The sequence below is a fragment of the Ostrea edulis genome, chromosome 4 (assembly GCF_947568905.1).
Source record: "Ostrea edulis chromosome 4, xbOstEdul1.1, whole genome shotgun sequence".
Taxonomy (NCBI): Eukaryota; Metazoa; Mollusca; class Bivalvia; order Ostreida; family Ostreidae; genus Ostrea; species Ostrea edulis.
This window is the reverse complement of record NC_079167.1, coordinates 75,934,917-76,037,444: the sequence shown is the minus strand read 5'-3', so window position 1 is coordinate 76,037,444 and position 102,528 is coordinate 75,934,917. Positions and strand designations below refer to the sequence as shown.

Sequence of the window (102,528 nt, the reverse complement as noted above, 5' to 3'; positions counted from 1 at the left end):
ACATAAGTAGAAAAAAATAAGCATTTCCCAGATTTAATCTATTGAATTCTTGTCTGTTTACAGAATAATCTCTGTATAAATATTCTAATGCGTTTTTTTAAAATTTTGTTTCTGTTATGATGTCATTGCAATGGCGGATCCAGGATTTCCAAAGGGGAGGGGAATGTGAAAGTAAAGTATTAGCCAAAATAATATGCCAGTTTGGGTGCAAACTGAACTTTTACTCTCACTAGTTCTATTTTTTAAATTTGTGGCCAATAAAGGCGAGGGCCTATAAATTCCCCACTGCTAAAAGTACATGACTTTGGAAGTGGCAATTGTATTCATACGCAAGAAAAGACTGATCACGTGACCAACTTCATGTCATACTGTATAAGGAAATACATTGGCAAATAGAGATTCATTTGTGCTAAACCAGACCTGTAAGTTTCAAACACGAAAAAACAACAACACATTTTGATGTTTTTGCTTTTTATTCAGTTCGACGACAATTTCATCGATCTTCATTCAATGCTCTGAAGAAAGAAAAGAGAAAACCATGAATTACTGTAAAGGATATATCAGTGAAGAAAAGCGTTTTCGTGTTCATTGTTTTAAATCCATTTGTTGAAATGATGACACTATTGATCGGCAAATAGAGTTGTCATCGTGTAGTATATGTTATAATGCGCATTCTATTACAATTTTATCTTAACAATACATTTCATGAATCTAATTTGAAAATCCAATTGTGCAAATTGCATCATTTGAAGTAGAATATATTCAATTTTGATACAATATTAATGTCACCCGATACATTAAAAAGCACGTGGATCCGAACTTTTCTCTAACATTTTGAAATTCAACATATATGTAGAAATGAACATAATTCATGCTGTCCATGGAAACTTAAATGATCTCAGGTTTGCAATGTTCTACAGATGACACATGACACCTTTGTGTTTGTTCCTGACATTGGCTTGATTGCATTATTGGTTTCCTTCTGTCCTAAATCTATTAGTTTTAATACCCAGAGCGATTTCTGAGTATCTTCCAACACATTTCCGAATAATGACAAATTTATTCATCTGTCCTTTAGAGGACGTTAAAAAGTACTTGTTATGAGATCTTAGAGGAAAGGTGAAGATAACGAACAGTAATAAATCTCATAACTCCTATAAGCAATGCAAAATAGAGAGTTGGGCAAACACGGACCCCTGGATATACTAGAGGTAGGATCGGGTGCTTAGGAGGAGTAAGAATCCCCTGTCGATTGGTCACACCCACAGTAAGCCCTGTATCTTGATCAGAGCAAATATATTTTAAGTATAGCAAGCTAAATTCTCGTTGCGATGCGCTGCGCTGCGATGAGCGTACTATGATTACAAATGTGAGTCACATGATTTGCTCTTCATCAGCTGAGAAATGATGGAGATTACCCAAAGAGTTCAGGAAAAATGTCGCTGTCACTGCGAAACTATCGTGTTTTCTTCTCCTGAACATCGTTTTAAGGACAACTTTGTGAATTATATAAGTTTCTCTTGCTTTGAATTTTTTTTTTTATCGAATCACGGATGACGTATTACAACGATCACTAAGCTACCGGTGATATTGCGCCTCAAAATATATGACGTCATAATACACCAATGTTTCGTTAATGCAATCCCAAATGCATACTAACTTTCCGTAAGCATCATAAAATGAATTAAATTCAAAAGTAAATAGTTATGCTGTGCTAATTTTATAAGCGTATTCACGCATCTGACGAATTTTATCTAAATGTGATTACATTACATTACATGAGGATATAGGGCCCATGGCGGGTGTGACCGGTCGACAGGGGATGCTTACTCCTCCTAGGCACCTGATCCCACCTCTGATGTGTCCAGGAGTCCGCATTTGCCCAACTATCTATTTTGTATTGCTTATAGGAGTTATGAGATTGATCACTGTTCGTGTTCTTCACCTTTCATTATGTAATATATTCACATTTGATTATTCGTGACTGAAGGAAACTTTTGAGTATAGAGTAACGTATGCTTATAGTTCTTTTTCATAATTAGCCCATCGTCTGGCATAATCTTCGACAGAATTCATAATAGAGAAGTTCTGTTGCCAATTAAAAGACCGAGGTTCTCTGTATTTAGGACCTTTTAGAAAAAGTGATTTGAGGTCCTCATTTTCAACTATATCAACATCAATAGTAAAGACAAGTCGAGCTGGAATATAGTTGAAAAAGATGAAGATCCAGAACACGTTGGTGGATTACGTATAAGCTATATATTATATATATATTTAGGCACTGCAAAGTTTGTTTATCACTAAAAAGTTTGGATGCAATAATACAAGTATTGCTGTAGGAAATACAGGGTGTAGACTTGAACTTGAAAGAAGTTGAAATACACGACTGAACCCTTTTATGACGAAGAATGTTGCTTATGTTGACGGCATCTATTCCTTTGTTTGTAAATTGAGCTTAAAACTGACATGAATTAATAAATACGTACAACTTTCTCATCTTATCCGCCATATTTCTTTCAGGTAGCCTAATTTACTCTACCCGTATATACCCCAAATGTGATTGTCACACCTGAGTGATTTTTCTAGGTGGACTCGACCAGTGCACATCTCCGATAGTAATATATAGGGAATGAGAAACAAATAAAATAACATTTTAAAACATTATGCTTTGCTCAAAATTACAAAATATTGATTGTATACTAATACAACATTCTGGAAGATAAGTTAGACAAAAATGCAAAAAAAAAAAAAAAAAGAAGAAGAAAAAAAGAAGCTTTTCTTGCATACTTGTAAGTGCATGCAAGTATTTGCATTTTCTAATAAAATAAATGCGGATAAATCATTTGTCAATTACATACTGATAGAATGGAATAGGCAAAGAGCATAAAATATATTATTTATATCAATTCTTGCAAAATAAAGGTGCATGCCATATGCATAATATGCAATGCACAAGGTATAATCGCCAAAAAAAGTATCAAATACGGGCGTCTATTCAACAGGTATCGGAGATGTGCACTTACCGAAAATATTAGATTCTCTTTATTCTGATAAATCCACGAAACAAAATGATAAACTCCATTTGTATCTCGTTAGAACTTTACAACACATTCTCATTCCATTATACAGACTGCGACACACTTCACCCGTGCCAAACAGTGTGTCTTCAATCAGGGGAGATGTCAGAGTCGAAAATTTTTCCTGTATTGAATGCTTGTCTGGTCGAGGTTTTGCAGTTTATAGAAATGGGGAATCTAATATCTGGTTGGATATATTGCGTGCACAATTCAAAATTTCTCGATGATCATGTACAAACTTGGATATACAAATAAGGGAATAATGATCGAAAATATACATCTGTGTGCAAATGCGTGTATTACATTTGCAATCCATAATAAACAGTTCATTACACAAAGACACATATGAAAGGAAATTTATAAACGAAAATATAGTTTTGTTGTCTCTTTTGGAACCACATAATTATTTACGGTCTCTGTATGTCCATATTCATTGAGAGAGAGAGAGAGAGAGAGAGAGAGAGAGAGAGAGAGACCGTCCTACTTCGATTGATAATATATCATTTCACAGAAGGAAAGAAAATTGATCACTTATATAAATGTAAGCTTTCAAGCATTAAAAATTTCCAGCTACTTAAAAATTTGTGATTGACAATATATTGGAAACTCACAGGAGTTGATGCTTATAATTGAATTCATTGCAAATTTTAAAAAAAAATTAGTTTGAACTGTGCATGTAGAAAATACTGACTTTGTATGTTAGAATAACGGGAAAAAAGTAAATTGTCAAAAAAAAGTGGGGAAAGCAGACCAGCCTTCCTGCCCACCCCAACCCCCTGTTTTCGTGCCTGAAACAACATATCAATTCGTGTTGAAAGAAAGGCGTATATCTACATTTCATTAAATTCCAAAGGAGCTCGAATTTATGTGTTCCCCTATTAATTATTTTGTATGCAAGATTCGTTCCCAAATTTAGGATCATGCTTTCAGTCAGAGCAGAAATTAATTCATGTTGAAGTATATCTAGTTTGAATGCAAATGTTGGGTTCCTTCTTTTAATTTCATCAGACTCATTAGAAACCCCTCTCCCAAACTATGCAGCTTTGTTTTTATTGATATCTAAATCGGTATAAATGAATCCGGATATAAATTATATAACGTTTTTTCGTGATCATATAGATATTGATACTGATAATGAAAAAAGAAAATGTTTATACTCTTGCCTTCTGCATATCCTACTAATGCATTACAGTATATTGACATTGTATCATATCAAATAAAAGCTCAACACGAATTTTACTGATTTATGCATACTAACATCTTATCGAATACATTTGAATTTGAAATTTCTACGTACAGCGGTATGGCCATTGCGTCAGATCTACGAAATGAAAATATTTATGAATAAATTACACTCAAGCCTCAAAGTAATCATTATGGCATGTTACAGAAACGTTAAAACACACAAATGCTATAGTCCTGCAATGCATGCATGCGATTTTTCTGAATACATGTATCTATGTATTCATGAATGAAGTTCCTACGCTTGAAAATATCTTGGTCTTTATGCATTTTGTTTTGTGATTTTGGTTTACCATTCCTTACACTGTGTAAATGAAGGAAAACTTGGTAAAGGGTGCAATTCTACATGCACCATACAATTAGTATACATGCATGTGTTGCAAAACAAAATGTACATGTAATAACCAGACATGTATCGTCATTTTTTATGAGGGGGGGGGGGGTACAACAGGGGAAAAAATGGAAAATTGGATTCTTCAAAATTTCTTGCCATTCAAAATAATAATTAAAAAAGATGAACGAAAACAGCAATAAAATAAAACAATTCACCCAAACAAACCAAGATGTTTTGTCCGATGTTCAAAGTCCTAATGTGGGGTGAAGGGTTAAAGAGTCTTTTACTTTGACTACCTCAATAATTTCCCCCCTACACTTCATTTTCTTCAGTCGTTGGGGGTCGGATGGGGTGGTTAGAGTCCTCTACTATGAGTGCCTTATATCTTCATTTTCTTAATTGGTGGTGGTGTGTGTCTTCTACTATTATATCAGAACTTTCAAGCTGGGGTAAGTGGGGGAGGGGTTGTCACTCAATGTATCTTTTATTTGCATTACAAACTAACAAAAATGGATATTGTTATTAAAGGTGGGTGACAGACACTCTTGTCCTCTCCCTTTGATGTTTGATAACGACGAATAATATGATAAACTCGATTATTACATTTTGCATTAGTACAATTTGCGTCGAGTTCGACGCCGAATGTAATAACGCAAAATGGCATAGATATATAAGATCTATTGAGCGCCAAATTAGCATAAAATGAAGTAATTGAAAATAAGATTATTTAAAAATATGTTTAATTTTTGATTAATGCGTGCTTTAATTAAATGAATCAAATAAATCTGTATTATCAATTAATGAGAGCAATATTGAGTTACTAGTACTGTTCTCTTTTTATTGAATTAACGATATCATTTGTCTTAATAAGAGCACGATTATTACAAGATCATCGGTTCTATCTCTCTCTCTCTCTCTCGTCGTTATCTCTCTCGTTGTTCTCTCTCTCTCTCTCTCTCTCTCTCTCTCTCTCTCTCTCTCTCTCTCTCTCTCATCCCATACACTCGTACAGTGTTGTATATGCAAATTTATGTACCTAAATGATTTCCTGATTTATAAATCTGCAATACTCTGACCAGTAAATCATATGGTATAAGGATTCATGCACAATACAGGGTAAATATTATACTCTGATACTTCCCCTGATTGAAGATAGCTGATCGGCACGGGCCATGTGTGTCGCAGTCTGTACAATGGACAATGTTGTTTACTGTTGGAATGCAAATGGAGTTTATCGTTTTGTTTCATGGATTATGCAAATAAAGGGAGTTTTACTACTACTTAGAGTATTTTCGACAAGTGTACACGTACATCTGCGGTCCTTTACAGATATTACGAGTAGGCCCAGGTAAATAGTCGTCCGCATTCGATGCGTTTTCATGGCGAGCATACATGCCATTTTTATAAGTACAGTAGTATTTATGTCTTTGCCTTTTACTTGAAGTAATTGTAAATGGTATAGATTGTATACTCTTTGCTTATTCCATTTTATCAATAGATAAAAGATGAAATATTTCTCCGCATTTTTGTATAGTTTTGACATATTTACTGCAAATGTACGCACGTTCACGTAAAGTAAAGGCATTCTATATATATTTATCCAAATATATATATTTAGAATGATTTACTACTGTATGATATGTTTATTATAATTTTGAGCACTGCGTGGTGTTCCAAAACGTGATTTCATTTCTTGATGTCCTATAAATTAGTATCGGAGATGTACGTGTTACCTGTCGAAGCTACCCGCACAGGTAAATCGAAGACACTGATGTGAAGTGAAGCGTAGCAAAACTCGTCCCCTTATATACCATGCGAACCCCGATACATATAACAATAGAAATTCCAACTAATATGGCGGATTAGCAGAGAAATATGGCGGACATATAGAATTATACTATATTTATTATTTCATGTCAGCTTTAAGAACCTGACGACATGATTTGGAAGAAATATCATCAGTGACCCGTGCTGGTTTAAAGAGCCTGTCATAGGCAACATCCATAATCATGAGTTCAGTCTCATGATATATGGCTCAGGGCGGGTGTGACCGGTCGACAAGGGATGCTTACTCCTCCTAGGCACATGATCCCACCTCTGGTGTGTCCAGGGGTCCGTGTTTGCCCAACTCTCTATTTTGTATTGCTTATAGGAGTTATGAGATTGATCACTGTTCGTTATCTTCACCTTTCATTCAGGTGTTGAAAAACCCAAGTATAGACTAGCTGTATCTTCTTCAAATAACGTGTGTAAAACTCTCAATGGAACATAGTAAAGTTTTGTACGAATATGATGTGGACCTAATTGTCTGTTGATATAAGGTAAAAGAGAATGAAACGTGATATCATTTATTCTTGGTCTTTTATAAGAAGGATGTCCATGACTGCATTTACGTCTTTGAGTATTGGGAAAGAGTCCCATCACATTCACGTTATTTCCTTGTGGACTAGTCAAATTTCCCACATCATATACATTATCATTGCATCGATATGGAAATGCAGTGCCTAGGGTCCTGATCCAGCGATCTTCTCGTTGTCTACGAGAAGAGGTGCTTAATATTGGATTGTTTGTGTGATGGCATTTTTTTTTCAAAACTCCTTACCCTCATGGACAAAATGGAGTGGTCTGGTGCATTAAAATGCTTGTAAAGAAGTTGGTTACCACCATCATTTATTTGAAATCTGTGCCCCGATATTGTTTTTCTTAAGTGAACCCTTGGTTTCTCTCACATAAATTAAGCCAAACAGGTTACACTCAATGGCGTAGACAACGTTAGAAGATTTACAAGTCAAATTATCAAACGTTTTGGTACAGAAACTACGTCCAAAGAGATTACTACTAAATGAATTTCTAGTGATCAGTAGATCATAAGATTTGCAATTTTTTGCAGAACATTTTGAGATTGAGCACATGAGATCCGAAAAGGAATTATCAAACCTATCTCTTAAAGGAACATAACAGTGTTTAATTTGGGTTATAAGAATTTTGGTTTCCGTACCAAAGCTGACAATTTGACGATTGTACATAAGACAAATCTTTGATATCTCGAAAGATAATCCGAGGGACACCAACCGTTCTGTAGGAACCTGTGGCCCTTATAGACTCCGCAGAATGACACCTTTTCATACTGGGCGACGTGTCAGCCAGTATTATTTCGTTATTGTGTATATTCATGAAGGAACATATATTGAACGACAAATATCCTCGGGGACAGACTGTCCACCAACAGAGATACAAGCTCGATAGTTAAATGAAAGGTGAAGATAACGAACGATGATCAATGCCTAAAGTCGTGTTGCAAGATATGAAGTTTCTTCGCACGTCTAAACGGTCACATCGTAAAATATATTATAAGTATATAATTCTAAATTCATTATGAAAATTAGTGAACCAAAATCTCTGTCAGACTTCCATGTGTTTTACCTTGTTTATGCTTTCTTCTTGCACAAAGTTTGACGACTGAAACTGCATGGCACATCGTACCAAGCACATTTTCCTCCCGTTGTATAAGCAACAGCACAGTGTTCTTTTCCATTTGAGTTGTTTGGTTCTCCTTTCAGCCAAGCAGTAAATTTCAACAACTTCCCAGTGGAGGACCACCTCCACTCTCCCTCCTTCGCTCTGTCTGCTGCATCGATCCAAGCGGTGTCCTTTAAACCTGGATAATCATGCTAACAGAATTAAGTGGTTTGTCCAGAGATGTGTAATCAAAAGGAGCAAAGAAGAAATAAACACAATCTTTTTAAAAATATTCTGATATTTGAAGGACAAATTAAAGAAATACCATTAAAAGTCTTATGAAGCCAGGTGTTTTCACTTTCAGATGTTATGTCAGCCAAATTTCCATTCAGCAATTTGCACGCAATCTAGTGTTAAAAATAGATTAAAGAAATAGATATGTTTTCAAAGAAATTAAGTTGATTTATTTGTGTGTTTGTCTATTCGTGTAATGACAAATTGAAAATACTCAAAAGCCACCAATAACATGAACACATGATTAAAAACTATAGCATTAGCTGATGCATAAATAATACACATGTTATTTACAGTATATCCATCCTACACATCATATAGAGCTTTTGACCTACGACAAAAGAAATACTTGACTGACTGATTTCTATTGAAGTTATTTACCAGAAACTTACGTCTTACGATATGAATTAAGTATGACTTTCAAAGTTGGAAAATGTAGAACTGAATGTATATCATAAATATGATAACTACTAAAGGTTTAAAAATTCAATATCGGCGATACACCTGAATTTTGTCAACAAGTGCTTTTGTACCTTTTCAAATGAGACTTTTTATTCATGAATTTAATTTCACCTGAAAAGTGAAGATAACGAACAGTGATCAATTTTATATAAGGCATACAAAATAGGAAGTTGGGCAAACTCGGACCCCAGGTTATACTAGAGGTGGGGGCAGATGCGTAGTGAAGTAAGCATCCCCTGTTGACAGGTCACATCCGCTGTGAGCCCTATATCTTGCTCAGTTAAACGGAAAATCTGTAGTCAGAATCAGTGTTTCAAGAATGGTCTTTTTAAAATCGTTCCAAAACACGCGAATTTCTGTTCTTAATATCCTTGTGAAATAAGGTGTCCGACTCAGTTTTTGCAATTCTTATCTAAGAACATAAAAATAGTTTACTAGATATAATTGTTCTTAAGAAATTTGTGAAAAATTGCCTTAAAGATAAGGCGTACTTAAAAATATCAAAATCATGATTTAGACGAAGTTGAGAAAAAGTTGAGAAACTCTGTTATCAACATTGAAAACTCTAACTTTTCCAACCCCTTCAAACGTGATTCTTCTTTTGACAGACAACTATTGAGAATATACCTGGTTACTTTGTTCTGGACATATTTTTTGTCAAACCTTCAAACCAAGCGAGGACAAAATAGAGATGTTACATGGGGAATGTATATTGGTTCAAGGTGCCAAAGCTTGTAATAACGTATTTTAACATTGGTTTATTTATAACGCTCCTTATTACAACTGTATTTAAACGAATATGACTTCAATGCCACATCTGATAATCTGCTCACATTCCAAGTTCCTTTTCCAAACACGAAATTGTTCAAAAGCTGGTTTGAATTTTAAAGACTCAACTGGACACACCAGAGGTGAATCAGGTGCCTAGGAGGAGAAACACCCCTGTCGACCGGTCACACCTGCCGTGAGCCCTATATCCTGATCAGGTAAACGGAGTTATCCGTAGTCAAAATCAGTGTGCCAAGAACGGCCTAGCAATCTGTATGAAGCATGTCAGACAGTATTTGACCCAATGCGAAGTTGTATTGACGAACTAGACCGTTATAACGACGTTTATCTTGAAGAAAAACATGGTGAATTTGCTGTAACTGATATGCAGAGTATTTTCTAGATTTTGTTCTTAAATGTGGACATACATGTAAATGGAGCGATTTAAGCGATTAGAAACAATACACTGAAATCCAAGATGCAGAGAAACTACATGTATATCATTTGACTCCACTTTTTTTGGCGCGCTGTTTTTGGCTATAATAGCTCTAAAACTTCATTGTTTTTTCGAATTTCAAACATTTCGATTGAGCATCACTGAAGAGACATTATTTGTCGAAATGCGCATCTGGTGCATCAAAATTGGTACCGTATAAGTTTTACATCATACAAAATGAGCGAAGAAATTAGTCATCAATAACTTGATTAGTTTAAATTAAGCATTCATATATTGTGTTACCTTTCCAGATTCCTGGTTCTGTTTCTTAGACAGAAGCATATAACAGTTTCCTCTAAACTTTTTCCAATTACCCAGGCAATTTCTTTGACTTCCTGTGTAATTAATAAAATAAATGGTTAGATTAGATAAATGGTGAGTAGCATTTCGTTTGATGTATATATACATTTAAACCCATTTTAAAATAGTTGAATGATGCTATATTCAAAACTCCGGTTCTTTATTATTATTGTACATGTACATTTATATAACACTTTATCTAATCAACAATAAAAACAAGCTAAAACAAAGAACAACGAATTCTAAGAAAGGGAATAAAATAATACTAAAACTGAGGTTAACATAGTAAACTGTTAGTAAAAATAACTGTATCCATAAACACAGAATTACAGATTAAATGCAAGTTTGAAACGATAAATTTTAAGTTTTTTTGAACAGCTAATGAACCCTCGACACGAAGACCTAACGGGAGGCAGTTCCACAGAGTTGATGAAGCAACATCAAACCAACTTTTGCCATAGAGTTTAGTACGAGCGCGTGGCTTTCAAAAGTATAACGATACTGATACTCGGTATTTTATGAAATGGTGAAGATAACGAACAGTGATCAATCTCATAACTCCTAGAAGGAATATAAAATTAAGAGTTGGGCAAACACGGACTCCTGGACATACCAGAGTCTATAGCTAAACAAATAATCAAATTCTTTATATTTCTGTTTTAGTTTAAGAGTTATATTTTTCATCTCCATCCATAATGTGTTACCATTTTCCTCTACAGATAATTACCATCCTGGATGTGGTTTTCAATTTTGTTTCAAAATGTGTCTCCTTAAAAATCATAAATATCATAAGACTGGTTATCTCGGTGTAAAGGATTCCGTATTGCTAACAGTAATCAATTTGAAAAATTATCACTTGCTCACATAGAAACCTTTCTTGATCAACAATAAATAGTATCTAAATATTACTGTAAACAAATAACTGTCTTGGCAGGACATGGAGACCATAAGGTTTCTTCTGGAAGACAGGAAAATCCATATATTTACGTGATAGTTATGTCGCATGCGTTGGAAGAACAATGGTTGCAATGTTTAAACAAACCAGAGAAAACATCATCTTTGAATAAGTTACGAACTCCAGAAAGCGAACTGATTTCCAAAAAAAGTTAAGCTGAATTATCAAATGAAGAAATTGCATGTTTATGTCAACAGGTGATTTTGTGGGTTTCTTTCGTTATTCAAGCATATCAACAATGATTGTTTAATAGTCACAACTTTTGATGGTGCAGAATACTATCATCTAAAACAATCAAAAGAAACTGTATACTAATAATGTAAAGGGAAAATAAGTGTAGATAACGGCAGTGGTCAATCTCAAATTGTATGAAGAATATAAGATCGCGAACAGAACAAACATGGAGCTCTGGAAACACCTGGTGAAGGAGCAGGCGTCTAAGATGCTTAACCATCCCCTATTGACCTGTCGCACCCGCCACGAGCCCTCTATCTTGGTTGTGTAAACGGAGTAATCCGTAGTTAAAATACAATTGGTAAGCACATTCAGACACCATTCAACCTATTGAAGAATTAAAATCTCAGCGTTCCCTATGGGCCACAGCTAAATATCATAGCACCACAATTGAGAAACTATCACCACAGTTCCGCCACAGTATTATTCTAGCGCCGTAATTAGATCCGCCACAGTATTATTCTAGCGCCGTAATTAGATCCGCCACAGTATTATTCTAGCGCCGTAATTAGATCCGCCATAGGATGTAAACAAAGGGCCGTAACCTGCTTACATTGGAAACGGCTATCATTGTTAATTCATATGTTTGTAGCTGTAGGGAAATATTGATTTATCTAACTGCTCATCGAGGGATTGTTATCGGTAAGTAGCTGTTCAATGATTACTTTTCAAAGTCGTATCCTAAATTTACATGTATTTTGGGGAAAAAACACAGTTCTTTTTACTCACAACATTTATATAATGGGTCCATAGCTTAAATGGAACAAAAGGTGTTCATTATTTTCTTTTATTTAGCTTATTTTGGTAAATGTTGAACTGATTAGTAAGACATTAAGAAAAATGTTAGGTATACATCTTGTTTGATCTTAGTTTATGTCATTCAAAAACTACAGGACATTATATTATATGCACTAGTATTTCACGACGATCAATCGCAAAATTTCAAACTACTGCTAAAACGGGAGTACAGTTGTTTTTAATTTGAAGACAAAATTTCATATTTTTCTAGATAGATCAGAATGTCTAGAAAGTTGCCTGTTTTACATTTGAAGACAAATTGATGTCTATAAATGGTCTAGGCTTAAATTCATTCATATAATCATTTTCTATATAGATTAGAATGTCTTGAAAGTTGTTGCCACTGTTTTATCAGTCCTTTATTTCTATGAAACTGGCATGATTATAATATGTGTGCATCATACAATATATTTACACAAACACTATAGATAAATAAATAATAAATTTTATTAAGTGAAACTTGCACTTTTTGAAAATGTTTGCTTAGTGGAAATGGTTAAGTAAACTGAATCATATACGGGTTTTTTTGTAACTGCTGTTCGAATTTTATCAGACTTTTCCAAATGTAATAATTGTGATGCCAGGGCCGTAAATTAACCTTCAATTTGGAGGAGGCAGGAAATTAGGCGGGGGTCTGGGGGCCGCCCAGGCCTCCAGACGCTGAGCACATTTTGTGCACACTGAACACGTTTCGTGCAAAATCCTTGATTCTAGGGCCTTCTAAGATGTTACTTGACTAACTCATTCTAAAAGAAAGATTTGGAATGCTTTTTAAGGGAGGTATCATGTTCTTAGTTATTGGAAACAACATAAATTCTAATGAACTTTAAATTTTAATTTTTTTTGGCTCAAAAGTTGGAGGAGGCAGCTGCCTCCTCCGCCTCCATGTAATTTACGGCCCTGGATGCACGCTGTGAGGATACAAATCATTACTTTTTAAATGTCCTGCTTATAATAATTATAGATATAAACTTCTTTTTAATATAAAAACAATGAAACCTGACACTGATGCAAGCGTATCTATATATCTTTTATTATTTGGAAATTCTGATATTGATTTTGACACCAATAAGAAACTTTTTGAATTGAAGTGTTGTTATTCATTCATGAAATATTTTACAGTCCGTCATTTTGTTCGATTCGGTACAATTCTTAGTTTGCTTTTGCGGTCATTTGTAGATCGGGCATGGTTTATTTCGACCCTGTTACCGGTCTATTTCGGCATAGCAAACAAGAGGCCGATGGCCACATCCCTCACCTGAATCACCTTGGCCCATCTCTCAAGATTTTTCCTTCATATTCGCATATAAATCTTTGATCCCTATGGTGGCCTCAACCTACCACCACCACCCCCACCCCCACTCCCCACCGGGGGGCAAGCTTTTTACAAACTTAAATCTGCGCTATATAAGAAAATTTTCATCTAATTGTAAACTTCTCTGTCCTAAGGCTAATGGTTCTTAAGAAGAAGATTAGATTTTCCTATACATTTATATGTAAAACTTTGATCCCCTATTATGGCCCTACCCTACCCCCCGGGGCCATAGTTGTAACAAACTTGAATCTCCACTGTGTCAGGAAGCTTTCAAGTAAACATAAACTTTTCATGAGAAGAAAACTTAAAGATGTGCACTACATTTAAGAAACGAACATCACTTTTAAGCTGTTCATGGTCAGTATGAACGGATTTGGATTTGAGGCAAATTTTGTGAATCGCGTTAGCTCAAAAGTGATGTTCATTTCTTATATTTATATTCATTTACTAAAACACCGTTTGTTTACATTGCTTCTATTTTGTTGCATAAAACAAACTCCTAGCCTCTGTCACAGTAGTTATTGTGACGTATGTCAACACATAGACATGACGTCACATTTCGTCTCACCCTGCCTTTTATCAACATTGCAAGGTGCACTGTATTTTGTGTGCGTATATGGTAAAAAGCTACAATAAACAAATCAAGTCTATAAATGAAATGAAATACAAAGTCATAATGAATAATGTAAAGTACTCTTTTTATTGCAAAATACTATTAAAATTTTGATTATCTAAAGTATAAAGATATATTTCCATGAGCAATTGTAAATTGTTTGAATGGAGCGATTTCTTGTTTCAACGTTACGTTTTTTAATTTTTCAAATCATTGGTAGTTTGTGGATCGGAGTAATTCATGTTGATATCAGATGCCCTTATGATGTGTGTGTTGGTTTGTTTATTTCATTGGGGGTATCACGAACAACTGCTACAACTTACCAAGCCCATCCGATCAAGTCTACATGGCATATTTCAATCTCTACCCAGTTCAGTTCAGTTCAGTTTATTTGCACAAAACCATACGGTTTACAGGCATGTAATACGTACACCACATACATGTAGAAAAATTAATAACATTCATCTATTACCCAAGACTTTCTCATCAATATACACAAATAATAATACTGAGAGTATAGTGGTGTACAGAACACAGATAACATAAGTTTACTAACATAAGTATATGTACATATATATATATATATATATTGTTCACACATTTTAACATGATATGCAATTGATTATATGCTATGAGCATACATTATCTCTATGGGTAGTAGCTTTTTTAAAGAAAGGTACAAAGATGGTTAAGTTATTTTCTGTTTCTAAGGCTAAGTAACTGAACAAGCTTAAAGGTAGATAACCGTGTCCAATAATATTTTTTATGAATATACTACGCCAATGATTATACTGCGGACATTCCAAAATAAAGTGATATTATTCTTCGATTTTGTTTAGATCACATAATTTGCAAATACGTTGAGCACGTTCTATTAGCCTTGCTCTATCTAGCCAATTTATGTGAAGATTATGTGCCTATATTCGAAAAATAGTGAATAAGGGTTTCCGGGATGTATTTGCTAGGGTAATACTGTATATCGAATGTATCCGATAAGTACTTGTAAAAAACATTTAGAGGCGTTTTCCAAGAGTTTCTTTCTTGGATAAATAAATCTGTTAGTCTTTGTTTTGCCATAGCAAAGAGTTTCTGAGGGGTTGTTAACATTTTGTGAATACCAGACACTGTTGAAACCAAGAACAGATCCTTCACATTTGATACCCATGAATTATGATATTGAAAGACATACATTTCATCATATAAATGTTTTAAAATACAATTCTAAGTACTCAGGATTTTGACCCAATACTTCAATATACGTACTTATCTATGGTTATTAATGGTACACGACCCAATTCTGTATAAGTCATACAATTTGAAGTGGAGTTCTTAACTTTCAATATCAATTTACAAAACCGAGTCTGAACATTCTCAGTATCCTTTCCTATATTGAAACCCCATATTTCTGCTCCATAATGGATAACACACGCAACATAAGTATTAAAGACTCCTAACTTTGTTTGCATATTCAAAAAGTTATCTTCACAAGTTTTTAGTATACCAAACACACACTTGCTACCCTGTTGAACTAATATTTTTTTTGCGTTACAGCAAAGTTACCATTGAAAGTAAGAGTCACGCCTAAATAATTTAAACTATTGCCAATTTCAATTGTTTTCATATCAGAAAGCCAATCATCACTGCGAGGTAAGTGTATACCTTTTCTAACTACAACGATTTTCGTTTTCGCAACACTGACCCCAATATCCCATCTGTCACAGTAAGCATGCAATTTATCTAATATACTCTGAAGACCTTCCTTTGACTCTGCCATCAAATCCGTGTCGTCAGCATACAACAGAAGAAACAATGCTTAGTCGGGTTGGTTCACATGTGCTTGAATTAAGCTCACCTTCAAAATCACCAGAGTTGTCGTTCCTTGCTCTCACATACACCTCTTTCAACGTCTCGAGGGTTTTAAAAGATTTTAATTTTTTGTGAAAGGGCACGTATGCTCAAATTAAGTATGGTTTCGACTTCAGTTACAAAATATACGTAAAAAATGTCTTGACTAAGCAGATGTCAAGTCTTTTTGTGTCACAAGAAACGCGGATATTGGATTGTTTTATTGCACCAGGCCTATTCATAGGTAAATACTTTTCCATAATACATAGTTCATTAATGTAAATAAGATTGTACAGCACTCATTGTGTAGAATTAATCACGCTAACTTTCTATTTTTAAAAGCACTAATCTTCTCCATTATTTGAGCACAAAGTCGAACAACTTAAATATTAGTCGAAATTGCTCAGTAAAAGAATGAAGATATGGATTTCTGGAAAACGGAAAATATATTCTGTTCATCAAGACAAATGATGCATGCATGAAAAAGCTTTGTAGATGTGTACATCGATCGTTTACCGACAGTTTGGTTTTTACTATAAAATTACTAATTAATCACATCTTCCAGATTTTGTTAGAGGACTTGATAATTGATTTTAAGATAATAATAATGTCGGGTTGTATGGAATAATGAGTTCCGTTAGATATCCTGGAGCCAGGTTGTGGAGACTTACATGACTGTGAACTATTTAAAGATAAGAATAACTAATGCTTTAGGATTTAAGAATATATATGAGAAGAAATATAATACATATTTACAGAAAGTCAGGAACATACCCCACTGAAATACAATATGCTTTGACGAGTCAAAATATTTTGAGGACTTCAACACTATACTTCAGAAAATATACTTTATGAACATCATGTATTTGCAAATCTATGAACATGAGAAATACTTTAATGGTTTAGTTAGAAGTACATTATTTGAACATATGAGAACTTTTGAGAGTTTGATAAATCGTTATTGAGATAACATGACGGAAATGTCATGTGATCGAGAATTTGACATTACATGCTTATTTGAGACAAGTTGAAAAGATATATACAGGAACAAACACTACTAAGACACTCTAGCTGAATCAAGATATCCTCTGAAAACTCGAAAATTCCATGAATGATTTTTCAAGGTGTAAGATTTTATGATTGAGAATTCTAATACTTCAGCAATTAGATTATACGAGAATTTTTCTTATTGTATGACATTAATCAAAATTTGAGAACTATTTTAACTATATAAGGTATATTTGAGATATCGTTTGAGAACTTCACGAATCTATTATAATTCCTTTTGGAACAACATGACAGAGCGCGAGAACAATCTGAAGCGCGAGAACAATCTGGAGATTTAAAAACCACGCGGGAATATTTTGAACACATGGTAAATGACTCATTTGAGATATCTTTTGAAAAATAGTATACAAATATGACATTCGTTTATCCATTTCATAAATACCGGTACACAATAAATCCTACTTAACAGGTAATTAGATCATGAAACAAAATAAGTTTATTACCTTGATCTGTAATTAGAAAAATAACATGTTTCTTCTGAGTTTAATATCTACGTTTTGAGTGCACTGCATGCTAGAATCATATGAATATTTCGGAATGGAAAGGCTACAGAATCTAATGCCATTCTCCATTTTACTAGGTGATCATTCTCAAAGTTCTGAAATATTCCCTATAAGCTCAAAAGGAAAACAGTGCATGGATATGAGTTTGATGTTCCTCCATTCTCTTTGCTTATCTAAAAGGCATGATCTTAATTCACATTTGGAAACTGCATTTTTAAACCACATATACATCCAAGGTGAAGATAACGAACAGTGATCAATCTCATAACTCCTACAAGCATTACAAAATAGATAGTTGGGAAAACACAGACCCCTGGACACACCAGAGGTGGGATCAGGTGCCTAGGAGGAGTAAGCATCCCTTGTCGACCCGTCACACCCGCCGTGAGCTCTATATCCTGATCAGGTAAACGGAGTTATCCGCAATCAAAATCAGTGTGCCAAGAACGGCTTAACAATCGGTATGAAACACGTCAGACAGCATTTGACCCAATGCGAGGTTGTATTGACGAACTACATGTTTCTTTTGGATTTGATAAACTATCTATGACGCTTATACCCTGGTTTACCATTATTGAATGATTACATCTAGAAAAATTCATAAACTGCTATTGGTTTTTTAAAATTATCAATGATTATTCATTTCAATATTTCTATGATTTGATAGAACCATTCGTTCACCAACTCATATTTACAATCTTCGGACTGGTTTACAATTTAGAATTCCTCATATTAGAACAACATCATATATGGAAAGCTTTTTCCCTTCCACTGTCAAACAATAACAACTTGCCAGACTATATCAAAATGCTTCTGGGATTTCTTCTTTCAAGAATCTCCTAAATTCTAATTTTAGTAAAAAAAAAATTAAAAAAAAGAAAAAAAAAAAGGGGGGGTGAACTTTTTCATTTTGGAGTACGTCGGTATAATATATTACATTGTCAAATGTAACAATGCTAGCAATCTTAATTTAGATCTATAATATGTTTTACGGCGTGACTGTGTTTAAGGGCGAAGCAAAATATATTGGCATTAGTATCTAGATCCATAACAGGACAAAAATATCCGAAATATTAGCACCTAACGTGTGAGGACAGAGCTCAAATCAAAGTATTCTAACTTAGACATTTTTGATCCGCCTATTCATTGAACGCGAGAAACGTTATGCAACTGATGTAAACAGTGCATTGTGACGTCATATTCATCGTCGGTGTTTAGCAAATACACAAAGATAGGAAACGTTGTACAATTCGCGTTTTAAATCGAAGAGTGATTATATATGACTAAGAAAATAAGATTTACATGCTTTTATGGTTTTATGTAACATCTCAGAATAACGTGAATTTGGGTACACGATTCTCAAAATGGAGAAATACATGTCCACGCGATAGTATTCGAATCGACGCCACTGGTACAAAAATTTTCAAGTTTCATAGGTATGGTTTAATTTTTCATTAGTATACTATATTTTCCTTTTAAACATGTATATACGTGTTACCTATAGGGAGAGCTCCGCTCTTACGGCCCTTCGGCCGTGAGAGGGATTCGCCCTCTATAATCAATGTTTATCAGATACTCTTATGTATGGATATTGTACTGATTGATCAATGTTTATTATAGGATTAAACTTTTTTTTGGGGGGGGGGGGGAGAATTTATCGATGTGTAAACTCTGGACATTTTACTCACAAACTGAATAAAAGTGCTAAGCACTTTTATGTTAAGTTTGTGAGTAAAATGTCCAGAGTACACATCGATAAATTCTTCAAAAAGAATGTTTGATTCTTATAATTCCAATTCGTTCCCTGCATTATCAACTTCAATAATTTGAATACTTCCCCCGCACTATGTTGTTTGTTTTCAAGCGCGTATGTATACATAGCGTTTTTGGATTTATTGATGTGTAAATTCTTGTTTAGATTTATCTTTGTCCAATCAAAACAATTGTAATAAATAACATTGGAATTATTAGATACTAAATGTGTGGATATTCTACTGATTGTATTGAAGATGCATATCATGACTTTTTTATGCAAATTCTAGAAATACACTTTTTCATGTTATACAAAACATCACTAGTAGTGATAATAATGAACCTGAACTTAAATTATTGTTATATGGTAGTCCTAATTATGACCTTATTATCAATATTCAAATATGTGAAGCAGTACATGCTTATATTGCAGTAACAGCCTACATGTAAAATTTTGTCCATTTGTTTTTTTAAACCGGTACTAAATATAATTTATGTATGTATACGTATATGTATGTGTGTATATGTATGTATGCGTGTATGTATGTATATGTGTGTGTGTGTATACATGTATGTGTGTGTATGTATATGTATGTGTGTATTTGTATATATCTGTTTTATCTCAATCTATTTTCATGTATACCTTTTCCATACCCTGACTTGTGTATATATTTATCTACATGTATATGACCTTGATGTTGGGAGAGGGCTAAAATAATCTAGGCCTGCTGCCCGATCCCTTTTACTTTTTGTGAATAGAATTATTATAAATTAGAAATTACTACTAAATGAATTATCATTAATGATTCCTCATTCAAGCAATTACTTTTTAAGTTAACCTGAGTTAAGCTTTTCGCAACCCATGCCACCGTCTATTAGTACTATCAGTACTTTGATTCATCTCGGTGACGTTAAGATTCATTATTCAAAAGAAATGTATGTCCTGTTCAGGTAAAAATAGCTCTTATGTACATGTACATGTCAGTGGGGTTCTGAATGTTGTAAGTATCTTGCTTGTTTCTTACGAGGTCACGATTTGCTTGTTATCATTTATCTTTTTTTCTGACTTAGTTATTAATAGGACATAGAGGTGTTAATTAAATTATGTAATGCAACTTGTTTGTCCTTGACTTTGTGATATGTACTAGGCATGAAATTGTCAATGGGAAATGTGCAATTAAATGTCTCCTATGACTTTGGAAGACATCAAACTGAAAATAAATTCTGATGTTGTTTGTGTAAAACAAGTATTTTTTTAATTACACCAAAACCGTAGTGGACTAAGAAAAGCAAATCGACATTGGGATATTTTCCTTATAAATGAAAGCTGAAAGTAATGTACATGTAAACATATGAGGGACATTGTTACAGAGTACGATGAAAAAATAGTTTATACAAATTACGTCCTTCTTTTTCAGTTATTCCTTTTAAATGAATATAGATATCATGACTATTCATTACACGTTAAAACTAGAAAATCAGGGATACATAAGTTTAGATATTTTATTCATGAAGTCTTAACATTACAGAACTGATGTTTACACAATGTGGTAGAAATATCGATATCAATATATATCAGGGCCGTAAATTAACCTTCAATTTGGAGGAGGCAGGAAATTAGGCAGGGGTCTGGGGGCCGCCCAGGCCCCCAGACGCTGAGCACATTTTGTGCACACTGAACACGTTTCGTGCAAAATCCTTGATTCTAGGGCCTTCTAAGATGTTACTTGACTAACTCATTCTAAAAGAAAGATTTGGAATGCTTTTTAAGGGAGGTATCATGTTCTTAGTTATTGGAAACAACATAAATTCTAATGAACTTTAAATTTTAATTTTTTTTTGGCTCAAAAGTTGGAGGAGGCAGCTGCCTCCTCCGCCTCCATGTAATTTACGGCCCTGTATATATATATATATATATATATATATATATATATATATATATATATATATATATTATATATACATATATATATAATTATATATATATAGTGTGTGTGTGTGTGTTATGCGATGTTTTCCCTTTTATATCATATATTAATAGTTAGATACTTATTTTTTGCTTGTGTATATGTTTTAATGCAGGGTCACAATGAAAATGAGTGGTATGCTAATTTGAGTCATCCTGGTTAAATAAAAGCTATCATTATTATAGTCTGGTGCCCTGGCCTTCCCATAATGCTCCGCAAACGAAGTTTGAAGTTTGCGGAGCATTATGGGAAGGCCAGGGCACCGGGCTATCATTATTACAGTATTGGCAAAGTACAGGTCACTTCCGGTGTTGCAGAAATTGATTTAATCAGTTCGTACCGTTATAACTCACGCAGTGGAATTGAATATACATGTTTTAACGATGTAAATGTAGCCAGCCTGGTCAGATACAGGACAGGCCTGATATTTTTATTGTTTTCATCATTTTCAACACAAATACATATACACCTTTTACTCACACTCTCATACAGATTAAAAGAAAGCGATATAGAAAATTACATGTACATTCTAGTACTTATTGTTAAAAAGAGAAGTTATATACTGTTAATTTCCTTTTAGGCCAATTTCTTTTTGTAAAATATTTGTTCTGTAAATACTCCCTCTAAAATGTAGTAATTATATTTATTATATACTTTCAATTTCATCTCTTCTTTTTTCTTTAAAAGTTTGCGGGCATATATCACACGATATATGCCCGGAAACATTCCGGCCCGCAAACATTACGTCACAATCAAATTTCTACGCCGTTAATTTTCAAATTTTTCGTGTTTTTCATCTTTTACTCAGTTATACCGATAAAGTTATTGTTAAAAATAAAATTATTTTTGGTTTCTAAATGAAACTGAAAGTATATAATAAAAAGGTTATAGACTTTGTATGGGAAATATGACGACCTCGTTTTTTGTCGCGAACGGGCCTCGCAAGCTCGGTCCGTCTACGCGCCAAAAAACTCGGTCGTCATATTTTCCCATACAAAGTCTATAACCTATAAAAACATTTCAAAACATCATCAAAAACAATATTGACGTTCTTTCTTGGATATTGGAATATGTATCTCTTTACTAAAAGGATTATAAAGTTTAAAACCATGTGTTCTTTGTTTGGAGAACAACAACAACAACACAAAACCGAGGTCCCGTGTCACAGCAGGTGTAGCACAATACAGATCCCTAGCTGCTCAATGGCCATAAGCGCCGAGAATAGGCCTAAATTTTGCAACCCTTCTCCATATGAGTGGAATATTCTCGAGAGGGACGTTAAACAAAAATTAATCAATCAATATATATATATACCTTATTCTCCTGACCAAGACGCTATGTAATCGTTTTGTTTGCCATGTTCTACATGCACGACTTTGGAACTCTTTTGACGTTTTTAACAGGAAATTGTCAAACCTTGTTGTGCACATGACAAAACATTGCTATGCTATAGTGCGCGAATTTCGAAATGAAAAATAAAACTACATATTTCTTATTACATTTCGATTGCAATAAAGAAATTGCAAACTTGTAAATAATATAATCTAAATTTATAACGCACAAAAAGAGTATGTACTAAACACGGACAATTACAGTAAACACTGCTAAATATTCATTTGGACTATCTGATATAGAATTAATTATCAATTATATATTCTTTTTATTCAATTCTTTGGAACAAACTGTCACAAAAGACATAAGGTCCAATGCTGTCTGGTGTGCTTCATACCAATCGCTATCTAGAGCATTCTTTTCATACTGATTTTCACTACGGATTATTCCGTTTATCTGATCAACATACAGAAATCACGGTGGGTGTGGCCGGTCGACAGGGGATGCTTACTCCAGTTTTTGTTTATCCAGGCATGTCATGTGATATGACTATATAACAAAATGATTTGCATCAAACTTTTCATTTCGAAGTAGTATCATACTACCGTGCGCCCCCTACTGGACGTAAACTTCGTTGTGTAATGATAAAAAAAAATAGTTTGCGGAAGTTTGATTTTTAAGAAGTCCGATATGAGACGAAGGATAACATGTATTTAGTCTCGCCCTTGTGAGAGGCAATCCTCGGGATCATTGAACCCTCACAGGTTGAACAGCCCTATCACACTCAACCTGTATAAATGTAAAATCAGAGACAAAATTCTGTTATCATCTACTATTTTATCTAAATATTCCATTTTTATTATTATTGATTACAATGAATAATGCATAGTACATAATAAAACATTACAAACGTTATTATAAAAGCTACCTCAAATATTAAACGAACCATCTGAAAATTAAAGAGTATTTCAGAAATGCGCAAGTATATAAAATGTCTTACTTGTATAAATAGAAAATCGGAGACAAAATTCATTATCAGCTTCTGTCTCTGTTACCCGTTTCTACACCGCTACATCTTCCCCAAATGCCCTACATTATTTGTCATATCACAAAAATATGCATTATTGACATTACTTTTCTAATCAAATCCAAAAACAATACAATTCTTTTATTAAAAACTCAATGATTTAACATTGTATTTGTTTTTGCATAATTTTAATTTCCATTTTTCTTGTAAATAATGTATATAAAGACTTGACCTTTGACCACTCATCTCTTACAATTCCATTGGTTCTCCTTCTACCCCAACCAAATCTATCTCCCCCTCATTAATTTGTAAACAAACAAAAATCTACAGTATGTACATGTATCATCACTTCTTTTGCAAAAATCACTAATTCTTAATCAGCGTTCTATCATTAACTTATCACTTTTCATCTAGCCAATTCTCCTTTGTTTGATTTTTGTATTTTCTATTTAACCCAACACCTTTATTTTGATAGTATCATTAATGATATATGATACAGTACAAACAATATTCATTCTTAGAATCCTTTATGCCATAGTTCATCAAAATCTGAAAATAGCATAGAGAAAATTCAGATCAGGGTGGGGTTTTTTTTTCTTCAAGAAAAAGTAGAAATAACAAATAGTGAGTGATAAGGAATAGTAAAGGAATGCAAGTTGCTGTTAAAGAAGAGTACACGTCCGAAAAACTCCCATATTCATTTCTTCTTTACCTGTAATACATGGTCTCTATTTACTCCGGTAATAAAGTGTAGATTAATCTTTACTCAAAACAGTAGCTATTCATTTTTCTGTTCAGGGGGATGTACTGGGAAATCCCCCTACATACATATAACTTCGGTTGTAATGTAAATTCAGTCCCCTTCACTAAATTATTCTGCTTTGTCACTGCTTTGTACATGGTTTAATTAATAATATATCACACTTGTTTATGAAAGATAGTTACGTAAATGTATAATCGGTGTCACTGTACATTCTTCTGATGGGCCTGACGGTATATAAACCAATGACAGTGAGTTGGAACTATTAGTGTTTAGAACCTGAAGAAAACAAGGACGACAAAAATGGTAAGAAATAATTATTCATGAACATTTTAAAGATAGTGGATATTAGTATTACTATCATTTTTATAATTATGTTAATGTTTAATAATTCCAATGTTATTTATTACAAGTGTTTTGATTGGACAAAAATGAAGCTGAACAAGAGTTTATACATCAATAAATCCGAAAACGCGATGTATTCATACACGCCTGAAAACAAATAACATAGTGCGGGGAAACTATTCAAATTTTTGCAATTGTTAATGAAGTGAATGAATTGGAATTATAAGAATCAAACATTCTTTTTGAAGAATTTATCGATGTGTAAACTCCGGCCATTTTACTCACAAACTTAACATAAAAGTGCTTCGCACTTTTATTCAGTTTGTGAGTAAAATGTCCGGAGTTTACACATCGATAAATTCTTCAAAAAGAATGTTTAATCCTATAATGAATATATTTCAGGTAGAATTCTTATAATATCTATGGCGAAGAATGAGGGGTGTGCTTATTGTGTTAGTATGCCCGTGTAGCTGTCCACAGTTTTAATCTAAGTCATAACTGTATTAAGGGGTTATCTTACAAATTCTTCAAGTGATAATGGTCGACATTGTTCATCAAGGTCAAATTTGAATGTAATTACATTTACGAGTATGGTGTTTCACTCGCACAGTTTGTCTAATATATTTCCCCAAATATGCTTGATACAAAAATATATCGTAAAACAGGAAACATTCTTCCTTTTTAGGATAAACGTGCAGTCGGATTGATTTTAGTGGCTTTACTTTTGATTCAAGCCCTGCAAGAATCAGAAGCGTCTTGGTTTAAAAAAGTTGGTGGAAAATTCAAAGGTGTAGTCAAGAAGGGCGGGAAAATAGCAAAAGATATCGGAAAGGTAGCCAGTGGAGCAGGAAAGGCTGTGAAGGTTGTCAAAGGAGCAGCCAAAAAGGTTGGGAAGGCAGTGAAGAAGGTGGTTAAGAACAAAGGGTGATGGCAGAGAAAAGGAGGGATTACAGAGATCGACAAATCATGGGAGAAATGTGACATTGTCGATACAAGGAATGTGAACTTGTGTAACAAATAAACTTTAATGTCAATGCTTCAACAACTTTTCTCAGAAAATCTTTCTTATACGTCATGAAAATAAAAACAATACATCCCATTCGATTGAGATATCGTCTATCTACAAAGTACTTGAGGAGTTCAGAATTTCATTCAAGCGACTACATATGAAGGTTGTTAGGAAATAAATTGGGTTTTTAGCTTACAAAAAATCTCCCCAGAAAATGTTTCCTTTAAGAATATGAAATATAAATGGTTTCTGCTTTCAGACATTTAATGTAGTTTTTCATGCTTATTTTTTTTTATCAGATTAGTGAAGATCGCAGGTAAAATTTGCTATATGGTAGTCCTAGTAGAACTGCTGATATAAAGAAGGCAGACTGGCATAGCTATGTTATCGGCAGCGTGTTCATTATTTCTCTACTACTACATTATGACCAACAATAGTATTTACCTCAGAGAAGTTATGGACGGCGGATTCTAGATGCGATCGGTAATGATGAAAGCGTTTTGGAAGGCTGCAGGAGGGTGTATTACTTAAATCCATTAGATTTTTTGGAGTCCTCTAGGAGGTATAGTCTCGTGAGGATCCGGGTTAGAATAGTTCCTCAGTACCCCTTGCTTGTCGTAAGAGGCGACTAAATGGGGCGGTCTTTCGGATGAGACCACAAAAAAAACCGAGGTCCCGTGTCACAGCAGGTGTAGCACGATAAAGATCCCTCCCTGCTCAATGGCTGTAAGCGCCGATCATAGACCTAAATTTTGCAGCTCTTCACCGGCAATGGTGACGTCTCCATATGAGTAAAAGATTCTCGAGAGGGACGTTAAACAAAATTTAATCGATCAATCAATCTAGAAGGTACACGATATACACAACGTTCTTTTATAAGATTGTGGCGCTCCGTGTAGAAATCGCGGTAAAATGTCATTAATAAACAAGAAACGGATAGAAAGGTGCCTTAAAAGTTTGGTCTTATTCTGTGTTAATGTGATTAATAGATAATGGATATTCTACCAATGACAAGGACATTCGCTTAACAACGAGGCCCGGGCTGGATTCTCGATCCATAAACCGCGTCAAACCGAAACATTGAATATAGGTAGCAAGTCTTCCTTCAGCAAGCACTCAGCATTTTTATGTCAAGTTTGTGAGTAAAATGTTCGCAGTTTACACATCGATAAATTCTTCAAAAAGAATGCTTGATTCGTATAATTCCAATTCGTTCCCTGTATTATCAATTTCAATAAATTGAATAGTTTTCCCGCGCTATGTTATTTGTTTTCAGGTGCGTACATGTATGTACATGTGTACATAGCGTTTTTGGATTTATTGATGTGTAAATTTTCATTTAGCGCATTTTGCTTTATTTTTGTCCAATCCAAACAATTGTAATAAATAACATTGGAATTATAGCAGTTTGAATGCAACACAGAACTTTTTCGACAATTCTTTCAAATTCACGAGCGTCACGACAATCCGGATCCCCCACTCAGTTTCAATTCACTAAAAGTAATGTAGGCCTAGCTTTTCGAAGCCCATTAAATATAACAATGAAACTACAAACACAACAATAAAGGTGAAAGGAAGAGTCCAAAACTTTGTTAGTGTAAACGTGTTGGGTAAAAATTATCGTAATCATTCAAATCGAATAAATTTCGTCACCCAAAAAGACCGCGTATGGTCTACGATTCAGACTTAGGTGACTGACGTGATAAAACCCATTAATGATAAAGTATAATCAAAGAGTAAAATATTAATATTGAGAAAATTCGTACTCTTCCAACAATTCAAAAATCTCATCTCCAGCATGATTTGCTTGTGTGTTAAAGTAGGCACTTTTCTTTCTGCGTTGACATGAAATAACTTTATAGTGTTATGCGGTTTCGAAGACCGAACAGTTAAAAAGCTGGGGAGAAGGGGGGGGGGGAATAAACATGTGATAAAAAGAATCTCCCATGGTTTGTGGTTTAATACAATTTATGTCATATCAAACAACAAACCATGGGAGATCCTACATGAATCGAATCGAGCATAATGAGGGACTGTAAAATATTTCATGAATGAATAGTAACACTTTAGGCTCAATATAAAAACAATGAAGATTAATTGCGAAATTCATTTACTCTTGATGATTGCAAATTCAACAATATGAATGTCGGTGATATTCAAAGATCAGCTTTATTTATAAGCAGCGCCATAGACATGTTTCAGCCCATTTCTCACAGTCAAACATACACTGGCTGTTGAATTCTTCGGAAGGCATTTTGCGACAGCCATAAAATAGCTTACAATTGTTGTATTCTGTGTTGCAATGGTCCCAGCATTCTTTTTCCAATGGTGTCATTTGTCTGCTCCTTGTACTTCTAGAAACCACAGTATTCATCAGTAAAGAGAACAGGATAACGAACGTGAGGCACTTCATGTTCATAATTAAAGAATTAAAGAAAAAGAGAACGTGAGACAGTTCCATTATATCTACGTGTATCAACTGATTCGATAGGTAAGAGCTTGTTCTGCGTATAATCAGTTTTAAAATCGAGGCAGGGTACTGACAAAAGTTAATGTTACAGGGGTGTCAACAGTCTCATTTAAATTTAGCATTTCGCAAATTCTATGATCGTTATAACGATCTAGTTGGTCAATACAACCTATCATTGGGTCAAATGCTGTCTGACGTGTTTCATACCGATTATTAGGCCGTTCTTCTCACACTGACTTGACTATGTATTGCTCCGTTTAACTGATCAAGATATAGGGCTCACGGCGGGTGTGATGGGTCGACAAGGGAGCTTACCTAACACTGGTGTGCCCAGGGGTCCGTGTTTGGTCAACTCTTTATTTTGTATTCTTACTGGAGTTACGAAATTAATCACTGTTCGTTACCTTCACCTTTCTGAATCCACATTAACCAGTAACGGACCGAATATTCGGAAGTACTCGGAAAAACGTAGTTCTTAAACAAATAGCTCATTCAAAGGACAACCATATTACATAATATGTTACATGTATAAAAGCCCTTATCTATGAAATACAAGCACAAATGAATCAATTTGCAAAAGAAATGTTTTATGTGGTAAAAATACAACTTGGTTAAGTCGGGAAATGTATTGCTAAAAGGGAGTTTGTTGTAAAAGTCATGTTGGCCAAAATGACCAAAATACCTTTACAGTACATAACAATTCAACACTGACAAATCAAAATTCATCTTGTAATGTTTTGTTGTAATTTTGACATTAGAATAGCTTTTGTTTATACATGTATAGAAACAATGGCAGAAGCTTTAATGTATGAAATCATGTAATTCATGGCAGAGAATTTTTCTTTACATAATTTCCTTAAAATTTAATTGGAGGTCACTTTTTCCGCTCTCATATTTATTTTTCTTCATTTTGTAAAAATAATTTCCAATTATTTTAATTATGCGTCCGAATTTAAAAAAAGAAGTCAAATTCGTCCAAGGATAAGAGCTATGCATGAGGGAGAGAATCCTTAATTTTGAAATTATTTTCTAAATTTTATCCCAGCAATTAAATATTCATCCGTATTTTCAAGCTAGTAACGAAGTACTTAGCTACTGGGCTGTAGAGACCCTCGGGGAATAACAGTGTATGAATATTAGCGTATTCAATATTTAACTTAGTTGTAGGTCTTATCAGGGACAATTATGCTTCATTATGATCTAATACATGAATTACTTTACTACAGGTACATACTTACACATATTCATGTTTTGGTGCTGATCATATAATGAGCAGAGTTTACGACTTCTTTAAAAATATATCCGACAATGAAAAATATACTCTGACTAGGAGAAAATTTATCTCAAGTTGTTGGTTTTTATTATTTTCTTTAAAACACAACATTTTCTTAAGACATACTCCAGATGTGAATTAGAAAATCATGCACAATAAAAAATAAACTAAACAACAATAGATGTTGTCTGAGGGTTTTATTTGATGTTGAAGAACATTTCTTTATCAGAATAAAACACAACTTCACATTTTTGATTCACTTTCTTTCTGTCAGATAGGGAAACTCTGGAACAGAATCCTCCAAAGTTATCCACAGCGTAGTAACGCGAAATTGAGAACGTGGTACTGAAACTCTCTCAAACAGACATGTTTCAATTCTTGTAGGATCATTCATTCTGTTATTGGTGAATGTGATCAATTTGAAGAATTTATGCCAACAGGAGCAGATGTTAAAAGTAGCAATCAACTTCCAATATCCATATATTATCACCTATAAAAATGAAGTAGAGCCAGGGATCACCATTTACATTTCGGTATTATGGATGAAATCTCGCACCACTAATCGCTCTCATTCACGTGGAAGAACCATAAAAGGGGTTTAATTACGTTTGTGCATGTAAATGTGAGAAGTAATATGAACATTTTGGATAATCTATTGAATTATTGTTGGTATTTGTAAAAATTCTAAAATAAATTATTTACTGGTACAACATACATTTGATTTCATAGGTGGCAAACGGTTTAAGGTAAATAATACTCACAGTTTTATCAGATACAAGTTTAAAATGTGTATTTATTTCCATTTATCAGAGTTAAAACTAACAAATTATCAAATGAAATACACAGGTAATCACACTTTTTTAGATGTGACACGTACATAAACAGAATCATATATCACCGTAAGAAAATTGCAATTTTCCTTAAACAGCATTATTAAAATTCCGTACAAACTGGTTATGACGCCATAGTAGCATTCATAGCAAGTACACGAAACTGTATTTTCACAAAAATATACAAAATGTCTGTAAAAACTAAAGAAAATCTATCACATAATAGACTTGATAAAGAAATTAATAGAAACAGAGTTATTGCCCTTGGATTCAATATTTTGAAACGTATCATTGATTATTCATCTATAACTTAGAATTTTGAAATATTTTATTTTTAACAAGATTTTTTACAATAACTATCGGGAAAGACTCCAACAAAAATGTTCCTATCATGCATAAATCTAAATAACTCATTGATTTTGCAAAATTTGATGACATCACAGGAGGGTGGAATTACTTTAAGTTGCAATATTTTCATGATTTAAAAACATCGACTTTTAAAAACTAATATATGCGATTTTATCCACATATTTACTGATCCCACCTCTGGTCCGTATATTCTCTACCGTTAATTTTGCATTCTTTATAGAAATTATGATTGGTCACTGTTCGTTATCTTCACTTTTTCTTTATATCGGTAAGATTTGTTGAGTTTCATGAATAATGTACATGTATATTTCAGTTTTTCAAATTAGGATGATTTGAAATGAAATAATCAATTGTAGGAGAACTTAAGGTGTCTCATTACACCAAAATTTCATTTAATGACTCGTTAAAACACCTCGTATGAAGTATGATTTCACTATCGAAAGAGTGATACAAACTCAATCATCATGTGAATTTTTTGTGCATTTGTCCCGAAATGAAAGAAGGGTATTTAGTTTGCAAATGAGAGATTTTAGAGTCCGAATAATGCATTGAATTGATGCATATGTATGTATGTATGTATGTATGTATATGCATGATCGTTATCTTCACCTTTCATGTATATGTAGTAAAACATGTCCATAAGACTGTGTTGTGACCTTTAAAAGGGGGCATGGACACGGTTGAGCTGAAAAAAAATTATTTTCCCCATTTTTATTGTTTAAAATGATCTACTAAAGTATTTCTAATGGTCAACCAAAATTTGAATATCAGTTTTTTAGTTACAAATGAGATACATCACTCACAATTCTTTGGTATGAGAACAAGACTCGTGCCAAGTATTTGTTTACAAGATTGCTTATTAGAATATAGCATTTTTAAAACAAAATGATTTGTGCTAAACACTGGAAACTATTTGATTGTGTTCAGAATTAACTTGTAAATTGAAATATCTGCTTTAAACGAACTATTACTTGTATATTTAACCTATGTAAAGAAAAACATGACACGAGCCTTGTTTACATAACAAAGAATTGTCTATACTAAGTACTCTGGGCCATACCAGTGCGGGGTCTTTAACGTACCGACACCTTCCGCGACACGGGATCACCTTTTTAAAGTCATATGTTTATCAAATTAAAGTTCTTTATTACTTTAAGCTTTATATCTGAAAGACCCGCGATTCTCACTTCTAAATGCCGAGCGTTCGATTGGCAAAGGATCAATCATTACCTGTGTTACGTATTAGGTCATGGCACTACCGGGGCTCGAACTCACTACCCCTCAGTTACGAAGCGAACGCTCGACTACTGAGTAACTGTGACCGGTCCAATTCTAGATTTCTTACCATGTTAATCTAGATTTCAGGGGGAAAGTTTGGATCGGAGCTACAGACAAAACAAAGGAGGGAGATTGGAGGTGGTCCTCCTCTGGGAAGTTGCTGGCGTACAGTGCTTGGTATAAAGGAGAACCCAACAACGAGCGGGGCATTGAAGACTGTGCTATTGCTAAAATAGATAAAGGAAAATTTCTTCTCTTTGTAGAGGATTTGATAATGAGTGTTGAAGTTTTAAAATGATCATGGAATTTAATAAAAGAAATAAAAAGAAACTGAAATACCAGTTTTGTATGGTTTTGCATCCCACATGGGTATCGATAGTATGTCTTGGAGCAGCCTTTTAGGTATAATACAACTCTGATTCAGTGAAAATATTCCAGGTTCTACAGTATATAGTGAAAGGATGTTCAATAGGAAAACATTATTTGAGTTACTGTGTTGATATTGGATTCCAAAACGTCACAAAACCCTTAGGATTCATTGACTGATTGATTGCATAAAAAAAATAAGCACCTCCCAGATTTAATCTATTGAATTCTTGTCTGTTTACAGAATAACCTCTGTATAAATATTCTAATGCGGTTTTTTAAAAGTTTGTTTCTGTTATGATGCCATTGCAATGGCGGATCCAGGATTTCCAAAGGGGAGGGGCTTGTGAAAGTAAAGTATTAGCCAAAATAATATGCCAGTTTGGGTGCAAACTGAACATTTACTATTTCTATTTTTTAAATTTGTGGCCAAAAAAGGTGAGGGCCTCTAAATTCCTCATTGCTAAAAGTACATGACTTTAGAAGCGGCAGTTGTATTCATACGCAAGAAAAGACTGATCACATGACCAACTTCATGTTATACGATTAGTATTGTCATACTGTATAAGGAAATACATTGGCAAATACAGAGAGATTTATTTGTGTAAACCAGACCTGTAAGTTTCAAACACGAAAACACAACAACACATTTTGATGTTTTCGCTTTTTATTCAGTTCGACGACAATTTCATCCATCTTCATTCAATGCTCTGAAGAAAGAAAAGAGAAAAGTACAAAACCATGAATTACTGTAAAGGATACGTCATTGAAGAAAAGCTTTATCGTGTTCAGTGTTTTAAATCCATTTGTTGAAATAATGACACTATTGATCGGCAAATAGAGTTGTCATCGTTTAGTATATGTTATAATCAACAATCTTTTACAAATTCATCTTAACATTACATTTCATGAATCTAATTTGAAAATCCAAATATGCGAATTGCAGCATTTGAAGTAAAATATATTCAAATTTGATACAATATTGATGTCACCTGGCACATTAAAAAGCACGTGGATCCCAACTTTTCTCTAACATTTTGAAATTCAGCATATATGTAGAAAATGAACATAATTTTTGCTGTCCAAGGAAACTTAAACACTCTTTGATTTACAATATATGGTACATATGACACATGACACCTTTGTAATTGTTTCTGACATTGGCTTGATTGCATATATGGTTTCCTTCTGTCCTAAATCTATTAGTTTTAATACCCAGAGCGATTTCTCAGTATTTTCCAACACGTTTCAGACCAATGACAACTTTATTCATCTGTCCTTTAGAGGATGTTAGGAGATCTTAGAGGAAAGGTGAAGACAACGAACAGTAATAAATCCCATAACTCCTATAAGCAAAATAGAGAGTGGGGCAAACACAGACCCCTGATTATACAAGAGGCAGGATCAGGTGCTTAGGAGGAGTAAGCATTCCCTGTAGATTGGTCACACCCACCGTAAGCCCCTGTATGTTGATCAGAGTAAATACATTTTAAGTATATCAGACGAAGTTTGCGTTGCGAAGCGACCCGATGAGCTTACTAGGATTACAAATGTGAGTCACGTGATTTGCTCTTCATCAGCTGAAAAATGATGGAGATTACTTAAAGAGTTCAGAAAAAATGTCGCTGTCACTGCGGAACTATCGTGTTTTCTTCTCGTGAACATCGTTTTAAGGAAAACTTTGTGAATTACGCAAGTTTCTCTTGCTTTGAAAAAAAAATATTGAATCACGGATGACGTACTACAACTATTACTAAGCTCTGCTACCGGTGATATTGCGCTTCAAATTATATGACGTCATGATACACCAATTTTTCGTTAATTCAATCCCAAAGACATACTAACTTACCGAAAGGATCATAAAATTTAGATTCACAAGTAAATAGTTATGCTGTGATAATTTTATAAGCGTATTCATGCATCTAACGATTTTTATCTAAATGTGATTACATTATGAAATATATTTACATTTGATTATTCGTGACTGAAGGAAACTTTTGTCTCCTGAACATGTGAACTATCATTGTGAGAAGGTAACGAGTACAGACAAGTCTTCTCATTCCTTCGTAGCGTCGAGGGTCCTAATTCAATGGGAATCCTATAATCAGTGGTATTCCTTACTGAACGTGAACGTTGTTTTCAATGAGATATGACTCAATAGATTTATGAAGATAGTTTGTAAACACACAAGCTTTGTACAAGGTGAAAAAATCGGAATGGCAAAGCAAATGAGTGCCATGATATACTCAATTTTATCAAAGTTAAATATGCGCAGTTGAAATATCTCATAAAAATGGACATTTTGACAGTATTCAGTCAAAACACAAATCTAGGTACCGTCTGCGCTTAAAAGTAACGTGACAATCATTTGATTATTACATTTTTGTAAACGTACATATGACATTCAAAATTGAATGCAAGTATGTTGAGAAACGAATTAAATCTGATGGATGCGTTTATGCGTTTGGAACACATCTGGCCAGAGAAAATAAATGACTGTGATTTAGTTGTATCATGAAGAGGTGTTGCTTTCTAGATTGTGACCAGTGAACCAACTTAAAGTTTTGTTGTAAAACAACGTAAAAAGATCTTGTATCTCATTCATATGTCCCTTTCATAAAGAAAACTGTTGAAAATGATATCAAAATAAATTCTTTGTTTATCGCCATCGAACAGTGATCAATCTCAGATAATCCTGTAAGCAATTTGAAATAGAGATTTGTACAAACATGGACCCCTGGATATGGTGTGTCCAGAGGTCCGTGTTTGCCCAACTATCTATTTTGTATTGCTTATAGGAGTTATGAGATTGATCACTGTTCGTTATCTTCACCTTTCATTCAGGTGTTGAAAAATCCAAGTATAGACTAGCTGTAGCTTCTTCAAATAACGTATGTAACAGAATAAAGTTTTGTACGAATATGATGTGGACCCAATTGTCTGTTGACGTAAGGTAAAAGTTAATCAAACGTGATATCATTCATACTTGGTCTTTTATATGAACAATGTCCATAACTGCGTTTCCGTCTTTGAGTATTGGGAAAGAGTCCCATCACATTCACGTTATTTCCTTGTGGACTAGTCAAATTTCCCACATCATATTCATTATCATTGCATTCGTATGGAAATGCAGAGCCTAGGGTCCTGATCCATTTATCTTCTCGTTGTCTACGAGAAGGGGTGTTTAATGTTGGATTGTTTGTGTGGTGGTAATTTTATTCCAAAATCCTTACCCTCATGGATAAAATGGAGTGGTCCGGTGCATTAAAATGCTTGTAAAGAAGTTGGTTACCACCATTATTTATTTGAAATATGTTTTCCGATATTCTTTTATTAAGTGAACCCTTGGTTTCTCCAACATAAGTTAAGCCACACAGGTTACAATCAATGGCGTAGAGAACGTTAAAATATTTACAAGTCAAATTGTCAAACGTTTTGGTACAGAAACTACGTCCAAAGAGATTACTACTAAATGAATTTCTAGTGATCAGTATATCACAAGTTTTTGCAATTTTTTGCAGAACATTTTGAGATTGAGCACATGGAATCTGAAAAGGAGATTATTTCTTAAAGGAACATAACAGTCTTTAATTAGGGTATAAGAATTTTGATTTCTGTACCAGAGCTGACAATTTGACGATTGTACATAAGACAAATCTTTGATATCTCGAAGGAACATAAATCGAACGACAAGTATCCTCGGGGGCAGACTGTCCACCAGCAGAGATACAAGCTAATTGAAAGGTGAAGATAACGAGCAGTGATCAATGCCTAAAGTCGTGTTGCAAGATGTGAAATTTCTTCGCTCGTCTAAACAGTCACATCGTAAAATATATTATAAGTATATGATTCTAAATTAATTATGAAAATTAGTGGACCAACACATCCATGCATTTACCTTGTTTATGCTTTCTTCTTGCACAAAGTTTGACGACTGATACTGCATGACACATCGTACCAAGCACATTTTCCTCCCGTTGTATAAGCAACAGCACAGTGTTCTTTTCCATTTGAGTTGTTTGGTTCTCCTTTCCACCAAGCAGTAAATTTCAACAACTTCCCAGTGGAGGACCACCTCCACTCTCCCTCCTTCGCTCTGTCTGTTGCATCGATCCAAGCGGTGTCCTTTAAACCTAGATAATCATGCTAACAGAGATGTGTAATCAAAAGGAGCAAAGAAGAAATAAACACAATCTTTTAAAACAAATATTCTGATATTTGAAGGACAAATTAAAAAAAATACCATTAAAAGTCTTATGAAGCCAGGTGTTTTCACTTTCAGATGTTATGTCAGCCAAATTTCCATTCAGCAATTTGCACGCAATCTAGAGTTAAAAATAGATTAAAGAAATAGATATATTTTCAAAGAAATTCAGTTGATTTATTTGTGTGTTTGTCTATTCGTGTAATGACAAATTGAAAATACGCAAAAGCCACCAATAACATGAACACATGATTAAAAACTATAGCATTAGATGATGCATAAATAATACACATGTTATTTACAGTATATCCATCCTACACATCATATAGAGCTTTTGACCTACGACAAAAGAAGTACTTGACTGACTGATTTCTATTGAAGTTATTTACCAGAAACTTACGTCTTACGATATGAATTAAGTATGACTTTCAAAGTTGGAAAATGTAGAACTGAATGTATATCATAAATATGATAACTACTAAAGGTATAAAAATTCAATATCGGCGATACACCTGAATTTTGTCAACAAGTGCTTTTGTACCTTTTCAAATGAGACTTTTTATTCATGAATTTAATTTCACCTGAAAAGTGAAGATAACGAACAGTGATCAATTTTATATAAGGCATACAAAATAGGAAGTTGGGCAAACTCGGACCCCAGGTTATACTAGAGGTGGGAGCAGATGCGTAGTGAAGTAAGCATCCCCTGTTGACAGGTCACATCCGCTGTGAGCCCTATATCTTGCTCAGCTAAACGGGAAATCTGTAGTCAGAATCAGTGTTTCAAGAATGGTCTTTTTAAAATCGTTCCAAAACACAAGAATTTCTGTTCTTAATGTCCTTGTGAAATAAGGTGTCCGACTCAGTTTTTGCAATTCTTATCTAAGAACATAAAAATAGTTTACTAGATATAATTGTTCTTAAGAAATTTGTGAAAAATTGCCTTAAAGATAAGGCGTACTTAAAAATATCAAAATCATGATTAAGACAAAGTTGAGAAAAAGTTGAGAAACTCTGTTATCAACATTGAAAACTCCAACTTTTCCAACCCCTTCAAACGTGATTCTTCTTTTGACAGACAACTATTGAGAATATACCTGGTTACTTTGTTCTGGACATATTTTTTGTCAAACCTTCAAACCAAGCGAGGGCAAAATAGAGATGTTACATGGGGAATGTGTATTGGTTCAAGGTGTCAAAGCTTGTAATAACATTGGTTTATTTATAACGCTCCTTATTACAACTGTATTTAAACGAATATGACTTCAATGCCACATCTGATAATCAGCTCATATTCCAAGTTCCTTTTCCAAACACGAAATTGTTCAAAAGCTGGTTTCAATTTTAAAGACTCAACTGGACACACCAGAGGTGAATCAGGTGCCTAAGAGGAGAAACATCCCCTGTCGACCGGTCACACCTGCCGTGAGCCCTATATCCTGATCAGGTAAACGGAGTTATCCGTAGTCAAAATCAGTGTACCAAGAACGGCCTAGCAATCTGGATGAAGCATGTCAGACAGTATTTGACCCAATGCGAGGTTGTATTGACGAACTAGATCGTTATAACGACGTTTATCTTGAAGAAAAACATCTGCATATGCTGTAACTGATATGCAGAGTGTTTTCTAGATTTTGTTCTTAAATGTGGACATACATGTAAATGGAGCGATTTAAGCGATTAGAAACAATACACTGAAATCCAAGATGCAGAGAAGCTATATGTAATCATTTGACTCCACTTTTTTGGCGCGCTGTTTTTGGCTATAATAGCTCTAAAACTTCATTGTTATTTCGAATTTCAAACATTTTGATTGAGCATCACTGAAGAGGCATTATTTGTTGAAATGCGCATCTGGTGCATCAAAATTGGTACCGTGTAAGTTTTACATCATACAAAATGAGCGAAGAAATGAGTCATCAATAACTTGATTAGTTTAGATTAAGCATTCATATATTGTGTTACCTTTCCAGATTCCTGGTTCTGTTTCTTTGACAGAAGCATATAACAGTTTCCTCTAAACTTTTTCCAATTACCCGGGCAATTTCTTTGGCTTCCTGTGTAATTAATAAAATAAATGGTTAGATTAGATAAATGGTGAGTAGCATTTCGTTTGATGTATATATATATATATATATATATATATATATATATATATATTTAAACCCATTTTAAAATAGTTGAAAGATGCTATCTTCAAAACTCCGGTTCTTTATTATTATTGTACATGTACATTTATATAACACTTTATTTAATCAACAATAAAAACAAGCTAAAACAAAGAACAACGAATTCAAAGAAAGGGAATAAAATAATACTAAAACTGAGGTTAACATAGTAAAATGTTAGTAAAAATAACTGTATCCATAAACACAGAATTACAGATTAAATGCAAGTTTGAAACGATACATTTTAAGTTTGAACCCTCGACACGAAGATCTAACGGGAGCAACATCAAACCAACTTTTGCCATAGAGTTTAGTACGAGCGCGTGCTTTCAAAAGTATAACGATACTGGTACTCTGTATTTTATGAAATGGTGAAGATAACGAACAGTGATCAATCTCATAACTCCTAGAAGGAATATGAAATTAAGAGTTGGGCAAACACGGACTCCTGGACATACCAGGGTCTATAGCTAAACAAATAATCGAATTCTTTATATTTCTGTTTTCTTTTTTAGTTTAAGAGTTATAATTTTTGTCTCCATCCATATTAGTATTTTCATATAAATGTGTTACCATTTTCCTCTACAGATAATTACCATCCTGGTACTAATGGTTTTCAATTTCGTTTCAAAATGTGTCTCCTTAAAAATCATAAATATCATAAGACTGGTTATCTCGGTGTAATTGCTAACAGTAATCAATTTGAAAAATTCTCACTTGCTCCCATAAAAATCTTTCTTGATCAACAATAAATAGTATCTAAATATTACTGTAAACAAATAACTGTCTTGGCAGGACATGGAGACCATAAGGTTTCTTCTGGAAGACAGGAAAATCCATAGATTTACGTGACAGTGATGTCGCATGCGTTGAAAGAACAATGGTTGCAATGTTTAAACAAACCAGAGAAAACACCATCTTTGAATGTAAAACTTATACGGTACCAATTTCGATGCACCAGATGCGCATTTCGACAAATAATGTCTCTTCAGTGATTCTCAACCGAAATGTTTGAAATCCGAAATAACTATGAAGTTTTAGATCTAAATATAGCCAAAAACAGCGTGCCAAACAAGTGGAGCCAAATTCGTCCAAGGATAAGAGCTATGCATGAGGGAGATAATCCTTAATTTTGAAATGAATTTCGAAATTTTATAACAGCAATTAAATATACATCCATATTTTCAAGCTATTAACGAAGTGCTTAGCTACTGGGCTGTAGAGACCTTCGGGGACTAACAGTCCACCAGCAGAGGCCTTGACCCAGGGGTCATAATGTAAAACTTATACGGTACCAATTTTGATGTTTGAAATCCGAAATAACTATGAAGTTTTAGACCTAAATATCGCCAAAAACAGCGTGCCAAACAAGTGGAGCCAAATTCGTCCAAGATAAGAGCTATGCATGAGGGAGATAATCCTTAATTTTGAAATGAATTTCTAAATTTTATAAGTTACGAACTCCAGAAAGCGAACCGATTTCCAAAAAAAGTTAAACTGAATTTATAGTGCATATTTCCATTTTCATATATTATGAAATGAAGAAATTGCATGTTATTGACAACAGGTGATTTTGTGGGTTTCTTTCGTTATTCAAGCATATCAACAATGATTGTTTAATAGTCACAACTTTTGATGGTGCATATACTATCAGCTAAAACAATAAAAAGAAACTGTATACTAATAATGTAGAGGAGAAATACGTGTAGATAACAGCAGTGGTCAATATCAAATCGTATGAAGAATATAAGATCGTGAACAGAACAAACATGGAGCTCTGGAAACACCAGGTGAAGGAGCAGGCGTCTAAGATGCTTAACCATCCCCTATTGACCTGTCGCACCCGCCATGAGCCCTCTATCGTGGTTGGGTAAACGGAGTAATCCGTAGTTAAAATACAATTGTTAAGAACACATTCAGACACCATTCAACCTATTGAAGAATTGAAATCTCAGAGTTCCCTATGGGTCACAGCTAAAAATCATAGCACCACAGTTGAGAAACTATCACCATAGTTCCGCCACAGTATTATTCTAGCGCCGTAATTAGATCCGCCACAGTATTATTCTAGTGTCGTAATTAGATCCGCCAAAGGATGTAAATAAAGGGCTGTAACATGCTTACACTGGAAACGGCTATCATTGTTAATTCATATGTTTGTAGCTGTAGGGAAATATTGATTTATCTAACTGCTCATCGAGGGATTGTTATCTGTAAGTAGCTGTTCAATGATTACTTTTCAAAGTCGTATCCTACATTTACATGTATTTTGGGGGGAAAAAACAGTTCTTTTTACTCACAAAATTTATATAATGGGTCCATAGCTTAAATGGAACCAAAAATGTTCATTATTTTCTTTTATTTAGCTTATTTTGGTAAATGTTGAACTGATTAGTAAGACATTAAGAAAGATGTGAGGTATGCATCTTGTTTGATATTAGTTTATGTCATTCAAAAACTACAGGACATTATATTATATGCACCAGTATTTCACCACGATCAATCGCAAAATTTCAAACTACTGCTAAAACGAGAGTACATTTGTTTTTAATTTGAAGACAAAATTTCATATTTTTCTAGATAGATCAGAATGTCTTGAAAGTTGTCTGTTTTACATTTGAAGACAAATTGATGTCTATAAATGGTCTAGGCTTAAATTCATTCATATAATCATTTTCTATATAGATTAAAATGTCTTGTCAGTTGTTGCCACTGTTTTATCAGTCCTTTATTTCTATGAAACTGGCATCCTAAAGGTTATGTACAGATATACACGCTCATGTACATATGCCACATATCCTGATTATAATATGTGTGCATCATACAATACATTTACACAAACACTATAGATAAATAAATAATCAATTTTATTAAGTGAAACTTGCACTTTTTGAAAGTATTAACTTTGTGGAAATGGTTAAGTAAACTGAATCATATACGGGTTTTTTTGTAACTGCTCTTTGAATTTTATCATACTTTTCCTAATGTAATAATTGTGATGCACCCTGTGAGGATACAAATCATTACTTTTTAAATGTCCTGCTTATAATAATTATAGATATAAACTTCTTTATAATATAAAAACAATGAAACCTGACACTGATGCAAGCGTATCTATATATCTTTTATTATTTGGAAATTCTGATATTGATTTTGACACCAATAAGAAACTTTTTGAATTTTCATGTATAAAGTGTTGTTATTCATTCATAAAATATTTTACAGTCCGTCATTTTGTTCGATTCGGTACAATTCTTAGTTTGCTTTTGCGGTCATTTGTAGATCGGGCATGGTTTATTTCGACCCTGTTACCAGTCTATTTCGGCATAGCAAACAAGAGGCCGATGGGCCACATCCCTCACCTGAATCACCTTGGCCCATCTCTCAAGATTTTCCCTTCATATTCGCAACAACGACAACGACGTCACCAACGATAACGATGACGGACAACGGACAACAGTCGATCACAAAAGCTCACTTGAACCTTCGGTTCAGATGAGCTGAAGATTAGTTAAAGAAATGCATAAAAAAGACCAATTTCTTCTTAATTAAGACATTATCTAGCTACTTTCCACCGAAGTAACATTAGAAAAACTCCAAGCTAACCCCAAAACAACGATTAAAAACTAGTAAATGGCCGAAAACATCCAACAGAAAAGTTAGCCAAGTACGTTGAGTCGCAACTTGAGAATGCAAATAGATTCCTTGCCAGTTACGTACACGATACTAAAGATTAAAAAATAAACATTCAAGTGTAAAACAACTATTCCTCTATTCTATTTTGCATAGACGTGAAATCACTTTATCCCAGCATACCTAGGAAATATTGATTGATTGATTGTATCTTGTTTAACGTCCCTCTCGAGAATTTTTCATTCATATGGAGACGTCACCAAGACCGGTGAAGGGCTTCAAATTTAGGACGATGCTAGGTGCTTAGGGCCATTGAGCAGTGAGTATTCTTTAGCGTGCCACACCTAATGTGACACGGGACATCGGTTTTTAATGTCATCTCTGAGGAATCCCGACATTCACAGCTAATACAGAGCGTTTGGCGACGGAACTGTCAATGCCTGTTTTAATGACTTAGGTCTGTTGTGGCCGGGTTTCGAACCCCGACCTTCCGCATCGGGGCATCGAACGCTACAAACTCTAGACCACCGCAGCGGTACCTTGGATTGATTGATTGATGTTTTCCGCCACACTCAACAGTTATCTGGTGGCGCCCAGTTTTTATTGGTGGAAGAGAGAACCCAGATACAATGTACCTGGGAAGAAACCACCGACCTTCCGAAAGTAAACTGGGAAACTTTCTCACTTACCGGCGCGAGCGGGAAAGCTCGGAATACCATCAAAATATCATCGCAAGAACGTCATGAAAATAAGTAGACACGGGAAGTATATCTAAAATGTTGCTGTTCTTGACAATAATAATTTTAGTTTCAATAACAAACCACTACACGCCCCGCATGCGGAAGGCCGGGGTTCGAATCCTGGCCGCGACACACCTAAGTCGTTAAAACAGGTAGTGATAGTTCCATCGCCAAACGCTCGGCATCAGGTGTGAATGTCACGGGTCCTCGGAGATGACCTTAAAAACGGATGACCCGTGTCACAGTAAGTGTGGCACGCTAAAGAACCCTCACTGCTCAATGGCCATAAGCGCCGAGCATAGACCTAAATTTGAAGCCCTTCACCGGTCTTGGTAACGTCTCCATATCAGTGAAAAATTCTCGAGCGAGACGTTAAGCAAGATACAATCAATCAATCAAACCACTACATGCAGACTGAAGGGACCGCTATTGGATCAAAACTTGGACCAAATTACGTTTGTGTGTACATGGAGGGATGGGAACGATTATTTTACTATTATTTTATGTACGATATTATGATGATATGGACAGGCACAAAAGAACTAAAATAATTTCATAAAACATCTATTTCCTGATTTAATAATCTCGATAACAGACGGAATCTTATACTGCACACCCATTAATAAACAAATGTACCATAATAAAACCTCTAAGCACCCCGAATCTACATAAATCTATTCCTTTTGGACTTGGGTCAATGCGCGTAGAAAATGCTCCACAGAAGAAAATATCAAATTCAACAAAAGAAAATAAAGAATAATTTACGAAAACGCGGTTATTCAGATAATGATGTAGAAAAAGAACTTAAGAAAGTAGATAAACTCGACCGATTAAATCTCCTTAACTACATTTACAGAGAAAAGGCGAAGCAGGGTAACCGTGTTCCTGTTTCATATTGAATAATTTGAAGAAAACAACATTACCTTTCACTACTTCTACAGATGAAGAACATCCTGAATGTGTGCAAATGGTTTTCGTTTTCATTTCAAAATGTGTCTCCTTTAATATATATATAAAAGAATTAAAGAAATAAATGAGTATGAGGAGAAGGACAGACTAACAGCAATGGCATAGTTTGGTTCTCGTAATCCTATTTCAAAAAACAAACAATAAATATATATCTAACTTACCGTTAACAAATAACCCTTTGCTTTCGTGAGTTTTTGGAACTGGGCATGAAGATTCTGAAGATTTTTTGTGTGAACATCCAAATTCAGAAGTTTTTGTGTCATTGATTTCGCGTCCGTCAGAAACACAATGGCTGCAATGCACAAGCAAAACGAAGGAAACGTCATCTTAGAATATACTGACGAACTCCAGAAAGAGAAATGACTCGTAAAACATTTTGACGCTTAATTTATATTAGATTTTACTCTCGTGTGAAAGCATTTATCATCAAATGAGGAGATTGCATGATCACGTAAACAGATGGTTATAGATATGTAGGTGTAGCTGGTGTAGCAGGTGAAGAAAGGCAAGAGCAATTCTAATTTTGATGTTTATCCGTGTCAACATTGTATGTTCGTATACGTCTTCCAAGTTCGATTTTATATGATATAGAATGTCGTGTGGAGCTTTCAAACTGAATTGAGAAAACTGAGTAAAGAAAAATCACTCATTTTAAATTAGGAACATACTCCTTGTAATACACACGAGATCGCCGTTGTTGTGGGACAATGTATCCACTTTCGTCAGTTAATGCAGCCTTGTAATGGTATGTTAAACTAAATGTCATTAGAAAGGATCAATCTGATCAAAATTATAACCTTTGATCCTCTCACAGAGGTCGATTGATCTACGTGAGCGGATCAAAGGATCTGATTTTAACCCAAACGGTTTTGACATGGACTATGGCTTCGAAGTCCTTCAAAGAAGGTCTGTGCCTACGACTTTTTAAATATTTTAATAGGTTATAATCTTAAGAACAATTTACAATGGTATTCAAAGGGAACTTCTGTCTTAGGGTCGAAATTAAGGAAAATGATTTTTTGAAAATCGGGGCCCAAGACCATAAACTGATAATCGACTTGGGTAAAAAGTTTAATTACTTATATCTTAAGATTTATCTGGCACAAATGTTTATTTCAAAAAATCAAATGCAAACATATGCTGAATATTTTAATTGTTTAGGAAAATTATTTCAAAAGTTAGCTGAATTTGATATTTAGACTTAAATCTATTCTCAATTTATGGTCTTGAGGTCTGGTTCATATTCATATAATAATAAATAATAATAATAATATCATATTTATATAGCACCCTTTTCATACACTATGTACGCTTACCTTACTACAGAATGTTATACACATAATACATAGAAAATTAATAAAACATCAAAAAGCAATGATATAAAAGGCGTTATCACATGTAAACTTGCATAAAAATAAAATCGGAATTTAAGGAGGTATGCTACACCAGAGAAATTTGATAAGGATGAAAAGTGGAGGATATGTACAACAATATTTTGAAGTTGAAAATTTTCAAATTTACTTTATTTTGTCAAAAAATACAGTTTTAGTAGAAGATAGTCTGAATTTTTTTTAAACCCTTGCTCGACTCGAATATGCGACCTACAGCTCACCAATCGGCATTCTAACCTACTGAGCTACTCGGCTAGATATTTTAATTGAAAAGGAAAAGTCAAATATTGCTCATATTTTCCTCCATGTTTTTAAAGGAAGTCAGCCATTATGACGATGTAGAGTACCTCCTTAATAAGAACTTAGCCCTTGGTCCACAAAGTAAGTTTTCCTATGTTTGCAGAAAACAAATTAATTTACAGGGATTTTTGCAGACTATCTAATATCGGGGAAATATTATTATGAATTAAACCAAGCTAAAATTTACTAATACCTTTATTCATAACTTATTTATGGTCCATTGTAATGAATTTAAAAGTTTGAAATAAAAAAAATCTGGAATACGTTATTTTTCCAAATCAAAAAAAAATTGATAGTTACTAAATGGGCTTCCGTACTTATTCACACCTTCGTCATCAAAATTTGCTTGTAGGGACAAATATTCCAAACGTAGCTAAAAATAAATAACACAGAATCCAGGGGCCCGTTTTACAAAAGAACTTGCGACAAAGTCGCAAGTCTTAAATTGTATTACACAGTTATTAGTTTGAATGAAGGAATTAAAACGTTTCTGAAACTTTAAAATTTTCAATATTATTTCTTCACTATTTTACATTGGAGTGAATTATCTTACAATAAGCCGGAGAATTCCAATATGTAAAGTTGGTCGCAAGTCGTAAGTTCTTTTGTAAAATGCACCCCAGGATGTCACTTTCTCCCCATTTTCCTTCAGAATATCGTATTTTACAATAAGGCGATGTCACGTGGCAATAAAATGAACGCATAGATGCAAATACGGAATCTAAACAAATGAATTCTCCTAAAATATTTCCTGATTGAGAAATTATTTATACATATATGATTATCATAACCTTAAAATATACAGAAAATTCTGAAAAAGGAAACATTGAAAATATTTTAAAGCGCATCTCTGAAACCCCCCTGTATGAATATACATGTCTTAATTTAGATCTAGATTTACCCATGGGATTAATAACTAGGTCGTGCACTACTATATATCTTATCACTCGTAGGTTATCACTCCCGGCCATATCAAATCACACCTCCTTTGGGTAACGGTGAGTCATCAATCTATCTTTGTTTCATAATGGGGACATTTTAAACTTTTCAATTCATACTAACTTTTGTTCATATCAGATTTCTCTCGTTTGTTATTTCCCTTGGACATTGATGCCGTCAAATAAATGCAATCTAAGCTAGTTAATACAATGTTTTCAAACAACCATTATTTATCTCAGCTAAAAATACCCCTAAAAATCCCCACCATGCACCTTAAATCATTTGCTTATTTTTATTATTTGATGGTATGTGAAAGAACAATGGCACGGTATCTAAAGAATTGATTTTAAGTAAGTTTGATATCCTTATACATTTTGACAGGCTTTCGGTTCTACTTGTTACATAACAGAATGGATACACGTACATGTGTAGCTTTCACAATCTAGCCCTGTTAACAGTAAAACAATATATCCTCTCATGTAATCATCACAATAGTCCTTAAGTAAATGCATCTACACTTACCAAGAATAGGTTGTGGCAGAATTATGATGGAGAATTGCTTGTTTTAAAAAAAAACAAATTTTGAATATAAAAATCACTGGCAGAAGATATCTGACAAACTGTTATCACCGGCCGCCAGGAATCGGGTGATGTTTTGTTATGGGTGTAGAACAACCGATGTTGTATATCATCCTTTCCCCCTAGCCATCTTTCCACCCGGAAAATGGCTATAGTAGTTTCCTCCCCCAAAATTTGCTATATAGTAGACCCCCCGGAAATGTGCCTATATAGTAGGATGTTCCCCCTTTTATAGCCAGATGACCCCCAGGATAACCTACTATATAGTAGATTTCCCCCTTTTTTTCATTCCGGTTACGTTTACAGCGGGCCATTCCCATACATATTCATTCCATTCTGAATTTATGTCTTAAATGGAGAGTTAATTTCCGAATTCCTTTGATTGGGATTTTTGGAAATTTTTATTATTCAACAAAAAGGAAAGAAAGAAAGAAAAGAAGAGAGGAGAGAAAGTTAAATAAATGAAAAATACATGTAATATAATATAATAATATAAATGGGGCACATTTGGGGGTAGTAAGCAAAATTAGTTTTCTAATAAAAATATTAATGAATACATATAAATTATAACATATCACATAATTATATATACTGCCAGTTGTTTTTAAACTCTGTATATTTACATTGTTTTAACAATAAAAAAAATTCTATCATGATTCTTTCATCAATAATTGCTTTTAGAGCCCTTTTTTACTTAGCACAGGGTGGCTTTTGTACTTACTTGAAAATATATAATTCTTAATTATCAAAGTTATTAAATTTTGTACTTTATAAGAATTTTTGTTCTTATATTTACCAAATAATGTTGTTGTTCTGTCAAAAGATAAAGATATTCTAAACTTGTACAAAAACCACTCTTCAATATCATTCCAAATCTCCTTTACTAAATAACACTCAGCAAATAGATGTTCAATTGATTCAATTTCATTATTGCAGAAACAACATGTTGGGGATTCTTTAATCTTAAGTGTATATAGATATGAATTTGTGGGAACTATTCTATGTAAAATTTTGGAACTGTAACCAATGAAGGTTTGATTCCTGACTTTCAAAGGGAGTTCAAAATTTGTGCTCCATTCACTTGAATTGAAATGATATCCATGTTCATTCCATTTTAATGTTTAAGTACTTGTTTCTTTCTTTCCATCAATGAGAATATATACATATTTTTACATCCTTTCATATCGATGTAGAGTATTCTCATAGAAGGCAGGGAAATTTTATTTAATCGCTAAATTATTCCTTATCTTGATGTTACTTGATGTTATTTACCTTTAGATGTGGTCACCCAATACAAGCATTCCTTATTTAGCCTGTTTCCTGGTCACTTATTTCAAGTTTTCAGAGGGACTAGGAGAAAATATCACCGTGTCTACCAAGTTAGGGAAATTAACTGGAAAGAAATTCACTGTACTGAACAACACTGTAGATGTTTTACGTTTTCTTAACATCCCTTATGCTCGTCCGCCAGTGGGAGAGCTACGCTTTGCTAAGCCACAACCCTACGGTAAATGGATGGGAACTCTTGATGCGACTTCGTATGGCCCAGCATGCATACAACAGCCAGAAAAGGGTTTCCCTTACCATGGTTTCTCAGAAAACTGTCTTCAACTGAATATCTACTCGCCCAAGAAGAAATTTTTAAACGGAAATCTTCCAGTTATGGTATGGATTCATGGAGGTGCGTACGTTAGTGGCTCTGGGATATTGTACGATGGACTCTTTCTGGCTGCCAAAGGTGAAGTAGTTGTTGTCACCATTAATTATCGACTGAACATTTTTGGATTTTTCACTTTTAATAATGACATTGCGAAAGGGAATTATGGACTTTGGGATCAAAGACTAGCACTTCAATGGGTAAAATCTAATATAGAAGATTATGGTGGAAATCCAGGTCAAGTTACAATATTCGGTGAATCTGCGGGGGGATTCAGTGTTGGTTTACAGAGTTTGATCCCCTTGAACAAAGGACTTTTTCAAAGAGCTATAGCTGAAAGTGGAGTTGCAAATTCTTTTTTGTCATTTGGAAAAACGAATATTACTTCAATACTAGTGGCAGATGATTCGGGTTGCAAATTCGATCCATCAACTCGAAACTTTAGGACGGTTCTGCAATGTCTGAGAACAAAAACAGCAGATGAACTGCTACAGGCTGAAAATAAATTCCAAAATGACACAGCGGCATCGATTCAATTATTCATCAGGTATGGTCCGGTCGTCGATGGCGAACTTTTTACAGAATTGCCAGTTGATATTTTTAGGAAGAAAAATTCGCCCGCATATGACTTTTTCTCGTCTTTAGATATAATAGTCGGTAATTGCGACACAGAGGGATCGATACTATTAGCAACTAAACCCGAAGTGGAAGAAAAATACCACTTCAACATTAGTACTGGCTTCCCAAACAAATTCGTGTGTGACAGTCTTATCCCTGCGTTGTCTGGGGATTTTTTTCAAGGCAGCTCTAAGGTATCTAAAGCTGTTTGTAAGGAATACGGTGTCATGAACAATATTTCAGAGCAAAGCAGACAGGTGCTAGATATGTACACGGATTTGTTTTTTCTAGTTCCAGCAGTATCTACCTTGAATGGTCATGCAAATTCAAAATCTAACAGTGCGCGATATCAGTACATCTTCACAGAGAAGAGTCCTCGACCTTTAGGTCCCCCGCGACCATCGTGGTACAGGGGAGCAGGCCACGCATCAGAAGTTGTCTTTCTTTTCGGAATTGAATACCTCTACCTATTCAATATAACAGTGTCACCCGAGGATATGGTGTTGGCGGATAAACTGAAGGCGTATTGGTCCAACTTTGCCAAATATGGGTAAGAATAAAATCAATCAATACCAATGGAGTAAAACAGAAGAATCTAAATGTATATCAATTACATGGATAATTATATGCAAGAGTAAAAATTATTCGTTCATGAAAGGAGAAGTTAACGAACAGTGATCAATGTCATAACTCCTCTAAGACACAAAATAGGTAGTTGGAAAAACACGGACTCCTGAATATGCAAGAGGGTTGGATCAGGTGCTTAGAAGGAGAAACCATTCCCTGTCGACTGGTTACACCCGTCATGAGCCCTATATCTTGATCAGGTATACAGAGCAATTCGTAGTAAAAATCAGTGAACCAAGAACGACCCAACTTTCAGTTTGAAACATGTCAGACAGCAACTGACCCAAAGAGCTTGTGTTGGCTAACTAGATCATTATAACGACCACGGAATTTGTGAAACACTGACCCCAAACGAGACTGTTTAAACCAGACTGTTGAAACCTCCGTAACATCAACTTGTGAGTCAGTAGCCTGTCTGTGTGTATGTAATGAATACGTGACACTTATTTCGAGGGTTGTAATTTTTTTTATTTCAATAGCCCTAATGTGCATTATCAAAATTTAGAAGGGTTTAGATTTGACGATTTATATTTTAGCGATCTGGAACCTATTGCCAAATTAAAATGCCGCCTTTAAAAAAAATCGCTATACAACATGTCTTACTTAATTGTGGTCTAGACATCGATAAATTCATTCTATTTCGTTTCCATTTCAGAAATCCAAACATGGAAGGACTGCCCCAGTGGCCTGAGTACGATATACATGGACGGCAGTATCTAACATTAAATGCAGAGAAGATATCGTCAAACAGTGCATATAATGCTAAAAGAATTTCATTCTGGTTAGACTATATACCGTCGTTACTGCAAAAACATCCATGAAAACACCAGGAACAGCATTTGGACATAACATTGAGAAACGGCAAATCTTTGAATTCAATGCATGAATGTAAAATAAAGTTGGAAATTTTTATCATTGTAAGAGTCTGTCTTTAATTGCATTTTCTCTTCTATACCCAATGCCATCGATCCTCGTCTCTATTTAGTAACAATTCTTCAACTTCCCATGTTTACATCTTCCGTCCACCTTTTCAATCTTTAGGCGAGATCACTGGTACGGAAAATGGTCAAAGTGCACTATATTTTGTTCAATAGCGCGTGAAAACCATCGGATTATTTTATTTACTGGTGAATTTTACCCTTTTGCCCAGCAGTCAACCAATTTACACCCTCTCCTCAAATTCAACCCGTGGAATTTCAGATGTAAAAGTGAAATAATAAAGATTTGCCTTACAATTTTCATTTTGGTTTGATTGCTGTCATTTTCCGATCTTAAAATGGTAACTTTTACAAAATTAACACACGGTACCTTTGGGTAAAAATGCTTAGCGAACTACAGGGTATCATTTATGGCGTCGCAATACCGTAGGTTATTACCCCGCATCCCCCACCCCACCCCCTGTTTTAAAGAATAAAGGGTTTGTTGCCAGTAGTTTGAATCTAAAGATATAAAGGTGAGTTCACCATCATAGGTTCTAGTAAAACATTTAAAACAAAACAAATAATGGTATACGTGAAAATAGCGAATATGATGAAAAATGAAGATAACAAACAGGGATCAATCTCGTTATTCCCATAAGAAATACAAAATTAAGAAAAATGCAAACACGTACCACTGGACATACCCGAGGTGGAATTAAGTGCCTAGGAGGAGTAAGCACCCCCTGTTAACTGGTCACACCCGCCGTGGTGTAACATAAATCCATCATTTTTATAAGCCATATTATCGGAAAACTAGCCTATCATTCAGATGTCCGGATAATTCTGTGAAATCATTACTATTATCAATTATAACACTATAAATGAAGTCTGTAAAATAATTATTACTTTTAGCTCACCTGAGCTGAAAGCTCAAGTGAGCTTTTCTGATCGCCTGTTGTCTGTCCGTCTGTCTGTAAACTTTTTACATTTTCGACTTCTTCTCCAGAACTACTGCGCCAATTTCAATCAAACATGGCTAAAACTATCCTTGGATGAAGGGCTTTCAAGTTTATTCAAATGAAGGGCCATGTTTCTTTCAAAGGGAAGATAATCACAAAAATGCACAAATAGGGTAGGGTCATTTAAAAATCTTCTTCTCAAGAACCACTGAGCCAGAAAAGCTGAGATTTACATGAAAGCTTCCTGACATAATGCAGATTCTAGGGCTGTCACGGTTCCAACAAATTTCGGGTCAGGTCGGTTCTAAATTTTTTACTTCGGGTTCGGATATTTCAGTTCGGGTCTATATAACTATTTAAAAAATCTAATATACAGTTAAAATTAAAAACCTTTATTGTATTTTGTCACAATAATTACTCGGGGACGTGGACTGAGGTTTAGACTCGATATCCATGGTACTAGAAACAGCATTGTCACTTCAACTCGTTTCCATCCATGTTTTCAATGTTTTGTCATTGACGATGTTGCTCCTGTGGCGTATTTACAATGTGTCTGACATCTCTTTCATATACTGTCATTATTTACAGTTTTGTCCACAATGCCATCATTTAACAATTGATCAAAATACAGCCACCTTTGAGGATGTTGACGACATAATGATTCTATTTTAAAAACCAAACCCCAACTGAAATACGGAAAATGGAACCGAACCCGACCCGAACAACACGACCCGCTGTTTTCAGTTATTTCGGGTACCCGTTGCAGCCCTAAGAGATTCACGGGTTTTTTTAAATCATGACCCCCGGGGGTTGGATGGGGCCACAATAGGGATCAAAGTTTTGCATGAGAATACATAGAGAAAATCTTTAAATATAAGCCAAGGTGACTCGGGTGAGCGATGTGGTCCATGGACCTCTTGTATTCATTGTAAACATATATTAATATCTTATCTTCACTTTTTCATTAATGTCAGAGTGATGTGGCTCGAATCTTTTGTCTGTTCATTCTTTATTTAATTCAATGGCAGACATTTATAATCATCGTATTTTGAAGATCTTAAATTGACCTGGCACTTTTAGAGATGTATCTTGGAAATTTTTCAGGAAGTGGTTGTAATTTGAAAATAGGGGTGGGGTGGGGTGGGGGGGGGGCATTGGTTTCCTCATTATAGGACAATGTAGCCTTTTTAAAGTTGAGATATTCCATCTCACTTCTAGTTTATCAAACACAAAAGAATATGTGGTACGCACATTTGTTTAAACTTACCTAATATGAGATTTTAATATTCCTATGATACTTTTTATCCAATCTGACGAGGTGTTAAACTCTTCTTCATATTCATCCCATCGTTTGGCATAATCTCTGACGAAATTCATAATAGAGGTGAAATTGAATGATCGGGGCTCCATGAATTTTGGACCTTTTAAAATAAGTGTCTTTAGTTCGTCATTTTCAAGTAAATCGACATCATCAGTCATGACGTGTCTAGGTGATCTTCATAACATATACCTGAAAGTAGAACAAGATTTTATAGGTAAATTCTGTTAAGGAGGTACTCTACATCGTCATCATGACTGACTTCCTTTTAAAACATGGAGGAAAATATAATTATCAGCAATATTTGTATATGCATTTAAAAAAAAAAAACATCGCTTAGCTGAGTAGCTCTGCAGAACTGTAGATCGCGGGTTTTAAATTTTTTTTTTCCAGATTGCTTTCTATTAAAACTGTATTTTTTGACTAAATGAAGTAAATTTGAAAGTTTTCAATTCCATATCCTCAATGTACATATCTTCCACTTTTCATCCATATCAAATTTCTCTGGTGTAGCATACCTCCTTAAAGTCTACATCTTAATCTAGGCACTGTACTATTTGTAATTCAAATGTTTGGATACAATAGCAGGAGTATGTTGCAGTTCGTAGGAATGCAGGGTGTAGACTCTAACTTAGAGTATTGTGGAATACGAAAATGAACTTTTTTTGACAAAAATGTTGCTTATTTTCACAACTATTCCTTTTTTAGTAAATGCAAGTTTAAGAAACTGCCGACGTTATTCTGAAGGAATATTATCCGTAACCCGCCTGTGATGTACAACATCCGTAATCACGTGTTCAGTCTAATAGTATCTTCTCGTGTTGAAAAATCTACGTATGAACTCATTTTGATTTCTTTAATTAATTTATTCAGAACTTCCAATCGAACGGAGTAAAGGTTTGTGTGAATATGATATATGCCCAATTGTCTGCTGACGGATGGTAAAATTAATGAAATGATACACCGTGTATTTTTAGCCGAGTTGCAACGAAGTTGAACTCGGCTATTGGTTTGGTGATGCGGGCGGGCGGGCGGTTGGGCGTCAACAATTGGTTTCCGGATGATATCTCGAAAAGTTTACAATCTAAACAAATGAAACTTTGATATATTGTTGGGTACCAAGTAAGGAAGACCCCTATTACTTTTGGAGAAAGATAGTCAAAGGTCAAGGTCACAGTGACCGAAAATTGAATGAAAATTTCAGAAAAATTTGGTTTCCGGATGATAACTCAAACAGTTTAAATCCGAATCAAATGAAACTTTGGTATATTGTTGTGTACTAAGTAAGGAAGAACCCTAATAATTTTGGAGAAAAATTGTCAAAGGTCAAGGTCACAGTGACCGAATATAGAATGAAAATTTCAGAAATAGTTGGTTTCCGGATGATAACTCAGAAAGTTTAAATCCGAATCAAATGATACTTAAAGATGTTATGTACCAGGTAAGGAAGACCTCTATTGATTTTGGAGAAAATGGGTCAATGGTCAAGGTCACAGTGACCGAAAATAGATATAAAATTTCAAAACATTTTGGTTTCAGGAGGAGTGACCGAAAATAGATTGAAAACTTCAGACGAATATGGTTTCTGGACAGCAACTCGAAAAGTTTAAAACTGAAATTAGTTCTTCACAATTACAAATATGCCACATCATTCCTGACTTAACAATGTATCCCATGCAACTCGGCTCATGCACCCCTGGGTGCATATATTGATTTTTCATCTTTTGGTATGAACGATGTCCATGACTACGTTAAACTGAATATTTACTGTCACTGATGTTCCTCAACTGCACATTGGCTTTTATTTCAGTATCATTATTTTCCAATCTGCAAAACGCAATTGAAGATTCCTTGAGATCAAAACTTGACATCTCATTACAGTGGACAGTCATCTTGCAATATAAAAGTGTCTTACAATGTTTGATACATCCAATCAAGGAGTTACAGCCCCTGAGTACAATTGCCAATTCCTTGCAAACTTAGAAAAATGAATCTTAGCTCAGTGTCAGGTGTCATCGTTGACTCGGAACTTCCAGATTGTTAGCAGTGCCTCGAACAAGCACAGCGAATATGTTGTTAATTACAAAAGGACATTATAGCGTCTATTCATTCAAAGAGTAAATACGGTTTTTGATAGACCCGCTAATATTTCTAGAAATGAAAACTCAACTCATCTGCGTACAATTTCATGGATGGACCATTACTTGTAGCATGGAAAGAAAGATTGAAATATTTCAACATTCATTAAAAACAGTTTATAATGAACACAATAAAAAATAATTCAGAACATATCAAGCAAGTGTTGGATCTGTATTAGGATTTGTTTTTAAAACTTCACCAACATATACCCTTAATATTCCCTCAAAACTTAGTGGTAATAAGACTGTATATTTAGATGTAGAAAAAAAAATTGCTTTAAGTTTTAGTCCCTTGCAATTGTTGTGGTAAAGGGAAGTTATATGTTTTTTCGGAATGGAATACCTATACATATTCACCCCGTGGGGATCCGGGTTAGAAAAGTTTCAGTACCCCTTGTCATAAGAGGCCACTAAATGAGGCGGTCTTTCGGATGATAGCGCAAAATCTGAGACCCCGTGTCACAGCAGTTGTAGCACGAGAAAGTCACTCTCTGATCAAAGGTCATAAGTACCGACCATAGACCTACATTTTCACAGGTAATGGTGACGTCTCATATCAGTGAAGGGTTCTCGAGTGGGACGTTCAACATTACACAACCAACCAACTTAAAACCTATACAAGTTCAATATAATACTCATCCAAAGGTTATTGAGTTGGCAGGACAAGTGCAGGCATACTTGTCCAGCATTGCCAAATCTGGGAACACTGATATACAGGAATTGTTTTCAAATGTTTGTACTGCTGAAATTTGCACAATGATATTTGTTGTTGATATTTCTTGTTCATTCCTCTATCTACTTTTTATTTCAAAACTTAATACGGATGCCCTACGGGCAAAAGTATTACCTACAAAGCAAAGAATATGTAAAATATAATGCGTCAAAATATCGCGAAATCGGTGAATGTAGTGCTGAAAGGACTTCATTCTGGGTAGACAGAGAAGCGCGCCTTGCAAAGGAAAAACTTGTTACTATTCTTTTGTTTGTTCTCTTCTCTTTAAATATCATACACAATGGTCTGTCAAAATTGTTAAATGATAAAATTATCTAGTCGTCCAGATTGAATGACATTTAGCAGATATTTTGAGTAGACCTTCTTGTATGATTATGATAAAAATTATCGAAACGTCAAAATGTAGGTTGTCCCTTTAAAACAATGGAAATATAAAATGCGATCGCGCTTCTGTTTGCTTAGCTAAGGACATCATTTTGTTGTCAAATAGATACATACTTATCTCAAGATCACTAACATGCAATGTAAATTAAAGATCATGCATAGAATCATTTTTCAACACCATAGGCATTTTTACCTATGTTTCATTGACTCTCATACACACATGTAAGATGATAGTGATCGTGAAGTCACCCTCGATATACAATATATAGGTAGACGTATATCAAACAATGGGATAAAGATGCCAATGTAAATATTTACACTCCCGGATTTCCCTTCAATCTAATTCATGAACCCAGCGTTATGTTATCGAGAGAAAATCGTTGATAATCCTGTCAACAGTATCATCTCATGAATATCACATTTCTACAAATGCTATGTTAGTGAAGCCGAAATCATGCATGTAAGTGGGTGTTTTTAATATTTACTGATTGAATTTAGTACATCCTAAGTAAAAATAAGTAAGATATCACAGGTGTTTTATCCTACCAACAGTTGTACTTCTCTCTTTTTTTTTTATTTTGATCCTCGACCTTCCCTTTTATATTGCAGCGAGGACATCATAGCTCTTTGTTTATCGTGACTACATTGTTTGTAAGTGGACTTACATTGGACGAACAACCATATTATCAAAATTCAAGATTGGGTGAAATAAAGGGTATCCAGAAAGTGGTCAACAACGGTACCACCGTCTTCAACTTCCTTAACATACCTTACGCAAAGGCACCCGTTGGAAATCTCAGATTTGCCAAGCCAGAACCGTTTGGAAAATGGGAAGGGATGCTTGATGCCACAAAATTAGGAAAAGCTTGCATTCAACCTCCTGATCCATTCAATGAAACGATATATAACGGATTCTCCGAAGACTGTCTTCAGTTGAATATATATGTTCCAAACAATATGTCAGCGGTTACCAAAAAAAGTGTTATGGTGTGGATTCACGGTGGTGCGTATATCTTTGGGTCCGGCACGCTGTATAATGGTACAATGTTGGCTGCTCATGGTGACGTGGTCGTCGTCACCATCAACTATCGTCTTGGGATATTTGGCTTTCTGTCCTTTAATGACACAATCGCCAGAGGTAACTATGGACTCTGGGACCAACTCTTAGCATTAAAGTGGGTGCAGGATAACATTGAAGACTATGGGGGTGATCCTTCCTCTGTGACAATTTTCGGGGAATCTGCAGGGGGATTCAGTGTTTCGCTTCTGTCGTTAATCCCTAGCAATAAAGGACTATTCCACAGAGTAATTGCCGAGAGTGGGGTGTCCGACACGTTTCTCTCCCTATCGTATCATGCAAAACTCGTTTCTCTTGGACTTGGTGATGCTCTTGGTTGTGTTTACGACCCAATAACAAGGAATTTCAAAACTGTTCTTTATTGTTTGAGGTCCAAATCACCAGAAGAGATATTCAAAACCTTAGATACTTTGGAACTTTATTTTCTATCATCTTTAACTGTTGGGATACCATTTGCACCAGTGATTGATGGAGAATTGTTTAATGACTTTCCCTCCAAACTTCTTTCCGAAGATTATTCAAATGAATTAGCCTTTTTCAAGTCCTTGGACATGATCATTGGCAACTGTAATATGGAAGGTTCATTATACTTGGGAATGACTCCACAAGAACAAGAAAAATATGGATTCAATATAACGACTGGTATCCCTCAGGAATTCTTCTGTGATAAGTTTATTCCTGCAATTGTACAGTCTTACTTTGATCATAACTCAAAAGTATCCAGTGCTATTTGCCAAGAATATAAAGTAGATAATAACCCGGATGAACAGAGTCGACAGGTTCTGCAGATGTACACCGATTTATTCTTTATTTCCCCAACATTTTCATCATTATTAGCTCGTTCTCGGGGTAAAGCATACAGAAACACGTATCAGTACGTGTTTTCCAATAAGACACCGCTACCTTACGGTGCTCCGAGACCTGCATGGTACAGGGGTTCCGGTCATGCCTCGGAGTTGCCATTCCTTTTCGGTATAGAAGACCTCCATTATATACACCGTCCTGTTACAGCGGAGGAGTTTGAATTGTCTTTTATCATGAAGGATTTGTGGACAAATTTTGCCAAAACAGGGTAAGTGTTTTTTTAAATTTTGTTTTATCTTTTTATTGCAGTATCATCCATGTAAATTTGATCTCTTTCTTTTAGAATCACCCTTTTGCATTCAATCAAACATATATAGTCCTATGGCATAGTTGTACTGTCGATTAGCGAAGTAGTCTGAATATCGTGATCCAAAATATTATATTATATACATATAGAAATGGGTCGAGACCTCTGCTGGTGGACTGTTAGTCCTCGAGGATCTCTACAGCCCAGTAGCTAAGTACTTTGTTACTAGCTTGAAAATACGGATGTATATTTAATTGCTGTTATAAAATTTAGAAATTCATTTCAAAATTAAGGATTATCTCCCTCACGCATAGCTCTTATCCTTAGACGAATTTGACTCCACTTTTTTGGCACACTGTTTTTCCCTATAATAGCTCTTAAACTTCATTGTTATTTCGGATTTCAAACATTTCGGTTGAGCATCACTGAAGAGACATTATTTGTCGAAATGCGCATCTGGTGCATCAAAATTGGTACCGTATAAGTTTTACATACATATAGAAATGGGTTCCTGCTTACATTCTATTTACAATATAATATTGCTGACTTGATAGTGTGATTGATAGATTGACCGATTTTGGTTTTACGCCGTTTCAGCAATATTTCAGCCATTTTACGGCGGTTAACTAATTGAAATATGTCTAGTTGTGAGTGTTTGAGTTTCTCTGGCAGTCCCCAATGAGCCTACGCTTATTCGAAAATCAGGAAAACGATATTTTGCTGTCAATGGATCTTTCCATGATTTTCGAAAAAGAATACGCTCACTGAGGACCGTTAGGGAAACTCCTACACTCACAACCAAACACATTGACTACAACAGTGTGTTAATTTGATTGTGTTTAGATTGGATGATGAACAAAGGTTAGCTTTGTTAGTTTTCAATTTGCAATGAATTAATTATGAAAATATCAGGACTACTTTTTAAAAAAATCTTATCGTTTTGTGTTTGAAACATATTTTCTTTCTCTTATATATGTCCTTATAGAAATCCAAATGGACCTAAACTTCCAACATGGCCACAGTTCGATCCACAAAACCAATATTTTCTACAACTCAACTACGACAATTTAACTGCATCCAAAAGCTACGACAAGGACCGGGTGGACTTTTGGCTTAAAACTGTCCCTAGTATTATTGATAAAACTGGAAGGAGAAAAATTTCTATAAATAATCTAGTTTAAATTCTTGCTAGTGTTTGCTTTTGTATAATTCTGAAACTACATACATGTATATATTTTGCATTGTGAATTGCAATACAGACTAAGCAATATAATTTCCTTTGTGTGTTTTTGTGAGATTTTTATTCAGGAGTAGGATTTAGGTTGTGTTGTTTTCTTTAACATTTTAATGCCATTGTAAAGAAAACAAATGGGGAAAGGGTCTTACTCCTCTTGTCATCATTTCTTCATTACATGTCTTCAGGAGGTGAAACGTGCATGCTATACATTTAAAACATTCTATGAATTTATGTGGGGCAGATTATTGCAGCCTGTATTTTAGACATTCTGCTGTATGGTGTATTTTCTAAAGATTTTGTAAAAAAAAAAATGTTTTATGAAATATTAATGTAAACATTGTTAAATATTGTATATTCATATTAGCGTTTTCGTTTTAAAATCGGTTACCTGCGCAGCGGGTGATATCCAGCATATTCGTGTACACAGATTTTGCACACAAGCATTGTCATGGACATTAAATGCACTGGGTTGTTTCGGGGATTTTCAAAGAGGTAGTAAGGGGGGAGGTGAAATTTGTAAAATTAATTGTTGGTGTTACCGCTTGCGACAATAGTTTACCTATCTCCTGTTCATTGACCATCGTCCTACCGAATGGTCAGCTGAATACTTCCTTCCTGTCGGAATAACGTTAAGAGGATCATGATGATTAAATTTTGTCTATAGTGGATGTGAATTTCATTTGACTGATAATTAAATTTCCTTTTGTAAACAATCAAATTCATGTTAATAAAAATGGTTGTATGGTCTCGTATGAGCATTTGTTTTACATTATAAATATTTATAGCAGTCTGTCTGAATGAATTTATATCAAACTCCAGGTCCTCTCTTGTAAGTTTTACACAGCTAATTACATTTGGGGAAATCCTGATCCTGTTTTTCTTACACGAGTAGAAATACAGCAAATTTTCTTACTGAACTCTCTCTCTCTCTCTCTCTCTCTCTCTCTCTCTCTCTCTCTCTCTCTCTCTCTCTCGCCATGTTCTCACAAAACGTCTACTTTTACTTCATTTACACATGATTGATTGTATCTTGTTTAACGTTTCTCGAGAATTTTTCACTCATATGAAGACGTCACCAAGACCGGTGAAGGGCTTAAAATGTTGGCCTAGGCTCGGAACATACGGCAGTGAGGGTTCTTTAGCATGCCACACCTACTGTGACACGACGGGACATCCGTTTTTAGGGTCATCTCCTAGGACCCGTGACATTCACACCTGATGCCGAGCGTTTGGCGATGGAACTTTTACTACATGGTCTGTCGCGCTCGGAATTCGAACCCCGGCCTTCCGCATGCGGAGCGAACGTTACAATCTATATACCATAGCGTCGGTGATCTACAAATGAAATTAAATGATATCAAACATTAAAAAATATTTGATTAAATAATATTTGATTAAATAACAATAGATAATTTAGATTAGATAACATATACAGAGAAACTTACCGGTATGGGTTTGGAAACTACAAAGCATGCGGAGTAGTAAGCAAGCATACATGTCTTTTGCGTGGTTTAAAATTAGTTTTTGTTTGTCATAGAGCACTGGGGTAGAAATGTGGTGTACTGCAGAAGAAAAGGCAAGTCCCGGATTTTGACAATTCTTCCTGGGGTCGGTTTTCCCAGAGTTGTTATTGTTCAATCTTAGCAGGCTTATAGGTCTGTTTTAGTATATGTTAATAATTCCTGACTGTTGTAAGTAAAATTATAAAGTCAACTCTTATGTGTTATATAAGATTGTATATATGGACATTAATGAATTATTGTAGCAAAGAAGGGGAGAAAATCTTAAGATCAATGAGAAATCGAACCCGAAACCCTTGCATTACTAGTTTGGTGAGCTAAGCAGGCCTATATACGAATTTTTGTAATGTTATTATGCAAGGTGAAGATAACGAACAGTGATCAATCTCATAACTCCTATAAGCAATACAAAATAGATAGTTGGGCAAACACGGACCCCTGGACACACCAGAGGTGGGATCAGGTGCTTTGAAGGAGTAAGCATCCCCTGTTGACCGGTCACACCCGCCGTATAGTATTAAATTCTAATCGATCTCGAAAATCAAGTAGGTGTTATTAGATTCATCACTGTTCGTTATCTTTAACTTTCACAAAAGTTCATCATATCGGAGACATGAAAGGTCCAAGTGCCTCAACTATAACCTAAGTACGCACATTTTTTTTATTCTTTAGAAATCATTGTTACCTCTGTGCTAACTTCATCGTCGGAAACCCACGGTCGCTCTATTCGTTTACCTACCGTGGGTCATATGGCCAGTATTTTCGCTGGAAGGTGTGAATCGGCTTCTATATGCGATTGGTCGCTTACCATTCCTTATTGCGATATTCAACCAATGAAAAAGCCCCTTATTTCCAGTCCTCGGTAGCATGAAAAACTTGTTTTCGAAGCCAATATAAAGCCTGTGTTACCAAGCGTTTACTATCGTACTGCGTACCGTCCGAGTCTATGGACAGGTCTACATGTTCAGCACGAGTTCGTAGTTCCATCATACGGGAGCAATGTGTTTTTTAACACGTGCCATGAAGCAGTGATGATAATAAACATACCAGAGGCGGGTCCAGTATTTCCGAAGGGGAGGGGGCACATGTGAAAGAAAAGTATTAGTTAAAATAGATAGCCATTTTGGGTGCCAAATCTGGAGTTTTCATCTTTATATCTTTGATAGTGGCACAACAAAACACACACTTTCATGGGCGCCGCCATTACAGCTGACACTTTGAGTACCGGGAATATTTACGGTGATTCCCATCGGTCCTCGATAGGTCACGTAAGATCACGCATTTTAATAAGTTATGCGAAAATATCGGCCTTGTGCGCCACTGTAGGTAAACGAATAGAACGACCGACCATGGGTTTCCGACGATGCCTATACTTCTGTATAAGATGATCTATCATACCCAGAAGTCTTTGGTGAGTAAGCTTTTATCACGTCACAGGAAATTGTTATTTTCTATTTGAGTTAAAAGGGGGCAAATGAAATTTTAGTTTTCAAAGTGGGTTCTGTCCTCATTACAGATGGTCCTGTAAAGATGGTCAGTAAAGAATATGAAAAGTGAAGATAATGAACAGTGATCAATCTCATAACTCCTATGAGCAATACAAAATAGATAGTTGGACAAACACGGACCCCTGGATATACCAGAGGTGGGATAAGGTGCCTAGGAGGAGTAAGCATCCCCTGTCGACCGGTCACACCCGCTGTGAACCCTATATCCTGATCAGGCAAACGGAACCATCCGTAGTCAAAATCAGTGTGCCAAGAACGGCCTAACAATCGGTATGAAACACGTCAGACAGCATTTGACCCAATGATAGGTTGTGTTGGCAAACTATATCGTTATAGCGACTATAGAATTTGCGAAATGCTGACTATAATAAAGCTTGATGTGTTTTAAGTAAGATAAATATATGCCAAGTATACTCTATCAACTTAAACCAGAGTTAGTGCTTATTTGATAGCCTTATTACGTCATAGATAGATTTTTTTCTCATCTTTTTTCAAAGAGAGCTTGATTACTGTTAAAGTTCATTCAGATTATTGCTTAAGAAAAGGTGTGCCCATCTGTCGAGCAAAAACGAAATCAATATATAGTGTATATTGTGTGTTAATGGAAGATGAAAAAATATTTGAGTATGAATTTGATCGACGTATGGGCTGTACGTTTTCTAAAAGGACCCCCCCCCCCTGAGTTTATGAATTTTTTCATTGATTTTGGCAGTTTTGCATTTGTAGCCAATTTCACGCTCCTCTCGTACAACACAAAGCAATTTTGGATCACATTAAACGTAGTGTGGGTTTGTTTATACATTCCATATTTGAACGCCAGATGTTGGGACTCCTCTTGAAATCATCCATCCATTTTCTGGGCCAGTTGACTGTAGAAAATACTAGAAACTGTACCTGCTTCTTTCAAAAGGTTCGTTGGATAAAATAATACTTTTGGGAAAGATGTTTTGATTTTAAAAAAACATTAAATTTGTAGATTTATTGTTCAATTCATATATTGTAATATTTACACCCTCTGTATATCTTCCAATTTGTAATTTATGATACAAATTGTAGAAACTTGGAACTAATCAAAATTTTGTATATGAATTTGTTAAAAATATTTTTATTCAACCACAACATCTTTTTCTTAAAAAGTCCATTTCAATTAACCCGAAATTTGAATGTAACTTATGTTGCTTAGCTATAATTTTTTAGTCTATAACCTCCATTTTATCTTCAGTCTTGAGGTTTAAAGCAACACAATGTAACTTGTGTACATGTTTTCATACTGACAATACTTCTAAACCTTTGCTTTCTTTTTATGAGGAAAAAGCTATTGTTGTGGCATTCAACTCGACATTTAGATATATCGATGATGTTTTATCTATTAACAATTATCATTTTCATTCATATGTTGAGTCGATACAGAATGTCCCAGTGATCTCGAAATAAAACACACCAGAGTCTTCCACACCTGTGTCGTACTTAGATATCTTATTGAGCATCCGCATGCGGAAGGCCGGGGTTCGAATCTCGTTCGCGACGGTAGTGACAGTTCCATCGCCAAACGCTCGGCATCACGTGTGAATGTCACGGGTCCTCGGATATGACCTTAAAAACTGATGTCCTGTGTTATAGTAGGTGTGGCACGCTAAAGAACACTCACTGCTCAATGGCCGTAAGCGCCGAGCACAGGCCTAAAAATGAAGCCCTTCATCGTTCATGGTGACGTCTCCATATGAGTGAAAAATTCTCAAGAGAGACGTTAAGCAAAAAACAATCAATCAATCTTATTGAGCATATATGTTAACGGCAAACTAACAATTTAACTTTATGACAAACTTGATGACTTCAATTTCTCCATCGTCAACTTCCCATATTTATGTAGCAATATTCCGTTATCACCTGCATAAGGTGTTTATATCTCTCAACTGATTCGATACGCAAGAGTTTGTTATACGTATGACCATATTCTAAACTCGAGGCAAGCCACTGACAAACATGGTCTATATAACGATCTAGTTTGCCAATATAACCTGTCATTGAGTCAAATGCTGTCTGATGTGTTTTATACAAATTGTTCTTTGCACAATAATTTTCACTACGGATTACTCCGTTTACCTGATCAAGATATAGGGCTCAAGGCGGGAGTGACCGGTCGACAGGGGATGCTTACTCCTCCTGGACACCTGATTCCACATCTGGTGTGTCCAGAGGCCTGTGTTTGTCCAACTCTCTATTTTGTATTGCTTATAGGAGTTATGAGATTGATCACTGTTCGTTATATTCATCTTTCCATGCTATTATTTAAAAATATGCACATTAGTCTTGTATAAACAATTTAACATTACAAAAACATTTAAAAATACACCATACTACAGAATGTCTAAAACTATAGATTGCAATTTTTATTTTTTGAAATAATTATATAAAGCATAACATCTGTCAAGCAGAAATTCACAGAAGTTTTTAAATGTATATCATGCAACATCCCACCCTCTGAAAACATGTAATGAAGAAATTATGACAAGAGTAAAAACCTTCCAATTGTGTGTGCAATATAAAGGAATTGTTTTATACTGCAATAATGCATAATGATTTAATAAGGTATTTTACTGACCCTATTAAGAGATGTATCGTTGTGGTATGCCCTTTCTTTTGTCTTTCTAAATTCCTATCAATATCTCATTATCATTGTACAAATCATCATAATTTTATTCAAAACTAAGTCTGCTCAGTAACAGACTGGAACACATATATCCACCCCGAAGTTTCTTTCGACCTTGATATTGAATATGATGTTGATGTAAAGTACGTTATCAATGGACATTAGTTGATAACTGTGTACACAATATAATCTCATAAATGTCAAACTTACAGTTGTGAATGTTAACTTGAAGCCAAAATCATGCAAGTAAGTACTTAGTTATCAAACTCTTCATTCATGCCTTTCTTCAAGACTAGAATATTTTCGTCTGATTTATCCAGCGTACTTTCAATGAAGAAAGAATTATACGTCATAACAGCCTTAAAACTCTACGTTTTACTTCGTAAAAGGGATCTTAATTGAAATACCAATTTTTGTCAATATTTTTCCCTCAGAAATGGTAGTAAACAGCTATAGACAAATAAAATGGTTATATCACTTGATTGTTTATGTGCTGACATATAAATCTAGTACAGATATAAAGTTTGTCCCATCCTGTGCTCAAAGTTTCTAAAGGCTGTTGATGTTCGGTACTAGATACATGTAGCGTCTAGATTCGTAGATTTAGCCCTCTTTAACATATTTTAAACAATTCTTCCATTCCCTTCTGGTAATTCTTGTTTTATTGAACAAATTCTCCTAATCTATTCTAGCAGGTGTTTCAATTAACCTTGTCCATTGTGGCATATCTATGTCTAAGAGGACTTGCAATGGAAGAACAACCATATGTTCTCAATACCAGATTAGGAAACGTGAGGGGTATCCGTAAAGTGGTCAACAACACAGGTACAACGACCGTCTTCAACTTTCTTAACGTACCTTATGCAAAAGCACCAACTGGAAACCTCAGATTTGCCAAGCCAGAACCGTTTGGAAAATGGGATGGGATACTTGATGCCACAAAATTAGGAAAAGCCTGTATTCAACCACCTGACCCTTTCCATGAAACGACATATCACGGATTCTCCGAAGACTGTCTTCAGTTGAATATATATGTTCCAAATAATGTGTCAATTGGTGCCAAAAGAAGTGTCATGGTGTGGATTCACGGTGGTGCGTATATTTCTGGGTCCGGCACCCTGTATAATGGTACAATGTTGGCTGCTCATGGTGACGTGGTCGTCGTCACCATCAACTATCGTCTTGGGATATTTGGCTTTCTGTCCTACAATGACACAATCGCCAGAGGTAACTATGGACTCTGGGACCAACTCTTAGCCTTAAAGTGGGTGCAGGATAACATTGAAGACTATGGGGGTGATCCTTCCTCTGTGACAATTTTTGGGGAATCTGCCGGGGGATTCAGTGTGTCGCTTCTGTCGTTAATCCCTAGCAATAAAGGACTATTCCACAGAGTAATTGCTGAAAGTGGGGTGTCAGACTCCTTTCTATCTCTAACTGTGCAAGCCAAAAACGTGTCAATTCGCGTAGGAGAAACTCTGGGTTGTAGTTACGAAGATTCCCCAAAAACTCTATACTGCATGAGATCAAAATCACTAGAAGAAATATTGAAAGCTTTGTATACATCTGGCGTGTATCTATCACTAACGGTTGGAATACCGTTTGCACCGGTGATTGATGGAGAATTGTTTAATGACTTTCCCTCCAAACTTCTTTCCGAAGATTATTCAGATGAATTAGCCTTTTTCAAGTCCTTGGACATGATCATTGGCAACTGCAATATGGAAGGTTCATTATACTTGGGAATGACTCCACAAGAACAAGAAAAATATGGATTCAATATAACGACTGGTATCCCTCAGGAATTCTTCTGTGATAAGTTTATTCCTGCAATTGTACAGTCTTACTTTGATCATAACTCAAAAGTGTCCAGTGCTATTTGTCAAGAATATAAAGTAGATAATAACCCGGATGAACAGAGTCGACAGGTTCTGCAGATGTACACCGATTTATTCTTTATTTCCCCAACATTTTCATCATTATTAGCTCGTTCTCGGGGTAAAGCATACAGAAACACGTATCAGTACGTGTTTTCCAATAAGACACCGCTACCTTACGGTGCTCCGAGACCTGCATGGTACAGGGGTTCCGGTCATGCCTCGGAGTTGCCATTCCTTTTCGGTATTGAAGACCTTCATTATATACACCGTCCTGTTACAGCGGAGGAGTTTGAATTGTCTTTTATCATGAAAGATTTGTGGACAAATTTTGCCAAAACAGGGTAAGAATTTCAAGTATATCTATTTCATCTTTTCGGTAATATTCATTTGTGATGAATGTGTCGAGTTGACAGTGTTCTGGGTTTTATGTTTATTTTAACACAAGCTACATGTAGCAACGCTGCTCACTAGAACAGTTTTGTTCATCTTTACATTACAAACCACACTTTTTAAATTTAGCAGTAAACGTAAACCACTTATCCATGTCTTAGCGAACAGTAAAATTACCCAAACTGCAGGCACTTACTATTTATATCACCAAACCACGTGAATTACTCATACAGAGATCTTTGCTCAAATTTGGCTACTGCTAAATGGAATAATGTGTTTATCAAATTAGGCTATTCTAATAATGTTATTTTTTCCGGTTAGCTCAACATTGCATGTTCGTATATAGTTTTTAAATTGGTCAGATAAAAAATCAATAGAATAATTTACGTCTTGAATTATAAAAACTTCTATCCTCCTGCAGAGTTAATAATTTATCTAGATTTATATATGATATGAAAAGTCCTGTCAAATATAAAAAAAAAATTCTAAAGTCTAAGTTACATGTAGATATGAATCATCAATGAGATGTTTAAAAAATAAATCCAAGGGCAATAACTCTGTTTTCATTGATTTCTATATCAAGTTCATTATGCAATAGATTTCCTTTATTTTTCACAGACATTTCTTATATTTTTGCAAAGAAACAAGTTCATGAAAATCTTTAGAATGCTCTTATATCAGTTTTTGTGAAATTTTGATATGCTGTTTTAGAAAAATTTCAATTTTCTGATGCTGATATTATTCTATTTACATGTATGTCTCGCATCTTAAAAAGCGAGATGACCTATATACCATTTTATTTGATAATTCATTGGTTTTAACTCTGATAAATAGAAATAGACTTTCTATACTTTTATCAGATAGTGATGCGAGTATTGAGTCACCGTAATAATACCTTTTCTTTAACAAGGTTTTACAGTTCTGAGAATTTAAAAATTTTAATATTTGTTCAGGTATGGATATATAAGATTTAAATTGTTGACTAAAATTCCTTTGAAGGTTTTAATTTGCATCAACAATGCAACTTTCAACATTTGGTCAGCTTGTCACAATGCTAGATACAGATTAAATACATAAGAACATGGTGACGTCTCCATATGTGTTAATGTTCTAGAGAGGGACGTTAAACAATGTTCAATCAATCATATGAAATTTTAGCTTTTTTCACTATTCCGTCGCGTAAATAACTTATCAAATGTAAAACGTAAAATTTATATCAATCGGTTTTAAATACTTCTAGTAATGGGAATCTAATATCTGTGTTTTGTTGTGTGGACTTGTCTACGAATTCAAATCTTCCACGAAATGTAGAAACTAATCTACCATGCGTAAGGTTGATTGATTGATGCTTTCCGCCACACTCAACAATCTTTCGGTTATCTGGTGGCGCCCGGAAATTTCTCTACAAAGATAAGTATTTTGTGGTATGCTAAGTTTTGGCAATCAATTAAATTTTAAGTTACCTGATAAAGATATAGGGCTCATGGTGGATGTAACCGGTCAATAGAAAATACTTACTCCTCCCACCTCTGGAGTTTCCCGGGATCCGTTTTTGTCCTGCTTTAAATTTTACATTCTCCTTAGGATTTGTGAAATTGCTATCTTCACTTTCTCCTGAATATATCATTTTATTTTCTATATCAGATATTTTTCTAAAATGTATTTTTGTTTTTAACTTATTGTACACTCTTTTAGAAATCCTAATGGACCTAAACTTCCAACATGGCCACAGTTCGATCCAAAGAATCAATACTTCCTTCAACTCAACTACGACAATTTAACAGCATTCAAAAACTACGAGAAAGAAAGGATGGATTTTTGGCTTAACAAGATACCTAAGACGATTGATTAAACTGCAGTTTACAATTTACAGTAAATTTAAATGTTGACAAAACATTGATATATTTTGGGTTATTGTACATGAATATATCTCTGACTTGTTAAAATCATACAAATACTTTTTTGAGATTTTGAATCATATTTAAAATCTAATCTCAACATGTATTTTATTGACTTGCAAATATCAATATTTGATGGAATACACCTATTTTAGAATTTGACTCCAGTCTATTCTTAGATTATGGTCATTGAACCTGCTTACCTAAATGACGTCACGTGTGCACAAATAACAAGGGACATCAACACTTCGTTTGCTACCAAAACATAAATGAATGTTTGATTCAAGAATTAGAAGTACAAAGATATTGAAAAATACGTGATAAAAGGGTTTATTGACTAAACAGATGTTAATACATCCGTCCTCGATTATTAAGCGGATGTGGACCTCGCAAGCTCGCTCAGCTTAAAAGCTTAACGCCCTCGGGCGAGTATATTTCCAGAAAAAGAGAAACGAGCGTGGTAAATGGCGGACGTGTTCTGTTGAGCAAGTTTCTAAACTTACTTCTCTGATAATATATATTTACATATTGAAATAATTCTGAACCCTCTGCCATTTGCCTGAATTGTTCACAGTGTACCTATGAGCCACAGAGCTCCATTGGTCAATAAACAATAAGCTAATATATTCAGTCAATAATCTATAAATAGTGTCAATTTCTTGTTCATATCATCGAAGACAATTATAAGATAGCAAATACTCTGGTATTTCTTTACATACGACGTAGTAGAAATCTTCAGTTTCTTCAACGCGATGACAACGCCTGCTGCGACACGGGAACACCGTCTGAAAGGTCGTAATCAAAAGGGCCATATTTCTCACTTCTAAATGCCGAACGTTTGGCAAACAATCAATCATTGCCTGTATATGTACGTGTTAGGGTTTGATGTGATCGCGGCATGAGTAAGGTTCAAACTCACGACCTCTCGGTTACGAAACGAATGTTTTAACCACTGGGCTACCGCGAATGTCTGTTGTGAGTCCCGTGATTGCAACATATTGTAACGTGTAGCGCTCACCCAGCCAAGTGCTGATCACGCTCGCAGTTGCTTAACTTACGTGATCAAGAGAGGCACTCTATCACATCACTAGAAAAGCTAGCTCTCTGTCGAGTTCCCTTTTATACTGTCCGCTACAATATTCTAATGAAGTTACAGTATGAGGTACAGTGTGTATTCTTTGTAATCATTTTTACACTTTTTGAAAGTTTCTTGTCATATTTATAGTTTTATGTTGATATTTTCATATTCGACAATTAAAAGATTGAGATACATTTCCTGGGTGTTTGATGATATGGTTTACATATGTATATAGATTATATAGGAATGGGGTACCGCTGTCAATAGTTAGTCTGAAGGTTATTCATGGCGACAACAAAGGTTTAACATTGTCTACCTACATTTCTATCTCAATTTCTTTTAATTGTATGATGTAGTAAAATAATTAAATGAGGACCGCCGCGGTGGTCTAGAGGAAGAGCGTTCGCCCCGCATGCGGAAGGTCGGGGTTCAAATCCCGGCTGCGACAGACCAAATACTCGGCATCGGGTGTGAATGTCACGGGTCCTCGGAGATGACCTTAAAAACGGATGCCCCGTGTCACAGTAGGTATGACACGCTAAAGAACCCTCACTGCTCAATGGCCGTAAGCGCCGAACATAGACCTAAATTTGAAGCCCTTCACCGATCTTGGTGATGTTTCCATATGAGTGAAAAATTCTCGAGAGGGACGTTAAACAATATACAATCAATCAATCAAATGAGGTCTTGTAATCATTATATGACGTGGTAACACCATCATATGCAGCCTTTTTATGATTATCAAGAGATAGTGATCAATATCAAGGTTTGATCCATATTCACTTCTCCAATCTACCATTGAAAATTACCGGTGCCTAGCTCAGTAGAGGAGTGTTCTCTTCATAACCGGGAGGTCGTGAGCTCGTGCCGCGTCAAACCTACGACGTTAATATTATAGGGTTATTGAACTTTTATTGGTGAATATTGGCATGAGCTGGCTGTAAAAATGCACGAGCTTGCCAATAGTCGCCAATATAAGTTCTATAACCCTTTTATTATAAAGCTAAAGTATTTAGTTGTTAAATTATACCCTTTTTCACTCAAGATACTCCAAAATAGACGAAAATTCATCAATATTGGCATCTAAGGTGAAAGCGTGCAATATCAGCATGCATTTCTTAACTGTTCAATATTAAATCCGTCATTTTAACTTGTTTACGTCGTTACGGTAAGGTCAATATTGAACGCTCATACTCGAAATGCTTCGTGCGCACACAATTTGCGCAATGCAAAGTTAGAGTTCAACAAATACTCAGGATATTGAACGCTAACATTCTCTAGATTTTACGCAGATTTTATAATAGACTATTTATTAGCTATATAATTAAAAACAGTGATTGCTCCGTAGCCAAACTCTCGGCGTTTAGAGGTGAGAATCACGGGTCTTACGGATTTGACCTTATAATAGAGGCACAGTGTCGCGGCAGGCGTTGGCACATTAAAGAATCCTCACTGCTACGGCCCTGAGCGCTAAGCATATGTCAAATTCGTGGTACTTTGCCTACAGCTGGTGACATCTCAATAAAAGTGAAAAATTCTCGATGAGACGAAACAAATAATCAATTAAATCTTTAAAAATTGGACGATTCTTCTTTGGTTCTGGAAGATTTAAGAATATAAATGAAAATGACTTTTTCTCTCTTGGAAGTAGTGTCTCTTCGGAATATACGATTCTCTATCGTTGACATTCCTTGGCGAAATACTTGTAGGTCTAAGTCTGTTAAGCAATAAATGTCACCATCAGTCACTTTTGTTTCCCGAAAACGCCCAGTAATGCACAGTTAATCTACTTTTTACAGTGTGTACTTAATGTCATTTTCTAAGTAAAGGGGAGAAATTGATATCATTTCAAAATCCAAGGGAGCTAGCTGACCATCGCGGAGTACTTGTGTAAGATGCAAGGTGAAGATAACGAACAGTGATCAATCTCATAACTCCTACAAGCAATACAAAATAGATAGTTGGGCAAACACGGACCCCTGGATATCTCGAATTAAACAAAGCGTGACTTTTGTTCGACTTTGTGAGAACAGAAATAGAAAATCGCGTTTCTATATAACCGAAAGAAACTTCAGACTTACAAAACGTTGCACGAAGCGTAATTCTAATACATCAATGTGTATATATAATTTACGCTGCTCTAGTAAGTTTTGTTAATAATTGACATACGTAACTTTTCCAACATTTTATATCTAGTATGTCTTTAAGATTCTACTAAGTCGGTAGGGACAGACACGGAGATAGAATAGCGAGAAAATAGACCAAATTATGATGGTAATCATAGAGATGAAAGATCTGCATATAATGTTGTAACTACATCATATAGTGATCCCACGACCTCGTATAATGAATTTATCATATCATTCTACCACACCACGTAAGACTATGTACACCACATCGCGTAACGACTGCAAAACGTCGAATAATTACTGCATTATATCGCATATTTACTGCATTACATCGCATATAATTACTGCTTCACATCGCGTAATGACTACACCACATCGCGTAATTACATAATTACTGCACCACATCGGATAATTACTGCACCATATCGCGTAATAACTATACCAAGTCGCGTAATGACTACACCACATCGCGTAATTACATAATTACTGCACCACATCGGATAATTACTGCACCACATCGGATAATTACTGCACCGCATCGGATAATTACTGCACCGCATCGCGTAATTACTGTTGTTGTATTTATGTATATGTAAGGATTCTAAAAATCATTGTTATTTTATTCCTTTTAGATTTGGTATAAGTATTTTCAAATTTATGATTGAAATTTAATTAGTTTATTTGATGTTTGATCATATCGGAAAGCATTTTCACACGTGATAGCAATTATCAACTTCGACACTTCTTTCCTGTTTCCCGTGTGGATCCGGGTTAGAATAGATCCTCAGTACCCCCTTGCTTGTCGTAAGAGGCGACTAAATGGGGCGGTCCTTCGGACCGCCAAAATCGGATCCCATGTAACAGCAGGTGTGGCAAGATAAAGATCCCTCCCTGCTCAATGGCCATTAAGCGCCGAGCATAGGCCTAAATTTTGCAGCCCTTCACCGGCAGTGGTGACGTCTCCATGTGAGGGAAATATTCTCGAGAGGGACGTTAAACAATATTCAATCAATCAATCCTGTTTCACGGTCGCAGTGGAAATATTGGATTCTGCCAGCTAACAGATTGATGGTCAGATCCTTTGATTTGATTACATGTACCTTGGTCTCTCGCTCGTTTTACCGTTGTAAATTAATGTCATAGAAATTTCCCCTGAATTTGGAACTTTGTTTAGTTTATTTCAATGGTTAATTTAATTTTCATGTAGGCGGATCTGTCAAAGTTGAAACATGTGTGAATTTACAAAAAAAGTTCTAAAATTTAAGAAGCTTTCATTTTTCGGTCTGTATATTGGAAATTTATACAATGTTTGGATTTTAATAAATTGTGAAATTTGAAACAATGTGTTTTACTTCGAACTAAATCAATTCCCCCAAATTGAACTCTCACATAACCCATAATTATTACACTGTTTTGCATCGCATAATGACTGTATCGCCATATAATAAACAACTTGACTTTATGGCAACTATGGCGTTCCATATCTCTTTGTTTGTAAGATGACATACCTTTCGTTGCGATGTTTTGTATGCTGGTAATCCAAGATATGCTTTAATTATGTACTGACTGCGAATAATCAGGTTTAAAAACTGTTAAGCAATACTTTGATTTAGTATGCACCATGCTGTGGGTCAGTTACGGAATAAGTATGCAGCTATAAATAGCACACCGTACATTCCACCTTTACCCACCATGAACACGGCGATAAACAGTTGATAAAAGCCAATAGACCCATGGAACAGCGATACGTAAGAGAACATTATGGTATTATTTGTTGTTTGTTTCTCCATTTGATATATGATATATTCTTGTCAGCACATTTGAATCCAGTACGTACGTACATATAGTTTTTAACCTGAAATCTTCCTCTCCATCATTAATCCTGTAAGGCAAATAATAGTTTGTCGTCACTGAATGGCAGAGGTAGAGGCTTTCAATTGTTACGTGGTTCAGTCGCTAAGAGTGACATTTGATGCTACATTGTATGATAGGTAGTACGACATAAAGATTGGCCAGGGAACCCCTGCCTAAAATTAGAACGGGCATTGTTAAACGATAAGGAAGGGGAAAGAAAACATGTACATGTATGTTGACTGAAAAACGATAATTTAATTAAATTGTAACAACAGGACAAAAAACTAGGAATATGATTAAATGAAATGTAAGAGGATTTTATCATCCAACTATATTAACTATCACTACATAAAGTCTGTCGCTGTTTTCTTTTCCTTAACCTACTTTTCCATTTTCATTCTAAATTGAATGGCTTGCGTGCTTAGTGGGAATGGGTTTAATTATCATAATTACACTCTGGTATAACCTCTGCATTGATTGATTTGTTGAATATTGTTTAACGTCCCTCTCGAGAATATTTCACTCATGGAAACGTCACCACTGCCGGTGAAGGGCTGCAAAATATCGGTCTATGCTCGGCGCTTATGGCCTTTGAGCAGGGAGGGATCTTTATTGTACCACACCTACTGTGACACGGGACCTCGGTTTTTGCGGTCTTATCCGAAGGACCGCCCCATCTAGTCGCCTTCTACGAAAAGCAAGGGGATACTGAAGATCTATTCTAACCCGGATCCCCACGGGATTATATTATTAAATTGTTTAAATTCTCTCTTTCAGGTTGATGTTCCCTTTCGAGTTCTGATCTTGGTCTCTGTTTTATCCGCATGTCATTGTGCGAAAACCACAAGAAATGTTACCTATAACACGACTCTGGGAGTGATTACAGGACTAGAAGTTCTCAATGGTTCAAACCCGGAGTTATATCAGTTTCTCAAAATACCATACGCAGTACCGCCCCTTGGCGGACTAAGGTTCTCAAAACCATTGCCTCACGGAAAATGGAACGGTACTCGAGATGGAACTAAATTTGGTCCAGGTTGTCTTCAGCCAAAAGGGTATGCCACATCAGTTGAATACACAAGTGAGGATTGTCTTTTTCTCAACATATACATTCCGTTCAGGTTACAAAAAACGGACAGGAAGCCAGTGATGGTGTGGATCCATGGGGGTGGATACTACGTGGGAGCTGGTTCATTTTACGATGGAAGTACGTTAGCTAAAACGGGTGACGTCATAGTTGTTACAATTAATTATCGTCTGAATATATTTGGGTTTTACACATTGGAGGGTTCTTCTGCAAATGGAAATTACGGGCTGTGGGATCAAATTATGGCTATTGAGTGGGTGAAACACAACATAGCAGATTATGGCGGAAATCCAGAGCAGATAACCATCTTCGGAGAATCCGCTGGAGGTTTCAGCATCGGACTTCTATCTTTGATGCCGATAAACAAGGGCCTCTTTCAACGTGCAATAATGCAAAGTGGCACATCCAACTCCTTTTTAACTATTGCGAATCCTGAATTGACTTCCAAACTCGCTGGGAATAAAACAGGTTGTCCTTTCAACAACGAAAACCCTGAACAAACATTAAAATGTATGCGGAACATGTCCTATACCGATATTGAAGCTGGGACATTTACTCTCGAAATACAACCAGAAAGTTCTCCCCGTTTACACATCGCTTTTACCCCCGTGGTTGACGGGGAGCTTCTGGATAGAGAACCCGCTGAGATTCTTCGAGATCCTTCATCGCCAGGAAATAAATTCTTCAAATCGCTGGATGTTATGGTAGGAAACTGTGACATGGAAGGTTCTCTTTACCTTAGCACAAATGTTGAAGTCCAGAAAAAGTATGGATTTAACATGACAACAGGTATTCCGAGATCATTCTTCTGTAATACTTTATTGCCTGCAATTGCTTCCGAATACTTCAATGACAATCAAAATGTATCTTCTGAGGTGTGTAAGGTGTACGGAAAAGGAACCTCTCTGGCTGAGCAGAGCATGGATGTTTTACACTGGTACACGGACATGGTTTTCCTGGCTCCGTCTACCTCCACTTTACTATCGCACGCTAACAGTATAACAACGACACACCAGTACATTATAACACAACCTCTACCTGTGTATTTAGGAAATGATAAAGGTCCACCTCAGTGGTTCCAAGGATCCGCCCATACAACTGATTTATTATATTTATTCTTTGTGGAAAACTTTGATGGTTTCCATCCTAACACGACAGTCAAACCAACTGCCGCTGATTTTCGTCTTGCACAAAGATTGCGAAAGTATTGGACAAATTTTGCCAAGACTGGGTAAGTCTTTCATTCTAGAATTATTGTAAAATGGTTGCTTTATTTCTTTCATAAAAATCAAAGGCATGCCTGAATTGCATTAATCGTTCTATTTTTTGTTGAAGAAATCCAAACTCGGACGGGGTGCCAAAATGGCCATTATACACTTGTGATAATCGGGCTTATATCCATCTGAATGATGACGCTGTTACAGCTGGTATGAATTATCGCAAGGAAGAAATGGATTTATGGCTTTATCGAATTCCTGAAAGCTTTCAATACAAAGAAATTCATACCAGATTGGGTCCAATAAAGGGAAAAAAAGCCTTTGTTGGAAAAAATAAAGATTTGGTTTACCAGTTCTTGAATATTCCATTTGCTAAACCACCAGTTGGAGATTTGCGATTCAAAGAACCAATAGAGTATGGGAAATGGAATGGAACACTAGACGCTACAAACTATGGTCCAGCATGTTTTCAGGACATTACATTCACGATATGGTACGGAACGTCTGAAGATTGCCTACAGCTAAACATCTATGTTCCTTTCACTACCTTTCCAACGACTCCAAAGTCTGTAATGGTGTGGATTCACGGAGGCGGCTATATTTTTGGAACTGCCTCTTTTTATGATGGCAGTATGATTGCAGCCGTGGGTGATGTTATTGTAGTGACCATGAATTATAGGCTTGGAATTTTCGGATTCCTAACGTTAGAGGAAGATGGAGCAAAGGGAAATTATGGTCTTTTAGATCAAATCCAAGCCCTGAAATGGATCAAAGATAATATTGCTGACTATGGTGGTAATCCAAATGATATAACTATTTTTGGAGAATCGGCAGGAGGTTTCAGCGTGGGGTTGTTGACGCTCATACCTGAAAATAAAGGACTGTTTCATCGTGCAATTCAAGAAAGTGGTACTGCAAATTCTAAACTCACCATCGCTAATCCAACAAAATTCTCTATTGAAACGGCGAAAGAATTAGGATGCTTAAACAAGTCCACTAGTCTATTACAATGCATGCGCAAAACATCAGCTCGTGAATTACTAACGAAGAGTGAATTAGTGGGAACAAAACTATGTAATATTAGTGATCTGTTTTGTTTACAATATGGCCCAGTTGTAGACGGTGAAATTATTCCGCGGACACCTGCTCAGCTACTCTCAGACAAGACGTCCGCAGCGTTCAAGTTCTTCACGTCTCTGGACATTATGATCGGGAACTGCGTTACGGAAGGTTCTCTTTTTCTGGCGGAGCTCGAAAGTGATATGCAGTTTCAAAAACACTACAATATTACAGCTGGAATTCCACGGAAGTACTTGTGCGATACCATGAGTCCAAACATTGCAGAACATTACTTTGATAATACCACTAGGGTATCTACGGCGATATGTAAGGAGTATGGAGTGAATAACAATCTTTCATTACAGAGCCGTGAGATACTGAATGTGTTCGGAGATTTATTCTTTATATCCCCATCTGTTTCTTCCTTGAATGTTCATATCAACCCTGAGTCCAGTACCTACCAGTTCATTTATACGCAGATCCTTTCATTTGTTCTTGGACCCAAAAAGCCTCCGTGGTACATTGGCCCCGATCATGCCGACGAATTGTACTACCTCTTTACTATGGAATACTTTGACAAAATCTTTCCAAATGTCACAATAACGCAATCGGACCGTCGGTTAGCCTTTCAAATGAGGAAGTATTGGACAAACTTTGCAAAAACTGGGTAAGTGAGACTGATTAGAAATTATGAATATCAAAATTTTTGAAACAATCTTCAAAAATAGAAAAGTGGTTCAATATTTTCAATTATTGTTTTCATTTTACATCCTGAAACTTGTATCAAAGCTGATATTTAAGTCCTCTTTGTGTTAGTTATATGGCTTTAGATTGAATTTTAGAAAAATCGATATAGAACTATAATCTGAGGAGGACGGAAGACGCTTTAGAATACAAAGTGTTTACAAAGATAAGCCACAGTTTCGAAGTCATTGTCATGTTCTTATCAATATTTTAAGGAATCCAAACTCGGAAGGACTTCCTGTTTGGTCACCATACACCCACGAGTCTCCGAGATACTTGCAGCTCAGCAAGAACAACATGGAGATAAAAACTGGCTACAGAAAAGAGAGAACGGACTTTTGGCTACATACACTACCGGATCTCTTCCATAAGGCAGAATCTAGCAAAGCGTCGAAATCTTTAAACAAGGGATTAGTTCTTAGTATGATGTTGTTAATTGCATGTTGTAAAATTTGAACTGGCCAAAATAAAAAGAAATAAATACATTTTGATATATATACATGTATATAATCAACATCGTTAGACATACAGTATGGTGAAAGGTGAAGATAACGAACAGGGATCAATCTCATAACTCCTATATACAAAATAGAGAGTCGGGCAAACACGGACAATGGTGTAATGCATATAGAACTACAATAGGTATAGAAATAGTAATATGTGTCCCTATAAAACGTGCCTCAAATGTTTAATAACCCTTTCTTCAAAACTATTTTGACAATAGTGGCTTCCCAAGTTAAATTTTATATTGGATATTTACCCTTTTTATTATGTTTCATTTGTAAGTATATAGAAAGTAAACAACAATACCATTCTAGGGGTTTTGATAGCGGTGTTGTTTGTCACCACTTTTCCACAAAAGAAGTGGTTTCAAATTAGGGACAAACACATCTAAGTCTTGATTAAAGTATGTAAATATTGCATGAATTATTGTGTAATCTTCTAATACTGATTGTCACGTTCACTCTGTTGACATTGTTAGATTATATATAGCTATTGGTACTCTAACCATACTACGTTACGTTACACTAACGTTTCATGAAATTATTTTAAAAAAAATAGATCTTATACAAATGATTGCAGTTTACTCGTGGTTTTATTTTGCATATTTCGAAGTATTTTGGCAAGTATTCTAGATAATTGTACAGCGCAGGACTCACGGCGGGTGTGACCGGTCGACAGGGGATGCTTACTCCTCCTAGTCAACTGTTCCCACCTCTGATGTGACCAGGGGTCCGTGTTTGCCCAACTATCTATTTTGTATTGCTTATAGGAGTTATGAGATTGATCATTGTTCGTTATCTTCACCTTGCATCCATACTTCAGTGGGAGTCCGTCAAGGCTGTCTCCTGTCGCCAACATTGTTCAACGTCTTCCTTCAGTGCATTATGACTTCTGCTTTAGAAGACCACACTTGCAGTCATCATTGGAGGGCGGACAATGAACAACCTCAGGTTCGCTGATCAAACTGGGTTCATGTTCAATACATTCATCGCAGCAAACATGGTCGTTTACTTCTTATTGATTTTTAGAAAAAAAAATTATGCTTCATAGTGGAATTTCATTCAACAAACCAGATATTTTCAAATTTAGTATTTCCATTAGAAATTAGAGTAGATATTTTTGCACAAATATAACATCTATTTAGTGTTTTTAATATTCAGAGAGCATGTAGACAAGGAAATCCTCTATGTGCAGAAATTGTAGTTATACAATTTATAGAATATATGTATATTAAATTTGCATTATTGTAGATAGTATAAAAAAAATATCAACTTGCTTGCGACACCTCAATTACTCTTGATGGAAATCAACAAGATTTTTTATTTCAGAAAGACCTGATACTCAACATAAATTTTCAGAAACAGCTGCCCTACGTATCAATTACTCTAAAACTCGCATATTGTGAATTTAAAAAAAAAATACAGTAATATTCTTATCCCAAGAGCAAAGGCAATAAAATTCATTCAATTGGGTATATTGAATTTATTATTATGCGCAAAATATATCAAAATTGATCCATGACCCAAAGCTAGTAAAACTCAAATATATTCTTAACCAATGGGAAGAGAGACATAGAAAGATGCTAGTTTGACCTCTGTGAAATCGATTTCTAATGTCTGTATAAAATGTTTCAACGCACAGAAATAAAAAGTATTAGATGTTCTTGTCAAGAAATATGAGGATGGCGGTATTACATGTAAAATCATTTACTGCTTCAGTGAAACCACCCTGGCTCAGACATCTCATTACTACACACAGGTAAATTCATACCTAATAAATCTTCATCCTGTGGGATTGAATGCATTATTATAGTTTTTATATCAATAATAAATAAATTTGGAGTTCATGAGTTCAAAACATGAATTATTTTCAAAACTGCCGTACATAGTCCGATGTATATTCACCTATATTTTTAATTCTATGATTCATATCGGTGGGATAACTTTGATAAACATTTTTTTAACAGTAACGTCCGACATATTAATGATATTATTGTCAAATATGGAACTTTATTCAGTTGTGTTTATCCAACTGTAAACATTTAACTTTTTAGACATGTACATGAAATATTCATGATGTATACATCTGTGGTAAAACATTCAGACAAATACAGTTAAAATGTTAATAAATCCATTTATTAGATCAAGCTTACACAGTGTGTTGAAATGCAACAACAATCCAAGTTGTTTTGTGAAATTCAGAATAAAATGTCATTAAAACGGGATGGAGTAATTTAAGCTATCAAAAATAGTTACGAGTAATTAGGAGTGGAAAATATTCGACAACTGTAAACTCCAATGGTTTCAATTCAAAGTAAAAAGAAATAACAAATTCATTTCTAGAATGCCATTTGGATTTTCCCATACCTGGTGGCTGCAATAATCACGTGATCTAAATCTCGACACTCGCCCGTGAAATCTAACAACAAAATTACAACATGACGAAACATCACTATGATACGCATCATACTGAAAAATACCTAATGCTCATGCATAGAAATTGATATAAGCAATATTTCGTCATGTTTTTGATATTGGGTAAAAGTTCGGGAAACACGGCGTATATTATAAATAGAGATGCTTCTCTGTGCTCCGCAGGTTCTCCATAGAACGGAGCGCCACACTGATGAACGATCTCGGAATGCGGCTAATTGATGAACTTTGGAATATTATAAACATATCACAAGGACTGGATTCACAGCCACATCGCTGACAGTTTCGTCGTGTACAACCTATGTAGCCATAACATATGAGACGTGACACACCAAAACAAGGGATTTGCTCTACTTGTTTTGCAGAGCCCGCCATCAGTACAGAGAGCGCGTGCCGTTTTTAATGGCGGACTGAATTAGACTTGAGTGACAGGCTTGTTTGTAAATCGTTGCTGTGGTTTTACGACCCTAATCTGAAGGTATCTATAAACATTTACTTTCTCTTGATCAACTTCTTTCAAGGAATAGCATTCAGAGTATCGGTTATATAATTATAAAATAATTTCTATCCGTAATTTTAAACGATCATTTTGAATGTACTATTATGAATTAGAATTGTGAATTTTGTTAATCATGATTTATGGTCGATCGAAGATAGGAGGTTTTGCCTGGTCTCAGAGGGAGGGGTCCAAACTGTTCATTGACAGTTAATCGACAATCAAAACAACAAACTGCTATGATTTTCTACTATGTCTCCACTTTATACATAGTAATATAAAATTTTATTCCTGTACATGTTGTATATGCAGTATCCTGTACTTTCCAACCTCCTTTCTGTAATGTATGACTCTACATTTATGAGAATAAAGCATTGATTGATGGATTACCACATTGCACTGTAAACTGCAATGAAAGATCTAGAAATTGCATATTTCACTTCTTTAAGCTTTAAATTATCGAGTTTTGAGTTTTGTTAATAAATGTGTAAATTCATTTCGAGAGAACAGTTGATTTTGATAGATCTTAAAATCCACACGTCAAATGAGAGCACCATTCGGTCAGTGACAGCTTCCTCTTGTTTAGAGAGAACTCTTAATTCATTTTGAGACAATGCAATACGACATATGTATGGAACGCCAAATCAACATAAACCCAAATAATTGAAGATATCTTTAATTACTTGAAGATATCATCAATTCATTTGATGCGCGCAAGTATTCAAATAAAAATCTCTTTACATACCGGTAGTTAATTATATATTCAATTCTAGTTTATTGCGCGCATCAAATCAAATATTGCTCTCATCAATGGAATTAATGCGCTCATCAAATCAAATATTGCTCTCATCAATGGAATTAATGCGCTCATCAAATCAAATATTGCTCTCATCAATGGAATTAATGCATGCATCAAATCAAATATTGCTCTCATCAATGGAATTAATGCATGCATCAAATCAATTATTGCTCTCATTAATGGAATTAATACGCGCATTAATTCAGTGATTGTGCACAATAATTGAATTGTTGATTTGGGGGAGGGGTTAACTGGTACCAATAGCGTACTATGTTGAACTTACGCATATGAAAAGAGTACTCTAAATTCAAAAATATTGTAGATATTCTTAAATGAATTAGAGACCTCTACGATTTAATTACATCGCGCCCCATATTGAACGTTTAAATTGATATGACGGATATGTTACGGGGAAGTGGACCTCTCTTCAATTGCGTTGTTGCGCTCTTTGATGTTGTATTAATTGAATTTCCGTGCGCACTAATTCATTTAATAGAGGGAACAATTTTAAAGTTGGGGCTGCTGTTATTTGAGTACATGTAGTTTCCGACACTTTCCATATAAAACTAACCAAAGCGACATATATTCGGAATTAAATACTCCTATACTATCTCTGGACATTTTGAACCTTTGCCCGTTTTGAAATTTTCCTTCTTTTTTGTATCTCGATCGCTGATAGAGCAGAGACTGGTTCAATAATTAATGTTTCTAAAACTTCGATTTAGTATGTCCGCCTGGTTTGATTCTCGTGCGTTTCCGGTACTACTTAAAACGTCTCGATTGATTCCGAGTGCGAATGTACAGAATGTTTTGCGTCATATGTATCATAAAAAGAAGGTTGTGTACATGTACTTTTTTTTCACTTTTTTTTTCAGGCCATCAAAACAGTCAACCTTGGTATTTTTAATAACCAGATGTAGAGAACAGCACAAAAAATTACAACATGAAAGTAAGTGACGTCATCTATATATTAGTGCGCATGGTTACCATGAATACCCTTTCACATGTCTGATAACATTAATTTCTTGCTTCTCAGATAAATCCCGGCCTGCTCTTGGTGGCAGTTGTGGTTGTTTGGTCAACAAATCCAATACAAGCTCAGAATGACATGCCTGTCGCCGTAACATTGACAACGCGACTAGGGGACATAACTGGCTTCAGAGACAATAGAAATGCCAGGATTTTTTACAACATTCCCTATGGAAAATCCCCGACTGGAAGTCGGAAGTTCGCTAAACCGGAGCCATTTGGGAAATGGACCGAACAAAGAAATGCAATGACACCTTCACCGATGTGTCCTCAACCTAAATCCGAGATCAACGAAGCCTTGGGATTTAAAATGGAAGAAGATTGCCTTAAACTAGATATTTACACCCCCGTCAACATACATGTAGAAAGAAAACTGCCCGTGATGGTGTGGATACATGGTGGAGGTTACGTGGCAGGTGGAGCTGTCACTTACGACGGAAGTGCATTGGCTAAGACTGGCAATGTGGTGGTGGTGACCATTAACTACCGCCTGGGACTAGGGGGATTCCTTTCCTTTGGTGACTCCATTGTGAAGGGAAACTTTGGGATTTGGGATCAAATATTGGCTCTTCGATGGGTTAAAGACAATATCGTTGATTACGGGGGCGATCCTAACGAGGTGGCAATATTTGGAGAATCGGCTGGTGGAATGAGCGTATCGCTACTTTCTCTTATTCCATTTAACAGGGGTTTGTTTAAGCGAGCAATAATGCAGAGTGGTGTGGCTAATTCCCTGTTTGCATTTCAATACGGACCACCTGAATTACATAGAGCAACCGGGAAGCTTCTTGGTTGTCCTTATCAAGAGGTGGATCCAAGAACTTCGTTAGAATGTATGCGCCAACTCAACATTTCCACCATCTTGAATGTAACGACAGCCAAAGCTGTTGAATCATCCTCAGCCAGGCTTATGTTCGGGCCAGTTTTAGATGGTGAACTATTCAAAAGGCCTATCATGGAAATTTTTGCAGACGACAGATCCGAGGAACTTGAATTTTTCCGTTCCTTGGATGTTATGGTCGGAACAACAGATAGCGATGGTTCTTTCCTTTTAAGATTGGGCGCAACCTTTCAATCCGAATATGGATACAATATTTCTAATGAAGGTCTACCACATCAAGTTTTTTGTGACGTGATAATTCCGAGTTTATCTGCTGATTATTATAATGGAAATCGCGAAGTCTCCAACGCCCTATGTAAAACGTACGGCAGGGCAAACGACCAGGCCGAGAACAGTCGTCAAGCAGTCAAGATGCTCGGAGACATTTTCTTTCTTTCTCCTGCTGTGAAAACCCTAACTGTTCATGCCAGTAACAATACAAGAGCTAAGTCGTACCAATATGTGTTTTCCGAATGGAGATTGCCGTTCTCCTTTGATGCGAACGTTTTGCCGCCGTGGTTTGAAGGCGCGGGTCATGCCACGGAACTGATCTATCTGTTCTTCTTAGAATCCTTGAAGCTTGTTAGACCTAATATAACTATCACTGCGACTGATTACGAACTTGCAACGAAGATGCGCACCCAATGGACAAATTTTGGGAAATACGGGTAAGTATCTTGCTATATACACCCTAACACGCACTCTACAGAAGCATACATCGTACACGTAAAATAAAGAGAGTTGTGGACCACAAAGCTCATGTGCACCTAGGTCATCTGCATTAGTTCTTACAGACAAGTATTCTTCTTCTTTTTTTAATTAACTGTTGGATCTGTAATTTAGGTCCCCGGAATACTAGTGTACCAAGACCGCTTTGTGGACTACTATGTACATGCTCGTAATTTGTCACTTTAGAAGACCTTTCTCCTTTTGTGCATATTTCACAGTCTGGCTGCGACTGCATTTTCTAGTCCTGAAGACCTCAGCTCGTACGTGAACAGTGTTTATAAGTACATGACAGTGCCCGTGAGTCATTTTGACAACCTGCATGTAATTTTACAACGGTTGAAAAAAAAATACTTTAATATTTTCGGTGAATTCCTTTGTATAAAAATTAACCCTATCGTGGCACCATGCATACTTACCACCTTCATTGGGTGGGGGAACCATGGTTAGAACTTGAATCCATGATTATAAAGAAGTTATTTTTCTAAAAATTACCGTTTCCGAGTTCAGACCCATGGATTCTAAATGCCTCTTCCCTTGAAAGGTAATGTGAGGAACTGTGCTTAATCAGAAAAAGCTCATGTAAGGGATGTAGAATGTTACATGTAATTACTACACTGTTTTTTAGGAACCCCAATGGACTGGACCCTGTCAGAGAACATTGGCCATCATTTGAATCTAACGGAAGACGCTTCCTGCAGTTGAGCAAAAATAACATGACAGTTGGAGAGAACTACAGGGGCGAACACGTCAATTTTGTATTGAACACCGTCCCCAACATTCTCCGTTCCACGAGCTCAGCCGCGTTCTTCATAAAAAATCACAGTCCGTCATTAACAGTTGTCCTGGTGGTATTCATTCAAAAAATGTCCACTGGATTTTGTTCGTAAATTACATCATTTGCATAAATTGTAGACTGATTTGTAAATTACATTGTTTGTATTTGCATATATTTTGTGATTTTTAGCATGTACAATGTATTTTGTGATTTTTTTTTAGCATGTATGTCTAATAAATATGTAATACTTCTTCGACTTTTCCGTAATTCTTACCTGTAAAATGAAAACTGCAATGAATTTATCATCACCACCGTATATCTCTACAGAATGGACTTCAAAACTAAATCTAAAGTCCGAAAAATGATTTTGCACTTTTTAGAATTATTATTGACTTTTTACAACCAAACCAATCCCCGTGCGTAGGTCTTGATTTTTATACTATTGAAAATGCTCACCACCCGCCCAATTTCTAACGTCTACCTATTCCGTGTTGTTGAAAATTTTAAAAATCTCAACAAATATTTGTATACAGGCACTTTGGTTACCATAGCAATAACAACTATATAGTAAACTATGTAACATATTCCGTACTAAACTCGATGTCTTAGATGCAAAACCTCGAAATATCTATTACCCTCCATATCTATATTACACTCCATCAGCCTTAATGTCTAAGCATCCGAGTAAGAAGACTTTTTATCAAAAGCAAGAAAAACAAAAGGCCCACGGGCCACATCGCTCACCTAAGTCACCTTAACCCATATTTAAAGATTCTCCATATATATTTGCATGTCAAACTTTGATCCCTTTTCGTAGCCCTAATTACCCCAGAGGGACCATGAATTTTACAAACCTGAATCCAATCTTCCGCCAGAGTTCGTTTGCACGCAAACCACTTATTGTGCTATGTAATTAGGCCGCGGACGTACATTATCCAAAAAACGGTATGTGTTATACGGTATATGATAGTGTCTCCGATTGCGAAGTAAAGTAAAACCTCGTCGACAAATCTAAATGTCGAATTGAAGGCCACAGCAAGAGATTTTTTCTTCTCACGTAGAAGTTTTTGAATAAAGTCTGCTTCATATGTATATAAAAAAGGGTCAGCTAACAAAGGAGCACAATCCATGCCCATGGGAATTCCAACAGACTGTTGGAAGACCTGATCACCAAAGACCACAAAGATATTGTCATTGAATGAAGAACTGTAGCATATTTTTTATTTCAACTTCAGAGTACTTGTGCGTGGAATCAGAGTGGTGTTTAAAAAAAAAATTTGAATGACTGATCACTAGATATATTTCCCTTTTCTATTTTTGTTGATGAAGCAACTGTCTATGATGTCAAAAGTAAATTTAGAGTGTTAGTTTAAAGCCAGATTGAAGAAAATGAATTCAATAAGAAATTACATTGATGACGAGTTGGCGATGTTTTCATTATAATGACCAATTTACAACTATTGAGTCACCTTGGTTCAGTTAGGTGACGTGTTGCTATTAATTTCCGTCCGTCAACAATTGAACATTTTTAACTTCTCAAATTTGGTATGAAGCATCTTTGAAACAAGGGGACATACATTATATTGGTAAACTTCAGGACTCCCACACCTAACTGCCAAAAATTGACTGATTTTCAAAACGTAAATTCTTCTATACAACTTCACATCTGTAACAAATAAAACTAAATGCATAGTCATGTAGAGCAGAAATCCTCTACCAAAATTGTAAATTTCATGATCCCTTGGGCAGAGGTTCTGACTCCAGGTCGGGTCCAAACTTGGCATATAGTGTTTAGGTGTAAAACATTTCAATAACACCTTCCTTAATGTTAATGATACTAAATTGAAACCATGTGGATATATTCAGAAGGAACAGGTTGCCGTTTAACAAAATCGCAAATTTCAGGATCTTAGGGTAGAAATTTTGGCATCAGGGTGGGCCAAAATTGATCAGTTATTGAATGTGCGCGTTAAAACTTAGACATTTTAACTTCCACTTGATAACTACCCTTCCATTTCATCTCAAATTTGGTAGTAGGCGTCTTTGAGACAAGGGGGGGGGGGGGGGCACAACTTGCAAGTTTCTGCCAAAATTTGTCCAATTTTCAAATCTCTTCTTCTCTACAACCATACTGTACTAGGGTTGGGCCTAAATGGTTAGTGAATAAATGTCCATCATTTGAAAAACTTGGTTTTTCTTGAATTTTTTACTGATATATAAAAACTTAATGTAATTAATTAATTATAGGAAAGCAGAAAAAGATGTATCAAAATCCTGAATTTTAAAACTCGGGGTTCATTTAAATAATCTTAATCCCCTCCACCCAAGGATGCTTTATGGCAAGTTTTTTGAAAATGGCCCTGTGGTTCTGGAGAAGCAGTCAAAAATAAGTAAAATTTACGTAAAGACGGACGGACGCTGGATAACAGTGGAACAGAAAAGTTCATCTGAACTCATAACTCAGGTGAGATAAAGCAACTGCTTTCCCACATAAATCACTGCTCACCCCAACCTCAAGTGTCAGGGACAATCTGATTAAAATCAGAATTCATATCTCAGGTGAGATAAAGCAACTGCTTTCTCACATAAATCACTGCTCACCCCAACCTTAAGGGTCAGGGACAATCTGATTAAAATCAGATCCTATGATCCGCTCACGTAGGGGCTAGGGAGTAAACAAATCTGTGTTTTAATATGCAATCGCGTGTCCTTGTGAGATAATCTGTTTTAACATGCAACCGCGTGGTTCTTGTGAGATCTGTGATTTAACATGCAACCGCGTGGTTCTTGTGAGATAATCTGTGTTTTAACATGCAATCGCGTGGTTCTTGTGAGATCAAGGTTCAATGTAAAACTTTACACCCATCTCCTGTAAACTAAATGAGGAATGAATTTGACAGCTTTGTCATTTATCAGCATAATTGTCACCAAGTTATGCTTTAACTCGGTATTAATTTACATATATATATCATATTAATTCCAAACTAAAACTTTATCCCCAGACTGTGGACCCATGGGACGGGATGTGATATTGAATAAGGATGTTTGCATATTAATTTGAACTACTGTTGGCATGTTGTAATCCTGGCAATTCCATATCCATTAAAACAATAGTCTGTGAAAAGTTTGCATTAGTCAAACATGAACAGCAAGAGAGACCACTGACAAATTTTCGTCAGAAAAAGTGCAATGAGCCTTTACCCCAGGAGAATTGCTTGTATACACTAAAATGTGTAGCAAAATCCTGCAGTGTGCGAGACTAAAAAGCAACTAATGCATCAGTTGACAAGATTTTTTAATACTGGTATGTTAAAAATTAAACAAAAAATAAACTCAATTACATTATGTAATAAAACATTGTTCTACATGACAGTAATTACACTAGCCAGAAATTGCCATTACCAGAATTCAATGCTGAACATCTATTCTTCAGACATTTCTCTTTAATAAAAAGGAATACTTCCTAACAAATCATGTGCATTAATTGTGAAAAACGTCCCATAGAAAATGACAAAAGCCATTTTATATAAGAAGTGAAAAGATATTCTTTCTTTATCAAAATTACAGCAGTACAATTTATGATTCTTTTATCAATATCAAACAAAATTTTCTAATTTTACAAGACATTGATTTGTCTGTAATAAAATCAATTTTTTTTTTATTTACAATGCAAATTTATTGAATTGAATTGCAAACTTTGCAATATACTTTGGTTTTTCTTTTTAAATTTATCATAAAATGACAAAGGCATGCAACACAATTATATGCATGTATCAGGGGGAAAAAAACATCCAATGTCCTCTAAAATTTCATCTGATTGGAGGAGTTGAAATTAAGTGTTGTTAGATAAACCCAAATTTCCACCAAAAGTTCTATTTCGAATTGAGTGCACCATACCAATTTAAAGATACCCAAAGCAATACTTGTAACATGAAAACACCATTATTACACAAAGATGTGGACACGGTTTGTTTACAGAGGTTTGTTTACATCAAATATATTAACTGCTATTTTAAAGGGAGAGAATGGTAACTGATAGATCTGATTATCACAGTTAAGAACCTGTGTATGCTTACATCTAATTCCTTTGACTCGTTTACAGAAAATAAAATACTAGATCAAAATTTACAATATTTGAATTTCAGTGTATGAAGCAAAATATTCCGAACATTCCCAAAATGACAAAAAAAACTTAAGCAGCTTATTTCTGACAGTATAAACAATGTCTAAGATGTAAAATAAAAACTTTTTTTCTTCTCTTCAACATTATCAAGTAAGATAAAATGACTGAAGGCAAAACTTTTCATCAGGTTTTTTAAGCAAAAAAAAAATACTTTTTTCAATAAAATAATCAGGAAAATCTTCTAGTAACTCAAACAAGGCCTTAAGCTATGAAGGATTTACTTTAGTGAACAAATGAACCATTTTTTTTGTAAAACAAAAAATAAAAAAAACAAACAAAAAATAATATAATATGAAAGCAAAGTTTCACATAGACACATGAAATTGTCTAAATTCTTGTCAAATTTCCCGAGAAGATGGCGGTAGACCTAACAGCCAAATCACATGAGCTGCATGGACAAGAAGTCGTTGACTGTACCAGGTCCCCATAATGTCAGCTGATTCTATTTTTCAGAAAGAAAAAAAGAAAAGAAAATGTAATCAATATGGTTTCTTCTATATTAGAATATTCATATAGTATATTTTGTATCACTATGAATGCTAGATCCTTATAAAATTGTGCCATAAAACAACAGAACTTGTCAGACACCTTCAAGTTTGTTAAGATAAAGTAAAATGCTTTCCGGAATGAATTTTAATACTAGGTGCAACAAGTTTTTTTTTATCTAGTCTACCTACATAACTGATCTAAATAGAGAAAATGTAACCTTTCTCATCAAATATATGTACTTGTATGAAAAACTAAGCATGACTCTAGTCAAATGTGATTGGAATTCACATATATTGACTTTATATCGTATCTGTAAAAAAAAACTGCATCCTAGTTGATCAGCTGAAACATGTTTGATCCTAAAGCTGCATACAAATCATGAATAAATGTCTGCAAAAACTAGTGATGAAACGATTGTCGCCGACAATCGATTGTTGATCGTTTTTGGCTCATCGATTCCATTTTTCATAATTGATTGTTGCCCGAACACAAGCCCATTATAAACAAATCAACTACGTATATATCATGGATGTCATGGCTAGAAAAAAAAAATTTCATTCCTCGTAAATAAGCTAACAGATGTGTGTATACATGAACTAAAAGGAAATAACCCAAAAATAATAAATATTTATTAAGGACCATATGCAGAATCATATTGAAAACTAGCGTTATCGCTAAATAAGTAATCCTAGATAAATAAAGGCTTTATTATTATTAACTACACGTAAATGCCAATTATATCGATCATTGATTGATATAGTTCTTCTGATTCTGACCAATTATCGATTATGAAATTTTTCCGATTATTCAACACTAGCAAAAACTACACGTATATCATGGCCACTCAATTTGGAAATCACGGGACAGATTTAGCCACTGTGTGTAGCCACGGATGCATCATCAATACAAATTTGAATTATAATGTTAAAAACATAGTTTGTTGGAAATCATTCAAATGAAACATTTCCAAAATTAGGATAATGTTAAATTGATATTTTCTTCAAAATAATTTTAATGGACAATTTTCAAAATCATAAGGCCAAAAAAAATTACTAAATATTTTCTCAGGCCAAAAATTTCAAATTTTGATGAGGCAGGCAAGTACACTGAACATGTATTATTACTTCTTTTTTTTTAACCTGGCTGTAGCATGAGTTATCTTTCCTTTTTTATGTTGGCTGTAGAATGAGTTACCTTTTCTTACTCATGTATAGAACATTTAGAATAGGCAATGGAATTTCTATTTTTATATTTAAAAAAATCGTTTCACATTACATACTATTAAATGTATACTATTATTCCTCAACACTTGCACATAAATGAGAATGCATTCAATCATTATTTGATTAAAAAATACAATTTTATTAAAACATTCTGAAAGTTTTACATAAATATCTATAAGACGATATACCTTGCCTGCCCTCCCCCCCTAATAAATTAGACCAAAAAAATCCATGTGGTACCTATTTAAAGGATGTGGTGGGGCTTAAGAAACTATTGATTAATATTTTTTGGCCAAATGTTAAAGAGATATTTTCTTGGAAATAATTCAGATGGACCAAGTCCTAAACTTTCAACAAGTTGCCCATGGACACCACGGACAGTATCCCAATATTTCTCCATGAACAATCGGCCAAGCAAGCTAATGCAAGTATCAGAACAAGCATGAAAATCATTTAACGGTTACACAGGAGGTGGCACTTACTTGTGGTAGATACAGAATTCAACGGTTACACAGGAGGTGGCACTTACTTGTGGTAGATAAACAATTATACGGTTACACAGGAGGTGGCACTTACTTGTGGTAGATACACAATTTAACGGTTACACAGGAGGTGGCACTTACTTGTGGTAGATACACAATTTAACGGTTACACAGAAGGTGGCACTTACTTGTGGTAGATACACAATTTAACGGTTACACAGGAGGTGGCACTTACTTGTGGTAAATACAGAATTCAACGGTTACACGGGAGGTGGCACTTACTTGTGGTAGATACACAATTATACGGTTACACAGGAGGTGGCACTTACTTGTGGTAGATACACAATTTAACGGTTACACAGGAAGTGGCACTTACTTGTGGTAAATACAGAATTTAACGGTTACACAGAAGGTGGCACTTACTTGTGGTAAATACACAATTTAACGGTTACACAGGAGGTGGCACTTACTTGTGGTAAATACAGAATTTAACGGTTACACAGAAGGTGACACTTACTTGTGGTAAATACAGACAGACACTGGACAACTTAAACAAAATCATCTTCTTTGTGGTTGTCTGAAACATAAATATAATGAATCCAGTGAATCCATGTCATGATAATGTCCTATACAGTTACATACATTAAACAGATGGAATTACTGTTAAATAAAATCTTTCATCTAACTGTATCATCTTCTCCGACATAATTATAAAATTTCATATAACAATCCTATAACCACAACACTAGACTGATTCACTTTCCTCAGTGAGGCAGACAGATCTGTAAAGCTTACTTGCAACACAAAACAAACTTATACACATTGTCTTGTTACTAATAATGAAGTGTGGCACCTGGATTTTGTGTTACTTAATGGAGAGTGGCAACTGGATTTTGGGTTATTTAATGGAGAGTGGTACCTGGATTTCATGTTACTTAATGGAGAGTGGTACCTGGATTCCGTGTTACTTAATGGAGAGTGGTACCTATATTTTGTGTTACTAATTAAGTGGTGCCTGGATTTCGTATTACTTGATGGAGTGGTACTTGGATTGCATGTTACTTAATGGAGTGGTACTTGAATTTCATGTTACTTAATGGAGAGTGGTACCTGGATTTTTTGTTAATAGAGAGTGGTACCTAGATTTCTTGTTAAAAGATAATGGTACTCGGATTTTCTTGTTAATAGAGAATGGTACCTGGATGTGATGCTTATCCAGAAACAGGAACATAGACTGTTTGGGGTCATTGATAATCAGAGCCGATCTTTCCTTCTTGTTCACCAAATTTGTGAGTTGTCTATCATAGTCCTCATGAGAGTAAACAAAATCCTCCTACAGAAATAAACAAAATTTACATATCTTTCAAAATATTGCAGTTGTTGTAAATAAGCCAACTGTCATATATATAATATATACATGTAGCACATTAATCTTGGTAGCTGTATTTAGATTCAGCATCATAAGAATACACCTGGATTTGGCTGTATACTGCATATACAGAAATATGACTCTCTGTCACCTTGTTTCAAGAACTTAAGTGTATTCCATACAAATATCTATCAGTTTTCCATGGTGTTTATAAATATATAAACAAGAGACAACAACAAAATTCATAAAACTGTTACACAAGTCCTACCATGACTGGTTTGAAAGGCATGTCTTCCCCCTTCCATCTGGAAAACAATCTTCCCTCAATCTTTTCAATATCATTTCTTGGCCACAGAAGAAAATCTACATCTGTTGTACAGCCAAGAATGTCCTGAAAAAATTACCACTAAAATTTACCACCTTGTCACATAGTACACTAGCTGCAATGATGTAGCCCTCTCCAATTTTTTTTTTATTCAGATGTTTTTGCAATCAAAAAATTTAAGAAAAAAAAGTCTTGACAGAGAGGGCTACATCATTGAAGCTAATAGTATACAAGTATGAAACAATGCCAACTTCTTATTACTACAATGAATCAGATTGTTTTAAAATGTATCTTTAGTCATGTCTATGATGAATCATTGTATTTTGCTTTTAAAAAGTGTAAAAACTGAAGTCTTAGCTACACTGTATAATTCCAACAGAATTTTCCTCAATGAATGAGCATTGTAGCTGGTTAGATTCCTCTATTCAATATAATTCACTGAGAATGAGTATATCTAGAGATTTTATAAATCATGTAGTAACTACAACAATCTAATATCATCACACAATTATAGTACAATACTAATACCTATATCTGTAAAGGTCTTATAACTTACACGCCTTAGTGGATGCCAGCGAGGAGCATGAAGCTGAACAATATCCTTTTCTAACAGTTCCTGAGAACTCTCAAAAGAGTAAGCTTTTTCCTGAAACATACAAATTCAACATGACCACAAACGAAAGTTTATCATTTCATTGGCTGTAATCAGCAGAATTCATTTATACATATATATATTTATAAATTCCCCATAATTTGCATGTGAGCAAATCAAATGCTCCTTTTACACCCTTGGATTTTTAAATCATGTTTGCATGAAGTAAGTAAGTACATGTAAATTGTTTATCATAGTGACATGTGCATTTTGCATAATACATAATCTTATATTACAATATAATGGTAATAAATCAATTGGACCAAGCCCAATTGACAAATAAGTCACTTTTATATTTCAATTTATTTACATACTTAGTGCATATTGAATTATTTTTACCAATGCTGTTTTCATGCAGAAATTTGGCAGTTTGCCTTTGATTATTTTCCCATTAAAAACCTTAGATTGATATTCACTTGTACGTTTTGCATGAAAATAAATGTAAATACTGCCACGTACAACAAAATGATTAGTTTCATTTTTGAAAATGTAAAGATTTATCAATCAAAAAATGTGTTTTTGACCAAGGCACATCATCGCCCACTGTCGGTCGCACTTCTTTTACCTAATGCAGTGCTCTAGGATTACACCCTCCTGTCACCTGAGATGAGTTTCTTTTAACAGTAGAATTCATCACCCCACCTGTTTACCCTTTTTGGGGAGCGTATTTCTGTGAACCCCTTTATTTGATATATAAATAATGCTGCAAGTTTCCTAGTATTTTCAACATTTATATTCAAAATACGTCAAAAAGTCATGTAACATATAAATATTAAATTCTAAACAGCACAAGTGCATTCTATGCTAGATATGGCCACGGGAACAAAAATCAAACACCGAAATGGACGGATAAATAGTAAATGTTTATAAAAGTGGATGTCAGAAGAGGAATACAATGCAGAAAATCATTGATTTGGTTTTCTTATTTGTGCAAGTACAGCAATTTGCAACTGTGAACATGAGTTTGTTTAAATTTGGCAATTATGCACACAAACCAAACTCTTCCATACAGGCATTGTAAGATAGGGAACAACTTTCATATTAAAAGATGGCAATGGGGTCATCAGAAAGAAATGGCATCAGCCATGGCCAGTTGGTAGTGAGCACACACCTCTTGCCTCTACAAAGGAACGAAGAGCAGCAACTTGTTCCAATCTTAATCTATAATTGATTATCAATTTCTGTTTCACATGTATTACGTTTGAATCATCTTTCTTTCTTGAGAAAGTAGTTCTCAAAGCTACATACTTATAACATTTATTTTAAAATTTTAATGAAATTTCTTTCTTTTTTACAATAAACTCCCATTTCGTACATTGCAAACTCATTTCATTTATCATATAAAACCTCTGATGATAAGTGAGTACAGTGGCACTATGCAATCACATGTAGGCCGCATTGTAATCGTGAACGTACATCCTGAATTGTTATATGCTATGCGGTATCTGGTAGTGTCTCTGTGTGCGGAGACACAGAGGACTGTGGGTAAGTATGAGATCGTGGTTGAATGAGATTTACCCGACAGTGGGTGAGAAATAAAATCCTACAGCACTGCAAGGGAAAACCTTGGCCAATATCTATGTGTTTGGTTGTTGTTTTGTTTGTTTTATTTTTTTTTCTTTGTTGTTGTGTTGTTTTTTTTTATCATATTGATGATTCTCTAACAAAAGTTACCAATATTGTATATTATGACAATATTTCTCTCTCCCTATCACTTTAAATTCTAAACTATATAAATAAAATTCATGTACAGGTGACTCGAGATAACTCGAAGTTCAAGGGACCTTGATAAAACTTTGAGAAATCGAGAGTTCAAGAGATCGAAATTCGGAAATTGAAGGTCCGCCAATATGGTTCAGATTTTACAGTTACCGGAAATGTTTACCAACAAGATCATATCGTTTTCACGTTTTCTTTCATATTTGTTAGGTAGTTAATTTGATATTAAAATAAAGAACTATATTTTGCATTGATAAAAAGATCTCAAAGTTTATGTACTTATCTGTTCTTTAATCATGTATGCTAAGATAGGCATACAAAACCAAGTTCCGATAAAACTTTACTATCGCTAATGTTATATCGCTTTACACAAAGCAAAAATTCTAACGAATGAGTAAAACGATGTTTTAGAGTAACTTTACATAAAGAACAAACTTGAGAAATTTAACAGTCTGTAGATCTTTAAATTAATATATTACATAATAATGTTCCCAGAAATATGAGAATTTGCAAACAGTGTAGTTTAAATGATATCGAAGATGAATTTCATTTCATTCTAAGATGTCCTTTATATGACGAAATAAGAAAAAGATTTATTAAACAATTCTACTATGTAAAACCAAGTGTATATAAACTTATACAATTACTGAGTGTAAATAACGTTACAGAACTGAGTAATTTAGGTAAATATCTTAAATATGCTACAAAATTACGTAAGGAAAGTGTTGCTAATTAGTACAATAGACTATTATATATCTACTTAATGTACTTTTTGTTAATCAGTATTATAATGTATGAATATATGCATGCATATGATTGCATGTTAAACAATATCACTTTGGAATGTTATTTAAGTTTATGCACTCTCCATATACTGTATGTTGTTATATTTAAAACTGTATTGTATGTAATTAAGTCCAATGAGCCGCATGGCTCACGGAAATAAAGAAACTCTTGACCTTTCGTTGTCAAGTCAAGACAATTAAATTAAAGTGACCAATTAGTTAATTATGTACTCAAGTATGTCTCCTCCACAAAGAAGCACAGGCGTTGTTTCCCCTTTGGAAACACCTAATTACCACAGCCACATATTCAACAATTTCCAGGTAAGGTCCAACCGGAAATCATTACACGCTTGGGTAACGGTGGGTGTATGATAGGACAAGGTACCACCACTTTGAGCGATCGTGAGTGAAAAACAATGAAAAGTGTTTTACGGGACCCAACCTCACTTAGAGAGATCGAACGTTCGAGAGATCGATAGTAAATCTGCTTTGTTATATATAGAGGAAAAAAATCAGGACCATGATTTCACTTCAAGATACCCGAGAACTTTGAGCCATCGAGCGTCACCTGTATAATATTTACAACATCAGTTAATTAAAAGTATCGGAATCTATACATTTTTATTTCAAAATACTGAAACAGAGAGCACAGCTAAAATCTAGATCATTTCCCAAAATAAGTGTATCCACCAGATCTACAAGCACTCAGCTACAATATAAATACAACCTAGATAAATACCTGTACATGTATAATTTAAATACCTTGACACCTTTAAGAATGCAATCTTCGTAATTGTTAGTCATTACTGGCACAACCTCAGAAACTTCAAATATGGCAGGATTTTTTTTCTACAGAAAAGAAATCATAACTCTCCTTTAAAAACTTGTGAAATGTAATGTTATATATATATATTGTGATGCTCAATTCCAATTCATATACATGTCATCCCAAGAAAAACCATGGGCAATTACTGATGTAAGACACTAGTATCAAATGTAAGATGCTTTTACCTTCTCTTTGAAGTGAAAAACAATGTACATTCTGAACTCAAATTGGTCTGCGAGAGACTCTCTCTTTTTCTTCAGTTGATTCCGTAAACGATTGACTGCTGAATTTTTTCGGTTGTGTGGATCACCCATTTTGGTATGTAATACAATCTAAATTAGTTGTGGAGTTCCAGCAGAGAACTCATTTTAAGTACAAAGTTAAACTGCTTTCCTCAACAACAAGCAGATAGTGCTCTACCAGTCTCTTTAAATTTACATTTTGAAATGTTCAAAATACATATTATCTAACAAATCAAATAAAAGAGCGTTGATCCACGACGGAGTCACCAAGTCGATCGTATTTTCAGCATCCTTCCTTCTTGGCCAGCACAAATGATCTTGGGTTCTTATCATGCATTCAATCGACTTCCCTTGCAAAACATTTTTCTTTATCTGTAAACCGTGGAACCGAGCAAGAAAGTAATGGAGGAATGATAGAGAAGTGTATAAATTAAGTGTCTCTCGGCCATATCTGGAAAGTTTTGCTGCGAATTTTACGCTTTTCCCGACGAATATGTCCAACGTCTCTGAAATACATCTGTTGCAAAATGGTGATTTGTCACTTCCTGTTTACCTTCGCACACGAAAGAGTTAATTTTTCTTGGCGGGAAAATATGAATGGTTGTGTCGTCCTCTGGACAAATAATATGCATAGAGGGGGTCCAACTCTCATTCCGGCCCCTTCTTTACTCTCGCCGTGCCTTTTCTCTCTCTCTCTTCTCTTTTTTCTTCCTTTTCTGCCTTCGTCACATATCTTCACATTTTCAATCCTTTACCGTAGAATTTCATTCATGAATGTCAAAAAAGCTGGGGGCGGGGGTATCCTAACCCCTGGTAAATCCGGGATCGATAGGGTGAACTCCCACCAGTCTCTCCTCCTTTTTTTCTCCCTCTGTACTCTTTCCTCCCTTCTCCAACCAATCACGCATTTCTTTCCTTCTATAGTGCCCCTTTTCCTCCTTTGACGTGCAATAATGTCTCTAGCTATAGACGTTGTTTGTTTTATGGTGTACATACTACAATGAGAGCATGGGGCCCGTAGTTTGTATCCCTCACAGGTATGTACACCTTTCAATAGTTCAAATTCCGTTCACAGGTCCATCGCTCCTCTCTCTCTCTCTCTCTCTCTCTCTCTCTCTCTCTCTCTCTCTCTCATTTCCGTTCTCCTATCTGCTTCTAATCCCTTCTTTTCCTTTCCTCCTATCTACTTTCCTCTCCCCTTTCATCCGTCTTTAAATACTCCCCGGCCCCTTTCCTTTTCTCCCACTTCCTTCAGTCCTGCCCGCCGCCTTCTTTTGAAACTGACAATTTAGGGGCAAGGGGCAAGGGCTGATAACTGAAAAGATACAAAAGTAATAGTATAAATTTATCGTACATTTTCTGTAGTATCGGTAGTAGCCCCCCCCCCTCCTCCCCTCATCTTTTTTTCTTTTTTTCCCATTTTCTTATCTTACTTATTTCCCATTACCCCCTCCTCTTTTCCCCCCATTTTTCTGTTTTATTTAGATTTCTATGTATGTGAAGTGATGTTCTGTATTCGCTCAAACTCCCTATTAATACACAGGAGCTAAGCCCGTTTTGGGCCCGAACTCTGCAATACCATAAAAATATAGAAACTTTCTATATTTATGGTATCACAGAGTTCGGGCCCAAAACGGGCTTAGCTCCTGTGTATTAATCATTATATTGAACTTTTCATATCTCTTTATAGCGGGTTAGTATGATCGTTATATAACAAGTTAATCATCTCGTTATACCGAATTAATTATCTTGTTATAATGACTTAGTATCTCGTTATACCTGTTGATTATCTCGTTCTAACGAGTTGATTATCTCGCTATAACGAGTAAATTCAGTATTCCGTTATATAACGCGTTACTATCCGTTAGGCCTATATAACAAGTTAGTATCTATGACAATGTTAAGTTAAGGGCCTGTTCTTTCCAAGATCTATAAACATCTAGAGACTAGAAATTATTCAAATCCCCTAAAATAAAGTAGTAAAATATCTGGCTTACACACGATCACTTTATGATGACTATAACAATTACATGTACGTAAGAATTTTATTTGGCTTGAATATGACAAGAAAATGTTAATTTCTAGCTCCGAACTAATGGATAGGTGAAGATATATTTTCTATTCAAGAAAAATACTGATTTTCCATTGTCAAGAATGAATTAAGGATGAATGCTGCACCAGAAAAATTTGATGTGGATGAAAAGAGAAAAATATGTACAATAATATTTTGAAATTGAAAATTTACAATTTTACTTTATTTATTCAAAAATGCAGTTTTAATAGAAAGCAATCGGGGGGGGGGGGTGAACTCTCTGGCGGATTCGAACCCGCCATCTACTGTTCAGCAGTCGACGTGCCTTTTTTCTCTCTCTCTTTTAGCAGTCGACGTGCTAACATACAGAGCTACTCAGCTAGGCAATAAGAAGTCAAACATTGCTGATATTTATATTTTCATTCGTGTTTTAAATGGAAGTCAGCCTTTAAGACGCATTTTCCGGTGAGGTTTTTTTTTTTGTTTGTTTGATTTTGTTTTTTTGTTGTTGTGTTTTTTGTTGTTTTGTTTGTTTGCTTTATTTAAACATTCGAAACCTATCGTTGCAACCCAAAGTAAGATAAATTGGGTTATTTACCCCCCCCCCCCCATTTCCCCCCAAAGTATTAATGAGTGTTAAGGATATAAGCTTGAACAAGTGAAGGTAACGGGCGTTAGCAGTCACATCCCGCCGTACGCCCATATCTTGATCATGTAAATGGAGTAATGCGTAGTCAAAATCAGTGTGCCAAGAACGGCCTAACAATCGCGTTAATTGGTATGAAACACGCCGGGTAAAAAAGTATTCAAATATATTATCGGTAAGTTATACATAAACTTACAAACATCTGCAAATTGATATACATGTACTTTTATGATTTATTATACAACATATGTAGTTTTAAAAATAATTGGTGTTTTTTAATTAAAAAATTGTAGATGAAGAAAACATGTTGTTTAAGTGCATGTACATGTAGGTCTTATTGTGTCATTGCTACGACTTGTTTTAAGAATAGTCTTAGATTTCGGGAACAAGAGAGGTCTTATACAACGTTTCCGTAAGATATATACATCGTTCTAAACAATTTACATGTAGCTATATATCTCGTTATAACGAGATATGTACAACGAGATAACTAACTCGTTATATAACAAGATCACTAACTCGCTATAACGAAATAATTTAAAACTCGTTATAACGAGATGCTAACTGATCGGTAGATTTTTTTTCACTTTTCAAAAATGAGCCTATCCGAGTATCGTAAAATACAGTTCAGAAGTTGAAAAAGCACCATCCTT

General features: G+C 35.1%; 5 protein-coding genes across 5 annotated transcripts; 2 read left to right on the top strand and 3 right to left on the bottom strand.

Annotated features, from left to right (window-relative positions):
* Positions 1-8,081: 8,081 nt before the first annotated feature.
* On the bottom strand, positions 8,082-16,121 carry LOC125667793 (CD209 antigen-like protein C). Its single transcript, XM_056161459.1, has 4 exons — positions 16,007-16,121; positions 10,376-10,467; positions 8,438-8,519; positions 8,082-8,311 (listed from the first exon to the last, which is right to left on the bottom strand). The coding sequence occupies exons 1-4, from the start codon at positions 16,119-16,121 to the stop codon at positions 8,082-8,084; spliced, it is 519 nt and encodes a 172-aa protein (XP_056017434.1).
* A 17,069-nt stretch (positions 16,122-33,190) lies between these two features.
* Positions 33,191-44,636, bottom strand: LOC125671097 (perlucin-like protein). The gene is made up of 6 exons (XM_048906554.2): positions 44,417-44,636; positions 44,210-44,285; positions 38,711-38,802; positions 36,785-36,866; positions 36,440-36,674; positions 33,191-33,251 (listed from the first exon to the last, which is right to left on the bottom strand). The coding sequence occupies exons 1-5, from the start codon at positions 44,579-44,581 to the stop codon at positions 36,445-36,447; spliced, it is 645 nt and encodes a 214-aa protein (XP_048762511.2). The 5' UTR covers positions 44,582-44,636; the 3' UTR covers positions 33,191-33,251; positions 36,440-36,444.
* A 2,269-nt stretch (positions 44,637-46,905) lies between these two features.
* LOC125669153 (uncharacterized) lies at positions 46,906-79,743 on the top strand. The gene is made up of 12 exons (XM_056161458.1): positions 46,906-46,944; positions 48,743-50,289; positions 51,022-51,186; positions 57,260-57,278; positions 57,428-58,968; positions 59,993-60,182; positions 66,618-68,143; positions 69,888-70,041; positions 74,962-75,045; positions 75,929-77,469; positions 77,574-79,181; positions 79,474-79,743. The coding sequence occupies exons 2-12, from the start codon at positions 48,743-48,745 to the stop codon at positions 79,712-79,714; spliced, it is 8,616 nt and encodes a 2,871-aa protein (XP_056017433.1). The 5' UTR covers positions 46,906-46,944; the 3' UTR covers positions 79,715-79,743.
* Positions 79,744-82,155: 2,412 nt separating this feature from the next.
* Positions 82,156-87,152, top strand: LOC125671235 (fatty acyl-CoA hydrolase precursor, medium chain-like). The gene is made up of 4 exons (XM_048906765.2): positions 82,156-82,672; positions 84,365-84,438; positions 84,526-86,066; positions 86,753-87,152. The coding sequence occupies exons 2-4, from the start codon at positions 84,433-84,435 to the stop codon at positions 87,012-87,014; spliced, it is 1,809 nt and encodes a 602-aa protein (XP_048762722.1). The 5' UTR covers positions 82,156-82,672; positions 84,365-84,432; the 3' UTR covers positions 87,015-87,152.
* Positions 87,153-90,180: 3,028 nt separating this feature from the next.
* Positions 90,181-99,752, bottom strand: LOC125668753 (uncharacterized protein C6orf62 homolog). Its single transcript, XM_048903140.2, has 7 exons — positions 99,141-99,752; positions 98,892-98,978; positions 95,530-95,619; positions 94,917-95,039; positions 94,478-94,612; positions 93,797-93,856; positions 90,181-91,527 (listed from the first exon to the last, which is right to left on the bottom strand). Exons 1-7 carry the CDS (start codon positions 99,267-99,269, stop codon positions 91,465-91,467), a joined length of 687 nt encoding a protein of 228 aa, XP_048759097.2. The 5' UTR covers positions 99,270-99,752; the 3' UTR covers positions 90,181-91,464.
* Between the last annotated feature and the right edge of the window lie 2,776 nt (positions 99,753-102,528).

Excerpts from the sequence above, each read along its gene's own strand:
- LOC125667793 (XM_056161459.1), bottom strand. The coding sequence starts at position 16,121 with ATGGCAGAGTCAAAGGAAGGTCTTCAGAGTATATTAGATAAATTGCAT. Across the intron at positions 10,468-16,006 it reads AATCGTTGTAGTTAGAAAAG|GAAGTCAAAGAAATTGCCTG; the intron begins GTATACACTTAC and ends TTAATTACACAG. Across the intron at positions 8,312-8,437 it reads GCTTCATAAGACTTTTAATG|GTTTAAAGGACACCGCTTGG; the intron begins GTATTTCTTTAA and ends ATGATTATCCAG.
- LOC125668753 (XM_048903140.2), bottom strand. The coding sequence starts at position 99,269 with ATGGGTGATCCACACAACCGAAAAAATTCAGCAGTCAATCGTTTACGG. Across the intron at positions 95,040-95,529 it reads GCTGGCATCCACTAAGGCGT|GACATTCTTGGCTGTACAAC; the intron begins GTAAGTTATAAG and ends TAATTTTTTCAG. Across the intron at positions 91,528-93,796 it reads TCTGTCTGTATTTACCACAA|AATCAGCTGACATTATGGGG; the intron begins GTAAGTGTCACC and ends TCTGAAAAATAG.
- LOC125671097 (XM_048906554.2), bottom strand. The coding sequence starts at position 44,581 with ATGACGTTTCCTTCGTTTTGCTTGTGCATTGCAGCCATTGTGTTTCTG. Across the intron at positions 38,803-44,209 it reads ATCTGTAGAAGTAGTGAAAG|GAAGCCAAAGAAATTGCCCG; the intron begins GTAATGTTGTTT and ends TTAATTACACAG. Across the intron at positions 36,867-38,710 it reads AGAACCAGGAATCTGGAAAG|ATTGCGTGCAAATTGCTGAA; the intron begins GTAACACAATAT and ends TTTTAACTCTAG.
- LOC125671235 (XM_048906765.2), top strand. Across the intron at positions 86,067-86,752 it reads ACAAATTTTGGGAAATACGG|GAACCCCAATGGACTGGACC; the intron begins GTAAGTATCTTG and ends ACTGTTTTTTAG.
- LOC125669153 (XM_056161458.1), top strand. The coding sequence starts at position 48,743 with ATGTGGTCACCCAATACAAGCATTCCTTATTTAGCCTGTTTCCTGGTC. Across the intron at positions 58,969-59,992 it reads ACAAATTTTGCCAAAACAGG|AAATCCAAATGGACCTAAAC; the intron begins GTAAGTGTTTTT and ends ATGTCCTTATAG. Across the intron at positions 60,183-66,617 it reads AAATTTCTATAAATAATCTA|GTGTTTCAATTAACCTTGTC; the intron begins GTTTAAATTCTT and ends CTATTCTAGCAG.